General features: G+C 37.9%; 1 long non-coding RNA gene across 1 annotated transcript; it reads right to left on the minus strand.

The window, feature by feature from the left end:
• Nucleotides 1-46815: 46815 nt before the first annotated feature.
• Nucleotides 46816-111227, minus strand: LOC135580198 (uncharacterized). Its single transcript, XR_010474510.1, has 3 exons — nt 110720-111227; nt 75968-76123; nt 46816-48038 (listed from the first exon to the last, which is right to left on the minus strand). It is a non-coding gene; the product is annotated as an uncharacterized LOC135580198 (long non-coding RNA).
• Between the last annotated feature and the right edge of the window lie 31251 nt (nt 111228-142478).

A 142478-nucleotide genomic window follows, 5' to 3' on the forward strand; every position in this document is an offset into this window, starting at 1 on the left:
ACCCGCAATTCTGTGTTTCATCCTTCCATCCCCTCCGGCAAACAGAAGATCTCTCTATCATCCCACTGTAAATTATTATTTACAGCTAAATTTGTGCTGCTAAATTTGGTGATATTTTTATAATTAGCTTTGAAGGAAGTTGAGCAAAGTCTTTATCTGAGTTTTATACCAAATCAGTCTTTACATCTCTTTAACCATGATGATACAACCAAAGACATAAATTTATTTATACAACTGCACAGTCCTAAATTTTCTCCTGTCCTTCTATCTCAAGGCCAACCCTATAACAGAGTCAAAAGGCAGTACCTCATTCCTCATCTGTGGCAATGCTGGTGCACTCTCCTTGCCAAGATCTGAGGGCTCTTTACTGCTCTGACAACTAACCTCACATGATAACACCTCACCGGTTTGAACTTCAATATGACTCATTTGGCCCACAAAACCTCCTCTAGGCACCAGGAGCAGGAAGGAAGCAGCTTGCAGAAGATGGCTTCCCAAGATACAAAGCGGAAGTTCTCCATGCCATTGTCCACTCCTCCTGAATGATTTATGCACTATTTGCAACACAGCTGCGCAGGTTAGTAAAGGCAGAGGATGTCTCATTGCTGGAGGACTGGCAGATCAAGGAACATCTGCTTGGAAGCCAGGAGGATTAACTGCTGTCTTTGGTGAGGGGGTGGGAAAAGAGGAAATGTGCTCTGTGCTACCCCAGCAGTTGTACTTCCTATCCTATCACCTCTGTTTCATGTTGGGGGATGTAACTGGGAGACTGTGTCTCTTAAACATTCAGACAGATCTGCAACAAGAGATTTTTTTTTTTTTTTTTTAATGGTTTAAAGATCAAAGTTATTTTTTCTTTGTCCACCTCTCTGTTTCTCTGGAGTTTAATTTCATTTCTTGTTTCAGGTAAACAAGACTCATGCGATCACAGTACGTGCATAAGTGTGTCTCTGTGCCCATATTTCTGTAGGTCTGGTCAATCCTTCTACCCCCTCTGTAAGTTTTGAGCACAGTATTCCATTTCAGCCAACTCTAGAGGCATCAGCGGTGATGCACAAATACAGAAGGAATCAGGCTTCATGAGCTCTTCTGCTTTCAGAATGACTGGTAGTGAGCGCTTCATTTTTCCTGTGCTGTTTTCCCTCACCTTGTTGTACCCATCAGATTAGCTTTCAAATTCTGAGCACACTTACCAAGCCGAGCAGGGATGTTTATTTTAAAGGAAAAGTGCTCATGGAAGTAGAAAGGAGAACAGGAAACCTCTCTCTGAAAAACAGGGAACTTCCCTGGGATGCACAGAGAGAGGTCAGAAGCAACAGCACTGAGCAAGTCACTGCAGGTGACACTGGTACAGTCACCTGGAATGTAGAACAGTGGGGCAGCTGGTAGTGTTGGCTAACACTCCAACAGCTTCCCAAAGGAAATCTGAGAACTCCAAGCTGATTTCCCAAAGGAAACAAGTTGCATCACTTGCAAGACTAGTTAGGCTGCTGTTCCACCATGGAGCCATGGGTGGCTCCAGAATTAATCCTGCCTGAATTCCCAATCCTGTTTCACATTCCTTATTCTGACTCAGCCACTCCCCTTGTCTCTATGCCAGCATCACAGACCAGAAAAGTCAAAACCCAGTCACAAATATTTCCCTATTCTTTTCCCCTTCTTGCTCTGACCTCAGTTTAGGAAACTGGCCTGATTCTGGCATTGACCTCACTGCGGTAACTCCAAGTTAACTTCTGTCACCACTGCACCTTAGGGAGGGAACTGGGATTTACACTGACATGATGTATAACAAAAGCCAGGCAGAGGTTTTTAGTTGTACTAATTCTCAGCTGTTGTTTTCTTCATGAGTTTTTTCGCCACAGCTTTCTCAAACTACCTGGCAAGCAGCAGCCCTGCCCACCTTCCCTCAGCATGAGCATCCTCTGCAGCCCTAGAGGAGACAGTTTAACCACCAAGCCACAAGATCTTTTATATTCATATTGATCCTAATCAAAACGGGATTGGTTTCACCAAAAATAAATTTTAAGAGGAGAGATGTTGTGTGCCTCATTCAGGTTGCTGTAATAACAGACCCACCTTTAGGCACTTGATGGAGGAATGCATGAAAAGACAGTGCCACAGATCTCAGCACTTCTCATTATTGAAGGCCCAGAAGGTCACAGTTACATAACCATTTTGAAAATAAAATGACATATTACAATTTTATCACATGGTTTTAGATTGACTTTCTAACAAAATCTATATTAATTCTACTAATTAACTAAAAATGCACAATAGCCCCTCTAGATCCTAGGATATAATTTTTTAATCCAAGATTGCACTAGTTGGAAAACCCGTTTTGTTAGTCTTATTAACAAAAAACAAGAGAAAGTGACCAACAATCGTTATTACATAGATAGAACACTTAACCTGGGAAAAATACGTATCCTCAGAAGGTTGATCACATGAGTCCATAGATTACGGAGACAGAACGGACCACTAAACTCATACTGCCTGACAACTTGTAATGAAGAACATACATTTCAGTACTAAGCCTCAAAAACTGACTACAAGGCAGCCTCTCTTGATCCCAAAACATCAGTTCTATTCAAACTATTAGTTTGAAAGCAGTCTAACTATAGTAGTCCATAGAGATTTAGAGACCACAACATCAACTATAGTGTTTCCTGCTCACATTTTGCAGAAAACTTAAGACAGAGGATGCCTGATTTTCACCTGACTGTTACAATGAATGTCACGTACCTCAATGCTGCATTCCACATGGTTTTGCTAGGTTTTAAGATTGCAATAGTAATATTACTGAGAGAAAAACTGAATAACTATTAACAGGAACGTTACTGTTTCAACCTGGTTTTGTAGAAGCTACATTAATTTTAATTTTTAAATAACTTTTGCATAAACTAAAACTATTCTGGTTTGTCACACCTAATTTTTCCTCCCAGTCTTCTAGTCATTCAACTAGTGTAATGTTTAAATGCAATTCAAACAAATTTACAAAGCTGAATATTCATCTTCTAACAAAGAAAAGCTGAATTTGGTTTTTGTTATTTTTTGATGCAGGTAAATGAGTTTAACATTTATCTCCACTGTATGACAATGACAAAGTTCATGCACAAATCTATGAAATGGGAATAATTAGAATTACATTCCTTCTTACAGTGCTTTAAGAGACACGTATGAACAGCGAGTTGTCTGAATGCTGCTTCTTCTCGGGCAACACAGAGAGATATTCTATAGCATAAACCAAAATCAGGATCTTGTTCATGTTAATCTATCTCTGAATATTTATTGTTAATTCCTTATAGCAAACTGATATAGTTGATTAAACTTTTAGCAAATATTACAAATGCTGTTCTGTACAAATTCCTGTTCCTCTGCTGTTTTCTCTTGTTAATATTTTTTGTGTTGTTGCTGCTTCTTACCTCTGTTCCCAAGCCCTCTTTTACAGACTGTTTTGTTGTTTTATAAGACTCAGCCATCTTTCCCAAGACCCAATCAATTTTCACATCAGCTACACTAATTGGCAACAGACTTGACACATTTCTTGATTACAAGTTAAAATACTTAAAACAAAGCTCTAAACCTGCAAAAAAAGAAAAGGAAAAATGTGGTAAAGAAAATGTCCTCAATTAAATAGTCTTTAAATGGAATTTGCTGGGAAGCAAAAGAAGAGGAAAATCAAATTGTAAAAGACCACCCTGTTGTAGTATTGCTTAAATCCCTAGAGGTTTTATTTAAGAAGCTGTGTGTTCTGGACTATAGTCACAAAAAATATTGTCACAAGAAAAATAGTCACAAGGAAGTACTTGAAGCTTTTAAAGATATATAATATTTGTTCTATTGCCATGTAAGTAGTTGCTTTCTTCAGATAACAGTACATTATTAGTCCTGTCAGTACAGATGCTGACGTTTAAATGTTTTTACAAGTCACATTAAAATCTGTATCACACAAGATAGTAATAATTTCTTTGTTGATTTGTAACTCAAAAGTTAACAGAGAGAAATAGTTTGAAGAATCAGAGTTTTGAAAATATGACATTTCATATATAGATTATTTCTATAACTGTACCAGTGTCTTATATTGATGTAAAGCATAAATGAAGGCTAGTTTTTTCTTGTAGTTCACATTGCTTTGGGACCAGTATCTAGATAGGTCATAATTGTTATTTTATTATCAAATTATCCAAAATTACAAAAATTGTGTATTGTAATATAAATTAAAAACAGATACGAAACAAAAATAAAGCATTTAGATTTGGAAGTTGAGTTCAGTCAGCTTATAAACCTACTTTGCTGATTTTTTCCTCAAGATTTTCCTTCTCAACAATTTTAATGTTTCATTCCAATTAGCAATAAAGCTGGTAGTGTGGGTTGTTTTGTTGTGTTTGGGGGTGAGGGATAGGGCGTGGACAACAAAAACATCACAAAGGGAAAAGAAAACCAGATTAACTCATCTGCCTAGCAAATCTTATTTTTGACCAGTCTTACATCAGGTTCTTCAAGTTGTAAATTAGTCTGAATCCTATTACATCATATTCTCATCTGAGAATCAAGACCAAAGAGGATGCACTTGTGGACCTTCAATAGCCAGCACAAGCTCCTACCTGTGGGACCAGTTACATTCCTATACACATTGTAGGCCTATATATATTTCATCTATTCTCAAATCAATAAGTTAATTCTTCACTTTAAAATAATTCTTATTTAAATTTGATTCATGTATCTAAAGAAAGTGTTCACGTTAATATCTTTGCAAGGCTGGAGTCACTGCTGGTTTCAATAAACAGATAAAATTACAACTTGCTTGCTAGTTTTTAGAAATATTTTCCAAATATTCCAGGCTACCAGAGGAAGAAATTAGTCAGAGGTAACCAGATGGACATGGACTGAACTAACATTGGGTACACTGTATTTGTCAGTCGGACTTTTCATTGCAACAGCAGTGCCGCAGAAATGTTTTCTCTGAACAGGAACTCACATATGAGCAAGGAAAGGACTTTGCAAAACAGCTCAGAGCATTTGCATGTAGATAGGAGCTGTTTGGTAGAAGGCTTGGAGAATTTTATTGCAGCAGCAAGACATTTAGTAGCATTGAGAAAAGAGAGGAGGTAATAGGAAGCAACAATTCTGAGTCCAGGCCTTGCAGCAAAGAGAGTTATTTCCTGAAATGCAACCATGGAAGGTTAAGATATTCCTTAAAAGAAAAGCAAAGAAAGCCTTCATCACAATATGCTAACAAAATTGTAAGATATCTCTTTTAAGAGAATTTACTGCCTGGAGAACCTACATCAACACAGATATACTGGACCATTACAAAAATTAAGTTAATATACTTTTTTTTTTTTAATTGGAAGATGCCACGCATGCACAAGGATTAGAAACATGTGATATTGCAAAGTACAGTGTGTGAACAAAGAAGTCAACATGCAGTGAGCCAATGTCTTGAAATAATGTGCAGAAAGGGGCTCGGTTAACAACTCACCTTCTTGCCCTTTAGTTGCCCGTCCCTCAAACCTGTCCTCTGTGCTGCAGGAATTAGAGTACCAGTTTAGCTAATGCTGAAAGGACTGCTTTAGCAAGATTTCCTAAACTAATAAATAAATAAATATAGTCAAGAAGAAGCCTGTTAGCCTTTAGCAATAAATTTAGTAAAGACAGGCTGCAATTCTAACAGATCCTACATTAGGAAAGGTAGGATATTCTCATTAATTCTATCAAGCAATTACAGGGTGGGTAATTTGAGAATACAATGGAACATATTGAAAAATAGATACTTCTCCAATAATTTTCTTTCTTGCACAGTTTCCAGTCTAATTTAAAGCCAAATATGTTCCTCTGTGCCTCATGAAACAGATATGGATGACAGTATATAGATCTGGCCACACAGCACTTATCTGTTTCCCATAGATAGGTAGCAGGAAAGCAAAAGGGGTCAACAAAGGAGTAATAGAGAAGACAGTTCACTGTACAAATGTGAGTTCTCTGTGCAGAACTATTCTGACTCTCAAGCTGAATATTTATATATCCCTGTAGAGAGCAAGGGATATAACAATATAGGCACTTTGACTTTTATGATGAGGAGCCGGCCTGTTGAGTACAGAGCAGATGGTTTATGTGTTCAAAGGGACACGTTCCCGTTGTTCACACCTCTGGCAGAGAGACAGCTTGCTACAGCTCCAGTTTGCTAGGAACTTGATTTGAAGGAGTATGTGTTCAGTTTTCTTTTGATAATCTGCTCCCCCAACAAGAAAATGGTGGCTTGGAGAGATACGAGTGCTCTTACTGTTACTTACTATTTCTATCATCATCATAGTTGGAGGCACTTAAGAGCTTAGCTTTTATCTCCTTCAGAGGTGCAAACAACACAAAAAGGAACTTTTCCCAAAGGTTTCAAATTCAAATATGACTCTCACACATTTCCTGTGTGCCTTAAAATCTTACTCCTTTTCCACCATTTTAATACAGGCTTCATTTTCTGCCATGAAGCAGGAACCTTTAAGGTAGATACATAGAGATTCATGCCACAGTGGCATTCTGAGGTTAACATCACATGTGTTACTAGCAGGTCTCACAACCATCAGGTCAGATCCAGTTGGTCCCAGAATACACCGTGGAATGAAACCTGGCAATATTGAGGAACAAAAACTAAAAAACATAAATAATTTTGAATTCTAAGTTTTTACATAAGAAGAAACCAAAGAAACATTTGAGCATTAATCCAGAGATGCTTGCACTGAGTTCTGTTGTTCTTTTTTTTCCACTTTTTGCCATATGGAAACATACGAACCAGAATAGGAGAGTTAGATACATCTCATACATGCAGCTGAGTGTAAATAAGAACTCCACCATTTGGATGCACTTCTATATTTCCTAAGTCTGCAAAACTGAACCAGTAACCACATGAGACAGCCTGGTTTTGGGAGATCGACAGCCCAGAAGAAACCACACGATACTGTGTGACTAGCCAGTTTTACAGTGTTCTCGTTTGGAGTTGTTGTGTTTTTTGAGTTGTTTGTTTGGTTTTGTTTTTTGTTTTGTTTTCTCTGCTTCTACATCACTGGGTATGGAGGAGTGCAAAAATGGGGGAAAAAAAGAAAAGGCAAGGAAATTGAACACTTTTTTTGAACATCAGACATTGGTCTGCATTAGGTTTGAATTGAGGCATGAGGATCTGAGTATGATCTTATTTTATCTAATCCATTGACTTTTATTTTACATAAGAATGAAAGAAATGTTTGAAGAAGAAATTATCAATGTGTTTTCTTTTTCATACATGCTCAGATTGTTAATCAGAAAACGTATCCTGATGATTTTCTAGCTCTTGCTCTAGTGAGATGTTTTTCCTCATAAATTTAATAATAAGATGTACTAAAGGACTCAGTTTTGGCTTGGGTTTGCTCAAATTGCAGTTGGTTGAAGAATTCTTACCAATTGTTACTGAGATATATTCCAATGCTGGACACCATAGAAGACTGTCACTGATGCATGAATTTAAAACATTGTGATTTTTTCAAAATTCCTTTAAGAGTTGTGCAATTTAATTAAGTGATATCTTCTCTGCTTTCTGCTTTTTAAAACCTCCATTTATAATCCTATAATAGAATTTGAGAGAATTATGGGATTTTGTCAGAGTTATACCAGATGGTTGATAGAAACCTGGAGATGCATTATCATTTGCCACAAAACTCTTTAAGACTTTTCCATCTTGATATCAAGCCGATGTGACTAATCCAGTACAGCGCTGTTCACGTACATCAGCCAGCACCCAAACAGTACTTCAAGGAATATGCCAATGTACCAGTAAGAAAAGAGGATTCCTTATGGTACTGTAGCCTGAACCTGGCGAGTCAAAGGAGAAAGAGTGACCTCTTCTGGCAAAAAGGAAAATCTATAGCTGTTTCGTATCAGAAACAAAAGGGGTGGGTAGGAAGGAAAAAGTTGTATTTGAAAAAGTTAAAGTTCTTTAAAATGTAAACATTGTTCATCTCATAAGAAAATTCAAATCCTCACTTGATTTTAGAAGTTCAATAACTGTGAAAAGGCAATGAGATTATAATATAGTTTGTTAAAGTTTAATTAGGATAATTATTATTAAAAAGCAGCTAACATGGCGTGGAAAAGCTTTCTGTTGGGGTTTGTGTGATCATTTGGCCTAATTATTTTTTATGTTTTGCCTATCAAATAATGAATGTGCAGCTTGTGAAATGTCAGATATAATCAGAACAAATAAATGCTGTAGCATGAACTTCCAAAAAGCCTCCCATACCCATTAGAAAAAATTCTCCTCCTAGGAGCCATTGACAAAGCAGCAGGGGCAGACATGTCACAGGTAGGAAAGCTGGCACACGGGTGACAAAGCTTTTGAGGTCAAACAGAAGTATTTGAGAGATTATAGATGGGTAATAATGCTCTGTGCTTTGTTAAGATTATTCATTTAGGGATCTTATCAAAGTGCATTAATTTCACTGGGATTCAGTGATAAAAAAGGGCCATATACAATAAGATTCTAATATTTCTTTTACGAGCTTGCATAGATTAATACATGTGGCTTCTCTGCTAATTAAGTAATGATTTACTGAATTAATATTGTAGTCAATTAAAGGTGTAGAATCTATATAGGATATCGAACTCACTGTTTCTTTCATTCAGGCTTGCTCATGGTGTTCTGCATCACTCTTGTGTTACTACTCTAAGATTCACAGGTTGCCTAGAGGACTTAGTTTTTCTGACTTCATTGTTTTTTTCAAAAAGGTTCAAGACAGTCCCTTTTCACCTAAGCAGAAATTGTTTGTTCATTTGCACCACCACCAAACTGGCATTACTTTTGACTGAAATATTACCAAGCCTGTATTCCTAGCATGCAGGCAGCATTTGGTTGGGAGTACACAGAAAGGCCAGATTAAAGAAAAACACTGTTCTCATGTACCTATGTTTTTAACATGCAACAGTAACATATGGGAATACAGATTCAACAAAATATCCAATATATTTTCAGTGTAGAAACTCAAGAAGAGCTTTTTCACTTAGCTTCCATGATGACAAAAAGTGCTGGATCTGTGTAAGAAAGTAAGATACATGCGTTTCAAGCACAGAATTGTCCATTGAAAACCAGGTTCTGATATCCTGACACCAGTGTAACACTGAGAACTTGACCACGGAATAAGCTGCGGACCTTCAATTTGAAGCCTTTCCATCAAAAATCACAGCACCACAGACAGGAGTAGTTGTTTGAGTCAGCTCAGGAAACTCCTTTTTCTTTCTTCTTCTAAGGCTAGGCAAACATACATGCACATATGTTATTAGAAAGATGTGATAATGCAACTTTTGCAGAAGCTGTGATTACATTTCAATCTCCACAATTCCAACCAGCCTCTTATAAATCCTGTTTTGTTCTATGGGAAGTTCCTTCTCCACTTATTTCACTGACTTCAGGGTATTTCTACAATGATCCCTCAGTAGTGAGGGAAAAATTCTCTTACTGTCTTCAGCTTGGTCAGCAGGCTCAGAAACCTATTTTCTGATACCTCCCATGGGACTGTTGGTGAACACCAACCAGAAAACAGTTACTGTGACAGAAACACAGAATTTTGCCCAAAGAACAAAGAAATAAAACCAGACTGTTTAAAGCACTAATGGATGCACGCAGATTCCTGTCATTAGATTTTCCCACAAATAAATCTTGCGGGCAAAATTATCTCTGGGGCCGGCGATCAGCCCCTGATTCCTAACAGGAATGTGGAAAGGAGCCAAGAGGAAACAAGAAAAATGAGCATCAAGATATGAATTTTCCATTAGAGAAAAAGTATTCAACACTTCCTACCGGAAAAACACTGCGAAACAAAATGTATAATGTTGGTAGAAATCTTTCCAACATTGTCCTGTCACATCATGAAACTCTTAGTTTAGATCACAAACTGACTTCACAGAACTTCAAAGTTCCAATTGGAAAAACTCCCTTAACACAAATTATTCAGGTGTTCCTCTGCATGGAGCTAAGAAAACTGGCATTCAAAACAACACTACACATTCAAGTAGCAAACACCTGCAGATCTGAGCTGGTTCAGGTATGGGGATGTACTCAGCAATTGGCCTCTGCATGCACAGCAAAACCCATCCTGCCCTGTAAGTTACAGGAACTCAGGTAAGGTGCAGAGCAAGCAACAGAACTAGGGGGAGAAAGCTCTGAAAAAGCCAGTTCTCACATTATTTGCCATTATGCAGTGTGGTACAGAGGTATGAACATGCGCCTCCAAAGTCAGGAAACTGCAAGTGCAAAAGTCATGTAACTGTATGGTATATATCTGGGACTCTGAAGCCTGTCTGCAGCTGTACCCTGAGCTATCTACAATATTATACCATATTCTTCAGAACTGCTAGAAATTAAAAATGAATATGTCATCCAACCTAAAGAATATGGACATAGCAATCAGTATTAATTCAAAAATTGTTTTTAAAATTACATAAACCAGCCATAGCTGACAAAAGGTACAGACTGATATTGATGCCATCAGCAAGAACTATAGCTAAACCACAAGAAAGAAAAGAAATTGCATTAAATGCAATCAATCGAATGCAAAATCAAATAAAGAAACCATATTACTCTCATGCTGCCAAATACAGGCCGTCAAGCACAGAAACTTCTAACGCAGGGGTCCATGCTGAAACCAGCTCTGATCCCTACAACACTGAGATCCAGGAGGGATGAGGGAAGATCATCCCAGTCAGTTGCAATTCCCAGACAAAAGTTAAGCCAGGAGGAGTCAGGGATGTCTGAATACCAGGGCCTACCCAATTTTCCCATTTCTGAAATGTGAAGATAGTATTTTGGTGACATGGTGTTCATCGTTGTCTCTTCTCTGTAAATGAAGAGATAACTCAAAGTAGAAGTGACTGTCCAGTCCTTCGTCTCTGTAGTTACACAAAATCAACATATCAATATAGAATTAAGTTTACGTTCCCATGTTATTCTTTCCATTCTACATTCAATATTTGGAAACAAGCATTTAGGGGTTAAAGTCAACCGTTAATTAGTAATTTTGTGACTGCCTAGGAAAGACATTTCTCATTAGATCAAAAAAACACTCATCCCAAATAACTACACTAGTCAATGTTCCCATGAAAAAGTCACTGTAGGGAATGATCTGAATGAGCAGATCTGCCTTACAGAATATTCTACATTGAAAGGCTGAGGGAACTGGGGCTCTTTAGCTTGGAGAAGAGGAGACTGAGGGGTGACCTCATTAATGTTTATAAATATATAAAGGGTGAGTATCATGAGGATGGAGCCAGGCTCTTCTCAGTGACAAACAATGATAGGACAAGCAGCAGTGGGTACAAACTAGAACACAAGAGGTTTCACTTAAATATGAGAAGAAACTTCTTCTCAGTGAGGGTGACAGACACTGGCCCAGGCTGCCCAGGGGGGTTGTGGAGTCTCCTACTCTGCAGACCCACCTGGACACCTTCCTGTGTAACCTCATCTGGGTGTTCCTGTTCTGGCAGGGGGATTGGACTGGATGACCTTTCGAAGTTGCTTCCAATCCCTGACATTCTGTTATTCTATGATTCTGTTTTGAGTCCATGTCAGAGAGAAGCAGCTGTTTTCCCAAAACAACTAAAAACATGCTCTGGCACTGCTGTTTCTTCCAAATGTTTCTGTGATTTTTGCCTACTTTTGATCTGAGTGATGGAATAATTTTCAGGGAAGCTGTTGTCGGAAATTTCAGCACTCCCTTGTTTGTCTTTAAACTGTGGAATCTTTAAAACACACACACACTTTTTCCAAAAAGATCTTTCAAAGCAAGCTTTCTTGTTTGTTTCTTTGGGTTTTTTTTTAATCCCAGCAAGCAATAAAATAGGCAACAGATTTTTAGTAGGTTTTATCATAGTAGGAATGAAAGGACAAGAGAATTATCTGTGAAATATCATAATTCATTTCTGAGATAATTACAAAAAATTGCTAGGCATTCAGGTAACTTTGGATTCCCTAAATACATACAGATGGTTGTCTCTAAGCTAAGGCACTTTGAATTTCAAGGAAAACTGCCTATGTTTGCCCCCAGCTGCTGCTCTGCTCACAGAATATATTAGATACCAGATTTCAGATGCCTCTTTATCCAATGAAATTACACAGACAGTCCAATCCAGCAAAGTTCTGCATTTAACAGCTGCTTAAGGTGTTCAGTGTTTTATACAACATCATCAGGTCTATGTAAGATGATTCCCACAGTAAAAACAGTCTCTGCAACTTGAAAAATTTACAGAGATGAAGAACTTTTCACTTCACAGCCAAGATAGGACCATTATATAATCAGTCATATCAGTCCCTGCAACAACTGAGAACAAAGAAAGGTAGAATCTCATCGTATCTTTATATTGGGCTACACATGAGGAACAAAATCTAGAACCAGAGTCACATGTCCCCAAACACCAGTATCACTTCAGGATTTGGAGAGGCCTCATCATATACTGCAGCTGGGAAAGGAAAAACCTGAACATAAATGTAGACTGCAGAGCTAGACTTTCATGCCAGCACAATTCTAAGGAACATATTCAAAGGTGTTAAAATGCCACAAATTTTGCAGGTAATGATCAGAATTTCATTAATGCAACACCCTGTGAATGCACACATTTTCTTCAAGAAGACAGACAGTTACAATTCGGCTTTTCTTTGTCTCTTGTAAGAGCAAGATATCATGGACCAGCCAGGGCAACTCGTCTTTGTGCAGCTGTCTGGATTGCTAGACCAGGCTCTCTCAGTTCTAATGAATGGTGCATTCTGGTGCCTTCCATCACGGTTAACTTACACCAGCCTGGAAAAGGTAGATCATGTCCTGCTGCAGTATATACCCTATCTTTCTCAACCCTAAAGCAAGAATATGAACGTTCGGCGGGTGGTAAGTGGCTAAATTCATTAGTGGTTACAAAATACGTTGTGATCCTCAACTGGAAAGCTCTGTGTAACTGCAAAATAATGTATCATTTGCTTTGGCAATAATACATCTATTTTTAATCTGGCAGGGAATAACTGGCAATTGCCTGACAAAGATAGATGGCCAAAAATAATAGTCACCAATGCCAGAAGAAAACTAGGGCAGAAGAATGGATTATTTAATCACAGTAACAGATTATTTAATCACAGTATTTTCATTTAATGGATCATATATTTAAATAAAGTATATGATGGAAAAGAAACAAACTTGAAAGCTTTGCTAGTAATGAAATAGTTGTGAGGAGTTACAAGTATTCTACTGTGTTTGCTGAGTTTCAGTTATATTTATTTTGCTCCACTCAAGTTTACTGCCCCATCGCACTGTGGCAGATGCTCCCTAAAAACAGCCAGGCAACTGTGCAAAATGGAGGATGCACACTGTTACCCCAGCCCAGATTTTGAGATTGGTTTAGGCTAATGAAATATTCACTTTGTCTTTAACTGTGATGAGTTTATGTTTAAACCATTTATTTATCATCTAATTTATCTTTTATGAGGAATCACATTAAAAACTGAAATAATACATTTGTTCCTTGAATTGCTATGAAAGATTCACATTGTTAAGGAAAAAAATTCAAAAGATAGACTAGTTTGGAAATGTCTGCTTAAGATTATACAGAAATCCAGTTACATTTTCTGCTTGGACTGAACCTGCACCAAGTTTCCCAATAACCTCCTAAGAAACTTTTATTTAATCAAGAACAAGCTCCATGGAGCCCCAGAGGTCACAGTTTAGAAAGATTACCTGACCTAGACTTTGTATAAAGCAGATGGCTCTGCTTTATGGCAATTAGTAAGCAGGAACTGTGGTATCTGGTTATATCTTCTGATTCTCTGTTTATATGAAGTTATGTGAAACTGGAACCTCTTTGAAAGTCAAGCTGTGTGGAACCGTTTAAGACTATTTCATTTCTAATTACAGGCTTGATAAAGCCATTTTCATGCAAGAGCAGGATCAATGCAGAGACTGTCAAACTTCTGAACACCCATCCATTGGTAAATGGTCTGGCTGTTTCAAAGGCTATGACTAAGATAACCTTGACATGGGGAATGGAATCTCATTTTAAAGAAAATATAAACCTTAGCTACAGTCAATCTGAATGTTCATCTGGGCCTGTCTTCAATGTAGCTTCAAAGTGTCAGCAGTGTGCATTTTCTTTAAACTTACATATTTATTACCAAAACAGAGATTGAAAATATTATTCCTGTACTTCCTTACATTTCCCATTCACCCACAAATACATACACTTCCCGTCACCTACCAGGATAACTGAAATGGGAAACTAAATTGAATTTTTAAGCACGGCAGACTGGTTTGCTAGGGCAGTCCCATACAGAAACTGAGATTTTTTTTTTCCCCTCTGACTTTAACACCTTAGGGCATATGTGTGTGTGGTCAGCTTACACAGTCATTTGTAGCACGTGCCAGCTCTGCCACAACAGGCATAAGCTACATCTATTCCAAAGGAATGAAACCACCCTAGAAAGTCACTAGGCCTGAGCTAATGTTATCTGGAATTTTTCTTAGTTTTATTAGTTCAAGCTCAGCCCTATGTTAACTTAACACTTCTGTGGTAATGTAGCTACCCAGCTCCCACAGCAGCTAGCTTAAACTACCAGGCTTCAAACATGGGCGGAAGAAATGTACAAATGTCTTGGGTCGATGATGCAAGCATGTCCTTCACTAACCTGTCAGCACTCTAAGCACTGTATCTTCCATTCCACATTTCTCTGCTTCTCATAGCCTGCTACACTTTGATGAACTTTAGGAATCACTGAGACAGTAATACCACTGCTGTGCACAGTGGGAAGTCTTCCTTGCAATAAAAAAAAAAAAAAAAAAACCTCTCTATGTTTTCTTACCGCAAATCTTGGGCTTTCCCTCCAGAAGAAAACAAAAGACAAAAAAAAGCACCATCTTCAGTTTAGCAAGAGTTATATATGGAATAAGTGGGAGGCTTTGGAAATCCAAACTGCCTTTACTTACAGGTCTAGGGCGTACTTTATGTAGGAATCAGATATTTTTAAGCAATCAGTTATGTTTTAAAATCTAAAGAGAAAAATATTTTAGAACTCAGTGATTTAAAATATGATCTTGTGCTATTGTATGCTTTTAAGTGGATTTCAGGAAATAAAATGTAATGCAGGCAATAAATTTACTTTTATAAAAAAAATCACATCTACATTCAAAGAAGAACATCAAACATATGTTTTAAGTCTGAAAAATATTTGGGGAAAAAGCAGTTCTACATCTGCAGAACTGCTACTGTCAGACAGGAAAACTATGAGATGATTGCACCACAGTGGCATCTGAAATAATTTTGAGAAAATATATTAGAAGTTCAACCTTAAAAACATTTCCTCTGGGCAAGCACTGTCCAGTATGGTGAGGAGTACAGCCCTAGACAAAGTGGTCTCCTTCCTGATTTAAGGACACAGATGTGCTAACTAAAAATCTGAATGGCTGAGAACTGTTTGTATTACTGGTGTAATAGAACTGCTGACATCCTTCTGCCAATTGATGTGACTGGCCTCAAATTCAGAAATTTTGGATGAAAAAAACCCTGACAAACATAACTTTACAGACAACTGGAGATTAACATTCTTCCTTTGGGGCCAGTTTCTGTTACGCTCACAGACACGTAGAGATATTTTCCTGTTCATAGAGTTTCACTCATTTTGCTGTATCTGGTTCTGAGCCCACTGGGAGCAGCAGTAGTCAGTGGCAAAACTGCTTCTAGAAAAGTGTCAGGGAGCCCCTATCAGGCTTTGTGAGACAAGTCCAGCACCAAGCAAACTCTTCCCAATGGCATTAGAGAAAGTTGACTATAGATGTCATTAGGATGTACAGGTGAAGTACAGAGCATCCTGAATAGGTGGTTTCGTGATACACTGTGAGAAATACACCAACAGTAAATGAGATATGACGAGCAGAAAAGGTCCAGGACAATTTGGGACATACATAGAATGTAAGCACTTCTACAATGTAACCAGTAAAATGTATTCCTAACAAATATTCAAGACAGTAGACATCTTAGAAGTGTGCTGATGGAATAGAGAAAGATGCATGTGGTAACTGTGTGATCACAATCCATGTAATCAATATGACTAAAATGGCTAGTGCTTACTATGACTTTCACCTAAGATTCTTGCAAAGTATATCAAAGTTCCAAACTAAACCTAGAAATTTAGTTCTGACCTTCCTGTATGCCCATGTGTTATTTCAATGTAATCACAGAAAACTTGGGTGTACAGACACAACTGAAACTGCTTAAGCTATTAGAGCTTAACAAGTTACCATCTGTAGTTGAGTCATAGCAGTGAGTCAAGTGTGCTCTTAACCCACAGCTTTCGCAAAGAAAAACAACCTTTAAGGGTACATTTTATGATCATCTAATCTAACACGGCCGGTTTCACAACTGAGACTTGGCTCAGAGGACACGTGCAGAGGAATTCTTTGGACTGATCTGTTGGTAGTACCTTGTTAAAATACAGTAACTTAAGCGCTTTCCACCTTGTGACCAAAAGTTGAGTCAATGTGAAGCTTGCTTACTTTTCTTCCAAATCATCTGATCCTACTTATAATTGGACAGGTTAGATTGTTGATTTTATCATGCATTTTACATATACAAACCTCTCACTCAGAGTAGTTTCTCCTATATTAGTACGTGTGAGCTTCCCTAACATCCTCTGAGTAATAGCTTCTATCACTTTCTGCTCTCTTAAGGAGTTCTTTTCAACTGCTCTGAACAGGACCAAAGGTGAGATTTCCTTTGCACAATGTGTAGCAATCAAGGTGCAAAAAAACCACACCCTCTATAACAATATGCCCAATTAACAGAAACCAGTTATCACTGTTAAATAGGACACAAAAATACAGTCCTTCAGTCCAAGCTTAGAAGTAGACTGCAGGGGAATACTAAGTTGTGTGATGCGAGAAAAAGAGAAAAGGATGTAACATCTGGCTGGCTCAGAGGAATGAAGGCAGCTGTAATATTGCCCTCATGTTAAGTCTAAACATCTGCAGTTCATCACCGTTGTATACAAAGTTACACACATGCACTCTGTCCCATTGCTTTACTCAGCATGACACTTTCCTGCCCTTTTTGACATTTTAAGCTCTTTAAAGAAAGGAGCCTTTGTCAGATTCTGAGAAGTGCCTGAAGATGGAAACAGTGCTTTTGTGAGACCTATATGGGAGTCAGCCCTCTTTGACTGCACATCCAGCACTACCTGTAGGTACCTAAAGGCCTCCACATTCTTATCATCTGTGCCTTCTGCAACATGGAGTACAAAGGCTGACTCTATAAATTACGAGTCTGCCAGCAGTTGAATACATGTGGTCTTTGTTCCTCTCTGAGCATTCCCACTGCAGTCCTGCTGATCTGAGTCAGCAGTGCTAGTCAGATGAGAACGATCATCAGGTGCTTAAGTTCTTACAGGCTCCGGAACAAATTTGGAAAGAGACTAAATAACTTTGATAAGGGATTTAAAAAGGGGGAGGTCAAAACAGAAATTGCAATCAGGACACGGTTGTGAGCTGAATACTTTCCTTCTTCCAATACTGCCTTGCTGGGCATTGGAGACACAGCACGTTGATTACTTGGGCAACAGGTAAGTTAACAACAGACATACCAGCAACCTGGTGCACAACTTGGTTTGTGGAAGGTCATGTTGCTGAAAGCAAAAGGATCTGGACTGAAAAAGGGATGAAAAAGTAACCTTAAATTTGAAGGTGAGGACACAGATCAAGATGCTTAGCTGCTGAAAATTAGACTAGTCAACTTCAGTGACAATTCCTTAATAAACAGAAGGTCAGTATCTTGCCTTTCTACCTCTTAAAGCAAACAAATCTGGTCTAATCATTTATTTTAAAAATAAATTTTAAAAATAAAAAAATAAAACCGACAACAACCAGCAAACAAAAACAAAGACTAAGTCTATTTCAAGGATAAGGTTTCATTTCTGAAAAGGACAGATACTTTTTCACAGGATTTTGTTAAGAAACAGAGTCCTTCAAACCATCTTTGAAATTTTCTTCACTAAGACTGTGCACATGCTTGAATAAAAATTCTTTGAAAAATTATACTGTAAGGTTGGAACAGATAAGAAAAATTTTAAGCCATTTTAGGATAAACTGTACTCCCCATTTTACATGGCACAGCCAGAATGGAGTGATCCTGCAGAGTATCTCTCTGCCAAAGCATTCTTCAATTCTGATGTTAAAATTGAGCCTTCAGTAGTGTTTTCAGCTGCTGTCTCTGAGTTCAAATGACCAATGTGATACAACGTGGTAAGAAAAGAAACTCCCTCTCTGCTGGCACAAGAATTTCTCCACATAATGAAAAACAAAATCCTTGACATAGTTTCAGTAATACTTAATTCTGGGTTACTGAATCAAGTTAATAACTTAAAACTATTTCACTTGGATATGTTAAAACACATACTGTATTATTTACCAAATAATAATTAATCTAAATGCTAAGATAAGATGTACACCCTATTAAAGCAAAATATTCCTTAGTTTCATCTTTCCTTTGCAGGATCAGAATACGCACAACTAATATGTAAAGATAAGTGATAAGCTTGCTCAGAGTTTGTATTTTTCCAAGATATTTTTTTCTTTTTCTCCAGAGACAAATTTTTATTGGGTGAAATTAATGGACCCCCAAATTAACCCATCCCAATCAGCAACAAATATTTCATGGCAATTTCAGAAACAAGTAAGATAATACTAACTTTCCAACACAGTTTATGGAGAAATGTGGATTTTTACCTTTTCTGTTTCAGTTCAACATTCTTGCTCAGCATCGGTTTCGCTTTGCCTTAGCTGTTTTATTATTGTCAGGAGCTACACACGGAAACTTCTGCGCATACAGAATTCCTTCTCTGTGCTCCTCAAGTGATGCTAAATAAGATGTGACATCAAGCCTTACACAGTTTCTCTTTCCGTGTTGAATGCAGTCACAAAAATACACTCAAAGTAGAATAAGAGGGAAATGTCAGCCAAAAGTGTCTCTTTGTTGGGACTTCAGTCTTCTCTCTTCACGTCTAAAATGTGGATGCTAGTGGGTTGGGAAGCAAGTCATTATTCAAACAATGCCATGACCATTAGTCAGTCACTCTCAATATATTGGTAAGTGCTACCTCTGTAAGTACTCTTTTTGACACTTAAAGATGGCCCAAATCACTTTGATTAACATTAGGGAATTCATCTATCAAAGTATATGGCAACTGAATCAACATCACTCTGTTATCTCTGACAGAAAAAGTTAAAACCATCTCTGTAAATAAATCTTAGAAGAGTAGGAGAGGCCATAAAACAAGAAAGGAAACCCTGGAAATAAAAATGAACTGTTTTTTCCCCAGTCTTTAGACAAATTCAAAAACTGTGATTTGTTCAATTAACACAGTTTATTTTTGTTATTCATTTTCATGCACTTCTGGGCTCTGGCAAGGATCATTAAGCTAAGTGCCAAAGTACCTTGAAAAGATTGTATATACTTCTTGATTCGGAACAAGACCTAACAGAAAGTTCTCAGAGAAGCTTCCTCTCTTCATATTTTTCTGCCTAGCTCTATAATTTCATAAAGAGATTTTTCCAGTGTAAGAATTCAACTGGGCACAAGAATTTTAGCCAAGTTAGATAAGAATTAGCAGATTTTCCAAGTCTTCTGGTTCTCCTTACCAAAGTTCTGAGTTTCCTCAAGTATTCATGCCATGTTTTGCAAAGACAAATGCAATCAGGGTTTAACAGACAACTCATGGCAAATGAACAGAAAACAGGGATGAAAGTCAACAAAACAAATTAATCAGAAATTAAAGAAAATATTCATTGAAAACTTGCAATATTCCACATGGGGTTTATGTCTTATTAAAAATTTAACTGCAAAGTGCTAGTTAGCAACAGTATAAGGAGGAGTGAATGAGAACTAATTCAGAGCAAAAGCCTTGAAATCACCTATACTTCTTCCCATATGAGTTTTCTTTTACCATCTCTCATCATAACACTGACTGAGCCCAAATTTCTGTAGATGTAATAATACCTGACAGAAAACAGCCTGAGGTGATACAAGAGCAGACTGAAAGGAAGGCGAGTACTGTAACTCTATCCACACAAGCACATTTTTAAAAGGCAAACAATATTTTCCACCATTCAATGAACCTATTCATTTTGATGAGATAGAGAGTGAACACTGGTAGTATGAGATACAGCCAGTTACCTCACCTACATATACCATATTCTGCACTTTAGGAGTGAGACTTGTGCTATTAGGTGTCTTCACAATAAGGACGCTTCCCCAAATCATCTAGATCTAAAAGTAAAAAGGAATCAGAACTTGGAATTTCTCATTGGCCTTTAGGCAATTTAAGAAATCACTGCACACCTAATATTCACACGCTGGTTATGACCTGTCTGATGTTAAAACACAGTCTTCCCAGGAGTGAACCAATGCTGTCTCAGGAACTGTATAGAATGTACAAGTACTTAGATACAGAGTCAGCTCATAACACACAAAAAAAAACAAGGGCAAAGCAAAGCAATGTAAAATGCCCATTAGCACAGCATGCTTTCTCAGCACCACTATCATTTTGCCTCAGGCTTATTTCAAGTACAATATCTTTAGCAGAAGAGAGAGTGGAAAAACTGCAAGGACATCATTGATCTGACAACACTCCTGCTACTTGCTTAAGTTTCTTTCCACTCCATCAGCAGAATCTGTACCAGTTCTCCTTCATGACTTTACCCTTTGCCTTTCGAAATCCAGGCTCCCTTGCTCCCTGCCTATAGCATTACCACTCCTCACACAAGCCAGCCACAAGGATGACAGGGATATGGGCTCACAAACGCTGATTGATGATGCACTTCCTAGGAAAGCAGAAGCAAGTAATAAAGATGACCTTAAGACATGATTTATGTGTGTTTGGCAATTCAGACATACACACTCATACTGCGGACTAGCTAGAGATAGAGGCAGGAAGAGTGGATATTGGTGATGTATCAGAAAAAGTCTTGCTCAAAGCAAAGAACTGGTTGGTAAGCTCAAGTCAGAGAGAGTGGAATATGGAATAAGTGCAGGATTAAAACTAGATGGAGAAATATATTTAATTTTATTTTGTGCTTGTTGAAACAAAAATAATTTTAAATGTTTTCAACTGACTTGGAAAAAAAATCAATAAATAAACACAAAAATCATTCTGGGTTGAAAAGTACAGATTCTGAGACATTTTTAAGGAAAGGAACTTTGGAAACGTGGGATTGAGGCAACAAAATGACTTTGACCTCACCAAAGAAGAGAGAAGAGGCCAAAGTTTTTGGTTTTCCTCCATAAGGGAGAAAGAATCTGCAATTGGAGCTTACACAAACATATGTAAATTATCCAAAGACCCAGGTAAGGAAATAGTGAGGCATCAGCTGGAACTCCTTGATTTGGGGATGGTATCTATAGGCCCTGTGAAACACAGCCTGAAAAATGGAAATTCCATTGCTGTTTCCCTGTCTATTTTTCTAGGCAAAATCATTTATTAATCTGATAAAGAACTCCAGCTGCTTAAAACCTTAAAGGGTTTTTTGAGTAACCAAACAAAGCCACAGAAATCATGCCACCTGTTTATACAAGACTTGCCACCAATGAACTCTGGTCAAGTGGAATGAAGTCACTTTAGCCACTGCACAGATACAACTCCTCATCTCCCTGCTAGGAGCAAACAAACTTGAACAGTAGCTTTAGCTAGTCCTCTTTGGATACAATAAGGGATATTTGGAACACCCAGGAAGCCAAAACACAGTATCCATAACAAGATCATCTACACAAAAACAGAAAAATGGGGGGCAAAAGTGGCTCTGCTCATCATTCTGTCTACTTCCAAAGCATGACCAGTTCACTACAAAGATTTGTGCAGAATTCTCACCACAAGACCTCCATTCAATGTCAAGTGGACAAGGCTCTATCCATTTCAACAGCAGTGAAATGTCCAATGGACACATTCCACATGTGCAGAACAAACAGAAGACTGATGTCTTTATGTGGAAATACAAAATGGTCTACATATTTGATTTGTTTTTCTATAACTTTCAGTTTACTGTGTGGTCCAATATGAAATCCTTATTCCTGTGAAATAACTGTTTTCTGATCTCTCTCCAGAAAGAAACCCAGAGAAATATTTGCATGGGTAGAATGAATCACCAAAAGATATCATCATGCCTTAATTAATGCACATATGTAAGACAAAAGATTATTTAAATCAACTCGTTCATTCATCTAAATTTTATTGTGCCCAGGAGAAATGGTATTTTTCCTATCTGAAAGTAGTGCCACACAAACTGTTTAGTTTTGGCTTAAATGAAAACACACAACCCATTTTTACTACATTTAGATATGACACATGTGCCTACCCATTGTTGTTTGCTTTTGATTTTTCAGTGTAAGAGTTTTTAGCATTTCTCTGTTCTCAACTGCATATGATCCAACCAAAACTAATCAATCTCATCTTCCAGTGTGTCATACATCCCAAGGCAGTGGTTTCTTCCTTAGTTACACCCTGAGTGCTGTCCCAAATAATATATATTTATGTCTATATATTACTCGCATTTCTTCTTCCTTCAAAACAATTTTTACCTGTGTAATCCCTTGACTTTAGGTGGAGTTATGCCTGGGTTTTATTTTCACATAGAAGAGAATCAGGTTTACCACCTTTACAATTAGTTGAAAGATGGCATTTCCCTTGGGAACTGTTTTGATGGAGTACAGTAAACGCATGACTTATCATTTTGGAGGAAGCACTGTGGTTTGAAGGAAACTCCGCTTTTTGAAGAAAGCAGTGTAATAGTATCTCATGAGAGCAGTTCTTATTAATTGCAAGTTTTGTATGGCTTAGATTTATCAAAGTTCTGAATTTATTGTCAGTTGCTGCCATATGTAGTCTATAATTTGTGAAACACAAGACTATATGCATTTCCCAAAGACATTCCCTCTAATCATCTGCAAATTTAACAAAGCTAGCACAGAGATGGTTCATAATCAGGACCAGCAACGTGGCCACTAGCAACACTAGTATACAGACAAGCAAATAATAAAAGCATAGGTGCATCTATCTATAAAAGCAGTAATACTGGTCAAAAAGTTTTAGTAAGATTTTCCAAATATTTCGCACCCTCCATTGTTCTGGATTTCAGAACACAGTCTGGGTGTTCTGCTTGCACAGAGGAAGCCCTTCCTAACAGAGCAGTTGTTGCCCAAAATAAGAGTAACCTCTCTGAGAGACTTTTCAGGGAGAGCAGTTATAACAGCTTACATCGCAACACCACCACCCTGAGACATTCCAACAAAATGGCAGGAAGTAAATGCTTGCTGTATTGCAACTCAGAAAACTCTTCATGGAGCAGAAGGTTACTGTGGGGGTGATGGGGTAATATCTCACCAACACCACATTCACAGGTAGCATGAATGCTAGGAAACTCCTCATTAATATGAAAAATACTCATAATGTTGACAGGCTGCTGTATGAAGCCTGTACAGCCTCAGGTCTGGCTATGGGAATAAGTTTTTCGATGAGTGTAGAAGTTGCACACAGAGAAGGCTACACCTTTCTGGTTTAGTAACATTTAGAGAATAGGATAGAACAATAGAATATTTCAGTTGGAAGGGACCTACAATGATCATCTAGTCCAACTGCCTGACAAATGCAGGGCTGAACAGAAGTTAAAGCATGTTATCCTGTCACTGGATACCAGAGAGGATTGTTTTCTCCCATGTAGCTGACTTCAACTCTTTGATCTCAATTATCTGAAGAATGCAGAATAAAGGACAGATTATTTTCATAATTGTTCTTTCCAGCACAAGAGATTACAAAGACTAGTGATGAGGATTGTGGCAACACATGCACAAACAGCTTGTGCCTGTTTCTCATGGAGGTCCTCTAGCAAGAGCAGCCATCCAACAGTGTCAGAAAAGATGAAATAGAAGGAAATAGTTTTGTATCACAGACAGCACACACCTCTGTGCAGCTTCCCCTTGATACTTCCAAATTAGTAACCTCTAACTTTTCTTCTGAAAGAGCTGTTTTATTTCTTTGTTCAATATGCGACCTGATGCTACCAACCAAAACCCATAGTTTTCCTTGCTTTTCATTTAAAAAAAAAAAAGTTTCATTTGTTTTACTAAAGCTCCTCTAATATTCTTTCTATTAGCTATCACTTGTGAATCATTGCCAGATCTAAGTCAGTCTACCCTGCAGTCCTTGCAGATACCAGATTTAACTGAAAAGACTGACATTTAAGTGAATGAATTTGGGCTGTCCCAATTAATTTATTTTTTTTCCATTTACAGTAATTTTTTGTTACGGTGCAGGGTTCTAAAAGGACTTCAACACTTATTTCATAGCAGGAGATGTAAAAAACAAAGTAAATTGACTCTTCTCCTTCACAATAAACCAGCTCTCTCCCTGTTAAAGAAGTCTTAACAAAGGAGTTTTATTACAGGACAATGAAAGAAAATGTAAATGAAGTGTAGTACTTCAGGGTTTTCAGAGCACTTATGAGATCATGTAACCGTTTCTGGCACGTGTATTTCTGACAGCATTTCTCCGAAGTGTACTTCACCATTGTTTAGACAAGGTTACTTAACATGGTACCTGCCTAATGCTGTTCTGTAGGTTAAAGGCTTTATTCTATTAGCTAACACTACTCAGCTATGAGGCTTCTGAGAGCTTTCACGACCTAGTAGTAATCCCACATTTGTTACAGGAGCTATAGTTTACAATCTCAGCAATATTACTACACCCTAGAATCTGGCCTCATTTAGAATTTTTTTTAGAGACAAGAGGGTCTGCACAGACTATGTACGAATAGCAGAGTGTAAAACTCCTTTCTTAAAATAAATTTGGGAAAAAATGTTCTCAGTAGATGGAAAACATCCTTTTATAGGGAGTGGTTTCTCAGCCTCCTGCATTGCAAGTGTTCCTTAAAAGGAAAGCAATTCTTTTGTAAAGAAATCACTGAAATACTCAATGTCAGGACTTCTCGGTCTCCAAAAATCAAAACACCACAAACATAAACAAGGGCAAATTCAATTAATGCCATCTATGGTGAATAATTAAAAAAAATAATACCTTTTTAACTTAGTGCAATAGCTTAAATTTCTATTAATCCTGGAGGGACGTTTGTAGTGCATCTTGTTAACTGTGCCACTAAGACCCAGGGAAAAGCCCTTGCAAGCCCTAAGCAGGAGTGAAGAGGAACACACAGCCAAGGCTGCAGCCAGAGCAGCCTCGCACCTGTGCTCTGCAGACTCCCAGGGCTGTAAGCACAAGTTAGTCCATAACTCCAACTATTCCAGAAAGAAGGCCCAGAATGCAAATTACCTATAATTCATACATTATTAATAGGTGCATATTGCACTGCAAAACGATTGCAATGCATGGCATGGGTGCAATATTTATGATTAAGCTTCAAATCCTCTACTTTCTCTGAATTGTTTCTGCCTCAATATATATAGCCTATGTTCTACTACATCAGCTGATGTCTTTTTTTTTTTCCATTCTGCATCATTATGAACTCACGCTTTTACATCATGCAGCACAGCAAATCGAAAAATGCCCTTGTTTTACTAGGAGATATGTGAAGCACTTCTACACGAGCAATAAATACTTTGCACAAATTTTCTAGATGTATTTACAGTATATATCCACAAGCACATATATTTCTTGTTAAGCTTGCAAAGATATAAAACAAAAACTATTTTTCTTTGAAGAAAAATATGCATTTTCTTTGTAGTAAGCGCATAACACATATGCTGATCTAGTAATAGCCTTAGGAGGAAAAAAGAAGAAGTTTATACCAAAAATGCTTCATCTATGTCTAGAGGGAAACGAAAAAGAGGCAAAAAAGTCTAGATTGGTCTGAACAAGGGCATGTTTGATCTGCATGTAATGGGAGTATTTTACAACCTTCACACCACTAGTTCATATTGATGGACAGGAAGCTTAGACTTTGAGTTGGACCTGGAGGAATTTAGCTAACTAAATGCATCCCCTTGTCTCAGAGATGAAAGTCACTTCCTACAGCACATGATGGCTCTATCGCTTTCATGCACTGCTGTCAGCCATCTCCATACTTCTGTGTGTCAGAAAGGCAAATTTGCATCTATGGTACAGGCTGGAAAAATGTGTCAAGCTTTTATAATAAAAACAAAATAAAATTTAAAAAACCAGAAACACACAGGTATATGTTGAAATTCACCTACCTAGCTGTGAAATAATCAGCCTACTTTTTTAATAACCAGAAAAGTTGTTTTGACAAATATTCCAGATGTGTGAGCTCCCTCTGTGCTCCAAGGTCACTGAGGATTCCCCTGGTGTGCCTGCTGAAGGCCTCAGTTCAGGCTGTGAACAGGATCCCTTGAGAAAAATAATAAAAATCCAAAGTCCTGACATTCACTTGACATCAATTTTCTCTGCACCAATCACAGCTTTTGGTTAATTTTTGTATTTTCCTTTGACTCGTGAGCTCTAGACTATTCTCACTCAGTAATACTGTACTAGGATCTAGAAATTACAATGACCCTGACTCTACCTGGCAGACTAGAACCAGCCTTTTGCTCCAGAAAGCTTAGGGTTTAAAGAGTCAAAAGTACTGAAATGAGACATGATTGTATGGCACACTCAGGGCTTTGAATGCAAAAGGTCTGAGTTCTAGTCTTGTTCCAGCCTTGCTCACAAGACTACCCTAATTTTCTCTACTTAGAAAACCAGAAGACTTTCTTATTGGCACTTATGCCTTAAATGCAGTGATAAATTATTGTTAATACTTGTAGTACTTTGTAGTAACTGATTTGGAAAAAAAAAAAATGATTCTATACATAATTCAAACAAGAAAATGAGTTTCAGCAAATATGTTTCCATAGTACACACCAACAAATATTTTTCTAGAAAAATCATGGTCCATTCTAAGTACATTGGACATACATCAGTTAAATAGTGTGTGTATAGCACTATCTTACACTCTTAATACAATTATTGTTCTTTTTATGAAAGCAACAGCTCCAGGTGATCGATCACTGACCAATTTTTCTTAATTTAGCAGAGAAGGAATGGATGTGGATCAGAAGACCAATCTTAAGTCTACAGAATTTTACATTGGCATCAGTTCTACATAGCTGTGGAAACCTTCTGTCCTTGAACTATAGTTTATCACTATGATTCTGGCAGCGTAACAGAATGAAAATGTCAACTCTTTCTAGTACTGCTCTATTGACTCCAGGCTCAATAATATAACATAAAGCTGGTCTCTTTTGGTGGGATTGTTTATCACAATGTGTTGCTGAACTGACTCTTACAGAGAGATGCTTTTCCTGCTCCTGCCGAAATGTTTTAGTGGAAGTACTAACAACAGGTGAATTCTCACTGAATTTCAGGAGTTCAAATAGTGTTTCTATATACTCATGTCCTCTATAAACATCACAATAAGCACGACAAATAAAACAGTATTTCTGAAGCACTTTCAAAACAATATTTTTGATACAGTTTACACATATGGCATTCCCTATTCTGGAAACACATGGATCTTATTACTTTTTCACTACTGAATATGAAAGAGTAAAGTTGTAAAAAGTTAATCAAATATATGACACTTGTTACACGTCATCACTTCACTGAAATTCTGCCTTTGGTGAAGGCAGAGGATAAGGTTCTACAGTAAAATGGCATAGGACATCAGTCTTCCAGGAAAATAATCCAGAAAACGTAAAAGAATTGCATGTCAAGTGGAGTGTTTTGTTGATGTATGTCCCTCTCTGGGGGTGGGTGTGCAGCCTTATGGACAGAGGTTGCTCTGTTTAGATAACCATACTCAGCAGCCTCTTCCAAGCCCTCCTCACACTGACCCTGACCTGCAGCCAGTGGTTCAAAGGCACATCATCAGAAACTGAATGTTCAAGGCATTAACTTATGCATTACCTTTGTTATCCATAAGGTCAGAGGTCAGTTTCTTTAATTTGAGAGCAACCAGCATGTTATGGTGACTAATACATAGTAAAGCTCTCTTAAATAAAATGTGTAATGGAGAAATGGAGATACGTCAAATAAAACAGATCACAGCAGCATCACAGCTGGAACTGAGGCTGCTGGATTACAGCATTGTGTCTCCCACCTCAGAATGAGCCGGCAGATGGACAAAAACATTCCCCTACAGTACACAAAGGCTTTTACATTCAAACAACGAGTCATCTTGATGGGGTTCAAGGATCCTTCCCTGCCTTTCCTCCTAATAATTTCTTTTGAAATACAAAAAATTCTTTTATGAATTCCCTTTCGACAAATACTCAAATGAATGCATTGCTTTAAAACACAACTATTTGCATGCCAAGAGGAGGAAATAGGTTTTTGAAACTATATTAAGTTCACATATCCCTTTACAACATTTATCATGTACCCCTCTTTATTCCTGTTTTAAATGGCTCAACAGGGGAGCAGAAACATGACTCAGCTGGGCAACCACATCATAAATAATGGAAGAAACGGGCTCCATGTATTCTAACATCTTTATGTATATTACACATGGTTTGGTATTTTATCAAACAAAAAAAAATATATTATCTTTCGAGAAAGATAATCCTTTTTGTTCAAGGATTAGTTTAAAAAAATGAGTCATCTGACCCACATTAAAAGTGGACAAATAATGTAATTTTCTACAGGAAGTTAGAGCTGCCAAATTTATAATACAAAACTACAAAATTAAGCTTTATTGATGAAAATGCTATCCAGCTCAAATTTGAAGCAATTCTTCCCAGCACCTGCAGATCGTCAAGATCAGGCCTCCTAAAACAGAGATTTTTCTTTCCATTTTCTTATGTAACAGATACAGCAGAAGTTTTGAAGGTTCTTTACATGCAGGTAACATATGGTATTGTAAACAACAAACTTATGCATTCTTTCAGGATTTATATTATCACATGTTCCCTTCCTGTGCCCAGTTTTCAGAGAATTCAGTCATTCTACTTCCTCAGGTATGGGCTTTTAATTTTTGGTTTTAATTCTAGAAATTCTCAATGGAATTCCCATTAGACTTAAAACAGTAGGTACCATCAACAGGCTACAAAGACTGACAGAGCTGTCTGCAGAATTTGGGAGGTCAGTCTTACAAAAATCTATTAGAAATAACATCCAGATCTTCTTCTGAACTTTGAAAATTTTAGATTTCAAATTATGTTCAATTTAATTGATTCTCCAACTGAGTGGCTGCATACCTGGATCAAGCTAAGCTACATGTACTGCTATAATGCCAGCCAAGGAACAATAGTCTTCAAATTTACATTAGAACAGAATAGTCTTCACTTTCTTCTGCTCCAGTGTTGTGGACATCAAGGCCTCACCCCGATGCATCCAAACAGAGGTGTTTTTTTTCCACCCTGGCCCCTCAGTAAGAATTGATCAGAAAATTGAACATATAAGTTAATGTCAAAAAGAAAATCTGAAATATCTGTTCCTGTGCTTGAATTTGGAATTAGGACCCAAGAGAAGTTCACTTTGAGAACAACAAGCTATGATGTAATATACTCTGTTGCCCTGAGACTTTTGTTGTAGGTCCCCTGGGAAGAAGTATCAAACTCAACTGACATTTTCTGTTTTGTTGGACTACCTAATGATAACGAATTTAGTGTAGAAAGATTCAATTTAAACATTCAGGATGCTAATGAAGCTAAGTCAAACAAGCTACACAAACACAGAGCCATTTTATTCAATTCTCACCTAGCCCAGAGCATACCCCAGTGGTTTATGAAGTCTCAGTTATTTATTGATCATTTTCAATCTCACCTCTTACAAAACTTTAACATGAGCCTCCTCAATTGTGTGAGTCCAAGGCAGTCTAAGTACATTTCTCAGAAAAAGTCATCTGCCAAATTGAGTCACTCTACACATAGAGGTTTTAGGTCAGTGCAATTAGCTGAAGAAATACACTTTTAATGGTGTAACTCTAAAAGTACTCAGGGCTTCCAACAATGCACACACAAAAAAGTCCCTTCTCTGTTAGGCTTCAACCTCAACAAAATAAACGTAACACAAAAAAGCTCCGTTCGTAATTTCCTATTTCAATAAATTTTCTAACCAGTCATATGTATTGAAAGTGTCCCAGCAGCTATGTCATAGAATTAATTCAGCACACATGGAAATAATACTGGGAAACCAATACAATAGGGGCATACAAAGTATTTCTCTTTAGATATTGTTGCTTTGCAGCAAATAGTATCTGAAATTATAATGAAGATAACAGTAGTTTTTCATTTAGTGGAAGACCATCATCTACATGGATTAAGTTGACATACGATAATATATACATGGTCCAGCTTATTCAGGTTTTAACACATTCACAATTCAAGCATCTCACAAGGCAGATGACCATTAGTTTGCTCTAGCTGGCTGGGTGGCCCCACCAGACAAACACCAAGTGTGTTGCCAGAGCATCACACTACTGAAGAATCACAGCTCACAGGAGTTCAGAGCTACACTGAGCAACAATTTACTTGGTAGATCTGTTCAAGACTGGCTGCCAGATATTTCACTGATATAACTTCAGCTTTTTCTGGAACACATAGCAGTCACTATTAAATTTTGCTAACTAAAAAAAAAGTATCGTTATAATTATCTTTAAAAAGTCAATGCAAAAAATATTAATTTCCTACATATCTTACACATGTGCTTCAAGTCTTCAGTTTGTGCAAGCTGTTAGAGTTACTAACCCTAGACTGACACTGACTCATCTGAGTTTAAAATCTAGGTCACCAAGTTCTAAAGAATTTGAGAATGAGATTCATTGTTCTTGCTGTGTAATATAGAAAGTGTAGATCATTTCCAAGAACACCAGCCTCCAGCTTTAAATACATTAACTGAGAAATTCCTGGCTGCGCAATTCTGGTAACTCCATAGATCTGGAGCATTGGCAACTTCTCTAAGTTTTGGTGTATGATATATACATTTCATTATGTAATTTTGGCAGATCAGTGTATTTTCAAAAAGTAAAAAACATATCAAGGTGTTCTGTGCAGTAACTCCAACAATAAATAAGAACTTCAAAGAAAGAAATGCCAAAGCCAGAGATGAAAAGGTGGCAGAAAAACTACATCACCTCATAGTAAAAGACATCATTTATCTAGTTTATCCAAAACACTGAGAGATGACAATCACAGTGGAGAAAATCCTGGCCATAGGAGGTTTTTAACGTGTTAGGAAGGTATAGCAGGCAAACAAATGGCTGGAAGCAGAAGCCAAGCAAATCCACTATTTAGGACACAAATTATTAGCAGGCTACCAAGAGATCCTCCACTGTTTGATGTCTTCCAACCGGATGTCTTTTTGAGAAGCACGTTTCAGCTGCAATTTATACTGTAGATCTTGAGTGGATAAAATCAATCAGTGAGCAGCACATTAGAGAACATACCTGATGATGCAAGGTCTTGTAGTACCTTAAAAAACACTTAAAAATCTATTAACTGTACTGGCCAGGCAGACAGAAAGAACTACGAGTACATCCAAACACAGTGTTTGCACAGTGAGTTAAGAAGGCTTTGTATGAGAGCAGGAAGGACTGACCGCTGGACAGAGGCATATTTCATACCTGGGGCTGCTCAAAAATAGGAAATATTGTAAAGGAAATCCACAGAATCCAAACAAATATTTATACAGCTAGTTCTTTACTTATACAGTTCTCCAGAGGCGAGTTTCACAAAATGAATTATCCAATGTCAGATTAGAAATCCAGTAATTCAGAGTTTCATTTATTAGTTATAAGCACTGCAGAAGCACCTCTTTTGATTGACTGCTTGCTAGTTTTACTAGATTCTCTTTGGCCTATTAAATAATAAACATTATAAGAAAGTACAATCTCACGTATCTCCCATCAGAGCCATCAGCTCTTCCTATTTATCACCCAAAGTGCCTTCATTCCTTAATTTAATGCTTACTAAACTACTCTGACAATGACCGGAAGAGAGTATCCATTTGAAAGAACAGATTCAAACTATGCTGCATTCCAAAATCAAACAACTTCTGCAGTGTTATGCCCGAAACATCCATCTTATTTATCTTAATAAAACATCCATTTCTATTTATCTTAGGGGTCTTATTATTAATGTCTGATCTGGATTAATTTAAAGGGAAAGAGGTTACAAACTAGGTTAACCATGATAAGGCCTATCAATCTTTGGACTTCACGGTAACGCAAGCTTTGCAAAAAAATAATCTCGTTAGGAAATAAAACATACCCCTTTATGCCCTCATGCTTCTCTTCATTTCTTTAAACATAAGGGAGCCTTGGTGTCATGTTTTACCTCGATTTCTCTCCCTGACAGGCTGTTGCAGCTCTCCCTGGGGGGGATTTCTTTGCAATGATCTCAGGGCAGGGGCTGGAGGGGGTGATGAAGGTGCATTTACCACTCTCTAAAGCCACAAATGAAGATGAAGTGTGAATTGCATAATAAAAACCTCTACTTCTTCACTGTTTTGGATCAAAAAGGGTGGAAGCAGTTCTTACATCTTGGGAGTCTATGTCACCAGCTTTCTACTGAAAAACTGAGCATACAATGAAGGGGAGATGGGGAGGGCAAAAGATAGAGGTCGTGTAAAGGAGATGAAGGCTCATCTCCTGCAATACACTCAAGCCTGGGGAGTGAAACACAATAACCTTTCCAGGAGGAGATAAAGAGAGAATTCCAGTAAAGTTTGCCAGTGACAGTCAGCACTGTACAGAGTGCACAGATCTGCAGGTCAGCACTATCTGGACAACAGGGCAAATTCTGTTACTAAATCAATTTAACTGGCTGCACTACCCAACTGCAAACAAATAGTTGTGCTAAAAAAACCCAACCAACCACATAACAGAACTCCCCACACACACCCCCTGACAAATGCTGCAAGACATACTCTAGCTGTTATTAATAGCAAATTAAAAAATAAGGATTGGAGATTAACTGGAAAAAAATGGTTATGCATTTTATTGTATTTTTACTTTATCATAATAATTTTGGTAGCGATACTCAAAGTTATCATGACGATGGAGAGTTACTCAGCCTTGCCGGTAACCAAGATCTCTTTGGCAAGAAGATTTACAGGTATCAAATCTCTTGATGTCTACAGTCTTGAATATTGCTACCTGTATTTTTAATACCTCCTCACTCATCCTTCTACATCATCGTATGTGTGGAATATTTCAGGAAGTTTTTGAAGACAATCTTAGTGTCCAGGTGTGGATAAAGGTAGGCAGAAAAAACAAACAAACAAACAAACAAATGACAACAACCACCAGAGAGCAAGAAGAGAGGAAACCAGTTTTGTTCAGGCTAAGCCAGACCACATGATAGTGCACACTGTATAGGCACACATAATCCTTGGTTCAGTTTTTCTCATAAGATGGCGGCAGCTCTTATCTTTGCTGGTTTGATCCCAATTATATGACCTATGGCATATAGGAACTTCTCTTTTTTTTCCTAATAAACTAAAAGTAATAAGGTGAAACTAATCAATGAAACCATAAAGCCATATGGTATTGTGGTCCTAGATGGTAAGTTTATACTCCGAGAATCTGCAAATTAGCTGTGAAAATAAAAAACATTTTAAAATAGATCAAGCAGAGATAAAAGCCTTGGAACACATTGTAAAAATTACTTATTCCCAGGCCATTAAAGTGAACTAAAAGCAAATGACAATGTGACTAGCAACTTTATAAAAATCAGTAAAAGGTCAATTTATTTTATTTTTATCCAAATGAGGGTCTGTGATCACGAGCACCCCACAATGTCACACATTATCTAGAAAGCCATAGTGTGTCACCAGTAGATAAACATCATCAAGAGTCCAATTTCTATCTCAAGGGAAACTTCTGGGACTATCCTTGGTTCACGGCTGGGTCAGGTCACTTAGAGTTTTCACTGACCTGAACCTGATTCAAACCAAAGGTTTGAAATTCCTGACCCACTCACCCCAAGGAATGACTCTAATGAAAAAAATCAATGGAATCATGCAGCATAGGAAGCACACACCTCAGCAACAGTATCTGTCTGAGAAAACTTCAGGAGAGCACCTGTCTCTCTTTATCAGGACATCCTCTGCATTTATCACAGTATTGACTTGAAGAAATGAGTCTTGCAGTTGGAAAGCTATTCTGCCAGTTTTATTGAGCTAGTCTAATAAAAGTATGAGAAATGTAACTGCATTTTCAGGACATTCCTGGTAATTTGCTTACAAAACCTCACTTCCTTAGTGTTTCTCCTTGAAATCAGTTCTTAAAGCAACCTGAAACCATTTATGACAGCAGCGCTACCCTTTTTGATAAAAGAATGATTCAAATATATTTCTGGCCGCTTCCAGCTCTCTGTAACATACAAAGTTAATAAGGTAGTCCTGCAATTTGGCATCCTGGCTGCTTTAACAGCTCTGTACTGTTAGTAAGAACTTAGTGAAATGCAACTTTATTCTCACAGAAACTGCACCAAAATGTGTAAAGAGTAGCTGGTTTCAAAACTGCATTGCAAAGGTGAAACAACACTGGTGCATCCGTAAACAATTCTATTGTATTGCCACACTGAAGAGGATTCAAATATTACCCATGGATAACATTTATGTGGTTTTAGTCCCAAATTAGGAGAGAAATGCTATTGTTCTGGGGGCGTAGGGGTGATGGTTTGTGTTTGAGTTCTGCCTTATAAATACACGGCTTGACATTATATAGGAAACAAAAGTGATACAGAAAGAATCTTTGCTGATAGCCTTTGGCATACCTCCCCACCCGGAGTGCCATGCACCAATTTATAGAGCAAGAAAATTTCTAAAGTAGTCGAGAAATTGCCCATGTGGCAAAACAACGCTGTGCAGAGATAGCTTGCTAACTCTGACCAAACGGGCAGTATGCTGTGTACAGCTGAGGAGCAGGCAATTATGTACTGGACAAACCAAACCACCGTAGCTAAAGAAACCCTTTGCTATTTTTCAGGAAGCAGCACATCACACACCATCCTGAGCCTGATATACAACAGCTGGCTGATGTTCATCACAAAAGCACTGCTTATTTTCTTAGGCCTGTCTTGTACCAGCAACACTGAAGTAAAACCTCTAGAATGAATGGCACCAATAAATTGGCCTCCTTTCATTGCAAACAATTTAACACAGTTTTCCTCAGTGGAGTTTCAAAAATCTCATAGTAGTAGTAATATTTTTTGCTTATTGCAAAGTCATGTGAGCAGCCTAAAATTTAACATGGCTATTTAACTTATACTACACATATAAGTACAAAACAATACATAAAACTCCTTTTCTCATTAAATGATATCAAAGTACTTTTACTTACTTTCCAACACAGGCAGTCCTTGAAAGTTCATCACGGTATGAAGAATCTGACTTCTACTTTCTTTTCTAGCAGCAGGTCAGTATTAATTTACTCATTGTTTCATCTATCATTCGTTACCAGAACCACATTATTACTAATTAAGTGAGTTCATTCTAGGATTTATTTGACTGAAAGTCTTCAGAAGAGGCCATCTACCATGTACCATTCCCAAGGGCATATAATTTCTTGACAATGGTACACATTTTCAGATTTGGAGTCATACAAGTAGTAGCTCAAAAGATGTTACTATGACAAGCACTGTACAGACTGTATTTATTTTCATGGCATTCTCATCCTGGAACCTTCAACCTTCAATTTCATTAAAACCCTGAAAATTCAACCGTGTACCCATACCTTTCTTGTCATCTTTTTATTTTTCTGTGAAGATGTACAGAAAATAGATAGGATTACTATGTACTTTTCTCACATTCTCTGTGCACGACACTTTGCAAAATGGTCTGTACAGTATATTGCACAATGTGCTTAGATCTGCAGACCTGAGCTGACTCCTGCTGAGGAGCATCAAGGAGAAGAGTTCTTGCCACTAACTTCAATTGACATAGATTTGTAGCACATTGTCTTGGGAAACAGTTCTCAGGACTATCTCTACTTTTTATGGCAAATAAATGTAGAAAGTTTGCATTTATGGCTATGAGTATAATAGTCAGGAAAACAGTGACTGACTTTATAAAGCAAAGCATTAATTTCATTCAGTTTTAATGGTATTTCAAAAGATATTTAAAAAAAAAAAAAAGAAACAGGCATAAAAAAAAAACCAAACCTGCTGCCAGTTTAAATTCTTGTTGCAGTTACTATGACTGCTAGGTATGGTTCTCACTAGAAGATTATCAGTTGAATGAAAATGTTCCCTGAATTAAAATTCTTATAGAAAAATGTGTATCTGTAGAATTCGCATCCCCCATCTTTAAGATGATGAACGACACCCTGAAAAGAAAAATTAAATGTTTATTTGGCTAGTTAGTTTAGTGGACACATGGCAAATTCTGCTTGTCCTCACTGGAAAACACTGCCAACATTTTAAGTTCCAGTTTCTTTCTGCCAGAATATCCTCTGCTTTATAAAACACGGCTGCAAGTACTAAAAAAACATCTGCAGTGATCTCTTCAGATAGAGTCATCTCCTGATTTCACTCACTTAACCGGCTCCTGATTTTCATGTTCTTAAGAGTAGCTAAATAAACATTGTCTTAAAATACTGCTCTTATTCAAGTGGTCTAACTAAACTGGACTGATGTTTACCAGTGAAGAAAAATAATGTTTAAATTAAAGAATAAGTTTTGACACCAATTATTTTTATGCTGCTTTTTTATATGCTAAGCACTAAAAGTAAGATTTAGGGTAAAATATTTTTTTACCTTCTAGTGCTTAAGCCTTGGAATTCACCACATACAAGCAGTAACACTGTTGCAGAGTATGCAGAATACTAAAATCCTGATGAGAACACCGATTTAGCCCCTTTGTTTTTAATTATTAGTAATTAAGAGATCATAAGATCACATGAAAAATACCTCCTTGTAACCCTTCTTGAAGCAGGAGGAGTCAGACTGAAGATTTAACTGGAAGCTTCACATTTCCGGATGAAATCCATTATTATTAATTATTTCAATGTTTATTTACAATACATCAAGTTGACACATTAGCTGTACAAGCAAATCACTCAATCGGTGTGTTGCAGAATTTTTTCTTCCTTTTTAAGAATGCAAACTCTAAAATGCTTTTACTTTTGTACCCAACTTCACACAGTTTACCTATCCTGCAGTTCAAGTACACCAAAAGGGCTTCTCTTACAGTAAACATAAATAAGACCAAATGCTTTACTGTGGATGTCAATGTATATTTCATTGTTTTGGCCTTTATATTAAACACATTGAAAGGACACACTTCATATAAGGAAATGAAATCATTGCAAGAACATAGGAGAAAAAAAAAAAAAAGCAACTTTGAGCCTCAAGGATTTCTTCAGAACATTCTTTCATTTGCTAGTGTTTTATCCTGCCTTCTTTTCCTCAATAGTTACAGTATTAATGTGAATCAATCCTTTTTTACATATACTGAGCATAGCCCATCTTTCTGTCTTCCTATCTCTCTCTGAAACTATTGTTCACTCAGGACGACTTGTGTTGGCCTGGATAGAGTTAATTCTCTTCATAGTAGCGGCTATGAGGGGTTTGGATTTGTGCTAAAAAACATGTTGATAATACAGTTGTTTTAACTGTTGCTGACCAGCACTTATTCACAGTCAAGGTCTTTTCTGCTTCTCACACTCCCCACCAGTGAGTGGGCTGAGGGTGCACAAGAAGTTGCAAGGGGACACAGTTGGGACACTGAGGCCAAGTTATCAAAGGGATATTCCACACCATATGATATCATGGTCCGTATATAAATCTGGGGAAGAAGGAGGAAAGAGGTAACGTTCAGAGTGATGGTGTTTGTCTTCCCAAGTAACCGTTAGACATGATGGAGCCCGGCTTTCCTGGACACATAACTGCTGCCTGCCCATGGGAAGAGCCAAATGAATACCTTGGTTCGCTCTGCTTGCCTGCACAATTTTGCTTCATCTATTAAACTTTCTTTACCTCAACGCATGACTGTTCTCACTTTTACCCTTTCGAGACTCTTCCCCATTTCACTGGGAGGGAGTGTGTGAGAGGGAGGGAGGAAAAGTCACTAGGTCGCTCCCACTTGTCTTCTGCAACTTCCAACTTTAATAATGCCTAATGCAAGTTCTGCAAACTAGCAGATCTAAAAGCAATGACATCTTTTGCTCTTGGCAGCCAAGAACAACGGGTTACTGCAACAGAACACATTGCTCAGCTATACAGAGTGGATCCACAGACTGCAGGATGTGATGTTCTGTGCTTCATCAGAACTAAATGTATTAACACAAAGGTTCACATATGATACCCAAACTTTCTGCCTAGAAATCTTAGCTCTTACAGTTGCAATCCCCACAACAATCCACAAAAAACTGGGCAAACAAGCTGTCAGCTACCTCCACTCCAATATGCAAATATCTGGGTTTTTCCATCCCAGAACTTTTCACTTGAACAGGTTAGCACATCACTAATTGAAAATAAATAAAGGTTTTAATGATTTGAGCCTATATAAACCTTTTTTTCAATTCAAAAGCTAGAGGTCTCTTAAGGATAAAAAACACTTGCATAAAATCACTACAGCAGAGCACAATCAATCCCTCTATCTTCATTTGTTTGCTTTAGCACTTTACAAGGTTCCCTCAATTCTCAGGTCCAGATCAATCATTTGTTAGAGAAAGAAATGAACAGGCTTAGGTGCCTCAGCAGAATACTGATAAGAAACAGTGTCAGCTTATTTTAACTGAGGACAAGAGCCAACTTAGAAAGAAGATCTTTTTCCTCTTCTCACACTTGGTAGAAGACTTGATAAAACCACCAAGGTGAATAAGAGGAAAGGAAAGAAAAAAGGGTGTTTCCTAGCAACTCATTTATGCTTCTCACATGGCTTTTATTGAATATTTCAGCTTTGCTTGTCGAAATTATTTGTTGTATTGTCATATACAGCAACAGTACATCCTTATTATCTATCCCCAGCATTATTGGTTGGATATTTATTCAAGAACGCACCACTGCAAACCTATCACTTTAAATGCCTTAACTAACCAGGTCAAGGAATGTGTGAGAGATGTACAAGTTCATTATAAGCAGATGAAGGAATAAAGTAGAAACAATGTTAAGTCAGAGCAAATTCATACTTGGACTGCAATAGCTTTTAGTGCTGAGATTAAAACATGAGCATATTATGAGTTAAAAGAGCTGCAAATAAGTACAGGTCTTTCATCATTAGAGTAAGGGAAGAAAAAGTTATTCCTGAAATTAAACTTCTTAATTGCTTTCATTTACATACATTAATTTCCTTCATGCCACTGGCGTCTTTCTTTGACATCTGCACCCAGTAACACCCCAGTGCCGCCAGCAGCTCTCCAGCATTCACAAAACACTGTTTCCAGCTTTGTTTACAGATCAGCTACAAAAAACTGCAAAAGCAAACAACAGCACCATAAATACAGCTGGAAGCCTTACGATGAGGTCAAATACTATAAATACTATATGACTGGTACCATGTGAAAGGAGCTTCTAATCTGCAATTGATAAAAGGAATTTTCTAGGAAATGGTGCAATACACACTGAAAGTCACTGAAATTACATCCAGGGACAATGCTTAAACCAAAGTTTCACTGATGTCACTTGCCTCTTTTTGGCACACACTCCTAGTTTAATGCCTTATCTCTATTCGCCCTTTTCCACTCCTAGTTATTACCCTAGTCAAAGGGTAACAAAATTCCTTGGCTTTCCACTGGAACTTAACGGTACTTCTGCATTTCCCACTGAAGAATGAGTGAAACTTCACAGATGTTGCAGTGAAACATCGATTGATATGCACTAATTCTCAGCCATATTACAAAGATAAGTCACATGCACTTGGAGGAAGATGTTCTGTTTCCAGACATGCCAATGACTGACTGCAATTCTACTTGAAGACATGAGAATGCCATAGGAAATAAGACTTCTACCATTTAGCAAATTCCCCACGTCCCCAGCAAATGTTGTTTTTCTGATCCCAGGAGATGCCAGTTTAACCTTCCCTGAAACAACAGGCAAAGGACACAGGCAGCTTCATGGGGTATCATACAGAACAACGTTCCTTGACTACTTCAGCCTGCACAATTTTTCCTTTTTCTACAGGGATGAAGGGTGATAGAATGCTGCTCTAAATGCCCATAATGCAACATCTTTACTCTACATAAGCATCCCTACTTTTTCTCAGTCTTCTCCCAAGCAGACTCTATGCAGCAGATCACATACAGGGCTGACTGAGCCACACTGCACTTCTCCAGTTCTCTCCCCTCAAATGGTGCACATGACCTCTCTCAACTTCTTCGCATCCATTAGGAATAATGTAGGGACAATTTTTCCCCATAATGTAGGTGTGCAGAGTAAATTTCAGATGTCTGAAATTGATTTTGAAATTTATTGCTCTATAATAATTGACTGGTATTCATTAATTAGGCAGCCTAACATTTCACTGTAAATAATAGGTTAGATTCTTCTTAGAAGTATTTCTAACTGGATCCAACTTCATTTTGTATAAAGATACACCAGCTGCAGGAAAAAGCCTGAGACAACTTTAAACTGTCTCCCATCACCTGACATTACTCAGTCTCTCTCTTTCTCCCTCCTTTTTCCCATCCCATGTCCTTCCTTTCTGGCAATTCTGTATCACTTTCTTAGGATTATACAAAAATTATTAATTTGTTAATGTGGAAACCAAAATAATTAAAACTTATATGTTCTACACACACACAGAGTCACCGACTGTCCATCAAACTACAGCTCTGCAGTATAGATAAACAAGAATGGAAGGAAACTAGTTCACAAAGACAAACTGAAGGGGGTTTTCCTGTGGGCTGTCCCAAGCTGTACCTGGCTTTTTGCAAGCATGTAACAACCAGGTAGGGAACTGGCTCTGAGGCTCTGGCACCTCTGCATGAACAACACAGCCGCAAGTGCCTTCTACATCTCTGAGCTCCTGGCGCTGATAGCAATACCTCCTGGCCTGTGTCACCCACACAAGCAGATTTATTTGCCACAGGTGGGCTGAATTTGTGTGCCTTACCCAAAAAAACAACAACAAAATCCCACAAGGCAGCAAAATTTCTGAGCCATCACAGCATTCCTTGGGAGTTAAAGTCTCTGTCCCTTGGAATTCAAGGCTGAATGGCACATTTCCCACATCCCTGTTCACCACAACTACAACTGTGTTTTGCCATAAGTATGTAACATAGATTTGCAGAATTCTGACAAATATGTACATTCTGTTATGCATAGCTTTTTTTCCTGCTTCCTCAAATCACAAGCACACTGAATCCAAACTCCTTTTTAGAAAGCAAACACATTAATCCAATGCATTTCAAGTGCTGTTGGCAGTTTAGCAGTTTTTAAATAAAGTATTTTTTGGAAACAAAATAAAAAAGAAAAAGGCAATATCCAATAAGGCACGGATAAGAAAGTGACATGGAAACATTTTCAAGAACCACTGAAATTTGATGCTGGGGCATGTATAAACATACACAGTATAAAGGATTTATCTGTGATATCACTGTATTCACAGATTTGCTTTTTAGCTTTTGCATTTGAAGAGTTCTTCAGTAGAGGAAGTGAGGGTGTTTCAGAAATGTCTTCAGTATGAAGCCTTTGCAGTGCTTTCTGTCCATTCTTTGTCAAAATGAAAAGAACTGGACCTTTATACCAGATGTCTGCTTATGCAAACAGGAACAAAGGAGTTATGCCCAGCCACCTGTTTTTCTTAGATAAATGGGCATGTAGGTTCAAAAACTTTTATGAGCTCTGAACTCCCAGTTTCTCAGAAATGCTGTTTTATCACAAATATCCCTGACTATGCGCCCTGAAGGTCACAGATCCAAATCCAGAAGGATTGTTTTGAGCCAGCTTTACAAGCAGTCCATATATTTCTCTGTGCAGCTTTACTGGACATGAGGCAAGTCAGTTCTTTCTCCGAGGCTATAGGTAATAATAAGGAACTACCTATAAATCAACCAAACAAGCTTTAAGAAATTTAAAGCAAACAAATTGATGCATTATGTCAGCAGTCATCTTCTTGGTTCAGGTAATACCCATTTCCCAGTCTCCTTATCTCCTGTCATGAGGATGGTATACGAAGTATTCAAGCACTCGTATCTTCAGTGTATGGCAGCTGGGGCTGCTGTGCTGCCCTTTCCTTTTTCTTTTCTTTTTTTTGACAAGATTGCTATTTCCACAGAGATTGTAAGATTAATGAGGAAGAAAACACAAACAGTAGAGGAAGTAAATTGGATAACATGAATGAGTCAAACATATTCAGTGTATTCCTCTCTTGCTGTCAGACCAACCATTAAAAATCTGGCAGCTGAATTCCACAGCCAAATTATTATGAAGGAAAAAAAAAAGCCATTATCCTGCTAATGGACATTAATTAATAGGATAGCTAATTTAGTGGAAATTATTGGCCTGTAAAAGTATGCAGAGAGGCAATACAAAACCTTAACCTAGCTAAAGAGCAGTAGCACTGTTGTTTTTTTTCCTACTCTTCCTAGTCTGAGATCATGTTCACGTTTGCCTACTTAGGAATGATCATTTTTGCTTGTAACCTACATTCTACAGATAAATAGAAGCTCTTATTTCATCAGTTTCATCATTCATTTAGAATTTCATTCAGTGTAAACACATTTCCTTACCAAAGTTTTTTTATTTGACTTAAAGGAACTATACAACTATTAAATTGCAGTTGCCTGATTTCTAAGCAAAGATATTCTTAGATACTCAAATCTGGAAAAGTGCAGCTCAGACAGGAAACAATTTATGTTCTTAAAGAACATGTGTATCTGTTATTGGAGGAGGTGGAGAAGGAGAAGAGGAGGAAAGGACTCTGTACACAGCCTTAACAGAAGAGCAGCAGTTGTTCCCTCCTTGAAATAGTGCCCTAACAAATAAAGACAGAGCTGAAAACCACCAGTGAAGGTCAGACTGCAATGAACTTAGAAACCTAATGCTTTCCTTAGTCTTCACTTCAAGTTTCCCTTTTCTAGATATGCTCACCGTTTCTCTTTCCATTCTCTCTCCTTCTGACACCAGCCAATTTCTGTGCTTTACAGTAACGAGAACTCTGATAATTGCACTCCAGCGTCTGCCTGTTCAGCATTGCTGCCCCTTGATTGGTGCCCCCCATTGCTATACCCTCTGAGCAATTAGCTAGTCTGCTAATTTCACTTTCCTCTGTGTAAAGGGTTTTATGGAGGAGAATCATTGGCTCTTACAACACAAGATGTGGCAGCTTTGCTATATCCCATACCAGCATCACCACCTGCTCTACCAGTGCTGTGCAGCTTGGTGCGAATGGATACTAAGAGCTAGCATGAAGTGCTGCCAAAGCAATTTGGACCAAACCCAGTTTTCAGGCCTTAACATTTCCTTCAAATCTGTCCTCTTCCTGAAAATCTGAAAAGTCCAGATTTTGCTCTACTCTAGCTTCAGCTTTGCTGCAGAGAACTGTATGTACTGCTTGGAAACTGAGGTGGCAAGTCCAAGGCAGATGTAGTGGATTAGAACACCAGAGGAGGTGAGAGAACCATCTACGTTTCCCATTTCTCCCACTGGACTCAAGTTCTTGACACCCTGACCTATTAACAGAAAACAGAGATATAGCTGCAACTCAGTATTCTTCCCTCCATCACTGCCTCGTTCATAATATATCTGGAAGATACCAACAAGACAAAGCCAAAGCACACCACCACTGTGGAAGACCATGCTTTTCACTCTGCTCTGCAGCATTCAGACAGCAGACATGAGACTACTGACCCTATACATTAAACACAGACTCCCTCAAGACCTCTTCTGTTCAGCAGGATTTTTTTTCCCCCCTTCATTCTTTAAAGCACAAACCTCACAAGACCCTGTGCAATTTTCTGCAGATTCTGCTTTCATGGTGTCTTAAATCAATTACAAGGGAATCAGTCCATCCTTCCTTGCTTTATTTTTTTATTGCTCACTTCAAGGAATATACAGAAAAGTGACAGATGCATTTCCTTATAACCTAGAAATTCAGAGACAGTACTGTAATTAGAAATCACACATCAGAAAAGAGCTCTAGAATTCACAACTGTCAAGTCTCGGTGTGGAAGAATTATCTCATTAACACACTGCTATATTGAACCAGTACCACTGACTATAGCAATTACCAATTGCACTAATTTCAGACTGGAATTGCTGTCTTTCTTTTGACCTGTTTATTTACTTGAGATGGACTGATTTTTCCATGTGTTCCATTTAAATTCTTTGTGCTAATCCCAGTAGTTTGGATAATTGAGGCTTCAACTGAAAGTCACATATTCAAGTTCACTTTCTGAAAATAGACATAATGTAACACAACGGCCATTAATGCTGCATGTTCTGCATTTACCTACCTCCTTCCTTTCTCTCCATCTGTTGCATACAAACACCCACGCTCCACAAAAGCACAAGAAAAAAAAGAATAATAATTTTTTTTTTTTTTTTTTTTTTACTCTTAAGGAAACCAGACAATGGGAAATCCATGAGGGGGGGGGAAAAACCTGACATAATATAGCAGAGATTGAAATAATTAAGTAATCTACCTAAAGAAAAAACAGATACGATCAAGTTGCCACAGTTTGTCAGCTACATTGCGGTGACACTCTACATACGCACTCTTTCAACAATGGCTCATACACCTTCTCTTCCAACAGACAGAGCACACAGTCTGTTATTGCAGCTCAGCTAATAACCATTTTTGTAAGACAAGTTACACCCAACAATAATACATTTCAGATATATTTCCAAATGTTAAGTATAATTGATCTTTTTTTTTTACAGGGTAGCCACATGAAATTTGGGGTGATTTTCTGATCTTTCTTATTCTTTGCAATGTGAATTCGGTTGCAAATTTTAAGAAGAGATGTCTGCTCAAACCCCAGTGTTCCCCCTCAGACAGTGCCAATTCATCAAAACAGAAGCAAGCAGAAACATACCAATTGAAAACAGCACGCATGATACTTCCATTGACGTTGCAACAACAGATTAAAGCATCTAAGTCTAGACAAATTGCATGCATGTGAGGAAGTTACTTAACCTTAATTTTCCTACTTACAATATGTAAAAAAATCACTGACTCTTTCATTAACAGTTTTCTGAACCATGCTAAGGAGTGTAACTGCATAAAAGAGAGACATAAATATTGAGAATTAGTCATTTTAATGCCCTGTATCATGGATTCAGAGTGAAGCAAACACTCCCGTGAGACAGCAAAGGACTATACTCTGTGTTTACTACACTCCTCTTTGTTAACACTTTAATACACTGTCTATAGCAAAACACTATTAGATCTGGAGCTTTCACACCAATATTAACACACTTTTGGAACTGAAAGAATCAGACCTGTGATTTAAAGCTGAAGAGAAAGGCTTAATAGCCAGTGAAGTAAAATGGGTTTGTATTAAATACTTGTTCTGAAGCTTTGTGTGCACGTGCCAGTATGATATAACAGCACTAGAGCAACGGTATTTTCTTCACGTAGCTAAAAATTTATTATAGTGTTGTCAGTAACAAGGCAGGAAATTGAGTCCCTTATCAGTAATATAACAGAATCATAGAACAGTTTGGGTTGGTAGGGATCTTCAAAGCTCATCTAGTCCAACCCTCTGCTGTGAGTAGGGACATCTTCAACTAGATAAGGTTGTTCAAAACCCTCACTAGCCTGGCTTTGAGTGTTTCTTCCTCAATATTTGCTATACAGAAGAAAACCCCACTCTTTTTAATTAAGTCATTTTATTACTTCAGTTGGTACAGATCCACCTCAAATACCAGAAGCACAAAACACCATTTAAATGAGCATCTTTAAAAGGATAAGTCTCTGCAATGAATAAAGGCCACATCTAGATCCCCATGAAAAATAAACTGTAGTAACTGTCAAGCACAGCAAATGAAGAGATCATCTGTGACCTGACTCATGCAACTGCTCTAAATGAGATTAACAACACAACTGCTGAAACCATAGCCCCAGCACTACAAGCTTAGGAGATCCCCAGACAGAAGGAGTAACTCAGAGATGAAATAGAAGCAAACAAAGAAGACAAATAAAAACAAATAAACTGAGTTTATGAGCACATGTCCTTGGCCAGCCCTGCAGCAGAATCCCAGAAACACCAATGGCTTGATTCAAATCCCATTGGAGATGGTGTAGAAGTTCCTACTAATTTCAAAAGTCTCTGATTTAGGGTTGCACTGAATTTTTCTGTGGATATTGAGCTCTTTGTAGATTTGTACCTATCCTTCTCAGCACCTTTCACATCTCTTACTCAGTCCAAGTCCAGCCAAGCTCTGGATTTCCTATGTCCACCTCTGCAAGCAATGGCTCTATATTCCTCCCAAGTAACCCAGCTTTGCTTCCACTTTCTAAACACTTACTCTCTGTGTCCAAGTCCTAACAGTTCCCTGTCCATCCATGCTGGCCTTCTGCTACACTTGCTTCACTTTTTGCAACTGCAATGGACTGCTCTGTGTCTTCAGCAGGTAGCCCATGAGGACTGACCAGCTCTTCTGGGCCTCTGCCAGGGCAATCACTCAGGAGATCCTGACAAGCAGATCTTTGAAGAAGCCAAAATCTGTTCTCCTGAAGACCTGGGTTGTGATTCACTTTAAGATTTTAACCTCCAACAGACTCCTTACAAATATATAAATGAAAGAAATTTAAACATCTACCTTGGCTACCTTTGCTCACCACTGTTCTCCCAAAATTTATATAGATGCACTAAGTTTGAGAACATCTCTCCAAGACCCATGAACTACACAAGCTAAAGTTCTAAGACAGTAGAAATTCATGCTCTGGGTTTCACAAGTTATCTGCTTCTGTGAGTTCTCACAGAACATAAGCCACATGTAGAAAAGTCTGAAGAAACCCTCACAGAATTTCCAATTCCTTCACATCATATTTTTCAGGTGATGTCACTGGATTTTGCAAGTGATTCAAAGTGCCCAAGCAAAGACATCAGTCCACATCACCTCAGGCAACAGCAGCTATTAAGCATTTCAGTCACACTTCTAATTTCTATTTATTAATAATAAAAAAAAAATCTGACAGCAAAGGGGTTTGTTTTATATTTATTTAATCAATCAACAGTGGTCATTCAGATACTGAAGTTGTAGAACAGTAGTTATAAGTATTTAGAAGTGTAACTGCACTTCATTATGAGGTCTCATCAGACTTATTGACACTACTTGAATGAGTGAATGCATTTCCCTTAGTATTCCGGTAGCAGCAGCTCTAAAACATATTATTTAATTTGCAACAAGATTTTTCCACAGTAGGAAACATTTCACCTTGGAAGAAGGTAATGAATTAAAAAATAAATTCTATCATACTGTTTAGAAAAAGGCACAGTAGGGTCTTATATGTTGACAACATTGTAAAGTATGGATTCCTTTATGACAGAAAACTGCACATTTACAAAATCTCCATCATGATGGAAGACTGTCATCTTCACCCTGAAAGCACTGTCTGGGATTATGCAACTTATTCAGTAGATCTAATACAACTACACACATACAGCAGTACATTCTGAGGAAAAATATATCTGAAGTGGTCTGGAACTTTACACACACAGTGGAAAGTTTTTATACTTCCTTTCAACTTAGATAAGAAACAGTTATTTTTAATCACCATGCAGTATTTAATAAATTGATGTAAACACCAAATTAAATTCTCTGCCAGTGAATTAAATTGAAACAAATGAAAATGCTGTGATGAAGGAAAGTTGGAGAAGTAATGCAGGACAAATATACAGACTGAAAGAATTAAAAGTGAGCATTAGAACTTAGTAGGCTATTCAAGATTTAATTAATTGTCAGCTCAAAAAGTATACAATACTAAAACCATCTGTAATACTGAAAAAAATTAAGGGAAGAGAAAGTGTAAAAGTCAGTAACATTTTTATTTAAAAAATTCCCTCCCTTATATACAGGATTAAACATTTACAACTAAACCACACCACACAGCATTTACATCTGTGTCAGTGGTCCTGATACAACTGTTAAAAGTCTCATCTGGCTCCCTGTAGGAAGAAAAAAAAAATCACAATTAAAGAAAAAAAAATAAAATAAAAAAAACAACAACAACCCCAAAACGGAATGTAAACCTTGAGTTCTGCAGATTTAATTCAGATAAGAATTTGACTTTAAATGCCAAGGCAATGTCCTTAATAGAGGCCTCATTTTAGACATTGTTTTGGAACTGGATTATTTGCCCTCAAGCAGCTGGCACAAGTCTGGCTCACTAGATGATCCAACAGGAGACTGTAGTTCCTCCCTTCATGGCAGCACAGTTTCTGAAGCACATTTCTTCCAAAATGAGAAGGCCAGAGTTGTAATGTACCAAATCCGTTCCCCCTTCACATCAGCCCACACAAGTGGAGTTGCGGACTAAAAGCAGCCTTCTAGATCACACTGACTGCAGATATAATAGGCAGGAAGGGTCTCTAAAAGGATAGGGATACTGGTGCTGCTAAAAATACAGTTCCCTAATTCTTACTATCTGTAGTTATTAAGCAAAAACTTGGTTAGACACAAATAGTGTTACTGCAACGTTAAGGGTCACAGAAATAACATTAAAATAAATAGAAGCATTCATTCAAATAATTCATAATTTAACTTCTAAATGTTTTCTTGCTAGACTTCTCCATCAGTGGCTTAAAATCTCCATATTTCAACCTTCCTGAGCTGGGATAACATTTCTTAAGAAAACTGCATTTATCAAACTTATGGTAGACCACTTTCAAGCTTAATGCATACCTAGCTATGCTTGTTAAAACAATGACCTGGTCGTCTTACCACTGAATTGATCATTTACTCCTCAACAGGGATATCAACAGTTATGATAGCCAACACCAGGAAAAAGAATCTCAGAAGGAAAAACCTCTTTTTTCAGGTCTTAAACTGTTCTCTGAGTATTATAGATCAGGACACAACCATTAAGGGCGCAAATTTTGCCACCTCTACCTATAAAGAAATTTCTTATAGGTTGTTCGTTAGAGGAAACTTTACAACTTTACATGTGTCATAGTCTGATTTGATAAGACAGCTTCCAGTTGTTCACAGCTTTTGTTTAGTACAAATACTATGCTACAGTCACAGGCAAAACACTAGACAATCTAAAAAGATACTGGGAAAGAATGAAGGTGCTGCTCTGCTTTGCTTTTTCATCATTCATCTCTTCATTTCTGACCTCTGTTCACTGAACAGAAAATCCATGTTAGAAGGAAGTGGATTAAAAAATTAATTGCCAAGGCACAGATACAATACAAAGGCAACACCCCGTTGCTCTCCTCTGGGAGGAAAGAGGGCATAGCCAGAAGAACGGGTGTGCTGCTGAGGTGTTTTTGTGGCCCCTCAGATCGGCTGCCAACCACACTATCAGAATAGGACAACACCAAGCAAGACTTCCAAGCTATCCATACACTGCAGATATGCTCATCAGACTGATCACATAACCCAGCCCTTGGCCCAAGTGCCCACACAGGGGAACCAAGAAGCCTTCATTTAACTCTTGCATATACACAAGTTTCTTTTAATTTCTCTCTCTGTGGAACACAGTAAATTAGCCCTCTATTTCAGAGGAAACTGCTCATAAATCAAGCACAAGTTAGCACAGCAATATATTAATATATTGCTTTGTTTTGTTATTTCCAGTGTCTTCCAAAGAAGGGAAAAATTGGTCCCTTCAGTAGCTACTGAAAATGACCCATAATATCACGATCTGCTAAAAAGGCAACGTGTTCAAAAAGCTACTAGATTTAGCATGAACTGACTTTGAGCAGCTGGCCTTAGCTGTCCACAGTTCACAGATAATTCTTCCTGTGCTTACAGGCTTTATAACACATAACTACACAGCTGATCTTTAATCCTCCCCTTCTGCCTTTTGTATATCCTCTACCAGTAAAACAACAGCTTGTAAAAGAGCTGCATCTTTTTTCAGATGAAAACTGACCTAATTTATGGTCTTGTTCTCAGTGTTTTATTTCAGGATACACAACTCAAAAAAAACCCTTTTATAACTGCCACATCTGGAGCAGGGGAGGAAACCAATGCTAATACTGGGACATGCTCGTTCCAGTTTCTCAAAACTGATCTCTTGTGTTCCAAGTGAATCAGCTACTGTCAATGAGCTATTTCTCCACTTAGGCTGTAATTCTCTGGCAGGTTCCTGTACCCATTGAGAAATATGCAGATTATTAACTTTTCTTTGAATAAAATGTCCTGGAATGAAAATTCATCACTTCATTTATGTACAATAGAAACATGTTCAAAGGGAAACACCACCTGTTCCTAGCAGATGGTAAATTAGCATTGGAAAGGATCACCTGTACTGGGAACCCCATTCTCTAATTCTACCATCAGGAGGTAAATCAGCAATGTAAGTCACAATGAAGCACTATCCGATTTAGCACTTGCTTTTGCTCCAGGAGCATGCCTGTAGTGCACACTGTTAAGTATCCATTCTCTTTTACTGGTGGCCATTCATCAAACTTACAAGAAGTGTGCCAAGTCTGCACCATGGCAAAAAGGACTTGGATGTAAGCCATTGCATTTACATTTATTAATGACCCTTGCAGAGGAACTTCAATACATGATATACCAACCCACTTCAGGATTTCTTTATAAGTATGTGTAATTATTATTCCCCCCACCTTTTTTCTTTTTTTAAAGCAAGCATCTAGTATCAAAATTGATGTTGATGCAATCACTCTTCTCACTCTTTATCTTCACCTGTAATGCTATCTGACAATCACATGTGTAACAAAAATTGAAAGTAACCATGAATGATGTAAACATCAATCATTAATGAGGCCTCAATAAGTGAAGCTTCTACTACACTGTAAGTCAGAGACAATATTCCTTTTCCACCAATCTCCAACTGATTACAATACTTAGAAATTTTTTCATTGTTATCAAGGCTGAAAGAAAGATGCTTCTGCACTTAAAGCACTTTTACTTTATTAAAAGCCTTTCTAATGTGAAAAATGCTCACACAGTCACTCTTGCAGCAGCTGCATTACTGTTATTTTCACCACTCCAAGTACAAAATGAGATTATGAAGGGGGTTCAAGAGCTGGATCTAAATCCCATTCTGCAGCTTCTGAACGTGCATTAATGTAATATTGTGGGATTTTTAGATACAGGCCTCAATAGCTTAATCTATGGCCTTTTCAAACATCTGGGTCATTGGCAATGTCACTGGTGCTTTTATTCTAGCTAAATCAAGTGGATAATCAGAAGTATAATCCCTGATCAGTTACTTGCCTGCAAGTCATCAAAAATACACTTACAGCAATGAATCTATCTTGCTGTGGAAGGCCTTGGTACAGCAACTTGTATTAGCCCTTTTAAAATATGGGATGCACCGTTAAAAGAAAAGGCTGATATCTTCAAGTCTATCTCAATGACTTTGTAAGAACAAGGACTCGAGATCAAAAAGGGAAGCCAGCCTCAAACTACCGTACCAAACACCTGCACAAATTGCATTCAGTAAACCTAAAGAGTTCTTAACAATGAAATGTATGTGTGTGTATATATCTGTATATACACTGCATAGCAAATTCAGGCACTGAAATAAATGGCTGAGCCTGGATTTACCAAGATACAGGCATTCAAAAGGTGTGAAAACCCAGCTCCATTTGTACCAAGTAGTACGGTGGCATTTGCCACCTGGTGGCCAGCTACCAACAGCAAGTCTGCCCTTTATAAAACTCTGTACCTGGATTCACTCTGTATTTAGCTTCCAAACCACTTGCTTTCAAACAGTAAGTCAGCGGCAGGAAGAAAGTCCTCAGCTTATGGAAGCTGTTATCCTTTTGCTTTGAAAACATCCTTTCAACAAGTTATACTTCCGCATTGTTGGTTTTTTTGTTTTCTGTTTCCTACCTGATTAGAAAGCATACCAGAAGTATCACTGGGCCAGTATGTCCAGATATGGGCACAGAGTGGGAAAAGCACCTCAGTTTAATTGTAATGCACAGAACTGCAGTGCTGGCTATAGCAGAAGCTGAATCATGCAACCTCTGCAGGCCTGAGTGTTTTTGTAAATGCTTCTGAAAGATGCGAGCTCACCATTCAAAAGCAAGAAAGCTGCATCGTTGTTGTCCCTGATGTCAACTGAAACACAAATACTCAATGATTCCTACAGATATACAGATACGAATCTGAAAAGCACACCCAGTAGCTTCAAAGAATAAGCAAGCATTTTACTGCATCTGGTATTCATCTACTATTCTGATACAGAACACGGCAAAAAGAACTGCCAGGTGGCCTTCACTGTTCAAATAATTCTCTATCGCATTTTCCCTCACTCTCCCTCGCTATCTTTGCTCTACCACCAGTGCTACTTCTCAGAGGATCTGTCCTCTGCTGTGCTCTGGCCCCTACCCAATTCTATTACTGTAAACGTGGAAGAAACAGGCCAGAAACAATGTGACCTCCCATCATGGTAACACAGCCATGCAGTGGCTCTGCGATTCTGCACTAACGGACCAGAGCAGGGGCTCAGTGTGTTCCTGCTCTGCACGGGAACAGGTAACTGAGAAACCAGCAACAACACAGAATTTTTTCCACCTTCCACCTCAGGGTTTTGGCAAAGAACGAATCATTGCTCACTTTATTCAAACCAAGATCTAGTACACTGGCATATAAATACTACCATCATATTTATGCTCCTATCTCTATTTTATAGTTTTATAACAGCCTCTTACTTTTATGGTCCCTATGATACAATGAGTTGCTTATAGAAATGCTTGCCTTTCCCACATGAAGTTAAAATTGATTCAATACTGTATTTATACAAATGGTACTTTCTTATACACATTCTTCTGCATTAGTCCACATTACATCTCATTGCCAAAGGTTCTATTGTGATTTTTTTATTTTTAGCTTCCCCAATAAAACCAAGATGGAGGTTCTACCTTAGAATTGATGTTTTCCTAGGGTCTTCTGAATTACCTTGTTTTTCCCCTGATATTTGACAAATATAAATCGCAGCATTGTATTTTATCAGTTTCCAGATTACCAACAACTCTACAGAACAGCAGCTCATGTGCTGATGCCTGCCTTTTAGCCTAATTAAAGGTACACAGCATGCACAGCACACCTTCTGTCAGGCTATAACACAGTCTGTATTCCTGCATGGAGATCCTATGTCATGCTCATCATGTGCACAGGACTAGGGACGTGCTCCTCAGCCTCAGCTTGGTGCCACCTTATATAAATAAAGAAATCCCCACAACAGAAATATTGATGCAAACTCTGTAGCAGTCATAGTAATATATGTTTATAACTTCTGTGCATGTGTGTATGAGTATTTCAAGAAACGGACAGAACATATGACCTTGAAAATTAAGCCTGTACCACAAATGGAGCAATACAATTCCTCACAGCGAACACTAATATTGTTTTCAATGCTCATGTCTCTGTATATTCTCTTCAGGCTGGAATGACACTAGCAATTACAGCTGCCATAATTAACCTTTCTAATATTTTTCTTTAGTGAGCCAATATTATAAAAATGGCAATAATGTAAAAACTGGCACATACTAGTCTATAGACTTTTATAAAAATCTCTGCATTGCTGTGATACCTCACAAAAACAGCTGAGCTAACAAGTTAGAAGTGCCAGAGTGCTCTGAATGCCCAAAATGATAGAAGCAAAAGGACAAAACTATCACTAGGAGGGGGGAAACAAACAAATAAAACCCCACTCTTTACATTTAGACTAACGAGAGACATGACAATGTTCTGAAATGTAACACAGTGATATGCAGAAGTCACGAAATCATGCAAGTGGTCCTATAGCAGCAATATACTTCATGAGTACAGCCCTGATACAGCAAGTTGTTTCCTGATGCTCCCATCTCTTGTTACCTTGTTAACACTGCAGATAACATTGAGCTGCTTGCATTTGAAAATATGACTTTATTCTCACAGAATTCAAGTTATTTGGCAACAACTTTTTTTTTTTTAATAATTCTTTTCCTTTGGATTATGACAAAGTCAGCAAGCCCTTGATGCTCAAATTTCTGCACAGATCACTTTTCTTTCGATTAAAAATTTCAAATGTAAGTCACATGCACCTTTTTCCTTTCAGGAAGCAGGTTGGAGAGGGCTGGAAATTAAAATCTCAGTATTCCATTTATCTCATTTTAACCTTAATAACAAGGCTTAGGCATAATGGAATCTCTCCTGTCTACCTTTGATTGGCTTCATATGATCCAAACCAAACAGAACTCACTAAAAAAATCTGTCGCTGACTCAATGGGTCCTTTGTTATCTATTAAATGAGCATATAGTTCCAGCTGTATGTTTAAATAAGAATTTATCCAGCATTTGAACTATCTGAAGATGACAATCTAGAAATAAATCCTGTAATGACAGGCAACATTTTTTTGTTTGAGAGTTTGCCCTTTCTTTCAAATTATTAGCATTTTATCAAGACTTGTTCTGATAAAGCACTTGGAAACCTGAAATTCAACTTGAAATACATTGCAGCCTTTACTTTCCAAGGTGAAAATCCTCAAAGTTCTATCTTTTACAAAAGTTGGTCTAAAAAAACCACTATGTTTTCAGACACTATTTGTGGACATTATTTGTCCGTTTTACTTCTGGAGAAGATTAAGGGAAATAGACATTACCTAATAGCCCACAGCGGTCAGCTAGGCACTAAGCTGCAGTGGAAGCTTAGCTTACTAAAGGCACTAAAGTCAAGGGGAAATCAAACCTGATGTAAATGGATCATACAGCATGGAAAACGAAAAGCCTCCCTGATTCTCCTTGTCACAGTATCACAGAAGTTGAAGGGACTTCTGGAGATCACTCATCCCAAACAACCCCTGTGCTCAGAACATGGTCCACTACAGCTGGTTGCTCAGGACTCTGTCCAGCCAGGTTTTGAGTAGTTCCAGACGTGGAAACTTCACAATTCTGAGCACCCTGTTACATGTTTGACCACTCTTCACAGTATTTTTTTTTTCTTACACATAAGTTAAATTTCCAGTATTTCAATTTGTGCCCACTACCTTTTATTTCAGCTAAATAACCTTTCTACAAGCAATTAGAAATAGTTTATACTTTAAAAACTGTTATTTGGTGCAAACAAACTGAAAAAAATTATCTGCTTACCTCCAGGTTACTGCAAAACGTGGCCTTGGTCCCACAACCCTTGCTTATGCATGGCTATCTTCAACAAGAAAGAAGCCCATCTTACATTGGATCTGGCAAGTGTAGCATCTTAACAAGACGTTGGAGCCACATTATACCTCGAACTATGTGTATGACGTGGAATATCCCCCTCACACAGGATTGAGGGCTATTACTCCCATTACAGAGTCACAAACTTTAGGATTATAGTAGTAAAACTGCAATTTTTCCTTGGTCAAAGCTGTGCAGTTTTGGTTGTTTTGTGTGTTTGGGGTTACACAATACAGTAAAAGCAACAGTACTGCAAATGAGAAAGTGAAAAAAAAAAAAAATGTACAAATGCAGAATGCTTGGAGACAAGGAAAGGCTGGAGTCTTCTACCTCTGATAATAAGCAAAGATTGAAAGGCATGAGGAAAAGGGAAGAATGTGCTAAACCAACAGTGCTACTAGAAATTCCAGACAAGACAAGCGCAGCAGAATGCAAAGAAACTTGACAGACAGTTCGGCAAACAACTGACTTTTTAACTTTTTTTTTTCCTTCTTTGCTAATCTGGCCTGTACTACTTCGAGCATTGCCCTGGCCCAATTTAAATACAGCAGCCTTCCTTTACAACAGATTTTTCATCTTTAATGCTATTTTACAATTGGCATATAAAAGAATGTATACCCTTTTGGTACTTATCCTTCCTACAGGAAATACATATTAAGGACTATATTAAAGGCTGAGCAACCCAAACTTAACTAGGTTTGCACAGACTGTGAACAATGGCAAAGGAAAAGTTTCTGAGTCATCACAAGCAGGGTAGTTTTTCCTAAGACTTGTCCTAGGACAAACTGAGCTACCTTTCACAGCATGCTGGACCTCTTCTAACTTCAAGCTAAAACTCTGATGAAAATTTGTTTCAGCTATTCTCTGACATTGTCAGAGAGGTTCTAGCACAGGGTGTCCACATCATCACTCAGTCTTCATCATACACACTGCCATCAACAAGTGAGACCAGTGGAAGGACTTTCAATCTTCATAGGGGTCCAGTAACCTTAGTCCTGAAACAGACACCATCCTTTTGGGGAGAGATTCAGAGGGGTAAATTGACATCCTCTGTTCACTCTTCCTTTTCTCTCTTGAGTTTGCTTCTACTTCTAATGAATACTGTAATTAAAGCTGCAACATTTTAAGGATTCAGTTGAGATCAGCAACTTATTTACCATTATGCTAAAAGCTACTTCATGCTGACTGCTAAACACTGACCATCCAGCTCGATTCAGACCTACAGCTACCACCCTCTGAACCATCTATATTGTCTTTATGATAGTCTGAATACAGAAGACTACAAAAATGTATTCATTCTCTCTCAAGGTGAACAAATTTAATTTCCTTCATGCATAACCCAGCAGTCACATATGAATGAAATATCTCTATAAAGAACCAGAAGAGATTTCCAGTTTAGATGGCATGTGTCCACCCCCAGCAGAAATGATGAGAAGTACAACTTGTACATCTATACCCTAGCCACATAGATCTTTTTTATCTATAGACATTTCTGTATTGTAATTTTCATCTCCAGGATCCCTCTTATCAGCCTGTCCAATATTTCAAATAAAAGATTTCTTGTATTAAAGTCATGCAAAGTTAAAAAAACGAGGAGGGAGTTATCCCAGTAGGTTTCTTTTGTGTAGCACAAAGCAACTGTAACTCTGAAATGCCTGCCACCTACTCCATCACAGGTTTGAATGGCAGCTGCTTCAGTAAAACAATAGCAGCTCTGCAGATGCCAACGCCAGACAATGGCTTGACATGCTGAACCGTAGTTCAGCAGAGTTACGTTGTGCTTGAAATCTGATTGAAGCGATAATATTGGGATGACAGTTGGAATGCTTTTATCTCCTTTTCTTATTGTGTTTCTACATAACTTTACTACATTACCTAAGTTAAAAATCACTGACCATCCCATAGTGCTGTATAAAAAAACTGGTTTTACACAATTGTTTTACTTGCATTCTAAATATCTTTAATGTAGCTTTTCAATCCCCCCAAGTGGACCTCTTCAAATTGATGTTTAAATGAAAGAAGGCATTACTTTCATATGGTGCACTTGACTAAGCAGTAAATATATGATAAAATAAAAAACTACCAAGATCTGTTCCACCTTTACGTAGTGTCTCCCTTTAAAGAATCTCTGTACGATCATTAATTTAGTCTCTTAAGACCAAAACTTCGAAGACATGTGCCTGTGTGTGTATATACATATTTATTGCCCCAAACAGCAAAGAAATTATGCATCCAATATATAAACACTCAACAGTAACAGAGCACTAAATGCTAAAGAAAAATTCAGGTTAATCTACAATATTTATGTTGACTTTAGATGCTTCTGATTAGAGTTATCTGTTTATGTTTTCATAGAAAAGCTAATCTGAAATACTGAATTACACAAGTCCCAAATGCCACTTGATAATCATGAATAATCAAAGATACAGTGGTTTGACTTTCATTAAGAACCATGCAATTTGGTTGAAAATTTCCTGATTTCAATAAATCTTCTTGTTGTTTGTTCATGTATTGTTTTATCCTTTATTATGCTTTTAAAATCACATCGTGAGCTTTTCCCTCTCTTCAATAGCTGATCTTTTAATGTAAAGGTTCTGTTCTGCCTACCCAGTAAAAACAGTGCTTTGAATGTATCACCTTCAAAAGACCTGGCACAAATTAAACCTCAAAGTTTTCCCTGATAAAGATAGTTAAAAATATGGACCTATATGCTCAAAGGAATTCAGACGCTCAGCTACCACCAAAACTAACCGGTATTAAAAAAAAAACAGGTAGGAGTTGGCAATTCTGGACCTACTTATCCTTTTAATCACTGACAAAGACAAGAGAAATGAAGTAATTTACCTGTGTATTCACAAGTCATTCAGTGCTAGAATTATGACCCAGGTCTCCTGACATTCCTTCCAAACACAATGCATTTCAATACTATTTTTTCTTCTCCATTTCTAAGAAACTTGCAGCTGTGTTCTGCTCAATATATGAGGATCCCCAAAAGGATAAATTATGAGAGGGTCTATATAATATATGAAATTGTATAAGGCACTAAATCTTGTAAAGCATGTGCTAACAAGGAGATACAGCTTGGCTTGGTCACGTAAGAGCTACTACCATCTCTACTATTAACCCAATGAAAAACTCTAAGGCTTAACCATAATTATTTGTTTCCTCAGAAGCTCCCGGGTTTGTTTACCATCAGATCTGGCCACAAGTTCCACTTACTCAGATTTTACTAAGCAATCTACCTAGGCTTGGTACCGAAAAATGGCAGACAGGAGATAATGAGGGGGAGGGGTTAATTATTACTGTTGGTTTTCATTTCTACATTTCTTTAAGAGAAAAAAAATGTGACCATTCCTTGGAATTTTAAAAGGCACATGCCCTAAAAGAAAAATAAAAATAGTAATTAAAAAAATAATAAAAATAATTTTTAAAAAGCAAGCAGCTGTTTTACATTGCTTGTAAAACAATTCCAATGACCCAGAAAACAAAACTTTCACTAATATGGATATTTCTAAGAGCAGCAAAACTGAGCCTAGGATCTAGGTTTGTAAAAAGCAAGCTGGTACCCCACCAGACTCTGTTAACCACAACACACAAGACTATGAGTTCCACATGTTCTGCCATTTCACATGCATTTGGAACACATCATATGGTAGAAGCAGCTTATTTGTGTAGTTGGACTGCCCTTTTCTTCTCCTTCTCTCATGCACAGACACATTTTTCTCCTCTTTCAGCTGTTATTGGTGGAAAGACATTACAGTCCTCACACTATTGCATTCTTCACAGCAAGGATCCTGTCTGCTTACAAATGTCAACCGGTCTGTTAGCACAGAGAGGAAAAATGCAATACCATCTGACTGGTTAAATAAATAAATGCCTTTTCCACAATTCTAAGTCATCCATCCGATGTGAAACTACAGAGACCATCCTTCTGCTTGATTTATGATGCCCTGTTAGCTACAGAATTACTTAGCAAAATCAGTTTGGCTTGATGTAAAATTCTTTCTCTTCACCAGTAGAAAAAAACGTAAGCCCCACAAAAAGAAGACATTAATTTAGGAATAGTTGAGCTATCATTGACTTATCAAAATAAAGTTGGAGACATAAATCAATTCTACCGCCTGGACAAAGATAAATCAATAAAGCTCAGAAAGATATTATTGATTTTGTAGCCATCACTCAAAGGCTCTTCATTTGATTCCTCAGCCATCTGTTTAATTGAAATGATAATTCTGATAACTTCTGGTAGGCCCTGTGCATGTTGACTTTGAGACTATGTTATTCAATCAAATACAGATGGTGTATGACCTCCTGTCAGTGAGAAACCTAAATGTGTTATCTACGTGGATTAGTTTGGATAGATACATTTTGTATTAAACAGGATGCTTCTGTCTAAACTTCTTCTTACATGACCTTGAACAGGTCAGTCTTTTGTTCAAATCATCCTTTAGTTCCAGCTAATTTTCCCTCTTCAGCCCACCAGTAGCTGAAGAATAAACAGTTTAAAATAGTATCTGACATTCATCTTCCAAGCATTCTTCCTGTCTTAATTTCTGCAGAGATTGAATCACCTGTATTTATGCTTAATATGTACAGCCCAAAGAGAAAAAACAAAAGTAGAAAAGCTGTGAAATGTGTCTTCAGTACAGATATTTCAATGTGTTTATGGATATGTTACTCAAAATCTAACAGAATGAAAAACAGTATTCATCTCTCAGCTAATATGGTAGTGCATGAGGATATGTACGCTAATTCTATAAATATGCAGCTGGGAAAAATGCTATACAAAATTACGCAGTAACTCAATAGTGAGAGACTACAACCAAGACTGTTACCTCATTTTAGAGAAGTTCCTTGTTACGTATTAACAGATTCTTTTATATGTCAACATACAATCGAGATCTTTTCTGCTTTGCTCAAAAAGCAAGAAAAAGCTCCTGGTGCTCTATAGTATCCTCCTCCTTCATCATCAAGTTACTGTGGCAAAATACATACCATTGTACTACAGAAAAATAGCAGACAACGTATTGTACACTCTTCTTCCAGTGCTATAATTAGATAGAAGAATGAAAATGCACATCAGAATCTGAGGACATCAACAGAAAATTATTGAGCTGTCAAGTGTATTTGGCACAAGCTTTCCCCACCACAGTTAACTTGCTCCCTAACTAAAAGACCTCAAAGACATAAAATAATATACATCGTAATTAAGGTACAAGGTTAAAATTTTTAATCCTGCTTTGTTTTTATCGTACTGCAAGTACACAAGAAAAATCAGGGCCACACTAACTTGAAAACCATAGAAAATAAATACATAATAATTCTAAAGGAGTTCATAAAATAGTAGTTATGTGACTTTCTGTGTTGGAGCCATACTGAATCCACATATTACATCAGCACTGGGAAATACAGAATGACGTAAAGCAACATTAAGTTCTAGATTAATGGAATATGTGAAAACAGAGTCTTTGATACTATAAATGACATTTTATTTCCAAATAATTAATCTGAACCAAGTTAAAACAAAGATATTGAATGTTCAGCTATAGACTATTCTGTAACCATACAACTGTACCACTAAATGGTATCATGGCAATCATCCCCTAATAGGATTGGAATTTGTGTTTCCCATATTACGGTGCAGCAGAATTAAGTGGTGAAAACTTTCCAATTATAGACATTTGTCTCAAGAAATGACTGCTGTGTATTGAGAAGGAGACAGTGGGGAGCTATGGAAGCAGTTACCTTTCCTCCAACCAAGATGAGTCACCTCAGGCAGCACTTAGTACTGCCAACAGTGGGCAAGTGCTGCCTGAGCGGGGAACCATTTGCTGGTAGGGAACATTCTGGAATTCTCCTGTGTTTCAGATTCTCCATGAAGCATTCAAAGAGCTGCTGTCTGTCAAACAGTAAATTCCTCAAATCTGCACAAAGGAACCCAGAAAACTGTGAGGCTTATAGCTGTATGAAGCCAGGGGAATTGTCATTAGAGCAAGATCACTCTTCAGACTGTAGGAGAACCTTTTTGACCAAAAGTCAACTTTGGACTTCTATTCCATCGCAGGCTTGTCATCCCTCCTCAGAAGGAATTTACAGAGAAATTACAGCTCTACCCCAACAAAATCATTGCAATGGGCAGTGTATTCCTTTCAGTAAATACGGAGGAAAGAATTCATGTACATCTTAAGGCTTCCACTTCTGTCAGAGCAATAAATTGGCTACAAGGTGATGAGATCTTTATACACTTTTTCCCCTTCCATACACATGAAAAAAACAGAAGGAACCAAGCTTTCATGATAACATTCTTTAGAAGAGTACCGGAGGAGGGATTTTTGGTAGGAAAAGAGCTCTAGCACATTGGCAGGATTTTTAACCTGCACTGGAGCCAGCTGTTAGATACTGTTCAGCTAATCTTACTTTCTTTTGACTCTGTCCACTGTAGAGTACGATGTCAGCATAAATGGGAAATTATACTTTCTGCAACAATCCTACATTTTAACAGCATTTCCCGGTAGCATTAAATACAGTTAGGGAAGAATTTTGCCTAGAGAAGCAGGGAATTTAAAAACCTGCACACTTTTTCATCCCCATTTTCAGTGTCTGTAGTTGAAGTAGCAACCAAGATTTGAGTGTATAATGCTGGCCCAGCACACCAATTAACTCTGTAGTTGGAGGGCAGATCTTAACTTAGTACCATAGTGCAAACATTAGCATCAATTAATATGCTATTTACAACAAACAATATGCTTTATAGTGTTAAAATAACTAAATCAAATAATATAGCAGGCATTTTAAAAAAAGAAAATATCCCGGAGAATGTTGTTTTTTATTTCAGTCCTAATTTCTGTGTCTATCATGATGAAAGAGCTTGAAAGAAGATATTTTTTCATATATGAAGACTGTCAGCTGTCTATTAGTGACATAGTTTATGATTTTTATTCCTGGTATAGTTTGTCAGAGAATTAAGTGCCTCAAAGAAGGGAGAAGGCAGAGAATGCTATATAATCAGTATTCTGAATAAATATCATTGTGTTTAATAGCCTCCTCACTCTCTTTGGTATAGACAATTGAATTTGAAAAGCAAATACAGGGCCAGATAGTAGCAAAAAACATTCTACCTATAAATGTAGTAAGCAATGATATCCAATGAAAGCCAATAAATAGCATTTGATGATGCGAGACTAGGAAAGAACAGTCTGCACAACAAACATTTTGATAAATAATTTTCCATATAAATTTATGTGTTTCTTTAGCTATTGATTACCATTACAGAGCAGGTAAAATTGACATGTGCATGAAACAATAATGAGTTAAAATCAAGTTTCAGATAGAGTATCTGTGGTTCATCTCCGTGTTTAGAATTAAATAGAAATGCTCAAGGTCTGCAATAGATTCTGTAACCAGCTCTACCACAGACCTGTCAAGGTTGACTAGCCATCCAAAACATCATTCTCCTGTAATCTCACTGAGAAGCGGTGACAGTGCAAAGACGCCAGTCCTTGAAGGGATTTACCTCCCAGCCAGGTTCTGCTGATTACAGGGTTTCTGTGCCACCCTCGCTTCATGTACAAGAAAACAAAATCAGAGTAGAAACTTTAATCACACCACCTGATTGGCAGAGGCTGAGGAGTGGAGTAGAAAGATTTCTGAAGTAAATGACATTATTAAGTTGGGTTTGCTTGCTTTTGTTTGTTTGGGTTTTTTTTTAAAAAAAAAAGGGGGAGGATCAAGTTCTCTTACTGCCAGAGCCCTGAACTTTCCTACAGTTTCTCCATTTGCAGCAGCGCACAGGAGCTGTTCATCCTGCACAGGACAAAGTGCCTTACAATTCAAAATCAAGGTAATAATGTACCATTTAAGATTATTTCCTTTGTACACAGAATCCAGACCCTGCCAATTCATCTGGAGAAAAGTGGTCATGCTTTCATTTCTTATTAATTATAAGTTTACTCAAAAAGGACTTCGAGCCCCCTAAAGAATGAATAAATTTGTGCCAATACTAAGAATTTCAAACATCTACAGATTAATATAAATTAAAAATGAAAATAAGAATAATAAATATTACATTTTAAATCAAGGGAATTATTCTAGTTTTATCATGGGGACTGTAATTACATTACTTTACATGGTGAACAGAAACTATAAAGGATGAATCCACTCAGGAACTAAATATGCTTTTTGCAACTCTTCTATAAAGGATACATATGATATTTCTCATATGAACAAGAAAAGAATTACTTAATTCCCACACAAAGGGGTTGATTTACTTTCACAGTTCCTAAAACAAACTCATAGAAAGAGGCAAGCTTTGATGTGAAATACATTATCTTAAATTGTATGGGCTAACAAAGGCCGCCAAAAAATGTATCCTCCGGTCAAGATTAAAAACTACAATAAAATTACTGCCTAAACTGTACATTATCTCCATCTTTGGCTGGACAAATGATACCACATGGAAAACAAAGTAAGGAGAAGATAAGCACTTACCCAACTGTAAATATAAGCATTTGAAATATACATTCCTAAATAGCAACACCTTTCTGCCTCTGAGATATCTACCAGTAATGATGCAAAAGAGCGTTATCACAATCAAGAAACAGATATTGTTCATTTTCTTCTAAATGTTTTTCAGTTGATACTAATGCATTGAGAATAAATCTTTATGAAGATCACAATCACCAAAAAACTATGTCTGTTCATATAAATGCTTTTAAGAAGCATTATCAAAATCCTCCCAAGAATGTTTCCAAAGTACTATTTGTGAAAAAATGTTTAAAATTCATATGACCAGATGAACAAGTATAAAGTATAGTGTCACGCTAGTCTTTATAGATTTTTTTTTTTTGTCATTTTAACAGAAACAAACACACAAAAGTAAGGAAAAAAAAACCTGCACAAGGCACTGTAGAAGTAGTGACTTTTAGAGGGGCAAACCAGTTACACTGTTTAAGGAAAATGTGGTCAAAACTTGGCTTCAGAAAGGCATTCTGATGGGTTAACTAAATGCAGCAAATTCCTCCAGTAATTTCAAACTGAGCTCTCCACCCCATAGTCTGCACTTGCTAACTAATTTTGCCTAAGGCTTTAGAAGAAACAAGAGGTGGCTGCATTTCAACTGCACAGTAATTGTGGTGTTAACGTGACACCCCTCTCAGAGGCAGCCTGGTGCTTCACCTTCCCCAACTGAATCATGATTTTGTTAGTCTGGCCCTTTCTGCAAAGAATAATACTCTCCAGCCCTACACATGGGTCTGTCTCCTCTTCCCAGCTCTTCTGTTCAGCAGGCCTGGCAAAGAATTGTCGAAGGCTTTTTGGCACCCTTTGTAGAGGGTGCTACCAGAACAACAGAAGTCTGTAATCACTTTAATGAAGGAACTAAAGCACAACTTGGTCTCATCTTACTTCTCTCCCAAAGAAACCTGTCACCCCAACAATCATTTTGACTGAGACAGAATATTTCTGCTTGATTCTACATCCTGATTTTACAGTAACAGAGGAAGCTGACGTATGACACCACTAACAGTAATCACACCAGAGAAGTGTACCTAAAAGGAGGATTGGAAATGTTCTGCATATGACCCATTTATGTCTGAAAACTCAAATTCTGAGGTACCACTTCTATCATACCAGTAAAGAATTGCTATGCATATTTGTGCTGTGTTTCTAAGCAGAAGCTAAAGACATCTCAATCTATCCCTCCAGCTGCCTGATGAGTATGTCTGGAGGGCCACGACATTTAAATAAATGCTTGGTACTTTAATCTGTGCTTCAGAGTGAACTTTCAGAGATATAGTAACCAACAGATAAACCCAGGCACACACAAACTCTTGGATAGTTTACCATTCTACTTAAAATAAATATTCATTTATTCAAATCCTAGGATTTGGGAAGGTTTCTTATTAAAAGGAGCAAACAATGAAAGTACAAACTGTACTAAGAAGTATTGATAAGATGGGGGTATACTAAGCCCTGTCTTCCATTTAAATATGACTGCTTCATGACTGAAGTCTGCAGTCTAGTTTTGTTCTGGAGAATCAGTTTAGTACTATACACAGGTAAGGCAAATGTCTACCAATGCAAAAATGTATTATGAGTTTTCAGGAACCCAGTAATTTCACTGATGTGCATGGAATTATCAGTTCTACAAGGTTGCTTGGATTTTATGCTGATACACTCACAAGGAAGAATCATGTAACAAATGCAAAACCAATTATTTTTTAATTAAAAGTTTTATTTACTAATTCAGAAAATACAGACAATACTGTACACCTTACATGATCAGGCACACCAAATCATACAGCAAAAGAAAAACTGGAATGAACAAGAAATTGCCGTGGGCTTAATACTCTGCATTGTCCCACAGAACCTGGCTGAGTTCCTGCCCATACAACAGACCTTTGACAAGTACCTGAATCTCTCAGTGGGAGAGTAATTGGGGAGTTGGCTGGCTAGAAAACAAGAATTTCATTGGCAGGGGAAGCAGTGGGGGAGTAATGACAATTTAGCACTTCCTTTGTTCTCTCAAGATAGAACTGAGATCATTGCAAAATTGTACAAAAGTCAGGAAGACACACTCATATGCCCCATAACAGCCTAGTGGTTATGGCACTCAGGCATCTCTCTTTCTCCCTTTACATGCTTTTAATGCTGCAAAACTCCCCTACAGGCATGGGCAGATATTGCTGCTCCTGCATTCCTCCCCACAAGAGCTAATGGTCCCTCCTTTCCCCATGCAGCTCATAGAATCATAGAATCATTTCAGTTGGAAGAGACCCTCAGGATCATCACGTCCCACCATTACCTAACTCTAGCACTAAACCATGTCCCTAAGAACCTCACCTAAATGACTTTTAAACACCTCCAGGAATGGTGACTCCACCACTTCCCTGGGCAGCCTGTTCCAACGCTCATCTTAAGACTCAGCCCCATCTCTTGTTTTATCCCCATGACCCTGACAAAAACCAGAGCCTTCAGTGAAAGCTCTAGGAAATGACAGGATAGAACAAAAAATGTCACATTTAACATAACATTCAACCTTACTTTTTGTAACTGCCGCTGTGTTATTCTTGTTTCAACACACTTGCGGTTGATATATGTGAAATACTTAAATCAAGATGTTTATGGAAACAAATACCAAAACAGCTCTTTCCAAAACACAGAAATGAGTGCAAGAGGAATTTCTACAAATAAACTTACCATGTGGCCTGCTCACATTACAACATCTGGAAAAAAACCTCTTTGTCAAGCTCTTCTGAATTTTCTGATCTTTATTGAATATCACCCTTCCTCCCTCTCCACCTCCTCAGTCCTTAAAAATTTTATTTGCTAATTTTTTCTTTTCTTAGGTCTCACAAACATTAGTCAAGGCAGATTCTAGATTAATTTTTTGCTTCTTTTTTAAGAGACTTTCTTTCCTGCTGGCACTTGACTGATGTAGTCATACTGTTGGTCTTAAAGTTTTACGTCTCAGAAAATGTTGTAGCAAAGAACCATCAACTTTCAAAAAGTTGTGCTTAATTAAAAAAAAAAAAAAAAAGAAAAAAAGAAAGAAGGTACACATTTGAAATGCTAAATTGAGTGCTTAGATACAACCCATCTCCTGAGAAGCTACAAAGCTGGTGTCAATCAAATGAGAGTAGGCAGAATGGTGAGGGAAAACAAAATATCCATCTAGATGTTAATGAAAACATACCCAGTGCAATAAGAAAATATGGTAACACCCATTCCTGCTTAACTATGGATTAAACAAGTTTTCTCATGCTGCCACTCTACTGAGGATTAAGGTGATAATGGGTGTATCTGTTAAGTGAAGGCACTGCTGTACGGTACCATGCTAAAGTGCACAGCGCCTTTCACTTTGATTTGCAGTTATTATCATTTAGTAGTAAATGGGCCTGAGTAACCAGGTGGTTAATCTTTCTCTTTCATTACGATCTGTGTGATGTGACAAGAAGGAATGTTATCATAACTCAAAGACAACAAGGATTATGTGAATGACAGCTGTTTGAAGGGCCTTGAGAAACATCTTTATCCTAAAAAAAAAAAAAAAAAAAAAAATTGCTACACCTATATATCCATCATTCAACATAGTAAAATATGCCATCCAGTACTTATAAGGAATCTTAGATGAATTGTAAGTAACAGAAAAAAATTAAGTTGATTATACTTTCCTGCAGTTTAGAAGTTATCAAGGATGATTTTGTGTGTCAGTCCAAGAACTTCAGCTAGCTGTGAATCTGAAACTTCAGTTCTCACAGTTCATAGTTTAAACTCTTAAAAATACACATACAGTGATTAGGAATTAAATTTAGAATGTTTCAAACCATTCATTTTCATGACAGACATTTGAATTGGGCTCAATTTCGAGTTCACTTATGCAGTTTTACCTTGGAACAATATTGCCAATAGTGTTGGCTTTGGTCTTCAGGGTTGGAAATCAGTCACTTCTACGATCACATGTGAATGACTTGCAAAAGTATCCTACTTTTCTGTATTGGTGATCACTGTCAGCCCTCTCTCAAAGACATTAGTACAGGAATACCAAACTGATTAAGAAAATGCAAATTTTAGTATAAGGGCAAACCCAAGGCAGTAAACCCTCACTTTATGGCTAAGCATTGTTTTCCATTTTGCTGCTGAATATGAGAGTCTGTGTTCTTAACCGTACAGAAAGAAACAATTACCTCTCAGAAGAAAAAGAAAATATTAACCCATGCAAGTTTAAAGCATTATTGTTAGGTTTGGCAATTTTTGGAACATGAGAAATTCCAGAGAACAGGGAAGAAAAAGGAAGGAGCAGAAGAAGGCAATCAAAAATGTTTTTGATTCACAAACAAATGGACAATGAATAAATAACAATTTGATGCAGGTTGACACAATCTCTCAGGAAAATCATAGGAAAAGTGATAATAGGTGCACTTGAAAAATAAAGATTAATAATGCCAGCCAAAAGCTTTATACCTCCATTTATTGGTCGGACATGTCTTTTGTTGAGGAAAGTACAATATGGTCAAGAAAATTAACTATGTATTGAGAAATTATAGCTAATATGAAGTGCTTCACAACATTCAGATAAAAATAGTGGGATATGCCATTGTAATTTTACTAAATTTACCAAAAAATACTTATTCTTAGGGGCAGGTTTGCAGAGGTAAACCTAACAACAACGACAAATCCCACAACAGTAATGAGTAATACATCATTAAGTATAAGTATCTATTTATTTAAATGTGAGTCCTTAACTAACCTAGCTGAGCAACTCTCCCACTGTCACATACTTCAGTCTTGACTGAACTCTTTCCTTTTCCTGTCAAAGTCTATCAGCTTTGTCTATAATACTTACTGAGAACTCTTTCAGTAGTGTCTTTGAGAGCACAGACACAGTCCTTTTTCTTTTTTTAGGTGAGAAACATCTCTTCCCATTTTGCTACACTGAGATTGATCTATGGCTGATGAAACAAAGTCTTCTGAAATTTCCATGATTTTTTCTGTTTAAAAAAACCTCACTCCACATCAAATATACATGTAACACAGCATTCAGCAGTCTCCCATATGGCTTCATACAGTCTACTCTAGCATGGCTAGCAAAATATGTTGCAGTTTTCATACTGCTTAAGAATCTACTCTTGTCAGAAGTTAGTCTAACCTCTGACTACCTCATTTTTGCTGGCCAATAGAGCTCACAAATTAAAACTGAAGCTGTATTTACCTGTTCTGTATAGCTCTGATGAGACTTCCAACTGCTTGGTTCTTTCATTCAGTTTGATTTTCTAAACTTGCTTTAGTCTTTTCAGCACATCATTCAAAGACTATTCAAGGAGGTATGGCAGAAGGCAGCAGCTTTCTTCAATGTCTAAATTCAAGAGAGCTACTGCTTAGTATGAACTTCTGTAGACCTTCTACAAAGTACAGGTCCAAAAGTCTTGTGCGCTCACTACAGGGTGAGACCTTTCAAGAAAATATTATGTTTATTAAATGAATACTGGAATGGACATGACATTAAAAAATAGAAGGCCTTATCTCACAGTGACAAATTTTACAAATTCTATGCACCTCATTAATAAGGAGATAGTTAAGAGCATGAAAAACAGGGGGACAAAGTCTGCTACCAGGTGGCTTTTAGTGACAAAAAATTGAAAAAATGAAAGCCAAGAGCTGCAGTGAGACAGGTTTCCATAGGAATTTTTTTTAAATTAGCAGCTGGTAAAACTAGGCATTGGAACCATTTTCCTAGTGTTGAAGGGAAATCTTTACCATTTCAAGGCCATATGAAGGAGAAGAAACATAGCAAACTCTGACTCTGTTACACTCAGTCATCAGAGCTCTATCACATACTCCTGCTTACCCATTAAATGTAAAAGATGCCTAGCAATGACTTTATGCAACGCTGCTACTCTTTATCAGGTTCAAGGTGAACCTCGAGAGCCAGGATTTATAGACAGCTCTAAAATATTGAGACACATACAGTTTGATAGCCAGACTAAGGTTGCAGGTAGGTACTATTAGAAGCTCCTTAATCAAAGTTCTGTCTATATGGGGTTGAAAAATAAGAAAAAAAACACCAAATAAACCTTTCTTCTTTTATTTTTTTTTTCCTTTTCTAAATGACAACAAATTGATTTGGAGCCCAGATCAGGATTAATATTTTTCTAATGCTGTTGAATATGTGCAAAATTGATTTTAAATGTTCCAAATGAACACTAGGATGGTAGGGGAAAAGAGGACAGGAAAAATAAACCGATTTTGCAGGCAAGTTGCCCTTGCTTTCTGGGTGATGAAACAATACTCTGGATGACAGATCTGTTTACATGTATCATTATTCCCCTACAATAGGTCAGGCTCTTGAGTTGCTCCTGTTATTTTCACCCTTGTTCCTGATCCACATAAAATTACTTCAGAATATAAAAAAATCCAGATGAAAATGATGGACACGGTTTTTTACATCAGCAGTAGGACTGACCCTTTCATAAAACTTTTTGTAGCAATCAGAATTTGGTTATACTTTGCCACATAATAAAACCAGCTATAATAGCTTTCTCCTAGTGCCGCTATACCTGATCTAAAGTTCTGTCAAGATTTCCACTGTAAAAGCAATCATTAGGGGTTTATATCTCAGCTCTTTTTCAGTCACACGGGGTTACAGTTGAAATAAAACTTGTTGGCTTGTATGCATGTTCCATACTAGGGGGAAAAAAAAAAAAAGGCGAGGTGGTGGTGGGCATAGGATTAACTGATCGAAATATTTGCTTGATGTAGAATCCTGAAAAGCATTTTCAGGTAGTTGCAATTATCTGAGTCATGACAAAACTAACATTTAGCAGTTCTCTAAGTTCAGCACAGGTGCATCTTCTGCACTTAAGAAACTAGCAAATATTCAACAGCAACAGGTCTGAAACAGAACTGTGGGTTCTAACATTCCTGACACACAGATGTGTGTGGCTCTGTGGCTCAAATCTGGTATCCAATACCTGCCAGACCACCACAACTTCAACAGGGCAAATCTGGAAGTAAGAATCCAAATGACCAAAAACGTGGGAAAAACATAGATCTAAGCTCATTGCTAGGATAAATGTTTGTCTTTATACAGATAGGCAGCAGAACACCCTTATCATTAAATCTGTTATTCTATCACACAACAAAATTACCCTAATTCAGAATTCCTTTGATACTAGGAATTGTTCTATATGGAAACAATTAAGCTACTAGCTGGAGCAATTTAAGGCAGTCCTGAGACTAATCTCAGCAGCATCAAGGGCTACAAGACTGTTCTTGCTCAAAAGTACATTGAGTCTATCTGACACATTTGAAAAAAAATCAGCCCAGAGCCTACTTTTATCACGCCTATTTTACATGCAACAAGAATCTCCAAGTTAAAAAGTTAATTATTTGTGTGCAAGGCACTATACTGATAACTGCATTTTATTAGTAGTAATGGAATATGATCATTTGCAGCTGATGTAAATAGCTTTTTAACTGAAGGAAGGAAAGTTAGATGGGTCACAAAGCTGCCCTGTAGGTTTCTGAATTTTTGTTTTCCCCATTCAGCTTACAGAAGTCAATAGAAGCAGCATGGAATGAACCATTAAAGAGATCACAGTTATATGTATCACATTTATATATATATTATATATAAATTTTTTTCCCCCACAGAATTCTATGTGGCTAAATTAAGAGAGCTCTCACTGACAACAGGAAGGTATTTTACCCATAAGAGAGTCAGTTTCTCATCTTTTACCCAGACAAGAGAGTTTGGCATGAGTCAAAACATAGTTCAGAATTAGTTAAGGCTTCTACTGACTTTAAAAATGGCCTAAATAATTAGATACCATCTACTGAGTAAATAATGGATTAAAAGGACTGCTTGTCTCCATATTTGATGAAAGCAATTATGATAGATTCACGTCTATCCTTAATACTCAAATATTTATTACGCTAGACCAAATTTTCAAAAGTACAGTTCCCTTCAGAACATCTCACATGCTTAAAAGTAAGCTCACTCTTTAGGAGAAGGTAGCAATAAAGCAGCTCCAGCAGAAAATACCAGCGCAGTTAATTCTCACAATGCTGCGTAAAGTCAAACTCTCCATATTTGTGCTTTAAAGTTCAGATGATCTCTTCAGCCTGCAAACACCTCAGCATCTCAAAATACAAGTGGACTTTACTGCAAAAGTAATATCCTTCTCTGAACATTTGGACACCAATGTCAGTGACTTCAGTTTACCATCTCCTAAATAAACATATTGGCAATCCAAAGCTACCAAGAGAAAGAAAAATAGAAAAAACACTTCCATCCTAAGGAGGGTGCTAGGCTTTCACTGCCACCCAGCTATTAAGTGATCTTGGTGCCAGATCTTACGGTGTCCATATGTTTTTCCTCTGTCGAGACAGTGCGTTAACTCCCAGCTTCTTTAGAAAAAGTGCTTGAAGAACTACTGATGAGAAAGGTAATATAAAACCAAAATTATTATTATCATCATCATTAGAAAGGAAATACGGTACCTTAAGATCTATTTGTTCTCTGTTCAGGAATTTTAAATTCTGTCTACTGCCAAATCTATGCCACTTAGGTTTTGTTTTGCTTATTAAGGAGAAGTAGGTATAAAAGGATTTAAAATGAGACCTTTTCCACAATAACTGACAGACACAGTATGGTGCCTGATTTATTCATACCTAAACTTTGAACACTTATAGATACAGAAGACATAGAAGAATTGGTACAAAGGAGAACTACTTTCAAAAAACCAGAAGCTGTTGGGCAGAAATCAGAGATCTTTGCTTTGGTTGCAGGCAGTCAGGTTCACAGCATGCTTCCAGCTGAAGTCCCATTACAGCAGAACATACTCCCCTGAAACATCAACACTCCACTGGAGTGCTGACATGTTGTCACAATGGGCACGCAAAGCTTCAGCCAGCAATATACTTGTGTGAGTTAAGAAGTAAGTGGTTTTTAGACGGAGGATTAACCCTCTTGGACCAATTATCAGCACTGTCTTACACAAGAACTCCATTATACAACCATCTGCCTCAGAGCTGCCAAAACCAACCACTGCATCTAGATGCCTAAATCAAATGGGAGCAGCCTGGTTTACAAATGTGTGCAAAGCATCCAAAACAAAGTTCATTTGACAGTACTTTTTAAACATCTTGACTATGGGTGAGGGTTTTGGCAAGAAAAATAAGAGTTTCAAATAGATGCAACCAACCAGCTTCTCTGCCTTCACTGATATAACACAGCTGTAGTTAACAGAATTTGGTTTGGGAGCCTAGTTCCAATCACCTTTGTATCAGAGTAAATTAGTAACAATTATACTCAAGTCAGATGTGCTATACAGAATTTAAATGACTGCAACATGAGAATCCAGACATTTTATCCATTTGTATAAGATCAAAGAGCAAAAAGTAGACACAATTCTGTCATGAAGATATAAACTGTGGAGGAAATAAAGAAGCAACAAGGAAACTGATGATTCCTGACTTCAGGAAAAAAAAGATATAAGGGCTGAACAGAATTTAAAAGCTGGGGTGAAGAAAAACAATGGCTCTCTCCTAGAATACTATGTGAAATGTCCAGAGAAGTTGGCGTATCTGGACTCTTTATACAACTAATGTAGTGTTCAACCTTAAGTTCATTGTAATTTGATCCCCAAAACAGATCATGATTCCATAGTAGTAACATATGCATTCAAATTAATTCATTCATTTCTCTTCCTGCACTGTTGTTCATAGGAAATTGAAGACACTGATAGCCCATCTTCTCTATTTCATGAAGTGAAAAAGTGATTGAATTCTTCATAGATGATCCTCAGAATGTTCATGTCTTATAGGTGATGTTTCCCTCTGCAAAACCTCCCAATTCTTTAAATTATAATTACTTAAAATATATCAAAAACCATAGCCACTATAGATCTTCTTAAATCACATAAGCATATAGACCTATGAAGCTGAAAATTTTAATTTAAACCTTTCATCAAGAAAATAATCTTAATTCCAAATGAGAATCCAAAAGGTTTATTCTCAGAAGCATTTTCTTGCTAAGGGAAGAGACCATTTTCCTAGAGAATCTTCATTTAAATGCCTCCCTCTTTAGCTTTCTTTTCCTGCAGAGTACATTCTCCTCACAGTTCAATAATAATTAAAATGAATGAAAAATTGGGGCATTTAACAAAACAGCAATTTATGCTGCCCTCACAAAGCAAGGCTACATGTATCATAACAAGTGATAGAACTATGAAGTGACATAAGGGGCATGGAGATACCACCTGGAGACAATAAAACTATTCCATTTTGAGTCAAGTCATACGGTTTACGTTACACATTGCAACTTCTGTAAAAACAAGAACGTGTGTGGCCTTGTGAATATGGACGATTACAAGTCCACTCTGCCCAATTCTTGGCAAAGTCTCTGTGCATATGACTTACTGTGATATCATTTCGGCTGTCCCACACCCCAGGACCATACCCCAGCTAACAAGTTGTGAAGTATGAGTCAGTCTTTCCTTTTTACAAAATATATTTCAGAGGGAAGTAAGCTGAAATGGAAACACCTCCACAAGATTTCCTCTGCTGTAAATACCTAGGCCAGATCTTGATACTTCACACAGAAGACAAAGAAACATCTATATTATCTTACATACAAAAAAATTCCCATGTTATAGTAGCACCACACTCAAAATGTTCCAGAGGTTTATGTATTCACTTGGGACTAATAAAACTTTGACCGTTTGAAAGGCAAGAACACACAAGGTGTGATGTCCTCAGGGAGCAGTGATTATACCACGTAACATGAAACATAACATCTTGCTTATGCACAAAGGCTACAGTGAATTAAGCAGCAGTTTATTTTTTACTGGTTTTAAAGTGAAGCCTTCAGCTGTGCCTCAGCCAAGCCTTACATGTGTCTTGGAAAGAGGAAGGAGGACAAGAGAAGAAATAAGCAAGCATAGAGATGAGAGGCAGGCAACTAAATATTTCTACCTGCATTTTTGTACTCATGCCATTTTTCAAGGGTTAATCTTAGCAGCTAGCAGGCTAACTGCCTGATTTGTACAGTCTAAATAACTCTCTTGCTACCTCATTAATTGTAGTCAATTGATTGTGACAGCAAAAAATGTTGGAACAGAAACTGCATCTGTAAAATGGGTAATCATGTAGACAATTTTAGGGGAAACTGTCAAAAAATGCCCTTATAATTGCTGCAGGCAATTATTTTTATAATTCTTTGTAACATTATCTCTAGATTAATCCCTTTCCCCTATAAAGACAGTGACTACCTGCAGCTGTTGCATCTTCAACACTCTCCAAAAGATGCCCCGGTCTTTCAAACTGAGGTCACAAAGAAACATGATTCTGGCCAAGGCTGAATGTTCCATGTCAGTTCCATGTCAGGGTGATACAGAAATGAGGAGCCTCCATATCAGTTTCCACACTCCACACAACAGGCTTTCTTAGTGAACAATTCTTTTGTGTGCTGCTAAGACTGCACAGTCACAAGAATAACTTGGATTGGAAAGACAGCCATAGTCTCACCTTCCTACCAAACTGACCCACGAAGCAGGTCCAACATACCAAAATGATTTTCCTGCATCATTCTCCTGTACAAAATGCATGAAAGATATCTCAAGAGCAAGAGCTTCCATGAGAGTTTTGCACAAGGACACACTCTCTCCACACACACAGTTATGGCAGAAGGAATAATAACTAGGGTCCTACTACCTTTTCTAACAAAAGATCCAAGCTGACATTTTCTAGGCAAAGCTGTAGCACTTCATGGTTTTGGATCACAGGCACAACCCCTCAACAACAGTGAAACTGTAGTAGCTATTTCACAGTCCCATTTCCGGCACAGAAAACAGGCAAGGTATTCGATAGGTGGTACTTTGCTCCTCGGAGTCATATTTTGTCATTCTGATGAGTGCAGACAGAACTACAGGTCTCCATACAAGCTGCTTGTATGTCCCATCTCAGGAATACTTCTGATCCCATTAAACTTCAAGGAATTCAGCATGTCTGAACTCTTCCTACTGCTTTTCTACCCCTTGAGCAGAACAAAAAAAATTCTCTCCACTCCCCAAGTTATAAATTGATTTATAATAAAGACAACTGTTAACTTGATGTGGTAAAAGTGCTCAGAGTTAGTAGTGGTCTTTTCCTTGCAGGGGAAACATACTCTTTCCTAAGCTCTCTCATTGAGATTCTACCCAACATACAACCATTCTTCAGAAAAAAAATGGCATGTTTTCATTTTAAATGTTACCTTATGTTTTTTGGCAGCTTCCTTAGCTTCTGAGTTGCAAACACGTCACTTCTTTCACAGCAGAAGCTTCTCAGAGCTGGTTTTTGATGACTTCTTCGTGAGAAATCAGCAGCACACCATGTTGCTGTAAATCTGGGACTAGAGCTTTGAGTCCATCTAAAATTACAAATAAAACAGAATTAGAGGATACAGCAAGAACAAAATCCACAGACATGATTACCACATGTTTCCAGTTTGTAGGACAGACAGAGGAGGATATAGAGCGCAGCATGAATATAGAGTACAGCTGTTGCTGTGTCTATCCCATAGCTGTGTTCTCATCCCAGACTAAAGCCTTGCTGATGCTCACAGAAATGAAAGGCCAAGTCTGTGTTCCATATGGCCAAAATCTCTATCTAAGGATTTAGACTAGTTATGGCACAATCTACTGTTGCATTTCAACTGAGAAGAAACAATACTATTGTTGTAGCAGAAACTTTTTGGTTTGGGTTGTTTTTTGCTTTGGGGATTTTCTGTGGCTCCCTCCCTACCACCCCATTTTTTGTTTTTGTTGCTGTTGTTGTTTGGGTTTGTTTTGTTAAAAGCAGTTTTCTCACAGTTATTTCAGATTCTGTGTTTTGGTTTTGTTTGTTTGTTTGAGGGTTTTTTTTGTTTGTTTTGTTTGTGTTTGTTCTGGGTTTTGTTGTTGTTGGTTGGTTCAGTTGTTTTCTTGGTGGGGGGTGGGTAATAATCTAATAGAAACATGCTGAATATCTGGTTAAAACACTGCACTCAGGCATCTGCAAACAGATCAATGCTGAAAAAATCCTGGTGCATATTCAAATATTATCAGAGACTAACATGCAGAGTTCCCATTTTTCCAATGATTAGATGTAGATCTGAATTGTAGATACAGAGGTTTTTGTTCTCTGAACGGAAATAAAGGTGTGAGGTTTTTTCCCTAACCAATGTAGAATGAAATGAAAACTGAAGAAATGAAATGTTGAAATCTAAGAGGCAGTAATTCTAGCTTTGGCCACTGAGTTGTGAATAAGAATCACAGTAGTTCTTGGGAATAAAGCTATATTTTTTGATTAAAGTGTTTTCCAGTCATGTTGTAGCTATGTTGTTCTCTGTGGAAAGGGGCATAAGAACATGGGAAAGAAGAGACACAATTCTTAAGACATCTGCCTTGTAAATCAGAATGGCTTTTCAAGTGCTGTATGAAAGCATACAAAAATTATATTTGTGTGAAAACAACAACACATTCTTATTAGAGAGGAAACACTAGCACAGAAAGAAAAAAAAAAAAACAGATTAAAAAAAAAACACTAAAACTTCTTGCATTTGTCTAAGGCATTGAGAAACTGGAGCTGATTTTATTAACTTATTTGCCATAATCTTTTGCTTCTGGTACCTATTCCATTTCTAAGTTCTAAATGGAAAAAAAGGACTTAAAATAGAAGTATACTCCCCACCACATTTAAGAGCATTCCCATCCACTTTTGAAAAATGAAGTGATTTGTAAAGCTAACAGAAAGAGTGGCAAATGCTAAACACCTAAGAGCTCGGTGCCTAAGGGAATGGTTAATCTCTAATTGTTACCGAAACACATTTGTTCACGGGAAAGGGCATGAGAAACAGCAACAATTCACTTTCAGTGAAGCAGTATAGGATCAGAGAATAGCTATATTCATGACACATTAAAGAAAAAAAGAAAAAAGCAGGCTTCCTATTCTGTTTTATATGGCTTGGACTGTAAAAAGGTTACTTGGAAACTAATCTTGTGGCTTGCATTTGCAACAGGTAGAATTTCTAAAGCAGATATTAGGTATTGTTTTTAAAACCAGCTAAAAATCAGGTCTCCAAGACACTACAAATAGACCCTAACGATACCAAAAGGTGTCTTGAAAGAATTAAAAAATACTCCAGTTAGATACCCATGGTCAAGAGTGTGAAACACAGAACTTCTGAAAAACCTGTGGGTTTTTTTTTTTTTCAGAGAGCTACATTTTTTGAAAATCCAGCCCCAAATTACTCTAGGTCCATTTAGAAAAAAGGAAGCATGAATCTTAAGAAGCTAAGTAGGATTCTTATTCATTTTTTAAACCAAGACTTCAACTATAAAGTTATTCATGCTCTTCCAAACCTGTATGCATTTATGCATTATTTCTTCATCGACATGCTTCTACAGTACAAGCATTTTGAAGTATGGGCAGACGTTTGTATGTAAATATTTAAAATATCACACACTATTAAATAACTCAAAACCTGCATTTAAACAATATAGTGAGTGCAGTATTTATTTTTAAACTCAATTTAAAATATATATACCTTTAAGTAAGTACTATTTAGTCCCTTCTAGTAGAGGTGCAAGTATAAATCTAGAACAATGCACTTCATGAGTATAGACTAATTTTACATATATAACTGTGTTAACAGCATGTCTCGCTGGCTAACTGGTAATACTAATAAAGTGCAATAGACTGTTTCTTTCTGGTACTGGCAATTCCAGCCATTATTTACTATACATTTACATTCACCTTCCGTACCTTTTTTTTTTTCAAAAATTGGATGATAAGCAGAAAAACACAACTTGTATTTTATATGTCTCAAAATGGGGGAGGGAAGGAGAGGCAATAACACATAAATTGTTCTACCTCTGGATGATTACATATTCAGGATGTCAGTGTTTTCAATTAAGTCTTTCTCCAGATAGTCAACAGTTTGGTTTACAGGTAGACAGCAAAAAGGCAACATATGTCCCTCAGTAAATTCACTGTATGACTAAGACTGTAAGCTTGCTGAACTCTAGGAAAGGTTGTTCTTGGTTACATTGCTGCCATGAGGCTACACATCACAGTGTTAAGCTTTTAAATACAATTTCTGGCAACAGGACTCCAGAAGATCAATAGTGCTGTTTCCTAGGCTCTAAAACTGCTTTTAGTGATATACTGTATCATCAATGTCCAATAAAACAAAATGCTGACATGTCATCTCTTCCACATAAGATTTGTTTTCCTTTTACCTTGTTGATGAAAAACTTTATGAATGGAAAACATCCATTGTAAGTAATTCAACCTGTCAATCTCAAAGCAGATGACAAACACAAAGGAGACTAATTCCGTATGAAACTTACGCCCCTTACGTTAGAAACCTGAACTCTGACAGGCAGGGTTGTAATGCAAATGGTACATCCCCCTGCCCATCATATTAGTCCCACCATTAATGCAAGTCAGCTCTGGCTAGGTGGAGATCATGGGCTATATTATCTAGGCTATACAAGTCCAAGAGATTAAACAAAAATCCCTAGTAATAAAAAAAAAAAAAAGGCCTAACCTGCATTGGCTTAGAATTCAGTCTCATTTGTGCATTTGTACCATAGCATAGAAACAGAAATATAATATTTTTAAATACTCATTTTAAGAAGCTCAAAATGTCATGAAATATATTTCTTTTGGGGAAAAAAAATAACAAAAAAAAACAAACAAAAAAAAACCTCACACACACATGTAGTCATACATTTTTAAAAAATTTTAGTGGAATTGAATTGAACGTGAAACTTGTATGATAGGAAAATACTTTTGGAATATAAAGTTCACTGCAGAATTTAACCTAATCAGTTAACCAGCCAGCCCAAGAGTCTGACAAACAGGTTTGCTTTTGAAAGGCAACGATAAGAAGTATGAAAAAATGTCAAGTTCTCCCACCCCTGTTCTGTCTGCAGTGCTCTTCTGCAGAAAGGTGAGAGAGACAGCAAGTACAATGACACTGTACATGACAGCACTTCAATCCAGTGGTGAAATCCATTGTTCAGAAGCACTCTGCAAACTACTTTCTGTTTTCAAGTATTTCTCCAATAGTAGATGACAAGTTTTTTTAACAAGCGCATGGAAAAAACATACTCCCTTTCTCTAACGAGGATGCACTTTGTTAACACCGGACAGCTGCCACAGGTGGTTTAAAAAAGCTTTAAAGCTGACATTTGTGTGAGCAGTCTTCCAGTGTGTGTTATTTTGATTATCTCAAAATGACTTCAGAAAAGGTTCACACATAACCAAAAAGAGCCCAACATAAAAATGAGCATCCCTGCAAAACATGAATGGGTATAACTGAATCACTTTAGGTTGACAGAGTAGATGAAGTCTCTCTTTTATTGTTCTCATAAGGTCTCAGTTTTGCTTGGATAAATTGCATAGGGAGAGAATGAAAGCAGAATATCACACTGAAAGACAATAAAAGTAACTCCAATGTCCTGACCATAGCCCAGAGCTGCTAGGGGACCTCACTCACAAAGCTGACACACACGTATTGTCTTGGACGAGCCTGCACCAGTTTGCTTTGTTTATGCTGAAAGTGAGGTTTCATTCCTACAGCACATTCCTGCCTTTCCATTCCCCATTCCCAGAGAAGGATTCTTCTGCAGATACTGGAAAAACAAGGAATGTTCCCCCAAGCTTTTTGGAAAAGAGTAAGTAACTTCCCCTGTGCTTATATAATAAGTTAAACATTTTTTCTTAATCTTTAACAAAAACTAAAGATTTAATTTTCCTACAGTGCTAAACCCTGGCTTAATTCTGCTCCCACTGGAGAATTTTATTTCATTGTATTTATGCAAGGCTCAGTATAAATAAATATCTTTAAAAATCCAACCCCTTGATTAGTATAGACATGAAAAGAAATGTGGAAAATGGAAGTAATCTACGGAAGCAATACATGTGAATCAATAATGCCAACCAATATTTATGGATCTCATTATCTCAACATGTGCTTCTTAGGATCATTTTAAATTACTATTAAAATAGGCATAGGTACATCTAAAATTAATATTTTAGAGTTCAAATGGTCTACATTTGCCAGTGCAGATATGCATTTGTTATATAGCTCTATTAACTGAAGGAACAAAGGTATTGCAGAATATAATAGTGTTCTGCGGAAGAAGAGATTTCTACAGGAAAATTATTCAATTATTCTAAATCAATTATAACAGGAACAGCTTACATAGCTCTATGCCAATCTTATATGTTCCTAATTCTTTTGTCTATTGCCTGTGGATAAGTTAATAGGAATTAACATATAAAAATGTATCCCACTGGGAAGAAGATTCAAACAGTTTGGACCATTTTTCTTACTCTAAATTCTCTTGGTGAGATCTGTGAGGGATCAGTCAAACCCACCACTTTGTGCAAGCAACAGCAGTCAGTAATAAGTTGGAAACAGCTTCAGGCTTCTGTGTATGGAACAACCTCTGTTGGATCGGCCATGTACACCATTGCTATATGGGAGAAACTTGCATCACGTGCAGTAGAAGAGCATTGTGGCCAGCCCTACGTCTGACAGTCACTATCTGAGCAAGAGCCTTCACAAAGGATAGCAAAGCCGTTTCCAAAAGGAAAGCATATTGTTCAACCTTGTCAGCAAAAGTAATAAAGGCATTTTTCTTAAGCAGAATAGATGCAGACCACATGATAAAGAGGGGTAAAAGACACCTCAGACGTGAGAGTACTTCTGCCTCTGAAGCCAGCTTTGCAGGCTTCTGCCAGACTTACAGCCACAGGAACATGACATGTTAATACAAAGTCCTGTACGCAGAGAAATGAAAAAAACCAGAGTGGATCTGATAAGCACCTGCTAACAGCCCCTTGGACCAGCCCTTGAAGAGCACAGTGAGCACTTCCTCTTTCTTCCATCAGAAGGGAATGTCTCCATGAAAAGGCTCTGTCAAACACCTCTCAAAATCAGGGCATTCCCAGAAGGCTGTATAGTAGCAATTACAAGTGGCTAAGCAAAGAAATAGGAAAAATTAAAAAGGAAAGGAAGATGAGGGAAAGGAAGTGCTAGGGAGACAAAGGACCAGATGGGAATGAAGATAGTAATACTTAAAATACTTATTTTCATGCTATGCTGAAAAACCTCAATTTTACTCTACTGCTCCAAAGTAAGAACAAAAAAAAATTATGTCTGTATATATCACATCATTAACATAACTAATAACACCAGGAAAAAAGTTTGTAAGGCGGGAGGGCACTGGAGACCAATATGCCTGAGTCAAGCTGCTAATGCAAAAATATTAGAAGTGACTAGTACAACAGAACCTCTAACAGAGCATTTCAAGTGGTCTCACTTGAATAAGACAGGCTTTGTATGGAGATTATGATAGAGACTGGCATTTTTAATATCAGTAGAACCTGGACATTCTACAGCTTGCAGACCCTCAGTGAGCTGAACACTGAGCCATTGCTGTACAGGCTGTGCTTTGCTGTCACACTTGTGGCTACATCTAGTGCATATACTTTCAGTCTTTTTCTTTCAATTTATGCTACAAAATTCATTCTCAGTAAAACAAACTTAACTTCATTAGCAATGCAAACTTTCATGAATCTAAAAGATATCATGCTGATGTTCATATTAATGAGGTTATGAAATATTTCATTAGTACATCTCTTGGAGTATGAATAATTTCTCAGAGAATTACACTTGGCAGCCTCCTCCTCCCACGTGGGTCATCAAGACAGTACATTATCTTTTAGCTTCTAGAAAACATGACTTGCAAGTGACGATCGAAAGACCAGCACTGTTTACTCTAAAAAAGAGGGTGAAGGGGTTTTGTGACGATAACCTCCAAGTACACAAAAGGGAAGGGAATATGGTACTTTCCGTGTGTTTTGCGTATAAAACAGTAAGTAAAAGGATTAGACATAAGGCAAAGATTTCTAAACACAGGGACAAAACAGCACATTGCTTCGTAAATTTACGTAGTCTCCATCACAGGTAATCTTTAAAGACAGATTAGACAAACAACTGAAGAGGTACACAGTCCAGTGTGTACCTCCTTATACTGTATTATTTCCTAAGGTCCCATCTTTTCATCAATATTCCTCTAAAATTCATGCAATTTTGTCAGATACAGCAAGAAGTAGCCCTAATTGATTTATATTTAATGTATTGCATAGCACAAAGAACTTCAAAATGCAAAAAGCACTAAAGTACAGCCTTGTAAGGCAAAGATACAGAACCCGTCTGTGCAAGAAGCAAGTTCAGAAGCTGCATTTCTGTGTACATAAATGCACTCTTCCATGTAAAAGATTGTAACATTGCTCTGCCCTTCTGGGCCATTACTACACAGGAACTGCAGTCACTTCTTTTCAGTCCAGTTTTAGCTCACATGTGTATCACACATCCATCACCAGCTTCTACACTGGCTTATCATGGCCAGATTCAGGCAGTAAACACAATGCAGTCAAAGGACCTGCTCTGCTGATACCCCAAATATGACACCACGCAAGATAGCGATAGTAAGGCTCATTTTTATTTAAAGGATTTGTTGTAGCCTTTATAAGAACAAAACTATTAGTTATGCCTGCATAACCACAGTCCTTATTTCCCTTTTAAACCAATCTAGGTTTGCATTTCTTATCCTAAAAAACTTGATTTCAGAAGGGTAAAAAAAAAATCTTGATGCAAATTAAAAGGTATCTAAGAAAACTTTCTTCTCTTCAGCACAAGAATGAGTAGAAAATCCAGTCAGTTCTAACCCGCATCTTTATTTGACCTTACAGACTTATTTAACCAGAGTGACTAGAAAGAAATCCAAATTATGGTATAAAGGCTAACCATGGATTTCCTCACAACTCACAACTAAACTAATCATCAAATAAAACATAAATAATTTAAATTGGCAGCACATATACTACACATTTGAAGTAGAAAGATGATCTTTGAATTCTTTGGAGTCCATAATAAAGCCAAATCCCAGAAGCTTGCAGCATCCAATGGGACAGATGGGCATCCTGCTCTGTCTTCCCTCCTCACCTTTGGCTATGAAGTTTTAATGTGTAACCTCCATTTAATCATCACCTTTTCCTCCTCTGCATAAGGGAATGCCAGGACCAGCTTCTATTACTGCAAATTTATTTCCCTCTTGATAAGCTCTCAGCCAAGAGGCAAACCAACAATCTGAGTTTGATTTCCCTTCTCCACCTCAGACTAATAGTTCTATAACCACAGCCAGGTCCAAACCTCTGTTAAAATTAAATCTACCCCTGTGCCCAGTGTGTGCCTCCAGCCGGACAAAATAAATCTGGGTAACTATGAGTAATGAAATCATGCTGCAAAAAATTGAAAATACCTGTCAGTACACAAGAACAAGTGATCTCTCTTTTGAACTCAATTCATATACAGCCTATAGCCAGAGGGAATTTTTTTGGCTCCCCTCCAAACCTGCTCCAGCAGCAAATAACACTATACTATTTCTGCACCCAGGACAGCATTTTAAAATGTTTTTTAACCTTCAAACCACAGTTCAGAGATGATGGCTGACCTAACTTATTTCCTACAGCTTGGCAAGTGTGAAATGCCCCATGTGCCGAGACCAACAAACAGAGGTGCTGCCTCCACAGCATCCATCCATCCACCCTCCCCCCTGGCAGAAGCATCACCCCTTTGTATGGGCAGAGGAACAAACCTGACTGCCTCCACACTGATATCACCCATTGCTGCTTAACAGCAAGGAATATCTCATTTTCATGGGAAAACCATTATCAATGAGAGAAAAAAAAATACTGAGCCCAAAGGTCTCATCCAATAGCTCTTGAATCAAGTGAGATCTTTGCTGCTGCTACAAAGAATTTGATGTGAAACACTTCATGTCTTGTAATTATGAATGTTATTCTAACCAGAGAATTCATTATACACCTACTTGAGGCTTACAGGATATGTCATGGCATTATAACAATTTTTACTACACTGCTTATAATAACATACACAGATAGAAAATTTAGTTCATTTTTTACATTTAAAATGTGCTTTACTACTAAGATTTCTACCCCAAGAAGTGGAGTGCTTATTTCACTGGAAAAAATGAAGTTAATCCAGGTCCAGATCAGAACTGAAAAGAAGAAGAGAAAGCAGAACAGGAAAACAGCCCTCTGTGACATGCAACTACATGGTGTGAATAAGGGAGATCTGGGTTACTTAAAACAGCATAGTACTGCCAGCTTCACGCATCCACAAATCATGAGCCAGATCCCTAGGAATTCTAAACATGGCTTAAGAGCCATGAATTTTACAAAATTAAAATAGTATGGGTTTCCTGTTATTTCCCTATGTGTGCTTAAGCCACTTGGATCACATTTCAAGCTGCATTTTCCCTATGGCAATATCAGCTAAAAAGACTTTTCCTTTATTTTACTTTTCCACTGAAAGTTGAGATTTTCCTAATCACGCACTCCAAGGGCTGGGACCATGGCACAGATGCTAATTGCCAGTGTTCAAAAAGTGGAGGCTTGGGAGAGGAGAGCTCTTCTTAGGCTTTGACCTCACACTCATCTCTGCTGTTTGGAGAAGGGGGGGGTTGGAAGGTGGAACAAGACGTGAGACTTGTGAGAGTATATGAGAGTATATCCTTACAGGAACAATCAAGCTTCTTGTTCCTCTGCTGTCAGTGTATTTCAGCACAAGTTTTAATTGTGTAAAATTACTGCATTACTATGGATAGAAGTGATGAATGTATCAGCTAACTCCGCCAGAGATAGAAGCAGAGATTTTGTAGAGTCCCCAGATGACTGGTGTCAGCAGTTAAGTCCCATAAAATGCAGTCTGCCTCGGATGACAACACATTTCCTGGGAAAGATGTTACAAAGGCCTCCAGATTAAACAACATGTTTGTCTGGTTTACCAGTACCTTTTTTGTTCCAAGCAGTCATGCACAAGTAGTTTAGTGGCAAAGAAGAGGTTAAGAAAGAGCATAACTAAAAACCCTAAATTATTTCCATGAAACTCAATTTTTCTTAGTTAGTAAGAAAATAAACTCTTTTCAGCTCCCTTAATCAAAAACAGCGTGCTTGTGCTTTTAATTACATCCCCCAACTGTGAGAAGAGTAATTTGGCATCATGCAACACCATATTAGACTGACCTCCAGAATAAGGCAATCAAAATTACATTAAAATGTTATCAATTTTCAAAGACTAATTAAGAAGCACTGAGAAGGTAGAAACACTAACCTGTTGCAAAATCACTGAAAATTTATTGTCTAAGGATTTCTATCTCACCCATGATTTCCTTGCCTTCAGATCTGTTTTTCTCTCTGAGGGTTTTTGTAAATATTTTCAAAAGGCTTAACTAAAAAAAGTGACCAAACAAACAAACAAAAAAACCACCCAAAGAAACAGTGGGTTCACAATTTTTTATGTAACATGAGAATGTATAGGTCAAATAAATTTAAGTTCTTGCAATTTAAATTTTTTTCACTTCTTTAGAAGATTCCATTGATTTTAAAATATTTCACATACTTAAAACTGAGCAAAACAGTAAATCTACTAGCATCACAAAACATTGTTTTGGCAGAAAAAAAGCAACTAATGCCTAATGTACCAGGATGATTAAATGGGACAAAAGGCAGTGTGTGTATCCGACTGTGAAGTTACCAGAAGTGTGAGGGCAGTTTGAAGATTTGTCGGCACTTTTCCATAACAGCAGCCACATCAGAAATGCCCCACAGTTTTTTTCAGCATCAAAAGTTGTGTTTAACTCAGACACAAATTAAGATTAAAACATTTTTAAAACTGAAAATACCATTCGCTGAAGAAGTCAGATAAAAGGTTTGCAAATACATCTCCACTGCTGCCTCCCATAGCAGGCCAGCAGTTCCCAAGGTGCAGGAACTACACTGTCCCCTCTGCCTCACTCAGCTCTGAGTCTCTGCATCTGTCCCCTGCTCTTCTCCTGACCCTGCCTGTTCTGCTCCCATTTATGGGCTCCAACAGGTTCCTTTGCTGAGCACACCCAGCTGCTCACTAGGACTGCACGGTCTGGCTCATCTCTCCCAAAGCAGCTCCACATGAAGCCAAAGCACATCACCAGACAAGCAGCCTTTCTCCTTCTGGCCCATGCGGAGGAACAGACATATGGTATCCACGGAAACTAAGCTGCAAGGAACCAAATCACATGTACCCATTGTCACTTTTATCAATGTACATCATAGATGGAATATGCAAAGTTGAGAATTTGCAAACTTAGTTCATAGAAGCTCTGCTTGTTACTTGGTATAGGGAATGGTGTAGCCCTGCCTGTTTTACTAAGGACATTGGGCACACTGAGATATTTCGAGGTCATGAGTACAGGACAGAATATCTGACATTCATAAAGGAAGTGGTGTCATCCCTTTAGTATAGAGGACAATGCAATGTAAAAGAGAGAAATCAGAAAGCCCATGTTTCATATGCCTCAAGCTCACAACATTTGAAGTCGTACTAGAAACAGCCCAAAATAGAATCAGTGCTGATACTTGCACCAGGAGGTTCAGTCCGGTTCTGAATATGTCTTTAATGTCTCCAAAATACAATCACCAGCTGAGTAGGACACTAATTATGCTTTTCCCAAACATCCTAAAATCTCATTCTTATCATGAAATTATCAAGAAAGGACACAGCTACTGAAATATTGGATGTTTAATCAGCAAAGTGCTGATTAGAATTTTGAATTGAGTGAATACATGCAGTTGACTACTGTTCCTCAGTCCAGGCTTCTGAGATGATACTTGGTCAAATCAAGCATATTCTACATACTTCCAAAATATAGACAGTTAGAACATATGCCCTGGTGCTGACAACTCAAAAGAAAGAAGTTCAGTCACTAAGTAATGGCTGTAACAGACAAGTAGCTAACATATTTTATGTTGGAGAAGATTGTTGGTTTTCTCCAGGGCATTTTTGTCCCCTGAGTTTATTATCATATACGAACATTCTTGTTACATTGAACGCTGGGCATGTTCATATACTGTGAGGACTTTATTTAACCAATATCTACAAAAATAAACTATATTACCACCAACCTAAATAAATAGCTTTGATTTCTGTCTTCCCTTTTCCCAGTCCTATTACAAGTGAGTCTAAACGAGGTATCAACAGGTATAATCACTTCTAAAGTGGCTTCAATGACCTGATGAGATGGTATAGCTCACAGGAAGTACCTCTTGAAGAGGTGATGGTATTAACACTGTCAAAGACCAAGCCAAATTAAACCCATCATCACTTAGAACTTGTGCCCTAAGGAGGCACCATGCCATTCAAGCAGATGGGCCAGCAACGCACACAGCCAAGAGACATTGTTATGTGTATTAAATATGTTTGTTGAGGGCAAGGTTCCAAATCTGGAATAATGAATTAGCTATCAAGTATCCTCTGTCCACATCCAAAAGATATTATCTAGGCCTGTAACAGCTTAGCTTTTAAAAAATAAAACCTCACAGCATTTGCGAGAAGAAAAGAAGAGGCTAAATATATCATGGCAACAAAGCCCTGTGAAGACACATTTCTAATAACATCTTCATACCCCTGAAGCATTCCAAGTATCTTTGAGGAACACAGGGAGAGTCCCGAAGCCAAATTCACTGAATCCAGAGGACATAAACATGCAAACACTGTGTGACTAAATTCAGAGTCACCCAATAAATAACTGTAAGGAAGGTATCATTACTTTTTTTTCTCAAGAGGCTTATTTTCACTTTATGTAAAATGTTAGCACTGAACAAAAGCTCTTCCTTAAATCAGTGATTTCAGTCCATTTGCCACAAAACATTCTAAAACAGGCAGGTATAATTACACAGGTAAAGTGTGAGAAATAAGTTTCAGGGAAAATGCAATTCTCTATAGTTTGATCCCATGTAAACTGCTCCACTTATGCCATACAAACCAGGGAAATAGTTCCCCATTTCCGAGTTTCCCATCTTAATAAGAAATCTTTTTTTTTTTTTTTCCTTTATGGAAGCCTGCAGTAGTTCATTTTCCTCTTCCTTGAACTTCCACTTGTTTAATTCTTCTATTTTCTTGAGTTGAATTATGGTAAAGGTACTGGGTTTAGGGAGTCCAAGTGCAAGATTCATAACACCATTCTTCTTGTATGGCCTCACTGTCTGAAGACACACTTTTCATGTTGGCAAAGCTGGACACCAGCCCATCTGCAGACCCTCCAGCTACTGAACTGTTCAAAGGGTTTGCAACAGTAGGTGGCATACATGCACACAACCATTAGAAAAAAGATCAGTAGGTTATTTAGGAACAAAGCATCAGTGTTTCTCCTCAGAATTATCAGGATTCTTCTAATGAAAGTACTTAGGTTGACTAAATTAGTGCAATTTATCAAATGCCAATGCTACACACATGAAAGCTCTCCAAGGACCATAGTTAGGTTTAACAAGCAGCAGACTGCGATTAGCAAAAAGTCACCAAACCTCATCACAGTGGAAACACTGATTGTACTCTACTCCAGATGTTATTAATGTTATCTGGAAGCCTGATGCTGCCAGTCAAGCCAAAGCTATTCTCTTCAGTGATTCAATCAGCTGACATTATGTGGCTGCAGATGTTCCAAAACAGCTGGTTTTTTTTAAAAAAAGAACTAACTTGGTGAAAACTATAGATGTTTTTTCCACCTTCCTTTTTAAAAACTCTTGACTACATAGTTATATATAGCAACTTCTTCTGTGTGCGTGCATGTGCGCAGTTAGTGACCAGTTAAAGCTGCATAGGAAATTCGCAAAAAAAAAAAAAAATTCTTATACAGGATTTCAGCAAGCAAACCAAATTTTAGGTAACCACAAATGTATTCATCCAGCCTATTCCACTCAGATGTAATAGCGAAGGGGATGGCCATGGAACCAGAAAATATAGTTGCTGAAACTTTGGTACCCCTGAATTGTAGTAAAGTAGACCTCAAGGCAGTTCTCTTACTGTATGATTGCACACTGAAACCTGTGCTCAGACTTCACTGTTTCTCTTTCACAAAATACCTCGGGGCTTTCAAGTGGCAGGATTGGAATCGCTTGTTTGGATTCAGAGAACATGTGACAATGATGTGCTCAGCATGGTCTCCTAAGCTTCTGACTCCTTTGGCTTCCTCTGAACATCTCTCAGGAGGAGATCATGACTTGTTTTCCAGCCAGGGCCTTCTGTCTCACAGAGTTTATGATCAGCAACTGTGATCAGACCATCCTGCCTTCCCTATATTAGTAGATGTGGAGGACATCATGGAACAATCCACATGTGGAAAAGATGATTTGCATTACAAAAAAAATGAGAACACGCAACAGAGTCACATCCTTGGCTGGTATGAACTACTGTAATTCCATTAACTGGGTATTTTACCCTCTAGGAGATCCATAACTCTAAAAACTTTCACCAAAGAGTACATCACCACAGACAGTTATGTTGCTCATAGATAAATGTCAGGACTACCTTTCAAGAAGAAGGTAATAAAAATCAGAAGAGTTGTTATTTTGAGGAACATGATTCTGAAAGATTTTCGTTGTTTTTTTTTTTCTTTAAACGATATAAAAGATTGGACTTTCATTAAAAAAAAATAAATACACTGACAAGCACCTGTATTTAGGAATCCAGGTTGGGTAGGCTGCTTCAGTGTGCACTCAAGGGAAAAAGGCAGGTTTTTCTGGAGGCCAAGTCAGAACAACTGAATTATCTTCCTGTCTCTGAAGTGCATTCTGGAGGCTCTTCCTTTGCTTTGTTCAGTATACTGCGAGTCTATTCTTACATGTATAAGGAGTAAATAGCACCCGTCCTCTACTCCTTATTGTCACACTCCTGAAGAAAGTAAGAAAAATAACAGACTGGCCAGCACCAATCACTAGGCCACGTTGAAGTACTGTAAATAGCATCACATGTGCAGCAGATCCCAGTAGAGTGAAAAGTATCTCAATGAAATTAGTATAGGCTTGAAAAATACCAATATTTACCTATCTCTACTGCAGTTTTTGCCAAGCCTCATATGGTGTAATATCTGCCTATCTTTTGCAGATATGCTTTGAAATCAAGAAGAGAGTGGTAAAAATACAAAATATTATCACAAATTATTACTAATTATTGCTTACTTATTATAAGCACTGTTTTGAGAAGAGTTGCTGGCATGTAAGTACATGTATTGTTTAGACTTAAACCTAAGAGTTTAATTCGTGAAAGATAATGGGATTCAGGGAGGCAGAACTTAGATCACAAGTCACAGTCTACAACAGATGGAAGAAACAAGGTGTCAACATACCCTTTCACCTCAGACACAATGGGCAGGTGTATTCCCTCATCACTTTGCCAGCGCACAATGGGAAGAATAGAAACATAAAATGAAATGGAGCTTATTGCTAAGGTTAAACATACAAAAGTTTACAGATACAGTATTTTAACTTATATGGTGAAACAGAGGTTGGCTGAAAGGGAATGACATACTTCAAAAAAGGCTCCCAATAATTAAGATTGCTGGCCATCCAGGTATAACCCATTTTATATTAATCGTACTGCTCTCAATACTTTTGGCCATGTTGGTGAGACAGAACAGGTTTGAATACTGACGATTTTTTCATCTCTGTTTCTTACAGGTCTCTACTTTCAGGGTCCTCATGAGGCAATTATCTGAGTTTTAACACTGGAAGACAAGTAATCAGCCATATTTGGAATGAAGGCCTGCAGCCAGGATCCTCTCCTAAGTGCCAGCTCTCAGAGAGGATTCTGCCTAAAAAGCACCCAGAAAGGTCAGTGGTCCAAAAGCAATCAGTTTCTGTCAGTCTGACTATCATTTAAGTCCCAACACTGTTCATGCTTTAACTGTGCAAGCCAAAGCAAAGGTTCTGTGATACACCAAATTGCTGGAAAGCACAGAGAGCACCAGTTCAGAATAGAAGCACTACCTAGAGCACCTAAGACACAGCAGAACTCACACTGAATGGCAGCCAGAGAAATTAACAGGGTGAGATATTAGTCATTTACAAAAAGAAGACAAGAACTATCTTTTATTTCTCTCCAAGGCTATTGCATATTAGTCTAAAAAGAGTACAGGAAAAATCAGGGCTTTGCAGTAGAGCAATCCTAATGAAACACATGATGCAGCTGTTTTTGTGATTTTACTTCTTGGCAAGAAGGTATTTTGCAAAATCAGCCATTTCTTGAAAATTAAAAGTCTTCAACCAGTCATAGAAATAGATTAGATAATTCAGGTACTTGACCTTCCTGCAGGACTTCTTCTAAAACCTTAGGAAAATACCATAAATGAAGACTTTCTTCCTCCAGAATCCATTGTAGATCTGTCTTCCAAAAGGAACTTCATATTACTAGAGCTTAGTTTTGCCACCAGTTGCATATTAAAACAAATGTCTCCGTTAGAGACAAACAGTTTTCCATTTCCCATTCCAGTCTGCAGTAAAACTGGAGCCTCTGCCGATGGAGTGCAAGTCAGTGATTGGATGTGGTCTCCCCAGTCTTTGTGGCTAGGCCAGTGGAATGCACAAGCTGCTCCTAGAATTTACATGCTGAAAGAAGGATTTAGCTTTTATATATTTGGTATTTTATTTGCAGATGGAGGTGACAGCTAAAGAGCTGTCCTCTCTTTCCAATATATTTCTGATTTAAGTTTTTCACACAGATGAACCAAAGTATGTGTTATACACATCCCTTGTGTTTTTCCGCATGAGGCAGAAAGATTAGCTGTGAACCAGAATTAATTTTCCTGTAGAAATAAAAACCTCATTTTGTTTCCTAGGAACCTGCAGGTTCCATGGTCCTGTCTACACCCATCTTATTTTCACTCCTCTTTTTCTTTTTTATCTTCCTTTTTTTTTTCCCCACCCTGTCTGTCCTTATCTTAGCATTAAAAGCATATGAGAAGAAAGGGCGAGTTTGCATGCTTACAGTAAACTAGCCATAACTGGATACCATTGTAATAGCAACATAAATCCTCTGAAGCCAAAATGAGTGCAGAGTAGCCACCAACAGCACACTCAGCAATTCCAGAGGTGAATAAGGGTCTACGGCATCTGCAGCACTTGGGCAGCCAGCAGATTGGAGGTGGAAGGGACCCAGCAGCATTCCCATGAGAAGAAAGGGTCCCAGCAGCATTCCCATGAAAAGAAAGGCTTATAATCTGCACTTCCTTCTGTAACAAATTTGGGCTTAAAAAAAAATGAAATTGACTGAATTCCAAAAATTAGGCTAGATACCTACATCCTGCTTCCAGAATTAAGGCCTTTTCTATGGGGTTCCCTCATTTTTGTCTACCTTTGTACCACCATGCACACTTCCAGGCTATCTGCAATCTAATAAGGAACAATTAAAGCGAAATGGACTGTCAAGAGCTCATGTCTTTAATAGAAATTGTGTATCATTTAAAGCAAAAGAGAGTGAGGGCAAGGTAGGGGAAAAGACTGACATACTTAGTCTGAAAAATCCTTTGCCTCCTTTGCTTATCTGCCAGAGCTGGACTACAGGGACATTGTGTTGCCTATTGTATTTGATGACTTCCCTAACTCATAAAGCACTCTGGGGAATGCAGCTCAGGGCTCCTTCAGGTGTTATTTATGTCACCAGCCATTCTAGGGAAATCAGCAGACTGTGAGGCCCTGCACTCAGGTCTTGCAAGGTGAGAAATTTTCAGTTCTCTCTTAAATAACAGTAATCTCAAAGGACTTAGAACCTTATTGTTCAAGTCAGTGGGAGTTTTGACATTGAATTTTTCTGAGAACAAGCCAGGGTCCTAGGAAGTAGTTAATTAGCATCTCTTCAGGAACCTTGAAAATTTCCTTTCTCATGTACATTACAGATGTTGAGTGATTCTCAGATTTACATGTCTGCATATGGGGTATTCTCCAGTCTTTGGCAAAACCAGGTCTCTATTGCCTCTTTTGTTTGTTTTTTGTTTTCAGTCAGACATCTCTCTTTGTAAGCCTGCGAGAACTACATTTGGGAGTAAATATTGTGAAACTAGCAAATCCCCTGAATAGAAAGGGTGTTTGAATAAGTAGAAACAGCATTTTGTATTGTTCCTTTGTTTGTTTTTGATAAATTATGAATTAGAGTTTGGGAAGCGAATAGGAAGTGTTTGAACTCCGATTTTCCCACCTCTCTTTTGGTCCTGAGCAACACTCTTGCTTATTTTATGCTTGCTTTGGGTAAAATACTGGCCCCACTGAACCTGGTGGGAGCACTGCCATTTATTTCAGCAAGGCCAGCACTTCCTTTCTAGTCTCTTGGAAGCTTCTGTGGGGTGTAAGTTAGCCTGCAAACAGTAATTAACTGTACTTCTCTTTGTAAATCATTGTGACTTCCCAGGTGTACAGAAACTAGAAATGCTTCTGCTTTGTTTCCTTCTCTTTAAGCTGTATGAAGACCTTTATAGATAGCCAATTGATACAGGGTGCAGATAACTCTTATGAAATTCCACTGAAAAGGAAGATAGGCCTTAAGCTAGCACAATTGGGTTCTTCCAAAAGCCACACCAACTTGGAAACAGTCTTTTTTCCAAAACTGTCTGAAAAATAAATTTTCACCCATGACCAGCTACTCTTTTTCTTTCATAGGGGTAAAGGTTTTAAAGGGAGCACCTAGGTCAGGGGCTCCAAGACCACTAAGCATGTGTAGCCACACAGCACACTTTTAGCCCAGTATAGCCCATGGAATCTCTTTTTCGCAATTCCCTCTACCCTTAAGGCATCCCAAACCATGAAGTAAACTCGTTCTGTTCCTGCAACATCTTCTGTACCCTATGACCTTTGCAGGGAGGCTCAAAATATACAACCTCACTTCAACAAACCTGCACTTCGAGTTATCTTAACTAAAAGCCTATTTTACTGGTAGAACCCAGGAAACAAAAAAGTATTAATTCGAAATGGATTAAGTTATAAACATGACTTGTTCAACAAAGCTAACCAGGCACAACGTTTATGTTGTTACAGTCTATCACAAAGGTAACCCACAGCAGAAAATCCTTGCTCTATCCAAGTATCCAAATCATCAGGATAGTTGTGTGACATCTCACAGCAAATATCTGTCAGTTTGTGATACCTGAGAGATTCCTCGTCCCAGAGTTGTGAAGGGAATTAAGCTCTGCTTTCTCTCAGATAAAAGGTATTTCTTTAGGTAGTGAAAAAAAGCCTACAATGACTACTGTTGAGTTCCGGTACCTCACTGTGTTATAATCCAAAAACAACTTTATCAGAAGTCATCCATCAACCCAGTTGCCCCAAAAACAGAGTAAAAAAAACCATCTTCCAATTTTGTTTGTCTCATCCTCAGCCACAGTGACCATTTATTCACTTTCAAATCATAGTATTTTTATAACAAGTGATCTCTCCCTAATGAAAAGAGGAATACACACAAACCCTTACCTTTGCAAGTAGTTAGCTTATTTGATGGCACTTTGTGAGAGCTCAGTGCATTTAATGACTAAAAATTCAGTATTTAAAAAAGCCAGAGGAATAAAATAGTACAATTCTGAAACTCCTCTCTTTCTCCTCCCACCACACATCATTCATCAGCCCTGAGGCTTAAATAATAAAATTTACAGCTTGGGGTGATCTCAGAACCTGTATGGATTCTATAGGTTTACAGCCAGACTCAGTTTAACCCCTGATTCTTGAAAAGAGAGTAGATACATGAGATGTAAGAGAAAGCTGTTATTACTTTTGAGAATTTCTCCTCTCAAAACTGGAGCTTACTGAATCCAAGGAGACTAGCAGGTCTATAAACTACACCTCATGTTTGATTCCATGCCAAGGGTTTGAGACTTGGGTAAAATAATCCTATATTATGGAGAATTTGGTGGAAATTTCACCTCAGAGATTTACTTACTGAACATCCTACAGTGCAAACAGGCTGGCAAGTCATTAAGGGTTGAGATAATAAATTTATTTTCCATGATGCAGCTCAATATGTACTTCTATCATTTCTTCCCTACTCAAGAATAGTATATTTGAATGCCTTTGCAGCAATAAATTCTGTCTCCGACCATATTACGCACAGGGATGATCCTATATGTGCACAATCTGCTTGTGCCTTGGCTCCTGTGCCGTGACAGGTTCCCTAGAGATTGCAAAGTAAATCACACCTCTCCTGGAAATTATTGCAAGCCCTTTTCATTATACCTTTTCTCTCTTCCATGTCCTGGGATTTCCACAAGTCAGTGGAACTGTTGGATTAGGTATTCTCCAATTCGGTTGGGAACCTGGTGTGCTTACCTAGGCTTTAATGTTTTCTTTCTGCTCCTGCTCTTCACCTCAAAGCTTCCCTAAACTATAAAAACTCCTACTAATTCTCTTCTCCTCAGGCTCACTGTTCTCAAGTGTTCACTTGCCCCAGAAGTTCAAATTTGCTTGTCCCCCTTGAATTTTCCAAAAGGACTAGGTACTAACCTCTTTCCTAGGAACAACATGCAAGAACCTAATCACTACCTTAATCCCTCTTAAGTCAGCCTAAATCAGAGAAGAGACCAAGTCAATCAAAAGAGTAGAGTAACAGTTTTGCAACGTTTCCCGTCTCAAAGTCCTCAAAACAATGACTTTCCTGACCTAGTCACTCATTGTTCCCTAGAGCCATCCTTTCCCCTTCTAAATAGTCTTTGAAATATTTGAGACAATTTGTCTTTCTCAAACATGGAACAGGCTCAAACACAGTTATCTTTGGGTTTGCTTTTGAATGTATGGCAGTCAATGGCAAGAGTCAGAAGTAGCATGAGCAAATCATGCTGTCACTGCAAGAAACACCCGAAACAGTCTGCCAGGTCTCATCGTCTTGGATTTTATTTTTATGCAGTTCTATATAGCACAAAGATATACATGTATTATTCTAGCTCTTTAATATATGACGTTTTTTCTACCAAATTCATCCACTGAGATACTCACAAACTGAAGCTGCCTTAGGAAGGCCACACTTCCATTGAAATAACTACTGATTCAATAAAAATGTGTCTGACTTATATATTGCAAGTCTAGCTGAAACCACAGAAGTCAGTAATTCACATATGTCATGCATCAATGCAGAAATACAATGCTTATTTTGTGGGACTGCGACCTTACTAATATTACCTGATTAAACATTTGGGTTCAGCTATGTGCATTCATTTAGCCATTAGCCAACCAAAATCTAGTTGAAGACAATGGAATTTAATGAGTTAAGACTAAATTTCATGTTCATTTACTCATTCCATGTACAGCACCTGTATCTTCTAGCATTTTCTCAACTCATGAAGCAGAAGCTCATAACGATCTGGCATTTGAAAAGATCAATATTTGAGCACTGACACTTGGGTTTAGAAAAGGAGAGAATTAAAAAGGTTTTTCTGCTACTTTGCAAAATATTTTACCTGCTGAGTTCTATTGTAACAAGACAGGTTGAAGTCTCAAACTCAGTCACAAAGTTTAAAATGAGACTTTTAACACTTTTGTGAATAACCCGACAGATAAGAAAACGAATACACATATACCAGAAAAAAAAAAAAAAAAAAAAAGTTGCAGCTCCTTTTTTGATGGTGGAGGAACAATATTCTCTTGGCAAAGGAAGTTCATGGTCTTTTTACCAAAAGCAAGACTAGTGAATTTTACAGTATCAATTTCAGAACTGTCAACAACAGAGAATGTTAAATCCAAATTACCACTTAGGCATACAAAATTTGCAGAGATATATAGGGTTCAAACAGAATTACTGCTGCAGGAGTATTCCCATGAAATTTTATTCCTACTCCCAAAAGGTACCATTCATAAACCATCCACTTCTACTATACTGCATCCACTTCTACCACCCAGGCAAAGGCTATGGAGGAAGAGGTAGCCCGGATCTCTCTCTCTTTTCTTCCGCATGCATTTTCTGTAAGCTCCTAATACTTAATTCTGCACTAAATTGTGAAGGAGAAAGGGTTAGGCACCCACAATCCCAGATTCTGAAATACAGACTTTAAAATACTCTATGAAAATGATCATTTGAGTGTTAATAGATTCCAAGGCTGTTTCAAATATCAAATAAATTCCACAGCCTACAACTGGTGCCTGGGAGAAGTTCGTTAGTATCAAAAAGTGCTTATTTTTTTTGAAAAGCCATGAAAAATGGCTCATCCATATGATAAATATACATGTTATGTGAATACATATTTTTTCACAAGTTTCAATACGCATACACTCAAGCGTCAAGGAATACAATACTCCCTAGCACTGACTGTGAACATCACATAACAGCTTTTCAAAATACGTCTGGACAAAACACTAGAGAATTAACTACACAAAACAATCCTGCTTTGGCACGTGTATTCGAATGATACTTCATAGTCCCTTTCCATTTGTAATTTCTGGGATTCTGTAACTCTTCAGGGATTCCATATTCATAAATTCCTTGGCCAAATTGGCAACAGGCTGCATCAATTTCCCACCCTTAAATCAACTACAGACCACAGACCTCCCTGGGAAAAGTACAGAGGAATTAGTGTACCCGAGAACCAAACTTACAAGAGGATAATTTGCCAAGTCCAAGTCCTTAGATACATCCCATATACCTCCCATGATGCCAACATATATGCAGGGGGCAACAGCACAGTTTGGGTTCAGCATGTCAGTCAATGCTTCAACATGAAACTTCCAACTTTCAAAGTAAGAAAGCGTTTTTACAAAGAAAGAAAGTGATGTTTCTTTGATATAAAATCAGATATGTTAATTGACTCAAGGATTCAGCTTGTATTATGACAACCTTTAGGCTGATAAAAGCTGTGTTTTCAGAGGTACAAAGGAAAGCACGGCATTTAACATAACTTGTTATGAAATTGCGATCACCCTTAAGGTTAACTCTTCTCTGTGTAGACTTTTGCTCATCTGAGGAAAGGGACATCAGAAAGTCAAATTCTGACCCTTTATGCGGAAGACTACCCCCAGCCATAACGCACAAGAGGAGGCACTTTAACATAGCCTATGGTTTCCTAAGATACTGTTGTTTACCAGAGTTTGTTAGGTTCCTTATTGGCCCTATTCTCTCTCCAGAGTAACTCCTCCACAACACACTCCACATTAACACACCGTGGATGTTGGGGGCAGAAGAGAGCATCTATAGAGTCCAGAGTTGAAGTAGGCTTTCCCAGATTACCTTGCTTGGGAGTTTGTACATAACTCCACTCCCCTTAATATGACTTCACGAGCAGAAAGCCCACCACCAAGTACTTCACTTTGTCACCTCAGGGCTTCATTACTAAGATCTAGAGCTAATGTCATTAATCACATTAGTGCAAGAGAGCACAGACCAAAACAGTCTTCGAATAACTGTGCTTCATGCTTGCCTACACAATGGTGTACATAACAAGGGTAAGCAAAGCCTGTACCAACTTATAGAGGGCCTTTGACCTGGGAAGGGAAAGAGCTACCAGTTTCATTAGTCTGCAGCAGTATATTTCATTCATTTTGGATTAAATACATTTCACATATGCTTCCTCTTCAGCCTAGCTACATCAAAAAAACTGTAAGACTATATGAGCTGACAGATCAGATCAGTCCAAAACAAAATAGATGCCTGCAAAACAGTACAGAAAAGGAAAGCAGGCATTGAAACATCCTCTAACACTCTGAGATTTGTGCAGCAAGTCTCTCCAGTCTGATACGCTTTCTTTGTATTTGGTTGTTCTTGAGGGATTTGGCTTCCATGAATGTAGTTACTCTCCTTTTTAAACCATGTAAGTTTTTCATAGTGCCTGAACCTTTCAGTATGGACTGCCACAGTGTAACATCCCACTATGGGAAAAACTCACATTGTTTGTTTTGAATATGTGACTTCAGTTATGTACATGCCTGTCAGCATCAGCTACCAAATTTAAGTCACAGCACAGGAAGCAATCTATTTAGGCAGTTATGTTAAATAATAAAAGCAACTTCTGTTCCTTAATTTAAAAACAAAACCAACAACAACAAAAAAAACATACACACATATATATATAGAAATTGGTGTGCTTACACAAAATCAAACAGGTAGAAGGGCATAGCCACTTGTGATATGGAAAATCACTCTATATAAATAAAATGATACAACACAACACGGTACATGTTCTTGGTACATCACTGTAGGCAGTAAAACACCACAGTCTAAAGGTTGAAGACACATTGTTTCCCTACTAAACTTTGATGCCATAAAATAAAAGGTACTTTGTCATTACTATAAACATCAAGGAGAGAAACAAGCAATAGGATTAGCATAACAATCATTTTTGGAACTAATGTATCACTTAAACACATCTGTAGCATGCTGTTTGTCAAACAGTAACAGGGAACAGAATTTGAACCAAACCTAAATCTAGCAAGATGATAGAAGAAACTGTCTCAAGAGAACCCACAGCTTTTTGCTTAAAACTGTGACATTACAGTATTTTACACACCCATAATACTTTAAGGTGTTTTTCTTAGAATTTAAATAAAAGAGTCTGAAGCAGTGAGCAAAACTAAAGACCATAACCAGAACAACATACAAATAGAGGATCTCTTAGCCAGCCCACCATACCATGCAGCCCACCTCATGAATAATAGTTTAATAATACTTTTGCATATGAAGATATGGGTTACTGGTCATGGGGTATTAAAACAATGATGCCTGGAAATGGAGATTTTACGATCTCTTAAAATGCACTTGTCACTTCGCTTGGTCCAGATAATTGTTCCATGCTGTTATGGATAATTATGGGTCCTGTCATACATTAGGCAAAATTATAATTGATCTGAGCAGATATTTTGATCAAAAGGACCCTGTGGTTTCATGTCCCATTTTATTTCATATAAATGGATGCTAGAATTATTTAAAAGGAAAAAATGCAAAACACCTGTTCCCATTCCTAATGCCAAGGTTTTCCTATCAGCAGCAAAGTTTTAAATCAGTTTCAGTGAGTTTTCGGCTGAGTTCTTTTACATGGCACCTTCTACTGAGCAATGCTAATAGATACAAGTAAAACAATTTTTTTATTCCAAAGATATTCTCCTGAAATCTGAGGTCACTACTTTCACATTTGAAATAGATTTAGAGAGTTCTCTACCTGGACAAAATGGGGGGAAGGAGAACAGGGAAAATAAAGATTATGGATTATTTTCTGAGGGAGGCTAGTGACACTTCGGTGTTTTGGCTAAACAGTGGGCTGATTTAAGATGGCCAAGTTGTTGAATCAGTCAGGAAAAAAAAAGGAATGAGAGAGTTGAAAACAAGGAGAGGGAGATCAAAGTGTGGCCTTCATTTCTTGATTTCAGATGAGGTGCTTAAAGAAGCCCTTGGTCATAATTATTGCCCAACCCATCTGCTTTCAGGTAGCACCATAATTGAAAAAGTGACAGATGGCAAAATGTGTCAGCATCCTCTTTTACTGAAGTTCACTGCTTAACATATCAACTGAAATCAGCATCTATCCAGCTCACCTTTATACAGGCAGTGAACTGTATTTGCTGAACAGAGACCAGATCCTTACTACCACCTTTTTAGTAGGGAGAACAAAGTTCACAAAAGAGGAAGGACATACGACCATGAACAGTAACCTCATATTCCTGCAAGATGACTTGCTAGAAATCATAACTCAGAGCCTCACACACTCTATACACTCTGCTGGTGAGGTTTTATTCCTCCCTGTATTTAATAATTTTTGGACTTCAGATATCTACAGGATTGCAGATATTGTGAGATTGCAGCAGTCCATAGCAGCGCGAGCTTGGGCCTAGATGTTCTAATATTTAACAATGTTCAGTTTGTACAGCTTTTAGTTTTCCTAATCTACAATTAAATTTGGCTCTGGAGTAAAGAGTTCTTCCCCACACTCCACCCTTTTTTAAACAAAACAACATTTCCTGGAGTTAACACATGAACTGCCTGTGACTCAAGCTGCTAGCAAGCAGAAGGATAAATGCATTTACTTATACTCCCTCAAAAGCTGATCTTCTAAAATGGATTTTTATGTGGCTTGGTAGCCTTCCAAGTGCAAAGGATTAAATCACCAGGAAGTGCTATCTTCAATTCCCTTCTAAGATGTGTTATTTTGTGATGCCATCAGATATCAGTAGCGATGCTTGGCAACATTACATACTGCTGTTTAATTGCCTTAAAAACTATTTCCCTAGTAGTATCATTAATAATACTAAGGCTAAATTGGATTAAGCACTACACCACTATAAAGTTAATTCACTGTGATACTAATGAAATGTCATGAGAAGCTTCCTGTAAATCCAGCTAAACAGTCACTGCCAAGGATCATTAAATCAATGGCACATTCAGATATTCTGCTTAGAAAGTATTGTTTTAATTGCTACCAGGTGATTTTCATTAATCTAAGCACCTTCCATTTTACTGAATTTTTAAATCTGATGGCATATAGAGCCCTATGTTGTTCAATAATGACAATACTTTGCCATAGCTAGGAAAGGATAGAAGCTCACTTGAGAAGCTGGTTGAACTGGGACTGTAAAACTTCAATCCAATTATTCCACTGCATAGGTATGAAGTACTCAAGTAAAGACCTGCTCTAATGCTCATGCAAGTTAGCAACTTCTGGCCTGAACACCATCTGAAGCAATCCAAGATGTTAAGTGTCTACAGCTCCCACAGGAGACTTCCCATTGGACACTTAAGTTTAAAAACCTCAGCCTTCACCTTTCTGCATCAGCTTACTCAGGTACAAAATAGGAATAACACTTCCTGGCCTTTGTGAAATATTTTTAAATTCACTGGAGGAAGGAGCGCAAGTGACACTGTAAGTGCTAAGCTCAAACATTGGCTAAAAAAATCTTTGTAAAGTGGCTAAAAGTTTGCCATGATCTTGACCTGCACATCACATTGTTTTAAGTTCATTGTTCAAATTCTCAGAGGGGGGTGTCTTTGTTTTTAGTTTAGCTCCAAGTCCCATTGGTTTTATTCTGCTTTTTCTCTTACTTTTCAAAAAAATACAAGCATGTAAAAAATGTCCCTTCCAAGCACAGTGTACCTTTTGTCCCTGAGGTTTGGTCATAGCAACAATTCAGAATCTGAAGTTGGAAAGGAAAACTACTTACTTAAACAGAGAGGAAAGGTCAACAGGAATGCCAAGAGGAGCTGAGGATGCGTGCACCAGCTGATACACTTTTCAGAGACATAAGGTAAGAGACATGCCCTTCTTACTGCCCAGAAGATAAGTGAGGAAAGGTAGCTTTAGAAGACAAAGGTGAAGTTGAGTCATGCATCTGTCAGAAGTTACGCAGTGCTCTTGCCCTACATCTTCCCCTAATCAAGCTGCCTCTCAGCAGTCTCTTATTAGCTTAGTATCAGGCCCAGCTGATGCAGTTAAATGGCTGCTTGGAAGAGTAAGCTTGCATCTGTCTGGAGAAGACTGTGCAGATGTACGCTTTATCATTGGCTGTTGGTTGATCCAGAAGCTGAAGAGACTCTTGCACCCTTGAGTTACAGAAGCCTCCTTTGGACATCCAGGAAAGGAGGGTTTCTGAGAATCTCAGCATTACTTATTGGGGTGAAAGTTCCAAACAGACTTTCTCTCCCTGCACATGCACACTGAGTAAGGCAGCTCTTGGAAGACAGATATGCTATGTTTTGCAGTGACTGCACAAGAGCTTAAGCAGGCCTGAGGTTTACAGAGCCATTCTTTCCCACCAGCTCTGAGAAAAAGCACCAAAATTTGGGTGATGATTCTTCTTGTTCCACAGCACTTGCTACTTCCAAAAATATTTTACTTCCTATCTGTGTTCAAAGACATATACCTTCAGATGTAAAGGAAATTCTTAATAGAAATATTCAAATATAGAATTTAAGAATGCATTCATCACCACTTCTTCTGGTCCTCAGTCTTCAGCGGTAGTTCTACTCTAGATTAAAGGATATAGTTCATTCTGAAGGTCTTATGAGCATTAGTGGAAAAAAGCCAGATTTCTCCCTACTTGACTGATATTGCACAAACAACGAAATGAAATCCACGTCTTGCTAATGAAGAAGCTAATGGGGAAGAAATCTTTCCCACCAAACAGCTTCAGTTGCAATGCTCCTTTCTCCTTAACAGCCCTTCTGTATAATGATTTTTATCCAACTCAAGGCAATGACAAAACCTCATTTCCAAGAAATCACATTCAGGGTCACTTTGGGTAACAACATTGCTTTAAATCTTGCTAATCTGACACATAAAATCATTGCTAAAAATCTCTCTTTTCTCTCAGAGGTATTCTTCAGTAATACTAACAATGAAAGACAGCATTCTTTCTCTTCTGTTATGACCTGCTCAAAGCACTGTTAATGTGGACAGGCTGTAAATCACAAAGCACTACCAGTCAGATCTCATTCCACGTCTCTCTGCTTTGTAGCCAGATTTCTCAATGGGTGTTCAGAGCTATTGAGTAATGCCCAGTAGTGGAGTGGCACCTCTGAACCACCTGTGGACAATTTACAATTAAGAACTAACATATTTATTAATGAAAGTCTAAGTCTTAAACAACAAAAGAACACAGACTTGGCTTTCTATCCTCACATCCACTTGCCAGCTTTCAGGGATGTTTTAATTTTATGGTAACTTTTGATCTTTAAATAATATTTTTAGGGATTCCCATTCGAAACTGAAGATTAGCCCAGAACACCAAGAAGTCTGAAATCTCCTCATAGTATTTCTTCGATGGTAAAAGTCCTTCTGGTTAAACACATGCCCTCTGAACTTATCAAGCAACTGATAAAAGCCTCCAGTTTCGTGCAGCTGAAATCTAGTTTGCGTCAAGTGCAGCCCAAGTGTCTCAGGGACTGCCGTGGCTGCTGTTACAATTACTGCAAGCTCTTGGCTGGCCTGTGGATGCTTAGTTTGCCTCCTGAGCAGTCAGCATAGCCTCTTGCTAGAAAGGAGGCAAACTGAGTAATAAGAAAGTCAAGGACACTCTAAAGGAGACTGAGAACAAGTTGTTTGGCACTATTTTTGACATGAATACTCCTGGGACAGGAATGCAGCCTAAGTGTAAATGAGTAGCCATTTAATAGCTTTGTCTTTGTTTTCTCTTTGCAATGCTATTAGATTTAGTTCATGTTTGTAATATACTATGCAAATGCTGATTCTCTTTATTGATTTGTTTATATACCTATATGCTTGCTTACACTAGGAAAGTTAATTCATAAGATAATGCACTTAAGTATTCAATTTCAGCACAGTGCTTTTCCCTAGAAGTCCAGAAAAGCTGGGTATAGAGACATATACCCTGGCAGCATTGTCTCTATTTTTTAATTCTTTTCACCATGTACCTCCAGGTCAGACTTAAAAAACAGCACTCAGAATAAACACAACATCTATTTGTGCTCTGTGTTGCCACCTCTTCAGCTCCATTTCTCTGTAGCAGTTATTCTTTTATCATCAATGGCTTATCAAACATTGTCAACTCCATGCCTCTCCAGACAATTAAAGGCTGTAGATCGTATAATAAACTATTCCACTGTCAGTTGCCATCATAAACCACAAGGAGCCAGTTGTTCAGGATGTCACCCAGCCTCTGACCAGAGGCAAGGATGAAAGCTGAACTCTGACCTGAGTGAATGATTGAGAATATACTGTTTGTCACTGTCTATAGAAAATATGAACTGCCTTCACTGGCATCCAGACTTTCTAAATTTAGCTCCATGCTAAAGTCCTGAGATTAGTGAAACCTTTCAAAGAGAAGATTATAACACTGTGTGTTTTATCCCAGGACAAAGTTTAAATTTGTTGCTTCCTAGGAGACCTTACAACACATATCTGAAATAATAAAATTCTGGATGTGTAAGCTTGGAGACGAGACTACCATTCAGATTTTATGCTCATGTAAATGGTGTCAGCAACTGAGGCTTGTCAGTTCAGGGATTCAGTCTACTAAAAACACTCCATCACAGTATCTGGCAGTTTATCTTTAGATAATTATGGTGCTCTCTGTATGTGTTTTCAAATGCTGGCCTTCCATGCATATATTTTACACATTTCTTATGACTCGGGAAGAGCTGCAGTTATGAAAACATTTAAGTCAGTACTGAAAGCTTGATGGTGGTGGTATTGCAAATTACTGTCAGTACCTGTCAATCTTTACTGGGCTTTAACATAATTTCCAAATGCCCTGCCAAGAGGATGAAAAGGAAGCACCCCCTCTGAAACAGCAGTTCTCAGCAGTCTCTCTTCTCTCACCTTCTTCATTTTACCTCCCCAGCACACACTTTGGGAATTAGAGAATATGGTGTTCTCAGCCCTAGTGTTTGCTACCTTTTCAGAGGGCAGCCTATAATTACTCTACACCAGAGCCTGGCCTCTTAGCACCTTCTTCTGGCCCATTTCTTGTACCTCCCTCTCTGAAATAACTGGCATAACTTTCAGCTTGGGATCCACTGCTGTAAAATGCGGAGCTCAGCAAGTCAGAGAGATGTCAGTTTAGTGTTGTACCATTTCCTCCCACACAGACAGGTCTACAAGACTCAAGTTATTGGCAAAACAGCAAGACTAGGATTCAGGAGCCTGATATTGTTTCATCTGCACCAAGAGCTATTCCAGCTTGCATATGGGGGTTCAGTTCAGTCTGGGGAAGACTGAACTGTTTCCAAAAATCCCAGATAAGGCACACAGCTATAAGGAGTGTCTTCTCTGTGAAGACTTCCAAAGCTGATAAAAGGAATTTTGTTGAATTTTTTCTTCCAAAATGAGTCCAGTGGTTTTGAGTCCCAGCCAAAAACTATAAAACATACAAAATGTATGTATATGTAACAGATTTTTAATTATGCAAGTCTTATGACATTGAACATAACTCAGTATTAATGCTTTCTCCCCCTTCTCTGTGATGCTGTCTGCTTTTTTTGACTGCCTGCTTCTGATAGTGTAGTATATACATGGGTAGCATTGACCTAAAGCAGTTTCTCACACAGTGAGAAACACTACAAAATGCACACCTTTCTGCACATTTATGCCATGAGAACTGACTTCTGTGGCGCCCTGTGTGACTGCAGGAGTCAGTCAATGTGCATGAACTTGAAGGAGTGTCTTTGAGTACCTCATTTCATGCACCCAAGCCAGTGGCCCAAGGTCAGAGAGAAAGTCACTGTCACTCTGAAATAGAGGGTAAAGAGTCCTGACTCAGTCCTTTGAGCTAACCACCCAACCATGCTTCATTTCACATCCTTCTCAAGAGTCATTAAACATTTCTTCAAGTACAGCATAAAATTTGCTTCATTCAGGGCCTAGTTTTTATTCTGATGCCAAATTTATCGTCTGATATTTTATTAGCACTCCCTCAAAAAAAAAAAAAAAACATATATATATACCTTCCTATCCATAACATATTTACTATGTGCACTGCTAATTGAAAACACAGAAAAGAACATTATTTGGACTCACAGAAAAACCAGATGACTTTGCCAGATTTAAGTTTCTATTTGCAACTCCAAAATTGGTTCAGTGAACTCTCAAAAGATATTTCTGATTAAAAAAGCCATTAAAGTGATGTGACGCTGTAAGTAAGAAACTACTATGTTGCCTAGCAATTTTCAGCTGCTTCACGATTAAGGTTTTAAACATCATTTCTTTCTGTTTGACGAGCTCAGCAAAATCCATGAGCAATGAAGAGTCAGTTCAAAGTAACTTAAATTGTGAAATGTTCTAGAGATTCTAATTTTCTATATGTTTGCAAAATTAAAATATTTTGTTTCCTATCTTTGCAGTTTTAATTATAACACTAAACTCTTCTACAAAAAATTTAAAAAAAAAAAAAAAAAGAAGGGGGGCACAAAGAACAGATTAAGTGCTTCATGACTTACTTGTAACGCAATTGCACCTAGATGACAGAGACTGAGATTCCCTCTGATACTTACTATTTAACCATAACAAGGAAAAGAATATGTATGTATTTACTAACTTGAAGTCTACTGACTAGATCAGACCCAGACTACTGAGCAGGCACCAGTTTGCTGATTCCCGGCTTCAGCACTGAGCCCCCTGTTTTGCATTGCCAAAACACTGTCTGCTCTATAAGGAAAATCGGCCTAAAAAGCTGTGATACTAAACCATACTGAATACAGCACACACCTTCTGCACAAGCTCAGAAGAAGACCAATCTCTTCTGCTGTCCCTATTTTCACCCTCATGTCCTACTCATCCAACCACCACCATTCTATTATTTTGTGACCCAGCATGTATCCGATGTGAATTCAATATCCACCATTCATCATCTCCCCCATGGATCTTAAAGGAGATATGTTGCATACAGCCACAAGGGAAAGAAAAAAGATTGCAGGGGTTTGAAATCCAAGTGGCTGCTTCCCTGTCAATAAAACGGCATCATTTGCACACAACATTTTTTTTTCCCCGCTCCCGTTTCCCATTGTTGAATGAGTGACAGTATTGTGCTAGCATGTAATGCACAGATTATCAGCTAAAGGAATGAGAAGAATTTTATCTCATGTTGAGTAGAAGTGGGCAGAGCTAATTAGCCAGAACAGACGTGCCTTAGGCTGCATCCTACTGAAAGATGAAGCCCCCAGATTCAAGCAGTTTGTTCATTTATAAATGTGTATTAAGTTTTTACAAAAATTCATTAATAGGAGTTATATGCTCAAGGAAATAAAGCTAGAGCAATGCAAATATCTTCAGTGAACAACATATCTGACAGCTTTAGCCACTTCTGTGCAAGCAGTCTCTCTCCTTAGAGAGAAATTGGCCCACTTCATTTTAAAACAGCATTTTAGTTTTTGAATTCTCATGCATGGTTTGCTGTGTTGGCATGTTCACTGCTTATTTGTACATGTGACATGAAATTGGTTAAATAAGTTGTTCTGCAGGTTTGCGTGGCATCTATATGAACACTTCCAACATTAGTAGGCCAAACCTGTTCTCTTTCATTTATACTTGTTACTTCACCTCTCCACAAACATTGTGCACATCCATTCCTCCAGACAAGAAATAAAATGGGACAACAATATTATCCCAGGAAATAAATTTTCCTCATGCAAACACATATTTGCAAATATGTCTCTGAAGAAAGCACAGACTTGTGCATCAAAGATATACCTGATGGTAAAGTAATCATTTCTCTTATATATGCATGTCAGAAGAAACCGTTGTTCTGCAGCCACGGATGAGTAACACAAATGTTCTACAGCTGCAATGTCAGTAACCAAAAGAAAGACGATGTCTGGGCAGCACCCAACCCCAAATCAGTAATTTCTACAAGCAGCAACCAAAACCTAAAGAGTAGTCAGTCAAGCAGGTAGTATTCCTCCAAAACATGTTTTTTTCATGCAATTAAGGCATCAAAGTGGGAGCCATTTCGAATTGCGAAACAGCTCAACCTACTTCTGAAACCCCTTAAAATAGCTGCTTCTTTCTCTGCCCAGTTAAAGTCTTCCCCTCACCTTCCAATTCCCATTCCTTTCTAAAAAGTTAACCAATCCAAATGGTGGAAATCAAGGTTGTACTGGCATCAATGATTAATTCAGGAAAGCCTTTTGAATTAAGAGGAAGTCGTATTTAGACAAAATGAAGGCATGAAAGAACATACGTTCTTATGAAAGGATTTCCTGTGCTTTAGGAAAGAGCTCTCTGATTTACCGAATTAGTAACAAAACATCTACATGACTGCAACGTTTTCACTCTTATACCTCCCTACTGTAATTACAAACCCACTAGCTTTACTGACCTTATCATGAAGGACGTTGAAAGGATGGAAAGAAGCCTTCATATTTTATTACTTTCACTCCAGCACATTCTACTAAATTACAGTTAGTTACTATTAATAAAAACTTAACAGCAGAAACCAGAAAGATCAGTTGAAAGCTGAATTAATTTCTCTTTCTACCAATTATACAATTCCTATTTAAGATATTGCTGCACATTCCAGTGGTAGTAGTGTTTGTCCTAGGCTTCATTGACTTAAATATCTGCTACTAAGTTCCTGACATTTTTTTTAGTCAGCAGTGCTACTAGCCCTAAAAATCTCTAATGCTTAGCTGTACTATGTGCAACTTTTAAAGAAAGGGAGGATTGACTTTGTGAAATCGGGAAAGCAAACAAAAGTCCATTTTTAACTGTAGAGAAAATAAGACAGCCCAATAAAAAACATTGTGCTCCACATTAACTGTCCAATGTGCAAGGCACTAAACTGTTTTCGCCCATCTTGTAACTCATCTGTTCGTGGGCTACTGCCCTCTTTAGAGACTGGTGGTTCATCTACAAGGCATATCTGAGCCCTGAGAACATGAGCTATTCTTGACCTTTTCACAACTGACATAAGAGAGCAGAACCATCTTCCTTCTGTTAGTCACACACAAACTATCTGGAACTTGTGAAATGAGAAGACCATTAGACCATTCCTCAAGAAGCACACACATATATCAAATTCTGTGCTCAGCAAGAAAACATTCATAAAAATTCATTGTCTTAGCCTAGTATAGTAAGCATTCCATATTTTGCTAACAAAACCCTGACTATCATAAATTTTACAGAGCCAGACTTCTCCTTGCGACAGTAATGAAACCTGCCAGACCTCTGTCCTTCTCTACAACAGTTTATGCCATAAACCAGATTTATGCCAGGGCTGTATTTTATGCCAACAGCAACACTGTACTGTACGATATCCACAAGTGTTCTGTCTTAACCTTTAGCCTAAGGAGAACAGCTGTTACAGAACTAGAAAATTACTCCAAGGCACTCAAAACACACTTCCAGAGAGCTTCGCTGCTGAGTCAGTTTAAGAAAATGGAGAAATACCACCAAATAATATTAAAAAGAAACAGCTAAGATTTCTCTTGGTTCTGGCATACTACAAAACTTTTGGGTCACATCAAACTGCACCGAAGAGGAGTAGGTTCTAGTGAGAGGTTCATTCATTGCTTCTCACAGTAGCATGCACAAGCTCCAGTCACAGAGCAAGACCATTTTTTCTACCCTCTGTACAAGGAGGAGAGGGCAAAGAGGTACCTAGTCTTGAGAACATGCTCTACCAGCCAGCAGCTGCATCACAGATAAAAACAAACTCATCATAGTATTTTCTGTACCTTTATTTCAGAGGTATTGCAGCAGCTCTAACATCCGTCTTGAACTTTCTGCTCACTGTGGTAGCTTTTGCATTCCCACGAGATCCTGTGGCCAGCAGGAAGGAGCTAATATAGAAGGGTGGAGGAGAAAAGAATCATCCTCATGAAATGTAAAACCTGTGGTAGAGGTAATAAAGCACAAAATAGCTGCAGCTAGCAATTATATTAAGCACTATGTCTCTACCCTTGCTGTTTCTTTAGCCACAACCACCTCTTGTAAGGAGAATTAAGGAAAAATGGCTCTGAGGCTAAGATTGGGGATTTAACAGTAAGGCCAATGATGTAAGAGTGTTATGGTCCTCTTCCCTCACATTTGTAGAAAATAACCAAAGTACCTATTTACTGATAAATCAGACACAGATGTGGGCAGGCTCTTGGCAGCCAGAAAACCCACTGCTTGGTTTTGCAGAGATTCCAGAGACACCTCACAGCCACCATAAGAACTAACTTTTGTTCCAGCTGCTTCCTTAAGGCGAGGTCCTCAGCAGGCATAAATCATTCCAAGCTCCAGTGAAATCCTTGTAAAACCACCCTGATTTACATCATCAGAAAAATCAGCCCTTTTGCCTCTTCTTGCAATTCCAAGTGTTTATTTCCTTTTTATCCAGCAGTTGTTCTCCTGAATGCTAATGTGATGAGAGGTAATTCATTCCCAATCAACCATTCCCAGAGTAATTAGCATAAGCATCTAACCTTCACTCCTCCTGCTTTTTTCAGGTCCTACACAACCTTTACTAACCACAGATATTGGGATACTGCATACAGTATTTCAGCTGTAGCCCAGCTGTAATTATTTCCTCAAGTACTCAAGACATTTTGAAGAATCACATCCACCCCTTAGTGTTCTGATGGAAATGAAGTTGTTATTTTTCTATGTAATTATTTCATCATATTTATTACTTAAACCATCTCTGAGAACAAAAGCTACAAGCAAAAGCAAGGCTTCATTTCACCAGGTGCTCTCCTGACAGTTTGAGAAAAGGTATTTAGGAAAAAAAAAAAAAAAGGTATGGCAAAAAAAAACACCTTTTCTTTGAACATCAATGCTCTGACAACCACAAAGGCTGCCTGACAATCTTGATAGCTCTATTTATGATGTTACATTATTCTGAAACTGTGAGGAATGCTATTTCTACTAACCAGGCTTAGGTCTAAATAGAGCTGTGAGGCAAACTCCCTTTCTCTCTTTCCAACCGTGTGACCTCCTGGAGAGTGAACAAAAAGGGAATCGGAAACTACTGAAGGGTTGCAAAGATGGAAATTGTCAGTGTCCTGCTTCTTCCCTCACCTGGAGGCCAGTGTGTCTCAGGGAGTCTTAGACTGTGAAGTTTCCCTGGTGGGGAAGCAGCAAATCTATCACCAAGCTGCGAACAACCACAATGTACAACATGATGAAGAAAGCCACTTCAGCAGCTTGTATTCTTTCTTTTATATGACTTCAAGTAAAAGAGGTCTTGGACATCAGTGATGGATTGTGGCCTTTTGGAACACTAAGACAGAAAACGTAAGGCAGTGGATTCCCGCCCCAGCCAAAACAAGAGAAGCCGAGCCTGTAAACCCCAGGTGACCGGCGGTCTGCATTTACAAGATTCACTCTCTTACTTAGCTTCCCGGCCCCCTCCCATCAAATCACAAAATCAAAAGTTTAGAAGGAGCTTCAGGGTTTTCTCAGTGCCCACATTCATACAACATATCTCTTAACCTCTCAAAAACTATAGATAATGTTAGATGGAGATCCAGAGCCTTGTCTACAAGCAATACAGTAATATCTGATGCTTATAAAGGACTTTTCATAAATAAAATATTTACAAAGGACATCACAACCATACAAATGGAGAAATCAGGTAAAAATGACTTCCTCATAGCAGAAGGGTATTGGAGCCAGATAATCTGTGTTCCTGCTAGTTCACATTGCCAAATACATCCTAGCAGAGATAACCTTTTGTTAATCTTTAGGGCAAGCTACAAGGAAGTTCTGTTATGGGAAAAAAAAAAAACAAAAAAAAAAAAACGGGATAAATAGAGCAAGGGTAAAGGATTGAAATTTTAAATCCTCTAAGGTGTATAAACTGGTTTTTCCTACATCCTTAAACTGGTTAAGTCAATTTACCAGTTGTTATGAGCCTGACATCTTAATGAAAGAGGACTTGTGTGATTGCGCTGTCTATTCCTACTAATAGTCTTTGAATCTGCTAGCTAATTTAAACCAAATACAGAAAAGGTGTGGATGTTTCAAAGGTAATTACATTCCCATAGATCTTAAGACTGGCCCCAAATAGAGCAGAGTTGGAACCAGATCAGTCCTGTCACTCAAAGATCCTGCCAAATATGGCAGCAGAAGTAAGATGACAAAATCATTTTTAAAATCTTTTTTGTGTTCATTAATCTTCAGTTTCCTTTTGTTCACTGTATGTGTGAGTTTGTGTTTCAGTGTACCGGGTGATGAGAATAGTGACAGCCTGCCTAGAAGTGCAGCAGATATCTGTTCAGAACTGGTGGTGGTTCGAAGAATGCTAAAATCCACGTAGACATGTAGCAGTAAAAATAACAGCTATTAGCTGAGTTTCTCATTGGTTATTTTATTACCATAAAACAACCAATTCAAATTAAAATAATTAATTGATCAGATTAGAAATTTCCATGGAAATAAAGTTTTAAAGCTTTTATGTTTTGGTACTTACAAAAAAAAACTATCGATATTTCACAAATTTTATTCCGTTACCTTCAGAATTGCTACGCCATATCATAGATTAGGCCTCCAGTGTACTACAAAAATCTGGTCTTAATTTGACCAAGAGTTTTCCAAATTATATCCCCTTTAAAAAATTACAGATATTAATATGCCAGATCTTTATTGTAATTTCCATAAACCAGATTTAACAAAAAAATTCCACTGCTAAATATGTGGAACAAAATCTGAACTCCCCAGTAGCCCCTGTTGAAGTTGAGGAAGCTGAAGCATTTGCAGGCCTATGGACAAAAATAAGGTGCTTCTGAATGGCAATATAATCTAATACACAGTCTCACATAATGGTGCATTTTGTAGGAAACACTCCATATAGTTTCTTCTATAGCTTCTGTCAATTATCACACTGCAAAATTGTTCCCATCACAACACTGGAGCTATTTTTAATACTCCTGACTGTTTTCTAATAACTCTGTTAAAAATTGCTGATTCCCCTTGAAGCTACATATCTAAATAGATGGAATAACTTGCTGAAACATGCCTAGTCCTAAACATTAATATAAATGATTCTGAAATTCACATTTATCCATAATCAGAAATACCACGAACATCCATGAAAATACTGCAAAAAGAGGATTATAGTACAGTTACTATATAATCATTCACAATTAAAGAAAGGGTGTGTTAAGTGTTATTTTTTGTTAGAAATGGTACAGCACAGTCTCCTGACAAAGTTATCAGAAGAGTTTTTAGATCCATATACACAAGAGAATTAGAAACAACTGGTGATTTTTTGTAGAAATAATATCTGCTTATACAGGGTCAATATTCTGAACTTAAATTCTGACTTCCAGTTAACCATTTGACTACAAATCAACAAGAAATACACGTACATGAGAATCTCTTCTTTCAATCTGTGACACACTTTTCTTAGGCCATTAAACCTGTGGCTTAAGAATAATCTTGGTATTTGAAATTCTAATGGGATGTGCAAAGTTTTCACTTCAGATTTGTTCTACCTTTTCTGCTTCAATCCTTCTCACAAATCTCTTCCTTATGTTGGTGACATATTTTACATTTGTGCTTTGCAGGAGAGCAGGCATGCTAATATCCCAGCACCCCATTAGTATAATGCTAGAGATGACTAGGAACATTACAAATCTCTTGCCCCCTCGATAGCAAGTTGCCCGTGTAAACTCTAAGTTGGATTGCTATTGCCTCATCAAATTCTCTCAAATAACTAACACATTTTTTTTCACTCCCCCTATTCTGGGGAATTCATGAGTTTTATGGTGTTTTCTACATGGATTTGATAAGCCGATAAAAATTGTAGCTATGGCTACCCGTAAGCGTTGAGGACTTTCCTGTCATGACAATCCTCTTGGCCACCCTTGGGAGTGTGTGTGGTATGGCACAGGTGGTTTGTCTTTACCCCAGGATGTTATTCAGCTCCACTCATTCACCTTTTTCCAACGTGAAAAAAGCCCTGAGTTTCCCAACTTTTAAATTTAATAAACAGACCTCTCTTTTCAGAGGTTACAACCTATAAACTGACCTGCACCAACGCCTAGACTTTCTCTAGTAGACTAACAGGTTTACAAGGTATTAAAGACATTTAACTAGAAGCTGAATTACTGAATGTAATTATTTGCCATTGCAAAACTGGGGACATCCAGGAATTACTAGAATGGAAAAGGTTATTTTAGCCCATGGAAGAACACTGCTACATTCATCAGCCTTCAGGACAACTCTGCTGGTAGCTTGATTCTTCAGGAATTCAAACCAAACTGGTTGAACTGTAAGAACAGTTACAAGCCTGATTGGAGGAAAATATCTCCAACAATATTTACTCTGATTGTTATTTTAAAATCATCTTGTTCTTTCAGAATATAGATTTTTTTTTTTAACTGCTTGCTTTCCTACCTATGGTCTAAATCTTTGTCCATGTATAGCCCAGAATAATTAAGTGCATGATGAAAAATAGCAATTTATATGCAAATCTCCTGCTTTTGCCATGTAAATTATGTGGTAGTGTTACCGTATGAAGACAAAGAGGATTTTTACAAACAGTATTCTATAGCTACATGTAGATAAAGCCTACTTGGAAATTGTGGCATGTCTTTTTTTCCTTTCTTCCCATATTGTTTACCTGTAAAAAAATAAATACAAACTATAAATGTAATGCCTCCCAATGGAATAGAAGCATTCAGGAATAGGGTGAAACTCAATATTACTGACAAATTTTAAAATTATTTTGTAAAGAACAGTCATACGTGACTTCCCTTTCATTTCTGCAGGAATCAAGAATTCAAATCTCCCATGCAGCTTCACAAATTCCATCTTATACACAGATGTTCCAGGAACACAAATGCTACTGAATGTAGGTTATTGGTCCAAGAGCTTCACAGTATATAAAGACAGTTTGACAGGTCTAGCTTCATATCTTGATGATTGCTTAAGTGGTGTTTTTTCTAACTCAGTGGTACTACTTTAGGACTTTTTATGAGAGAAAAATGTTCTCTAATTTTCTACCCACTTTTCTTAGCTAGAGTGAGACCGCACTGCGGCAGATCACAGTTTTGTCAGAGTGCAGAATAAAACTTGCTCAGGATTTCTGTGGAGATCTTATGAAGTAGTTAATTTTTCAGTTTCAAAAAGCCAAAGACACTCATCCTCTGAGTGTGGAGTTGTGTGCTCTGGAATGTTTTGCAATACTGACACAGTTAAGCTATTTGCTGTTAGACAGTTGCATTCCTCTCAGCAATTCTGATAAGAAGGTGAAGAGTGGGACACAGTTGCAATGGTATGTTCATGAACTGAGGGGAGAAACAATGTTTTGTAGAAAGTGCATTTGATTGGTACTTGATCCTGGAATGGTCACAGATGTCACAGACATTTTCTTTGTCTGCACACTAGTCTTCCAAAGGAAGTGCCAGAAAGTGAGTTGTTTAGTGACATTTAAAGCTATGCTAGACAAATGGCTGGAAAATTCACTACAGGAAATGATCCTCTATTGACAAGGGAATGAACTGTATTGCATAATGGGGTAGATTCTACTCACACTTACTTTGGATTAACACTAGTGTTGCTGAGATAAAAATATGACCCCAAGGGCCATTTCCATCTCTCTTTCTCATGATCCATTTTCTTGCAACAGAGCTTTAAGGTTATGAATACAGTGAGTTATCTGAAAGAGAAGCTGCTAGAGACAATGAAGAAAGTTCTTATTCAAACATATGGCTCTTCACTGAAAACAGACAAGGAGAAATTACTGTCAAGTTATTCGCTTTATAATGTGCTCCATTGTCTCTCAGAAATAAAGACTCCACTTTTCCACTCTAGCATCTGCAATTTAGCCATTACTGTATTGTACTTGGTGAAATGGCAGTTTAAGATTTATTTTATTTTTTTTTTTAATCAAGGGGAAACAAACTTTGTCTCTTTTTTCAATTTCTTATTTCTTTTATCTCAAATTATTCAGTATCATTGTAACGCCAGGTTTTTTGTTTCAGTTCCAAGAAGTTACTATTCTCTTACAACCTGTCTGAGCAAGGTTAGCTTGTTCTGCCATCTAGTGAGTCATGCTCAGAATAACATGCTTCTTACCAAACAGCTAGAGACCTCTGAAGTGCTAGTAACCATTGTGATTTATTTAAAATCTTTATCTCCTATACATTTGTTCTTTCATAAAACCTATAAATAAAAGGTTCCATCATGTTGGAGATTAATGTATCTTTCCCCTAAACAGCTAAACGTATTATTGTAATTTACCATTTGATTTACAAGAGGTTTAACAGGTTTCATCTTGACAGGTAGTAATTTAAGTGTTACCCACCAATGTATTATAGCAAATGATTTGATGCAGGCACAAGTGTCTCCTTTCAATAGATATATTTCTGTGATGGGTACTTGTGGATAAAGGTTCTGTTGTGCCAAGGTAATTAAACTGCCAATATGATGTTGAGATATTTACCAGGCTACATTCATGTTAACAAGAAAAGCTTTCCTCATTTGAGGATATTCCACAAAAGCAAAACTATTTCCTGCAACCAATTGAGCTTCCTTTTGGTTATTAATGCAGATTTCAGTTTCATTTGGACTATGTGGCTACTGGTTTTATTGTGTTAGATGACTGCGTTATACATAAAACCTACTAATAAATATTTCTTAATACACTTACAGTCTGATCCAAAGACCACTGCAGTCAATGAAAAGACTTTCAATGGCTTTAAACTGGCTTTGGTCCAGGTCCTTATTCTATAAAGAATTCTTAATTGAAAACTAAAAGACACAAGTAAAAAAAAATATCAGGTGGGAGAAAGGGAAGATGCGGGAGAACAGACTGAACCCGAAGAATTGCTACACAGGCACATGTTAGGATTAGATTGGAATTAAAACCCTATGGATAAAATCATCACTCACAGAAAGCATGGTCAGCACACAGCTTAAAGCAAATACTAACACAACAAAATATGCAAAGTTTCTATTACAGAAACCTTCTTTAAACAAACCTTGAAAACAACATAAGGCTCTAAGAAATCACCACAGAAAAGAAAAAAAAAGAAAACCATACCAAAATGACCTCACATTTTCTGCCTCCTAGAACTGAATTAATTTGCATAGAAGGTACATGGTCTTGGCCAATTTTAGCAATTTCATTTTGCTGTTTGTGTGGCAATTTCAGAAACACACCAGGCAATCTTTGAACGTACACATACACACAAGTTAAAAAAAAAAAAAGAAAGAAAAAAAGAAAAAAAAAAAACTGATCACTTTCATTATTACTATTTGTTTGGATAATGGGGGAAATAAACAATACTCCCAAGTCAAAAAATTGGGTCATTTTAGAGCTGCATTGCCATGTTAGCATAATAACTTTGGGGTCTGCCATGAGCTTTGTTCACTGAGAAAATTAGTTCACTTGGAGGAGTTTTCTGCCATGAAAGAGGTTTTATAAGCAAAATCAAATTTTCATTTGCTGTGAGTAACATAAAAAAGGTTTTTATCTACATGTATATCTATAAATATGTATTTCCTAAAGCCTAAATTAGAGACAGGATGAACATGGGGGTAAAAAAGTATGCTTGAAAATGTACTTCTAAGCTACTTCCAGAAACATAATATGCTTAAACCAATTGCCACAGTTCAGCACCCTGCAAAAACTTAAACCAAACCCAGAAGCAAGCATCCATTTACCCTGCAGAAAAGTGCCCTGCATTAGGCCTTACTTTCAGGCAATTCAGAGAAGCAAGTTTAATCTCAAATCACCTGCCACATAATTGTGCTCTTTGTAATAATGTGATATATAACCATGAGTAAAAATTACTAACTTCATGGAACTGACAGCTGCAGTCAGTGATGTATGGGACTCTTTTCCTTCTCCATTTTGAGTTTATGTATTTCTACCTCCTCCTGACATGTTCATTCATAATGGCATTCAAGGCAGATCCCATTGCAAATTTTCCTGCATCAAATAGTTCTAGTACATTCAAAGCACTAATGATTTTTAGCATGATTTCCTGAAAACATAATGTTTCTACTATCATATTCTAGATACACTTGTCTACATGTCTCTCCACTAATAAGTGCTGAACCTATGGACCAGTTTTTTATAAAAAGGTAGGAATCTAAATAATGTTGATTTCTTAAAAATACATTTTAAAAAACAGCTGGAATGAGGAGAGATAGATTTAGTGTTCTGGGGAGAAAAAGACTGCAAAAGAGATCATAGCCTGCTATTAGATATCAGGTACTCTACCCCAGCAGTCCCATGCAGGTCATAAATCTTGGGAAAATCAAGTTTCGTCAGGTCCGCAGTTCACAGGAACTGTTTTGCCTGCACTCTTGCTTATGTTAACAACTCTTTCACGCTTTGGGCATACCAGTTTATTCCATGGCAACACTTGGGATCCAGCTGTCTGAATCATGCACAAGCAGGCACAACAAGCAAGCTCAGACACTGACCCAAATGCTGCATGCGAATACCAGCCACACATCTGAACCGAGCTGTAACTACTACTAATTCAGTTGTAGTTCCTTTTAGTAAACTGCACATCTATCATCAGAAAACCTCTGAGCACAGATAGTCAGTAACTGACAGCTGTGACTTAAGACTCCAGTTGACTCTAGGAGCCTGGTAAATGCAGCACAGTGGTATTAGACGCATGCAGCTCTTTCCAGAGATTAATGCCTGCTTGCTTCAAATGCAATATATTAAACACAGAACTTGGCAACAAAACTAAAGAAAGTCTCTCCTGAACTTCCAAATCACAAGTATTTTTCCTCAAAGTTTTACTAGCTGTTAGAGAAGATGTTGGACATCAGTATCAAAGAGACTACCTCAAACACAGATGCAGACATCTTCCAGCTACTAAAGCAGAAACTGGAATTTAAGCTTAAATATTACAATTCGTTCCCAAATTCTGGCCAGAATCCAATCTACCACACTCTCAGTCTGGAACTGGAAAGAAAATTTTTAAAAGATGGACAGAAGGAAACAAAGACAGAGGGCAAAAGAGAAATGTTTGTCTTCCGTGTTCTCCGTAGTTTAACATCATGTAATGTACGCACCATGCCAAGCTGAAATTTGGCATAACCAGCACAACATATCAACCACTTCTTAAAAATCATAATACATTTTCTGTATTTCAGTATTCAAATCAAAAAGACTAAACATATGGAGGCTATGCTTAAGAGTCCTCTGTCACACATTGCATAAGTTCTGTTTCATACGTTACATTTTTATTGCTTTTTACTTCCTTATATTGTAATTCTTTCAAATAAGTTAGAAAATATTCAGTAATTTTATAGTTGGGACCAGAATACTATGATTACATTGGCTTACAAATTCAACTGCAACTTCTGAGTTTTTTGTTTTCTACCACTATCATCATTATCAGCAACAGCAAAATACCTTCTGAAAGTCCCTGGTCCACACTCACTTCTTCACATATGTCTACTGACAAGTAGCACAGAGCATATAAAACATTTAGTCAGGTGTTTGTGGCAGCTAATGTCCTAAGAGAAACATCACAGGTTGATTTCAGGACAACATGATATAAATCAAGGTATGTATAGAGATATCAGATATTAATGTGTCTGGCATACCTGGTGCTTAAGGGAAAATCAGTGCTAATCATAATATATTTAGGATAGGGAAAACATGGAGAAGACAACCACCTAAATTTTATCTGAGCACAAATGCTGGGATCTATTTCTTCCCATACACTCTAAGCACGATACTAGTCAGAGCTGATACCAGTGAGCAAAGAAGGAATCTTATTCCTTACAGCCCCCCTAGCAAGAGAACATAACTGCAGTTCTGGTAGACTTGGAAGAGGTGCCAGAAACCCTGCACTGACCCAGCCAAAGGCCGTGTACCCCACTCACCAAATGTGGTTGTAATCTTCAGATAAAAAACAGACTTATGGGGAATAAAATGTTGTCTTAGGGATTCCACTGTGGTTTCTTAATCTGTCTCAAAGATGAGGGGACACATCTAAAGGATTTCCGGATGTTTTGCTATCAGACTGTTCAGATAAGCGAACTCTTTTTGTGCAGTGCTAGAGTTGCTTTAGGTATTACAGGTTTCTGGAAACACTGTTGCAATTATTCCAAGGTGCTGGGACCCAGAGCTTCTGCCTTCTAGAGACCAAGGCACTGCTGAGGAGCTGAGTGGCGATACCATGTCTCTGGACACAGCCCAGTTCCACGATTTCAGAATGAAGGCGCCACTGTCCATGCAGTTCCAGTTCTACACTTCAGATATGTGTTCCTTGCCTCTGGGAAATTTAAAAACAGCCACGGAAAAAAAAAAAAAAAAAAGACATACAACACACAAAAAACCCCAGTACATTTTAATCCAGTAAGTGGCTGAAATATTCTGCGTCACCTGAAAAACGTACAAGATGCGGAATCTGCAATGTGTTGAAGCAGTAAGAGCTCCTGACACAGCACCTGAAGTCATTGCCACCACAGCAGATCCTGGCAGAGACTCTCACTGAGGAGCAGAGAGCTCCAGTTCCATTCCGATGGCTTGTAGTGGGAATGTAAATGAGGATGGTTCAAGAAAGGCGAATGAAGTCACTTGCATATCAGATCAACATAGGAGATCACACTCAACATTTGCTCACCTGGTGCTGTGAAACCCTTCACAATATTGTGCTCTCGTCACATCTCCTGGCTACACTTCCTCCCAGGCAGCTGATTCTGCAATACAGTGTGATAGAACTAAGCATGATAGAACTAAGCCTGTAGTTGCACTAGGACTGCATTAGTTCAGTGTGTTTGCAGGGGTTTCAATGGACTATCATAGCAATGCAGAAGAGAATTAGGCAGGAAAGGATTGAGTTGCAAAATATTTTTTTGCAGATCAAAATATCGATATTTCAAATGAAGGGCTTCCATGCAGCGGCAGGTTTCACCTGAGAGCAACAAAACCCAACTAGCTACACATGTCAGGAAACCTGAACATTGAGCACTTATCCCTTCTACCCCACCTTACAGCTTCTGGGTGCCCTTATTCTCCAGTCCCAAAAATACAGTCTAAATCATGAGCTATCCCAGCAACATTGCTTCCCACAGCCTCCTGTGATAAATTTCTAACTTCACTGCCTAGACAAGTGGCCAGGAGGTCAATGGAGATGATTCTACCCCTCCACTCTGCTCTGGTGACACACCACCTGGAGTCCTGCATCCAGCTCTGGGTTCCTCAGTACAGGAAAGACATGGACCTGGTGGAGGGGGGTCAGGGAAGGGCATAAAAATGATCAGAGGGCTGGAACACTTTTCCTATGAGAACTGACTAAGAGAGCTGGGATTGTTCACCCTGGAGAAGAGAAGGCTCCAGGGAGACCTTGTTGCAGCCTTTCAGCACCTATAATAAAAGGGGCCTATAAGAAAGATGAGGACAGACTTTTTAGTAGGGCCTGTTGCAACTGGACAAGGGCTGATAGTTTTAAACTAAAAGAGAGTAGATTCAGACTAGATATAAGAAAGAAATTTTTTATGATGAGGGTGGTGAAACACTGGCACAGTTTGCCCAGAGAGGTGGTAGATGCCAGATGCTCATCCCTGGAGCCATTCAAGCTCAGGCTGGACGGGGCTCTGAGCAACCTGATCTAGTTGAAGATGTCCCTGCTCATTGCAGGTGGGGGTGGACTAGATGAGCTTTTAAGGTCCCTTTCAACCCAAATTATTCTATGATTCTAAGAAGCTTTTAGTGCTCCACATGTGCTTGCTTAGTCTATAACACCTGAACTATAAAACCAATTTGAATGCTAACAAGCAGATACACAAGCAAAAAAAAATCTCTTCCTTTGCTTGAGATAGAATGCGTCTAGGAGTGGGCAGAAGCAAGCAGCATGAGTCTTCATACAATACCTACTTACTAATAGCATGGCATAACAGATGACTGTGGTGAAGCCATATGTTTCTTAACAAACAAAACAAACACGTCTGTCAGAGTAGCCTTACATTTGAGGAATTTTTTGTTTTGGTTTGGGTTTTTTTTGTGTTTTGGTTTGGGTTTTTTTTTTCTGCGTGTGTGTGAAAAGTTAATGCTTAGCAACAGAACAAACCTCCTTTGACTTCACAACAAAACGAAGAAAACTACAGCAGAGCTCAAAGTGCGGGAAGCAGACTGGTGTACACTACAGTTAAAACAAATAGCAGAGGCTTCCCCTAAAACGCAATGTACCAAGTCTCTGTTGGCCCATAAAGCAATTAGATAAGTGACTTCCTGAACCACATTCATATGCAAATACATTTTGAAAAATGCTGTGAGGCTGAAACTACTACTTCAGGACACCTCCTGAAGAGGCAGACAGTCACAAATGCAGAACTCGGGGAGCAGTTTGATCAGCAGCTTGCAAGAACAATAAACAGAGACAGAACCCTGCACAGCCATGCCTCCCCACAGAGGAAAATTGATGGAGTTTAGGCTAAGCCAAACAGCTGCCAGCTTCTCCGTGAAACATTTTGGCCTCAAGGAAAACAATCAAAACCAGAGCCTCAGAAGAAAACAGAACGGTGCAAGTTCTGCTTTAGTGCATTATTTCAGAAGACAGCATAAATAATTTTGATAGTCATTCTGAAGAAAGAAGGAGTCATCTTAAAGTTATAAAACACATGACATTTCTCATGTTTGTTGCACAGCAACACCTGCTTGAAGGATATGTGATTTCCTAAAAAGTTTTTGAAAACACAGGGACATGAGGCTCTTCTGATCTCATCAGCTGCAAACCACTATCCACACTGTTCATTCTTCACTGATTGTATCTTGAGCTTTGTTTTAAATCCTTGTGTTACCACATTAACTATAGCTTTAGACAGCTTCTTGGCCCAGGCTCTGAGACTTTTGCAGGGTCAAGGCAAAGCAGTAGAGCTCTTTATGATTTCATGACAGACCACAGAAAACACTGCAAAGCTACCCGCTGTTTCTGTTTACACATTCTTTTAGAAATGCATAACAGCTCCAGTTTGCACTGCAGGCTGTGCTGCTGAAGGTGTGGCTGGTATCACCCCACAGAGACTGTGGAACCCAACCAAGATCTCTGGCATGCTCTTCCTCATACTAGAAGAGAGGACTGTCAGGACTGGAGCACAAGCAGTTCAATGCAGGATTGCAAAAGACATGTTTTATGAATGCTTAGTCTAATATTATATAATTCAAAATAAAAAAACAGGGTGATAGCCTGGATCCATTGAGATCAGGACAGGGTTTTGCACGGACCTCAAGAAGGCCAGGCTTCCATGGACAGAATTACTTTAGTTCATCAATGTAAAAACGTATCCTATAGGAAATCAATACCATGGAAGATCTAAGACAGTAGTAGATTTAGAAAATAAAGTATAACAAGCATCACGTCTTTCCTGGTCTGAAAACATGTTTCCAGGTTTGCTCACTGGAAAGACCATACTGTCTAGGTTAGGGCTGGGCTCCTCACAGCATGTCACACAACTCGGAATGGCTGATGGCAGCAGAAACCGTCCCATCGCCCTAATGAAAACAACAAAACATCACAGAAACACTGTGACAGACAAATACCCCTGCAGCGTGAAGGGGAAACAGCAGTAAATGTCATTCAGAAGAGCAACAGGAGTGAGTCACAGCTGAGAACGCTCATGAGGTAAGCTGCGACAATAACTCTGCTCTCAGGAACTGGAATGGAACAACCTTGCTCCGTGCTCTTCTGCTCTACTCATGGGTGGTGGATTTCCATTGTCTCCCATCCTATGCAGCCATCAAGACTTTCAATCAGGCCAGTTCAAGCAGTAGGTTGTTTTGGTCTAGCCACTTGTCCAACAAGGAGCAGAGTGAGGAGGATGAATCACATCCTCAACATGTAGGAAAGAATCAGGGAAAAGACGATTGGAAATTAGTTGTTGAAAGAAAGAGCTGCAGCACAACAAAACTAGATGGAAGGCACACATTGCTTAAAAAGCACCTGAAGGCTTGCCTCTGCCTGGAAGCACTGGTAACACAGCACTGCACCAGTAACTAAGAAACCACCAAGAAACAGGCTACTTCTATTGTAACACTAAAGAATCTTCCACTTACTATCAAAGGTTTATTTGATAATTCATAGATGCATATTGGAGCTCAGTTATCACCACACAGGTCTGGATTTCTAGCACCACCACAGTTATTAAAGACAGAGCTAACGAAAAGATGAAAAAAATCATTGTTGTGACATGTTTTTATGCTTTAAACTTTTGTGAAATTCCATTGCAACAAAATGCCCATTTAAACATTGAAACTTGGCTGTTTGATTTGAAAAAAAAAATAGGGATATAGCATTCATGTCTTATTGAAACAGTGAAATCTGAGAGAGAACAAAATTCAACTGTGTCTAGGCTGACAGTCTTTTACAGAAGATCAGGCCTTAAGAACCTTCTAAGATTGACTTAGAGAATAAAAAAATCTGCGCAACTGGGATGCTATTGCTGGAAAGAAAGCGCATCTAGAGATCCCCAAAGTAATGGGGAACCCATTTTGTTGAGTCAACGTACTAACAAATACACCAGGTTTTGTTAGTCACTGCACAACTTAGGGGAGAGGAAAAAAAGAAAAATTAAAGTCTAGAGACAAGGAAATGGGATTTGCTTGAAGTTGTGGAACTGAGCAAAAGTAAAATAATCTTGCCTTTTTATTCCCATTCCCTGTCCCCTGTGTTCCACAGACATGCTTGCAGTAAGCTGAAATACAAGATTAACTTTTAATAACAACAAAAAAATGTAATTGATATTTTTTCACCTTTGAGCCTTCAAAGAAATACAAAAAAAGGTAATGTTAAATATTCTCAGATACTGTTCCACCAGCTCTCCACCCTTTGAAACAACATACTTAAACATTCCACAATTTTTGTTGTTGCTTTGGTTGTTCAAATTCTAATAGCTTTCTGTGAGAGGCCACATTAAATTAGTGACCAAAAAGCATGGAAGATTTACTTCTCATTACCTTTCTTTGTGTTTTGAGAATGAATTGGGTGGGGCTGTCTTGTCAATTTTCAAATGTCCCTTTTCTGTTCTGTGCCATTTGCCTTCCTCATTTCAAAGTATCATTTGAATTTGGACTCTGATCAACTTTGTATGTTCAAAGCTGTAATTCTAATTAAACTTCTGCAAAGGTGGATGTTAACTTTTACAATAGCTATATTGTATAAACTGACCATGAGAAAAAAAAAAAAAATAGAAGAAAGAAATCAGATGAAACTAAAAGACGAAATATTAGCTTGAGCATTTCTGGAGGATGTGCCCATTTGCACACTTTGCTTCTCTTCACTTGACACCCTCCTTCCTGCAATAAGCATGACTGTGTATTGCCATCAGCTTTTTCTTTGTGTGTTTTCATGGAAGTGGTTTCAAGGCAATAGCTATGCAGCACTGGACGTCTTCTCCATTTGACTTGGTTTGTGGTTTGTGTTATCTTGTTGTTATTTGTTTGGGGTTTTAGGGTTTTGTTGTGGTGGTTCTGTTGTTTGTTTGTTTTCTCCTGCACACTTGGAGATTATTTTGTTCTTTACTTTCAACTTCTTGTGGCTGACAGCTCAGAATTCAACAGGTGAGCAATTTCTGGGTGATAAAGGGAAGTGACTAGGAACTCAGATTGCATAGGAAGAATCATGAGATTACAGCACGCTCCACCAGTGGAGCTATCAGAAATCCTCTGCAAAACACAGACGGATGCTTACAGGTCTCACACAGATCATGATTTAAAATAAATTAACAAAACCACACACCACCCAAAGAAATAAACAGCCAGCTTTTTCTTCAAAATAGAATAAAAAGTAAAAACACAGAGAAATATATTCTTAGCCATTGTGTTCCTGAAATAATATTGTCATCTGCAGACCTGGTAATTTCACTTATGAAAACCAATCAGGTTTTGGCTTCAAGATTTTTTTTTTCTTAGCAGAAATGGTATCAACAGCTATAGCTAGGCCCTCCTACCACTTCTCATACTTCAATTTCATTTGCACATCAGTTTCTGAATCTGATCCTGGGCTAAAAAATAATGTTCTGCCCTTGTTCTGTCTGACACATTTCTGGTCTGTTAAAGCATCCAGAATGAGTTCAGTGCTTGCTGTATCATTTAGAGACTCATCCTTGCAGGTCAACAGAGAACACTGACTTGCTTTTCCACTCCTCTTGTCCAGTGGCTTCATACTTAGGGCCTGTGAATCTTGTCCTCCATAATTTTATCCCCCAAGCTTGAAAAAGATGGAAGGAAAAGAAACTCACTTAGTGAAGAGTCTCACTTCTTTTTTAGAGCTTATCTAAAGTATGATAATTACACACATCACCCTCAAGTGTCACTCTAGGATCAAACTACTACTTTATTCCCAACAAGATATGCATATTAATGTATGATGAAGTTACTTTTTATGTGAGATCCAGCAGAAAAACAGAAATTGCCTTCCAAAACATTCTTCAGGAATATTAACTTTCTGGATACCTCCTCCAAATGTCTGCTTTTTCACATAAGTCTTACAAAAGAACTCCATTAAATATTGTCTACAGATGTATCAGAAAATCCCCAAAACAGTAATTAATCAACTGCACAAATCAGAGATGGAATTCTTCCAAAAGGTCTAATTTTAACTCTTACAATTCAGTCTCCCAAAGCTACAGAAAGCCAAACATACTCTGACCTCTTTGTGAATCCTTCCTGAAGACAGTTATTTATAGCATTCCCATGAAGAGACATAACTAGCTGAAGAAAACCTTTGATAGACAAGCACACGAATAGTTATACAATATATTACTCTGTTTTGTTGTTTGGTTTCTTTTTGTTATCATCATTGCATCTCAGCAAGACCAAGACATCACCCCTTACTATGTAGCTTAGACACGCTATACATCTGATCTTGCAAGCTACTAAGGTGTGTTTAGGACCAAGACATAAAAGCCTGTTAGTAGCAGGAATGAGAGACAAGGAGACAGCATGTGTCTCAAATATTCTTTTGTTAACAAAATTGGAATAGGATCATAATTATACAATGAAAGAACTTGCCATAGAAAAATATTGCAAAAAATACTAGAATCAAGGAAGTTTGGAGGACTCGCATTTACACCACAACTTGTTATTTTGTATACTGCAAGAACTAACATTGTTCAGACTTACTGTTAGTTAGGCTGCTAAAAGGTAAAAAAAATATGAAGACCACTTTCTTGTAGGCACTGCCTTCTTTGGCCTGTAAGGACGGAGTGCCATTGGATGAGTATTTGGTTTATGTACTCCTCCGCTCTTAGGAGATTGTGAGCAGCGTTCCAGCATGAAAGCCGAACTGAGGCCATGACAGTGATGTAGAGAGAAAGGCACTGAATGTCAACTTTGATTCTACAGAGTTTGCTGGTACAAGCAATATTCTCCTTTTCAACAATACAGATTGTAATAGTTATTTTTAGTATCTCTGAAAACAGTACGAATTACTTCCATGTACCCCCATCAGAGAAACTTGTGATCTTTCAACAAATGTAATCACAGAATATAATGGACAGCTGTGATGGGAATTTAATCATTCAACACAGAGATGTGGATGTGCTTTATGTTGGTGGCTGCAATTTTCAATGGAAGACAGACTAACTAATAAGTCGGTCTAATTCTGTGTTTTGATAACAGGTGTGTGGTAATCAAAGACTGTCTTTACTTTGCGTTTTTTAAATGCCATGCTTGTGAGAATGATCAGATCACAACATTGTCTTTTAACAAAAAAAAAAAAAAAGCAGGCAAATAAAACTTTCCTCTGCTTATTGATTGTCTCATTTTAGGTATTAGTAGTTAATGAGAAGATTTGTTCTCCCTCGAAGGAATTTTGCATGGGAAAAATTGTCACTAGCGTGCATGTGAGAAAAAGCTACTGCTTCTTGTTGAGTTTCATAGTTAAAACTGTTTCGCTTTAACTCTTTCATTGAAAATTGTTAGAAATTAATAAGTAATTCTTTTGCTTGCAAAGTTCAGTGAGACTATGGTATTTGTTGCTAAGCTGCTGCAAAATACAGTGAAGAAATTACTAGATAAGACAAGCCGTCCATGAGTAATTTCCAGTTTTTCAGCCCACTCGATGGCACTGACACCTACTATGTTTGTGTCAGCTCTTGCCTATAACAATGTATGGCACTTACACAGAACTAACTGGGACTCTGGGAGGAGACTGCACTAACCAATTATACCTGCTCTTGTATCTGGCCAACACCGGAAAGACACCAGAATGTGGTCATAAATAAATTTTAAAAAAATAAAAAATAAAAACACCCACACAACACAGCACAATGAAAATATTAGAAAATTCTTGAAACAAAATAATGAAACATCAACATACTTCATTTCTTTAACCAATTTATTTCACTTGAAAGTAAGTGTATATGGAGTCCATCTCCCCAGTACACAAGAATCAGTAGGCCTGAAGATAAGAAAGCTAAAAAAATTAATTCTGTTGTTTGCTGAGGCAGTGCTTCCACTTATAATGACAATAAGTCATTTGCTGTCTAGGTGAATATGCATATTGCATTGTGCTGATAATTTTAATGAGAAAGTTTTTTTTTTAATAATATTTGCATTATTTTTAGCCATGATTCCTCTTCTTTTGTGTAATTCTCTGGGCCCTATGGAAAGTGTTATCCGGCATGATGTACCCTTGAGATCTGTGTCTAGATTTGACCGACCACCTTCTTTTTTATGGCCAGGGGGAACTGATTACATCTGTGGGAGAATCCTGTTTTGTCTTCGAATCTGCAGGTACCTCTGCAGAAAGTCCACTGGGAACTGGGATACATCAGACAGACCTGCAGCATCTGCAGTCACCAGCTCCCAGATTAGCCTCCAGAAACAGACAGTATCAAGTCAGTAGGGACCAGAGCTAGAACAACTAGCCCATGCCCCTCACCTCTAATGCCTGTGGTAGTAAAACCAGATTTTCAAGCCCTTTCTCCCAATAGAAGAGTAGGAAAGAAGTAAAATATTTTTGTCCAGCTACCCATTTGCAGAGGCAGAAGTGAATACAGCCCAAGCTTCCTGGCCTATATTCAGGTGCAATACAGTAGGAACTGGCTACAGAATCGTGCAAACACTACCCCAAATGGGAACAACACAGAGAGAAGCAAGGAAAAGAAAAACGTTTTAAACATATTACCTTTTCCCAAGACCAAAGAGGTTTGTAATAAGGCAGATCGACCAGTCCACTTCAACCATGCTAACCCGTAGGCAGGCTACAACTGAACAGCAGTATCAAGCCTGACAGCTTAACTAAAAACCAGTTGTGCTCAAGGGCTAGCTTGGCAAGGAAAAAGACAGTAACTTCTCTAACTATGAAAGAAAGATTTCAGATGTAAAAGACACCTTTTCCTGAGGGAAACTGAAAAAAAATCCTGTATTTCCATTTCAGCTTCACAGTCATTCTCAGGTCCATAATTATCCTAAGTCCTTTTAAGGGATGGACACAGAGTAGAAAGGATCAGATATCATTAGTGTTGATGTAACACCTCAGTTATTAAAGGATCCAGCAGTTGGCCTGTGCTGTGCAGTCACTCTTAGTTCTTCACAGGTACGGATTAGCTGCAGCATACAGCTTTTGCCCCTGATCTCATACATGCATTTGAGACCACACAAGGTATGTCTGAAGCTCTGGAAAAATCCATCATGTAACACTTCCATCGGACACATATTATTTGTTATCTCCAATAAAATAAATCTGCATTCAAACAAGCATTTTCTTTTTTGCATGCATCAGTCTTCATGCAGTAATACCCACAAAAGAAGATATGAGAATAATAGTAAGCTTTAGAAGATCAAAGAGTAATGCATTTCACAATAACCTCCAGAACAGATAAGCTTTTGAAGAAATGAAGAATCAACCTAGGGTCTGTGTAAAAGATACGAGCCAAGTCATGATTGTCCCCTCCACTAAACTGGTAAAGTCAAATTTATTAGCTGAAGATTAGAACTTTAAAGACTGTAAGAGAAGCACCTTGCCATGACTCTCAAGGCAACCAGAAGTCAAATGCACTGAAGCTTTTGAAAATCTTAACAGCAGTCTAGCTTCAAGTGATTTTCAAGCTTCCCTTTTTGACAGACAGTACAATTGGGTCAGGATAAAACACCATTGTCCACTAGTGGAAAACGGCTTGTTTGCATTGATTTCAGCAGGATTAGGAACCCTGGCTTTATTTTTCTTTCTTTTTAAATATCACATGAACAGCTATCAATTGTTTCAATTTTTATGGGAATGTGCATATAAACTGGAGACTAGTTGACCTAAACTTTTCAGTAGCCCTTAAGAAAATCAGCTCAGTAACCTTAAGGAACAGTTTTCATTTTATCAGAAGGAGAGAGACAAAAAACAAAACAAAACAATCAACCAACAACAACAAAAAATCAACACCACCACCTAAAAACTTGACACACATTAGAAAATACTAATCAATTTTTCCTCCCTTCTGCAATTTTCCCAGCAGACATCCAAATCTTTTTTTGGAAATTATGCTGCTCTGGTGTATCAGCAGGCACACCTTTCAGATGGTTTCCATTCTTCCCCTTTTTTAATGACTCATTAGCAAAATGCATTCCTACACATCAGCTTGTCCCTATGGCAAATAAGCCAAAATGTAAATGTTAAGGTCGGTCATATTTACATGTCACCACTTATGCTAATAGCAATCCCAGTACCGTACTCTTTAAGGAATGTTATCAATCATCTTGAATATGATTAAGCAATAAAGTGAGCAAACAGCTCACAAGGTGATCTCCCCTACTTCTCAGTCAATTAATGCAGTATTGTACTCCATCTGTTTGGAAATGCTTCATATTGAGTATTGCTTCCCTTCGCTGAACACACAAAGAAGTAAACATGAATAGCACCATTTTATCATTATTCTTGATAGCACAGACATGCACCTCCAGCGAGCTGCAGTTCCCTGAGCGTGTGCTTTCCCAGATGTAGTCCAGATGCCTTCTAAATGCATATGGCAGGAAATTCTTTGCAATCTTTTCTGTTTCCCGTATATTATTGGTTTATAATTGCTGCTATCCATCATAATTTTTTTAGCTACTGACTACTGCCCTGCTTTGCAGGTGTGTGGAAGAAACACAGGACTACCAAACGAACTAGTTTTCCATCTATCTTGGTGGGGAGCAGTATAGCTGGTCTTTAGTGCTGGCTTAAAGGAAGACATATTGGCAAAATCTAAGATACACAAGAAGAACATAGTATTGCAGAGAATCCAGAAGAGAAATGCTTAGTCCTTAACAGACAATCAGGCTGTTTACATGATAACTGAATTTATCTGACTGTTTCCCTGGCTGGAATTGTGCTAACCCAAAGCTCAAGCACAGTGCCTGAGAGAGAGCAAGGGCACAGGATAATGCCACTCTGCAGAACACACTCTAGCTGTACAAGAGCTCATGTGTCTGTAGTGGAATGCACAGATTCTGTTTTTTTCTCCCCGCAGAAGTCTGTCTGTGTCAACCTGGTGCTGTGCTCTGAGTAACTAACCTGCCTCTACAGCTGACACAGGGATTCTCAGCAGATAGAGGAAAATTGTATCTGCCCTCAGAGTACAAGGCTGGATTGTTCTTACAGCTGCAGAGAGGAAAAGGACAGAGGTGCTGTACAGGTACAGAACTGTACTGCAGTACAGTCCTGAACACAGTCCTGGTGAGCAAGGCTAGATACAACTGGAGATGGGAGACATAGAGGTAAAGATATTGACGAGCCTAGCACAGTTTTTGAAAGGAGGGATGTCTGCCCAGTTTGCTGTTCCCAGCAGTACGGTGCTCTAAGTGATGTCCTCATTTACCTTGAGCCCATTTGATTCTCAGTGACTATTCTGACTCCGTGATTTCTAACACGTTTCCTGCTTTACCTTGTAGTGTTCAATACAGACATACCACAAAAGTTATAATGTGTAGCATGATCAGCCTTGAGTCACTGGTTACCTAGGGTTATTCTATGACCTGCAGAGCTTTGCCTTGAAATAGTAGCATCAGTGCATTTCTTGTGTTCAGAAGCTGGAAAAAGCCTCTCAGACAATAATTATATTGTGGTCTTCTCTGTAACACTAGACTAAATACCCCACCAACCATTAAAACTTGTAACTGTGGGTTAAGGGGCAGCTTACCCAGTTTGATGTGATCAGAAAAGGGGTAAAAGTCTCACCAGGTCATTCCAAAGACCTCAGTAACTGACACTGCCAAGCACAAATAGGCCAGCCCAGTAAAAGTATAACAGAAAAATATTCCAAGAAGAATTAACAGGTATAAACAATTAGACATCCATCTATCTCTGCCATTTTATTTCGTATAAGTTCCTAAGCCAGGTCCAACAGATAGCACTAACTTCCACTCTTTGAGAGAAGAAAGAGATAATGAGAGTTTGGAGTGTTTGAGTTCATGCTGCTTTTTTCCTATCCCTTAACTCTAAACTTCAGCACTGTATTGACTTGTAATTGTTTCAGTGTGTCCCTTACAAATCCTTCTCAGTCAACAGACTAATAAAAACTGAGTCAGGGCCTGGGACCATTATTAACTTTGCCAGGACCTTTAATCTTCATGACCATAGAGGTCTGCACAACTGGTGAAGATGTAGAGATTATCAGAGTGCCTTCTCTAACATCTTTCCCTTTCCATCAGACCAGCAAGGACAACTACTCAGCATTGATTTTTTTCTAACCTATTTCAGCTATTTTACAGAAATTTTTCTGAAATCACAGAAAGTGTGACCATATCAGTATTTTTTAAGTTGGAAAGAAGTCTTGGAGTTTATTAAAATAAAATTTCTATACTTTTGACTTGAACATGAACTTAGTATTAAGAACTATACTAAACAAATCACCTTCACTAACATATCTCGTGTTTGACCTCTACAGCACTTCCATAATTCAAGTCATGCATCTCCCTGGAGCACAATTTGTTCACCATGCTTATTTTGAATCAAGATCATGCACTTGTTGATCATCAGCTTCAGTTCCTAGGTGAAATGATCAAAGCCTATTTACCATCCTGACAGTGGGCAAAATCTAATAAAGCAGCATGGAGTTTCATTTGCGCTGCTTCTTTACATGGATTCTTTTGATGACTATCAATCCAGGAAAATTAAAATAGACCAAAATATCATCTCACTCCATAGAAAAATCAAGCCCAAAAAGCTTCACAGAGTCCTCAGATACAATCAACAAATTAGTCTGTCTCCCAGTAGTGCATATGTCGATGTGTGTACCCATGCACAGGTGAAAAGAAAGCAGTTCTGTTTCACAAAGCTCTTAGCAGACCATACAGATACTGAGCACATGTTACCGGGATGAACAGAATTTTTAGGAATACACTTTAAAAACCATTTTCTTATAAGAGAATTTTTACAGTAGGGTTCAAATTTATTGCTATTTTAATAGTCACACCCTGAAATTTTCTTTAAAAATGCAACAACCTTTATAGCTTCACTGCCTACTAGAACAATACCTGCAGGAAACAGGCCTTTATGAATTATCATTGTCATATGCCCATGTTTTCATTGATATTGATTAGCAATCAGATAGGATGCCTTCAGAACTCAAAAAATGTAATCTAGTCTGGCAAAACAATGCTCACGAATTATAAAGAGAAATGAACATGCATTGATTGCTAACCTTAACGTATTGTGGATGCACTGTGTTAAATGAATTTGCTCCATGTTGGGTTACTACAGTAACATTCTCCCTTTGGGGATCAAATAGTAAGAATGAGTTACATCTTGCACTTACAATGCTGTAAAATGTAATGAAACCATCCAGTAATCACTCACCAGCATATATCCCTTGTCCTTGCTGTTTTAGACTGTCACACAGGACAAGCTGCATGACAGCAGTCCAAGAGTTTACCATTCTCCTTCCTCCAGTGAACCTTTTTACATCAGTTTAAAAAGAAAAAAAAAATAAAGAAGAAAATCAGTATAAGTAAGGAGGTCTTTGGCTATAGATTCATGCACTTTAAAGGTAGCACTGTCCTCACAAAAAGCAGTGTTACTCAACAGCTGCTCCTTCCTGTCCTTTACCACCCTATTTCTCATCCCAGCAAGAGCATTTGTACAGCACCATGGCGAAGCAGACTGGGTAACAGATGTAGAATAAAAACAGACCAGTCAAAAACAGCACTTAATTCTAGGCCAGACTAGTTTCCACTAGTAAATTCCTACTAAGTGTGCATATGAAATGACAGCCTTAGTCTTCTCCTTGTCAAAACATATAAAGAAGACACAGACAGTTCTTACAAGCATCTCCCATGAGCTAAGGCTTTCTAAGGGAAGGAAGTAGACAAGTAATAGAGAAAAAACTATACTGATTCTCACTGTTCATTAGAGTGATTCAAGTCCCGTGTACTGAATCTAAGTAATCTCCATAAAGCTGCACAGCAGAGATCACTTCCAACTCCATGCTGCATCTTATGGTCTGGGAGTTTACACTGTTGATTTAAGGTAACTGATTTCAGTGCTAGAATTAAGAGCTTAAACCCCCAAGCTGTTCATCAGGTCTCCAAAGTTATTCCAGAGAACACGAATACACAAGTATACCACAAGCCCTGGAGATTCTGCACCTGTGTAGAACAGGCAGGCTCACAACCCAGGCACCAAAATTAATTATAAGGAATATGCATTTGCACATCCATTCCAGTTAACATGCACAGAAGAGAGACAATATATGGCCTGAAAAAACACTGTGGACAATTCTAGAAGAAAAGTCAGCTTCTCTAGAGGACGATTCAAAGCTCTATTAGGAGATTAGCTTTGCCACACTGGTATCACTTAGAAGTCTCCTTCAAGCCTTTTCAGATAAGCCATTCCTGGCTTTCTCTTTTCCTTAATTTTTCTGTAACCTTCTCCCGGAAAGGGTCATCTCACTGTAATGTTTACCAACCTACTTGTGAATGCCTTTGTCTTTTGAGCCCTTTAATCTTTATATCCTCTTAGTCACTTTCCCTCTTTATAGCCCTTTGGAACAATTATTAATACCCTAAATGCACTGGGTTCTGCTGTTCGCTTGCCCAATCTCCCATCTATCAGCTCACACATTCTTTAATTCAGCTGCACATTCTCTCATCATTCATCAGTCCATTTACACATTCTTCTATCTGTCCTCATGTTCTCCCTCTCTCTTCTTCTCACTTGCTTTTCTGTCACCTCTCTCTTTTTATGGAGCTCTGCTGCCTGTCTCCTGTGGGCTCTGCAACGCTGGCTCTCCCAGAGCAGCAAACAGTGTGTCATTGTATACCATCTTGCACTCAAAATTACCACGAAACATTTCACAGCTAATCATACCAGCAAATCCAAATATGTTTTATACATTCAGTGGTCCTGATTCTGATTTCATTCACTTCACAGTAAATTAAAGCAATGCTAGTGGGAATATACAGGTGTAAAATTAGTTTAAGTAAGATGAAAAAGAACTCATATTTCCTACTAATAACATCAGCATTAAACGGCTAAAAGGGAAGTTGGATAAGTCAAAATCCAGCAAGTGATCTTTTGAGGAGAATGAAAGACCCTGGAAAATAGGAGGATCGTTGTTTTCTTAGCAGAAGTGTCATAAAGAAACACTCCCTGAGCTCATGTTATTTAGTCCCAGAGACTGCAATACAATGGAATATGTCTTGCTGAGTACAAAAGACACGAGAAAAACACATTAAAAATTTGTACAAAATCCAGTACAAATACAATGGACTCCACAGAGATCCCCCTCAAGGTTCACACACGAGCACCTGAACTAATGGAACTAACAGGCAGAAACAGTGCTTGTAACAAACATGAGAATCCATGGAAACAATTAAAAAAACAGAAAACCTCAGTTGTCTGTACAGGCCTTGCTCTGTTATAGCAGTCAGGCAAGGCATGAAACAGTGAGATAGAGTCTCCACACACACAAATAAGAGCTCTTGAAACAGAGCTGATGGATGAGGCATCCACAAGATCTAAGAGACCAGATGAAAAATTAATTTAGACCTAAGGAATCAGATATGGAATGGGACGATCTAATAGTCTTCAGCATATAGTCACTGAATTGTGTTTGTTCCGATAAAATCAACCAGGGACAATATTATTCACTGAAAAGGTGCAAAGAAAAGAGAGGGGTTTGTGTGCCAGCCTCAGACAGAAAGGAGGAAGAAAGATCTTTTGAAGGGACAGCTAGAGATGCAGCTGGAGTAAAAGAAGAGTCATCAGACAACACGGCACAAATGGGATAGATGGCAAATGAAAATCCAAGGAGTAAGACAATGTAACGCCTACACCCAGAGGGTAACAACATGCAGAAGGAGGACAGAGAGATGAAAAACACACCACAGTGTTAGACTAAGAAAAATGACCAAGGAACGATGTGTTAGAAAGAGACCAAGAACCCATTGTTTTCAAATTCCCAAATATAGAAGAGTGATAAATCCCTCAAATTACCAGGGAACAAAAATTTCTGATTAAAAAAAACATGGCAAATGCCACATGGTTGTGGAAAAAAGGAGATAGATCTAGAGGTAATGTCAATAGTACATCATCACTTATCAGGTTAAGAAAACAGTATGATGGGCAATGCTGATCAAACTCCAACACTGACTATAACATCATGCAGAAGTTCTGCTCTTCTTCTTCTGTTTTACTCATATCAATAGTTTCACTGATATGAACAGAATGTGGTGAGACAGAAGAGTGAAATTAAAGTGGTTCTTTCATATAAAGAATAAAGAAAGTCATCAATAACAGGAAAACTGAATGAGGAAAATCAAGACCTGACAGAAACCACTCAAGAAGCCAGACATTATCACAAAAGAATAAATAGCATGATTTTACTTCAACAAATAGCTACCAAATCTTGGAGAGATTAAAATGCATTGAAGTGGAACCCAATGGAGGGCACAGAGAGGAAGAGAGGGCAACAGAGGTTATTTGAACCAAGGAATATGCGTCTTAACTGAGACACAGTCACGTTGAGCAAATGTTTTAGAGGTAATGGAATGCAGATTTAAAGATCACGGAAGAAATAAGGGGCCAATGAGTTCAAAGAGACATCATTGACTCTGCCATTCATTCGTGACCTCTGAAATACTTGCAGCCTATGATGAAAGCAGTGACACAGGCTCTGCTATAGCCTTGTTAATTAACTAATTATCTAAGGCCACGATCTTAATGAGAGTTACACAAACAGCATTCAGAACATATTGTCATTCACCAGATCAAGTTACAGTCAAGGAAAACTATTTTTGTGGTTTATTTTCTCCCTTTCAGGATACTACAGTGTTATGATGATGTGTTAATGGTTTAGAAGTACCTTTAGCAAGTCGGTACAAGGCTCAGCTTTCACTGATAAATAGCAGTTTGAATGAGCTCACAGTGATGCTTTAGATTCAGTTCTGAGTGGCTGAGTGCCTTTCCCCTCTCCAGAGCTTTCATATGGTTTTGATCTTGTTGCCTTCTCCAGAGGAGCCTACCAACAGTTTACAGGGGTGGGGAAGCATGACTTAGGAGTGTCATTGACATTTCTGGTGGGTAGTTTTCTGGACTGAATGTTTTAGAAGCCTGCACTTGCCTAATGCAGTCCAGCATTTGAAAAGCAGAAATGACTGGGTTTTACAGTAACTGCAACCACTCAGGAAGCGGGCGAGGGGAACCACCACACGACCACATACATGTATCTATGGATACCTTCAGTCAAGATGCACAAGCGTTTAAGAAAGCAAACCTGAAGCTGGTTAAGGGATGGTAGGGATACGAATACCAAAAATATTGCAAGTTGCATCATCTACCATTAGCTTTTGCTGTGGAATACTCAGTTTTGTTCTGATTATGCTACAGAGTAAACAGAAATAAAAGTATTGTGAGGACAGTGAAGGGCATAACCACAGATATTAACAGGTTTCTAAAGAAAGATCAAAACAACTGGAGCTACCCACATCCATCCCTTCAGTGCAGCTGTTCCCTTCCACCTTGCCAGACAAAAGTTGTATGAGGGCCCATGGGGCAGGAATCATCTCAGAGTCACCACATCTGCAGCACTGCAGCCACTCAGCCGCACCCTTGGGGACTTCTGAGTGAGAGTCACCAGGCAGAGCTGGAAAGCTTAAGCTCCAACAGAGAGCAAACAGAAGCACACAGAAAGAAATGGAGACATAATTCGTAAACCTTCTGAGAAACCAAGGGGGACTGGTAGAGGCTTTTTGCAGTCGACAAAACAACTGAAATGAGCTAAACTAAGCATAGAATCAAGAATCTACCTTCCATCACTATGGTGGAAGTGAGAAGGGGTGGAGAACATGTCTGTTTAAATAAACTCCTTTATTTACATCCTGGCTGACATTGACATTATGAATTTTGTTCGTTCAAAAAGTATTCTAGCTTATGTTTTAATAGAACTTGTTTGTTTGTTGTTAGCCTTCATTTTTCTTTGGGAAGAAGAGATTAGGAGAGAAGGTCCTGGCATGTTCTCTCAAAGCTTTTGCCAACTTGGGGTCTTGTCACTTCCCTTTACAACAGTAACAGATGTCTGCAAGTCTACTCTATAAGGTCTATGGCATTTCATTTTTTGCACATATTCTATAATTGATGTCAAATTAAAAATACTATTTTATGCTATATTTCATGGCAGAGGCTAAAGGGGGTACACTTTCCTAGAATTATGTTTGAAAAACCAGTCTCAGATTTCGATTGCTGCATGTGACAGATGGAATAAAAGAGATGAAAGGAGACCATGGAAATTTTGACTAATGAGGAGAACATGAAATGTAGTTAGCCTTTGGAAATACCTTAAAGCAGCAAGTCTATATATTACCCTGCGTTCTCTCCTAGTTAAACATACAGTTTTTATATAGGATTTACCACTGCAGTACCTAAGCATTTCAAATACATAATTTCCACCGCATTTTTCTGGTGCACACCTCATTTAATTTATCCATGCACACCTTGGACATGGAAGTGTTCTAGAAACAGAATGTGGCCAGTGTTTCTGAAGAGAAGTCCACAACTGTTGCACTGGTTCCTACTGGAACAGCTTCAGGGTGCTCCAGAGCATTGCTTGCAAAGCCTCTCTCCAAGAGACCCAGGTACTTGCTCTGGGACACACAGCAATACAAAGCAATGCTAGAAATAAAACTCCAGCAGATTTAATTAAGGGCTGACGTTTTAACCCTGCTTTTTCCTATCATCTTCCCTGAGAATAGGCTGAAATCAAGCATTGAAAAAACTAGCTTGAAACTGGCTCCAGGAAACAATTAACTATCACATTGCTACCCCTCTGCATGGCTAAGCAGGCACATCAGCAATATAAATCTATCCAGATCTCAGGCTCTGTTTATCAAACTTGTTTGAGGCCACTCAAATCACCTGGGGAAGAAGGCATGTTACATTAAAAAATAAAAATAAAATAAAAATAAAAAGAAAATAAAAATAAAAAGAAAATAAAAATAAAAAGAAAATAAAAAGAAAATAAAAAGAAAATAAAAAGAAAATAAAAAGAAAATAAAAAGAAAATAAAAAGAAAATAAAAAGAAAATAAAAAGAAAATAAAAAGAAAATAAAATGCAAAAGAAAGCATGGGTATTTTCTGAGAGCTGCATCTTATGTGGATGTTCAAAATAATTTGGTCTCTTACAAGATATCAATACAGCATTTTAAAATAAATATGTTATCTAATTCACATATTAGGCTAAGACTGCTGGTCTGGTATCCTAAATTTAAACCTGAAGTGGTACACATACTGTTCACTGTATTTCTGATGTCGCATTTTCAGTGGTTGTTAACAAACTTACTTTTTGTCTCTGAAAGTCAGAACTCTCAAAGGTACCAGAATACCTTGACCAGCCAAAATCCTCCACTGCCTTCTACACTCTACATCCAAGAACATTAATATTAAATTTCATATTTCTCCTCAGGCAGACCACTGATTACTGGACTATCAGCATGACAAACAAAACAAGGAGTAATTTAACAAAGTACGCTTCTGAAAAGAAGCAAAACTTCCATCAGTTTTTTCCTCACTCTGCTGGTCGTGAAGAGAAGGTGCCAAATTTGCGTATACTGTGATTAACTTAAAAAAGACGTACCCATCATTAAGCATTTGACATGAGATAAATACTTTCTGACCACCGGCAAGATGAGTGGATATTTTTCAAGTTTTAGATCCTTCTGCATGACAAGAGGGAGGCAGAAAATTAAGTGATACATCGTTTAGAAGCAGACTGCTTAGTTTATATTTAACTAATAATCAATAGGTGCATTGTAAGTAAGAAACTAAACAATTATAACTAACATCGTCAATTATTTCTTAGTATAGACGTATTGTATGTCAAAAATTTTCAAAAATTGTAATGAATATGTAACAGTTACGTGAATATAAGCAACACAAAGCATCCAGTCAGGAGAGCACTTATGGAGAATGATCCTCAGTGTTTCCGCAGTACTGATAAAATAAAGAATGCCACTTAACAGTATAATTAACTCTGTTGTTATTTCTTTGTTTCAGTAGAGACTTAATGGAACAGCTAGAACTTTTTCTCCAGGATGTGAACTCGTTCAGGAGAATCAGCAGAAACATGGACTGTTTGAGGGGAACATGTAGTTTCTCACTCTAAGGCTTTACTCTTCTAATTGACTTCCAGAATCTCCCCTAGTTATTGTTCTTAGAGGATACCAAAAGCTTAATTTCACCTCTGTCACACTCCTGTTGTATTTCTGAAAGAGAGCATACTATGCCGACTGTATACTGCCATGATTAGACGTGAATCTTTCGCACCCGGACACCTGTGCTGTAACATCAAATCCCTGCCACACCAGCTGAGAATACAGAGCACAAACTGCACAAAAATACCAAGCATGCAGACAATGACGGACAACAGCCACAATGTGGTTATAATACAACATCAGCTGGTCTCTATGAACTTTTTTTTCATTTCAACTGTTGTGAAATTTGTGGGTTTGTGACTCAACTTCCTTTACAGACTTGGGCACTGCATGTCAGTTGTACTGAACTTCCAGTTGCCACGGCTCAACCTAGGGCTGTTGCCTGTCACAGTTTAGAATTCAACAAGCAGAACGCAGAGAATAGTTGCAATACATCCCCTCGTGATGAGAATGGAAATATAAATACGGAAATTTTTTAAAACCCACTTCTAAAATAAAAATAGCTGTCACCGCCATAGAGACTGTATGAGGCAAAATGAGAACTATATTTCAGCAAAACTGCACACACTCCTGTAGCCAGACAAGGAAAACCTTCTCCTCTGCTCAGTGGGAAATTAAAGTTTATAGCTGTAGTTCTTATGTTTAGATAATTCTTTGAATGCATAGCTTCTGACTTCCTTAATTTCTTTTGTATGTAATATGTTTTGGGCTTTTGTGTGTTTTTTTGTTGTTGTTGTTTTTTTTCCAAGCGGTGGCGATCTTAAAAAAAATAATGTAACAGTTACAACAGCAACATTCATAAATACTTTTATTATCCTTTCTAGACTTGTGGAATGTCTTGACATTCATGCCTCTAACTTGGCAAAATAACCAGCATAATTTTGAACATGAGCACGCACACTAATAACAC

The sequence above is a fragment of the Columba livia genome, chromosome 9 (genome assembly GCF_036013475.1).
Source record: "Columba livia isolate bColLiv1 breed racing homer chromosome 9, bColLiv1.pat.W.v2, whole genome shotgun sequence".
NCBI lineage: Eukaryota > Metazoa > Chordata > Aves > Columbiformes > Columbidae > Columba > Columba livia.